The sequence below is a fragment of the Leuciscus leuciscus genome (genome assembly GCF_965113295.1).
Source record: "Leuciscus leuciscus genome assembly, chromosome: 25".
Taxonomy (NCBI): Eukaryota; Metazoa; Chordata; class Actinopteri; order Cypriniformes; family Leuciscidae; genus Leuciscus; species Leuciscus leuciscus.
Window position 1 is genome coordinate 15816218 of NC_138724.1, and position 144179 is coordinate 15960396.

Below are 144179 nucleotides of genomic sequence, written 5' to 3' on the forward strand. Positions count from 1 at the left end.
CACAAAAACCAGATCAGTCACTGCTGGCAGCTTTATTGTCCCCTTTTACATGGAGATCTTGTCCAACACCATTTGGTCCCTTGAGTTTGTGCGTAACCGTGCAAATCACAGTCTTGCTTCTCCAGGGAGTCAGAAAGGCCGCTATAAATTTCTTCCAGACATAAATCACATGTGAGGATATCACTTCTACTTTCTGTATGGAGTGAGGAAGTTTCTTTGTGAAGTGCTTAATTTTCTAGAAAACAATGATTAATGATGTAGTTGTGCAGTATCGTGTAGTTATGCATAATTGCTATGATCAGTAGTCCTATATTTTAAATCCATATAGGCCTACAGTTAAGTAGACAGTTTAGCTTTTTTGTTAAACATTCTGCATGAACCAATTGAAGTAGAACATTAATGTTATTTGGTTGTCATGGTTGTTTTATGTTGTCCACGCTTATTGTTCTACAGGACGTACAACAGCTAGCAGTGTTGTCGAGACCAGTTCATTTGAGTCTGAAAACACAGTTTAAGATGGTAGCTGTGTTCTGGATCATGATAACTGGATTCTAGCTGGTCTTAGCTGATCATAACTGGTTGCTAATATCTTAGCAAGCACCATTGATGAATAAATGGAAAGCTAAGGCAGTTTACAGATAATGTGACTCACCTCTGCCATGAGTATTAGCTGATGGCTAATAGCTTTATAAGTAGCACTATAAGCTAAATCAGTTAGCTGATGGCTAATAACTTAATAAGTAGCACTATAAGTTAAATCAGTTAGCTGGTTGCTAATAGCTTAATAAACAGCATTAATGAGTGTAGCCTAAGCTAAATCAGTTAGCTGGTTGCTAATAGCTAAATAAGCAGCATTAATGAATATAGCCTAAGCTAAATCAGTTAGCTGGTTGCTAATAGCTTAATAAACAGCATTAATGAGTGTAGCCTAAGCTAAATCAGTTAGCTGGTTGCTAATAGCTAAATAAGCAGCATTAATTAATATAGCCTAAGCTAAATCAGTTAGCTGGTTGCTAATAGCTTAATAAACAGCATTAATGAGTGTAGCCTAAGCTAAATCAGTTAGCTGGTTGCTAATAGCTAAATAAGCAGCATTAATGAATATAGCCTAAGCTAAATCAGTTAGCTGGCTGCTAATAGCTTAATAAGCAGCATTAAAGCAGTTAGCTCAGCTGGTTGCTAATAGCATATAGCGCCATTTATATATTATATAAATAGAAAACTAAAGCAGTTTACAGATAATCTAACTCACCTCATGTCATGTTATGAGTATTAGCAGATGGCTAATAGCTTAATAAGCAGCATTAATGAATATAGAGTAAGTTCAATCAGTTAGCTGGTTATTAATAGCTTAGCAAGCACCTGATGAATAAATAGAAACCTTAAACTAGCCTAATGTGACTGTCATAATGAGTATTCGCTGGTTAGCTATTTATTAACAAATAATTAAATCAGTTAGCTGGTTGATTACTAATAGCTAACAAGCACAAATAATGAATAAATAGAAATAAATAATTTGACAGTTAATAGGACCTCTGTCACATTATATTTGTATAATATCTGTAAGTACTCTGACGCATAATTATGTTTGTTAGCTGCTATAGGCCTACACCTGATTGCATATTTCATTATTTTGTAGAAGCAGATCATATTTTTGCTGAAAATTAAGACTGCCCTACCTGTAAATATTAACTTTTCAGGAGGACTTGAATGCATCATAAGTGTATTCATCTATCGGATTACTGGTGGCCTAAATAATTGCCCGAATAGATGTGTTTACACAGGCACGAATGCATTTAGTCTTTTATAAATTTTATATCGATTTTAGATTTGCTTCCAAATAGTAGCCTCCTTATTTACATGTGTGAAGTGTTTCTACTGGAAATCTGTCATTTGACTCTATTAATACTCAGTGAAAGGCCATGAAAGAGAACACACACAATGACATCTTGTCTTTCTGTGTTTCCAGCAGTTGTACTGAGTCTCGTAAAGGCAGATGTGCACCTTCACAGATGGTCTCTGTTATTGGCAAGTAAGGTAATTTAGAAGACTGTAAACTTTAACAGCTTCCAATTCCCACTCTGTGTATTAATAATTATAGGCTCATGGTCAATAAAGTGGGGATGAGACAAGAATTGTTGTGCAAGCCTACTATTAGTTCCCCCCCCACCCCCCCCAAAAAAAAGAAATGAAAGCGAGGCTTCAAAGCTGACTTTTCAAAATATCAGCATTTTGTTATCATATAGGCTTACATAAATGCAAATTTTCTCTTCTTTCAAATGAGTCATGCTTTCACATCCCTAACTGAATTGCAATAATATAAAATATGAGTCAACATCAAAATGAATTAGGGCAGCTAATATTCCGGGTGAGACATGTAGGTGTAATGACATTTGTCAAGTCTACCCCATCCACATAGCTCACATCAGATTTATTTTTTGTTTTTTTGCATGAAGTAAGCGTGGTACTAATTTACCTTCCACACTCCGAATGTACACTTGGATATTCGCCTAATAACAGTGCACATTTATCCAGGTTAACATTAACTTTAGAGCGGGCAGCCATGTAAAGTAGCTAACGTTAGGCTATTCAGGCTATATGTTTCTAATGATAAGCCACACCTGAGGCTTTTGAATAAAAGCCTAAATTTAATCTGTTCATCATATAAAGCGATCAAGTGTCTTCAGAAAATCTTGACTAAACCACTCAATTCATATGGATTAGTTTTAATATCTCTTTATGAACTTTATGAAAGAAAAAAAATATATACTTTTCAAATTTGAAGTACACTACAAGTGCACATTCAATACAATAAAGCACACTTCTTTTTCACAAGGGCCTATCATGAGGTACACCAATCACATGACTAACAAGAATGAAACTTGTCAAGACAAAGACACTCAGATATGTATATGTTTATTAAGTTAATAAATATTATTTTAACATTTCAACATTTCACAAACACACAGACAGAAATCCCACAAATATGGTGAAAAATAAAGCTGTACTATTCTAGTATTCAGTAATCAGAAATAGCTTGGGTGGATGGAAGTAGTTTTCGTCAACAACTGTTCACTATTAGTGTAATTTGATGATTTTTCTCCGAGGATGAAGAAGTTATTTTTTCCAGTATTCCGGGGACAGCCATTTCCATTTGTCAGTCTACAGGAAACAACAGGTACGTTATTAAAATCATTATCTCTAAATATTATGTTCAACTAAAAATATTAATAAATATTCGTAGAAATTTTTATTCCAAAATCACACCAACACTCACCTTAATGGCCCGGGCAGAAATAATCTGCTTGGGTTTTAAGTCTGTTAGCGTCTCGTAGGTATTAGTGTGTGATTTCTCCTCTGCTCTCGATGTAGGTTGCGAGTCGGGAATCTGCTCGTACGTGTCGTCAACCAGGAAGTGATTTGGAACGGGTTCAAGAGGCACCTCGGCATACATAGCATCGCTTTCCTGCGCGCTGACCTTTGACATTCTCATCCCTGCCATGTTTTGGTTGCCAGGTGTTCCGGCCAATTGATACAGTGATGAATTGCATAATACATCCAGGCTGTTGCTAAGACCTGGCACCATGTTGGTGGTGGAACTGTTTAGCGGTTCCCTCTGTACGTGGGAAGAGATTTGCGGTTGGCTTCTTCTATTAAAGTGTTCTTCTTCTTCTTCACAGCCGTCATCCAGGAACGGTAGGGATTGACTTCTGCAGTTCGGCACCATGAGCTCGGAGTAAATGGTTCCTTGGTTTGTGGCAGGGATTTTCTGTTGTCTATGGGCTCTGAGTTCCCTTCTAGCGGTAAGTGAAATGTCTTTGTCCTCGGTTGGCGTTCTGACTCTTCCTCTGGACTTCTGCAGGTCTATCGTCGTGTACAGCACGCTTTCTGTGCTGGACTTCACATCCAAGGAGGCGGCTTTCAGAGGAGGGCATTTTCTTGGCACTGGAGGTACTGCCTGTGGAAGGAAATCATAATTATCCAGATATGAAGTCAGATGTTTAAGCACTTTAATTTACGGTCACACTTTATATTAGGTGTCTTTAACAACTTACTTTCCTTATTGTGTTCATGTTGTATTGCAAAACACGTTTACACTTTATGGTAACACTTTATTTTACAGTGTCCTTGTTACATGTACATATGTTACATGTACTTACCATCATAATAACAGTAAATTATGAGTAATACATGCAACTACTCCTCAACCAAACCCTAATCCTATAGAAAGTACATGTTGTTAATTAATATTACTCAGTACTTATTTGTATAATTACTCTGTAACAGGGTGTAACCCACTTTAATATTTTAAGGTGTCACTGTTACAGTGTAATTAGACATTTAAGTACTGAGTAACAATACAACGTACTACTTACTATAGGATTAGGGTTTGATTTAGGGTTAGTTGCGTCTAAGTTGCATGCTATTACTATAGTAACTACATGTAACGTGTAACAAGCACGCTGTAAAATAAAGTGTTACCAAAACACATTTGCTGCTATTGAGGTGGGATACGGGTGTGGTTAGGGTCGGGTTAGGTGGTTAAGTAGGTTTAAGGGTGGGCTAAGGTGTCAAGGAAGGGTCAACAGTGTAATAATATATGTAATTACAGGTTTTAAATACACCTTTAATTGCATGCAGGTAATTTTTTTAATATACTGTAAGTACAATGTAAAACGTATTTTTTTTATATCAAATGATTAATTATATGGTATTACATATAGTTAAAGACACGATATAAAGTGGGACCACATTTACACACTATTATAATCAGTAAATGAAGTATGCATGATTTTTTTTTTATAAACAATTTAATAAATACAACAAAGTAACCAATCAACTAATTAATAAACGTAAATAATAGCTATTAAAATGAATTACAAAAAACACTATTATTCCAAATTGAATTCAAATGATTAAATGGCAAATGTGACATACCAGTGTGTTTCTGTTGCCCTTGGGCGGCAAGGCGGGAGGTTGCATTGAGTCGTGTTTTTTACGCTGATTGCCCCAAATATCCTTCACAGCATTAACACTCAGTCCTGGCTTTTCCCTCAGGTCAAAGTGAATTACATCATACAGCTCGCTTGTGGAAGACTGCAACACAAAATAAAAAAATAAAAAAGTTTAGAAAAGCAATAGCACATGGTAATATGCTTGCCTTGTACATACAAACATATGTATATGTATATGTATATATATGTATTTAGGATTTTGATTTAAAAAAAATTTGGATTCTTTGATGAATAGAAAGTTCAAAAGTACAGTGTTTATGTGAAGTAAAATTATAAATGATAAATGTCTATACTGTCACTTTTGATCAATATAACGCATCCTTGCTGAATAAAAGTATTAATTTCTTTACTGAAACCAAAACCTTTGAACGCTAATGTGTAAAAGAATAAATAAGCATTTTCTCAAACTCACCTCAAAACATGAGAGCGTCAGATATTCTCCAAATGGTTCAATGGGGCTTGACTTGTAATATTCAATGAGGCTAGTGAGAGTGTTGTGCATCTCTGTGTCGCCCGTCACAATAAAACGACCATCTTTATTCTGATTGATGACAAAGTGCCGACATCGATCGCGACCTCTGAAAAACAATTATTTGCACCATTAAAAAAAATTCAGGAAATTAAAAAATATATATTATTTGAAAACATTCTGATATTTTAAGAATGATTGACATCACAAGCTAAAGATTAACCCCAGAAAATGCTGGAACGCAACCAAAAGTTTGCATTTTAAATGTTTCAAGGAAATGCAAACATCTGGTTATTAGCGGAGTCATTTTGGAGGAAAATAGCAATGCTAAATGGTACACCAATGACATTTCCAAGTCCAACCCTTATTTTGTAAGTATACTTACTTATATGAAAGAATGTATCCAGTGGCTTTATCACTGAGCCGAATGAGGAAACAGCCCAGTTCCTTGTCTTTCAGATGCTCCTCTGCATCCCTGTGAAACACGACACCACCACAAATTATGATAGAGTTCCAACTTTGAATAATGCTTGCATAACAGTATGAGATTATGTTACCGAAAATTCCAAATGTAATGGTTCCAAAAATAAAGATTCCAAAAGGGTTTTTCGCTGCAGAACCATTTTTGGTTCCAAAGAACCTTTCAGTGAACAGCTCTTGAAAGGGTTAGTTCACCCAAAAATTTAAATATTGTAATTTACTCACCCTCATGTTGTTCCAAACCTGTATGAGTTTCATTCTTCTGTTGAACACAAAATAAGATATTTTGAAGAATGTTGGTAATCAAACAGTTGACAGTAGCCATTGACTTCCATAGTAGGGGGAAAAAAAGTACTTTGGAAGTCAATGGCTGCATCAACTGTGTGGTTACCAACATTCTTCAGAATATCTTATTTTATGTTCAACAGAAGAATGAAACTCATACAGGTTTGGAACAACTTGAGGGTGAGTAAGCGATGACAACATTTTCATTTTTAGGTGAACTATTCCTTTAAAAGAACCATTTTGTGGAATGGAAAGATTCCACGAGTGTTTAAAGTTCTTCATGGAACAATCGATGACAATAAAGATCCTTTCCTTTAAGAGAGTACAGGTTTGACTCAGTAACACCCTACAATAAGGTTTCATTTGTCAACACTAGTTAACTAATATGAACAAAGAAAAATACTTATATGGCATTTATTAATCTTAGTTAATGTTAATCTCAAAATTACATTTTTAAGATCGAAAGTTGTATTTGTTAACATTAGTTAATGAACTAACATAAACATGAACATTTTGGTAACACTTATACATGTTACATGTACCTACTATAGTAATAACAGCAAATTATGCATAATTACAAGTAACTAACCCTAAACCAAGACCTAACCCTTACATTAACCCTATAGTAAGTACATGTCATTAATTAATATTACTCAGTACTTAAATATATAATTACACTGTAACAATGTCATCTTAAAGTAAAGGGTTACACTTTATTGTGAGGTATCATTGTTACAGTGTAATTATATATTTAAGTACTGAGTAATATTGATTAACTACATCTACTTACTAAGGATTGGGGTTTGGTTGAGGGTTAGTTGCATGTAATTATAGCATAATTTACTGTTATTACTATGGTAAGTACATGTAAAGTGTAACTATGTCACCTTAAAATAAAGTGTAACTAACATTTTTATCAACTAAGTTAAGTTCAAATATATTTATCATTGTCAGTTCATGTTAGTTAATGCATTATGCCTTATTGTAAAGTGTTCCCAATAACCCCATATTTTTAAACTACAAAACACCTGAAATGAACAAGCTTTTTTCTTGGAAGAATTCGTATTTTATGCAAGAATAAAGCTGTCGTAACATCACGTTAGAGATAGTATCGCTTAAAAACATCTGTTGCCTGTTATAAAAGCTTGTTTCTCAGAAACATTTCTTACTTTCTGCTGATAAATCCCTGGAACCATTCCGGAAAGTTGCCGTTGTGGAGAATTAAAGGCGCCTGGGTCTCTGTAAACCACTTCAGGGCCAGTTCCCTCAGTTTGCTTTCAGTGTTATCCTGGAAGTCTCCTTCATGCTGGCTGTGGTCCATCCTCACACGGTCCTGTGTCAATATAGAAAGGCAGATGAGACGAAGCACACGATGTCCAGTGTCACCAGCTCTAAACCCTGCAGGTCTCATTTGCCTATTTTCCCGGCGACGTCATAAAACGCCTGTGGCTGTTTCAACAGAGCCATTGTTCTTGTTTATCATGCCAGAGCAGAGTCAGTTCGGCATGGTTATATTTGACCACACAAGACACCTTTCTCAGTGAAAGCGAAACGGATGAAAGTCACGTAAATTTCCCATGAATTCCATGTATCAATACATCACAGCACGCCAGCCCACATTTACTGTAATTTTAGGATCTCGGAAGCCCAAATTAGATCACGTTACAAGTGATACAGCTGTGTAAAAGAGATGACTTGTCAACTTGAGAGGAAATTATGTCATACTGTACATCCACTAAAAATCAGCTTGACTGTTAGATTCCATTACAGTCACATTCAGGCATGACGTGGGATTTAAGTGTCCCATTGCGTGTCACGTACCTTTAGGCGAAACACCAGGCCGGAGTGGAACCTGTGGGGTTTGGGCCTCCTCTGGTCCATCGGATGTGTTCTTGTGAGGTAGTTAAGCTGCGATTTCGAGCTGTACTGTCTTTTACAGTGTCCGCTGCTCCATACAGATCCTATATGAATATATAAGTGTAAAACCATCAGTTCACTTCACTGTACTTTCGTCGAAGACTTCCACAGAAAACCGTTTGTTATAGGTTCCTTTTTTCTCTCTTTATTGGTTGATTTATTGATTTTTCCTGTTTAAAAATGTAATTAAATAATTAAATGTTTGTAAATGACTTTGTTAAAGAAAGTGACTCAATAACAGCAGGTTTATTTATTTATTTATCTATCTAACAAAGCCACTTGTTAGGGTCCTTTTTTCTTTCTTTCTTTCTTTTTTATTATTGATTGGTTGTTCAAGTTATTGATCTTTTTTTTTTTACCAAAGTTCCATAAATACTAACTCTTTTTTTCTTTTTCTCATTTATTTTCTTGTCTTGTTTATTTATTTATTGTTACTTATGTAATTTAAGTTTTTAAAATTAAAGTTATGTTTATACTGAAAGTTATGGGAACATTTATTTATTTATATATTTTGCTTGTTTTATTACACACATATATATATATATATATATATATATATATATATATATATATATATATATATATATATATGTGTATATATATGTGTATGTATATGTATGTACAAGTGTGTGTGTGTATGTGTAATTTTGTAAAAAATTTATTTATTTTTTAATCCTTAAAGTAATTAAAAATATATATATATTTATTTTTTAATTCTTAAATTAAAGTCATTTTTTAACGTACTTCAAGTTACGTGGAACGTTTTAAGTAATTGCGTAGTGACTTTAATTTCACACTACCACACAATTTATTGCCATATTCATAAGAAAAAGCTGAACAAATATTACACATATAGGCTATCATACTTAAATAATTAACAAAAAATAAATTAGGCCTATTTTTATTTTACAGTGCCCATGTTACACGTTACAAGTCGTTACTATAGTAATAAATATAAATTATGCATAATTGCATGTAACTAACCAAACCCTAAATCCTAACCTTAAAATGAGTTAATTTATTACGTAGTACTTCAATGTATAAGTAAATACGCTGAGACACGGAAATCTTAAAATAAAGTGTAACCAACATAATAATGATTGTAGATTAATATTCCTTCAAACCATCGCAAAATCTTGGACATGGAATGCCAGAGACGTACCTGTTGGTGCGCGTGGTAGCGTGAAGTGTGATTTGAGTGTCATGTTGCTCAAGATTAAAACTGTCCTCAGTCTCACACGCCTGAGACACTTCTGAAGAACATTATGAAGGTGTGTTGACTGTTATACCTCGCTGACATTCACCTCACACATTGTTCCACGCTGGGTTTGGAAAAACAGAGTGTTGTACAGAGGGTAAGACGCTCAGCTCACGGATGAATGACAGCGCGAGGGAGGGAGGAAAAACACAAACATTCTTATAGATCACAGCGTACAGTTTCCTGAAGAGAAATGGAACGCGCGGAGGAAAGAAATGTGGTCTCACTGTGCGCGCGCGCACACACACACACACACACACACACTCTCTGATTGCATCGGTGGGTTTTGTACTTGCAGGAAGTCATGTAAACCCAATTTGAAAACACAAGTGTGATACTTGATACTAGGCCTATAAAAGCTATAAAACAATAATTTGGGTAATTAGGCCATTCTTAATGTCGGATGTCATTATTATAATACAAAGTTGATTTTATTAAAATAAATTATTAAAAATAAAAGAATGTTTATGTACCGAAAGTTCTGGGGAACATTTATTTTATATATACATTTTATTTTATTTTATGTACAGCATTAATTATAATACAAAGTATTAAACCAAGTGACATTTAAAAAATATCTTTTCAAACAAATAATTTCACAGAAAGAAATTTAAATGAGTAAATAAATAAAGACATTTAAAACGTACAATTTAATATTATAATATAATATATAGATAAATTATAAATGATTAATAAAGAAATAAAATGTTATTTACTAACTTATTTATTCATCTATAATATTTTTTATTAATTTTATATATATATATAAATAATAATAATATAATATATAATATCCTATAATATTAACATTAAACCTTGAAATCCGTTTCGTTAAAATCAGTGTCCCCAAACACATCATGTCCGTAAAGAGGTCGTCATTGTGGCAACCCGGCACAGAATCATTATCTGACTCATCAGGGTTAAAGTGTGTGTACTGTATTTTTGTGGTTTTTGCCCATATAGGGCTGGTCTGATCTGTTCTCCCCACCTCTCACACGTGGGACAGCAGCCTCCTCAGAAACAGTGTGTGTCACGCTAGTGGACAGGGTTTTCCTGAGACCTTCCATCCAGTGTCTCTGCGGTGGCTTCAGCATTACTGTACTCATGTTTGATCTTTGACTGGAGGGATAGTTTAGGGACTGTACATGTTCCTTATTTGGTGTTGGTGAATCACTTGCATGTTATATTCAACAACATATGCAAAAAACATGGTATGAGATAGTTCACCAAAATTTTTAATTGTGTCGTTTACTATGTATCATTCTGTTTTGTGTCATGTATCATGTATTGTATCATTTCAACCTCAGTTTTATTTCATGAGGCACAAAAAGAAAAGGCCTTTCGTTTTCAGCTTTAATACGGTAGACACCTACATTTTTCCTAACTTCCTGTAATGTTAAAAAAAGTGGAATTGTTCGTGTGACTAATAAGACCTGTTTCAACAAATGTTAATCAGTTGTGCTGTGGAGGAGTTCCTTTGCAAAAGGTTTCTGCTGATTGTGTCAAAATCATTAATTTCACTTCAAATGAATCAGTTTAATGAATCATAACTTCAGACAAATAACATTATTCTTTAACAGATCAATTTCCTGTGCTCAAGATCATGAAACTACAAAAGTTTAATGCTGATACATCACCGTTCAAAAGTTTGAGATGGGAAATAATTTATTTATTTATTTATTTATTTATTTTAAAGTCTCTTATGCTCACTAAGGCTATTATGGAAGCTTGTTTCCGCCACGGAATAAAAATTACAAATGGTAATTGAAATTTTTTATCACAATTGCGAGATATAAACTCACAATTGTGAGGTATAAAGTCAGAATTGGAAATATAAACGTGCAATTCTGAGAGATAAACTTGCAATTGCGAGAAAAAAAGTCAGAAAGTTCACACAGATACACCAAAACTACTAAAAACGCTGTATTGTTCATGCCAGGCCAGTAGGTGGCGATGCCACAGCGCCCATAGACTGAACACGTAATACGCATGACGAAACCGTTTTCACAAATTCACGTTTTTGTAGTTTACACAGAACTGTATCGTTTTCAAATGCTTGCGTTTTTAAGCCCCCCAATTACCAATTTTAATTGTTTATTCAGTGGTGGAAACAAGCTTCCAAACTAATTCTGCATTTATTTGACCAGTGGGCTACAAAAAGTGTTGTGAAATATTATTACAACTCAAAATAACAGTTTTCTATGATAATGCATTTCAAAATGTAATTTATTCCTATGATGGCAAATCATTACTCCAGTCTTCAGTGTCACATGATCCTTCGGAAATCATTCTAATATGCTGATTTGCTTCTCTATTATTATTTGAAATAGAAATAATTTGTATCAATTTAAATGGCATTCAATTTATTGCATCCTTGTTGAAAAAAAGTAGCCTATTCATTTTATAAATAAATAAAAATATCTAATTCAAGATCAGGACTTGTCCTTAAGACTTTTCTTGCTGAAAGCCATTGCAATATATTTATCTATCTATATCCATATCTATCTATCTATCTATCTATCTATCTATCTATCTATCTATCTATCTATCTATCTATCTATCTATCTATCTATCTATATATATATAATTAATGAGTATATAACGAGTTGGTTTTATTGATGTGATTTCCTGTATTAACCAGTTGACATCAGTTCATCATTCATTGTTAAAGTCATCAAATTCTAAATGAGGGGCACAAATTACACGTTTTGTCGAATGACACATTTGGCCCTCAAAGATTTGAGGCCAGAAGTTTAAACTGAAGGTAAAAGGAAAAAAAGACACTTAAGTGAGATGCTGTGAAGGAATATAGTGACATTTCAGAAAGGTCAGACGTCTGTTTTCAGCGGAGGATGTCAGAGTGACAGTTACGTCTGTTTGCTGCAGATTCTTGTGCCCTCTTTAAAAATTTGAATTAAGATAACCGCGATAAGAATAAAATAAAAACGAAAAAACTTTTTTTTTTTGCATTTGACTCAGTTTAAATTATGGATTTTAGCAAAAAGAAAAAGAAAAGAAATACAAATGACATTGCAAGTAAGAAATTGTGTGGTAAAATTTTACAATAATGTTTCATTTTCACATTTTGTCACACTAACAATGAAAACTGTGGTATAATTAACAATTAACATTTAAACGCATACTGTAACGTCGTTCACTACACTCCTCCTCATTCATTTTTTAAAGTTAGACATCAACCATCTTAGTATTCCTCAATTCATTAATTATAAACAATATAACACAAAAATTAGAATACCTGTTTTCCCTAGCCTGGTTAAAACCAGACCATTCTCAGTAGTAACTGAGTTATGGTCTGGCAAAGCTTCATTAATAACTAATTTCCAAAGGGGCGTTACTAACGGACGTCACTCAAATGCCTCTGGGCGCAACTGGATGGACCTAAAACCAATCAGAGCGATCGTCATCGTGTAAAGCCCGCCTCAACGTTTCTGATTGGTGCCACGATTTGGACGGATTAGAAATCGGCTTGGATGGGCTCTTTGCCAGACTACTTGCAGAGCAAATCTAAATTTGCCGGAAGTTTGTCTGGGTTTTCCCAGGCTATGTTTTTCCCATTCATTTTTTGTAAAAATTGTATAGGGTTGGTAATGACCCGAGGTGTATAACAGTGTAAGTATATTTTTTATATTTAAGTATATTTACAACAATAATAACATTTTTGATGACTGAATAAGTGCAGTTCAGTGTCTTATACACAATGATGAAGTGACGTTTCACTCATAGTTACTGCAGGCAGAAAACAAAAGAATAGGAAGTATCATCAGCAAAATGGCTCAGCGATTTACTGGAGAGCAAGTACTGAACGCAGTCTAATATTAATGTCACTGAAGAAGCTGTCAGCGATCAAAATTTTTATTTTGAAGATGTTGAAAATGATAGTTTTGAGAATATGTTTGAGATCGCGAATATGAGGCAGATGCTGAATGTACTGGGAAATGAGCTCTGATGAGGACAGTATTGATGGTATTAAACATCTGCTCAAACTGAACCCTTCCAAGCTCCAAAAGGTAACAAAATATGCTTTATTGTATTCTTCTGTAATTGTTACTCTAATATCAGGAGAGTTTTATATTATCGTGATAGTTTGAGATCCATCTGTGTTAGATATAGATCCATATGTAGTAATGATTGGCAAAACATTCATGCATTTAAGGGTTAACTAAACGTAACAAAGATGAATAAATACTGTAACAAATGTATTGCTTAGTGTTTAACTAACTGGACCTTATTGCAAAGTGTTACCATAAATGTTATTAAAGGGATAGTTCACTTTGAAATTAATTTTTGGTATGTTTTAGCTTACCTCAAGGGCATCCAAGATGTAGGTGTCTTTTTTTCCGCAGTAGTTTCAATTTTGATATTTTTAGGTCAAACCGTTCTTGTCTGTCAGTCATATAATGCAGGTCGATGGTCACTGTCTCAAAGAGCAAGCACAGAGTCCAAATTAAAACAATTCCCCGTCGTCCAAATTAAACAATTCCCCATCGTAAGTACACATTGATGGCCTAAGACACGAAACGAGCGGTTTGTGTGAGAAAACGAACAGTATTTATATCGTTTTTACCGCTTATACACAGCCATGTCCAAGTGATCTGATCTGACGTGTACGCAGACTGGTGCATAGATATATACACTAGATGTCGCCTTAAGACGACGGGGAATTGTTTTAATTTGGACTCTGTGCTTGCTCTTTGAGACAGTGACCATCGACCTGCATTATATGACTGACAGACAAGAACGGTTTGACCTAAAAATATCAAAATTGAAACTACTGCGGAAACAAAGACACCTACATCTTGGATGCCCTTGAGGTAAGCTAAAACATACCAAAAATTAATTTCAAAGTGAACTATCCCTTTAAACAGAAGCCACTGTTTATGCAAAATACATTTTCTAATGTTTTTTTTTTTAAATATGGTTTTCTATTAGCGTTTCCCAGCTCTGAATAAAGCAGTTTGTAACGTGACTCGTGTCGTCGGTTTCAACAGATGTCACCTTCAGGAAAGCTCACAGAGCGGCTTGTGGTGCAGGAAACCAAAGTGTTTCCCTCTCACTTTTCATCTCAAACAAACTGTTAGAGCAGCAGCCATGGCAACCACAGATATTTTGGGGGCATGGAAACAGATAACAAAGAAAAGTTAATGTTTCGACATTCTAACAAGCAGAACGTCAGAGATAATGGAAGCCCTGCTTATAAGTATGTCAGACTTTTTGCTGAAGGTCAAAAGCATTGAATGGTTTCTGTCACATGAGATGAGAGCAGAATCATATAGGCCTGTCCTCCCGTCTCATTTGTATCTCTCTTCCTGATGTGAGGATCACTTTCATTCCCTGGGTAGGATCAGTCTCTTCTAATGTAATTCATCTGTATTATTCATGTTTCCAGTAATCCCAGTAGACAGGATGATGTAGGAAAGTCAGCTTTTACTGGAATTTGAGATGATGTAAGAAATTACAACATAACAAGTGCTTTAAAACACAAACACTTTAATGGAAAGTTTCAGCATGCAAAACAAGCATATCAGATCATTTATGAACACATTTATAATCTATTTTTATATTTTATTGATGCCCCAGAGGGAAAATCAAATATGAAGCAATCCTCAAATATGTTAAATAAATAGTATTTATGGCATATAAGTATGTCATATGTACATATTTTGTGGTAATACTTCTGAAAACATGCATGCTAAGTGCTCTTGTATATCTGTTTTTTATTAAATTATTAGCCTATATAAATATATATTAAATATATCCTTTTTTTTTTATATATGTAATATAGGCCGATTACATAGGCTAAATGTTACACAGACAGAATCTGAATTTGACAGAAATTACAGTCAACTCAGTCTAAATTAAACAGACATATCTTAAAATAATCTGCATTGGTATGTAAAACAAGCATATCAGGTAAAACAGCAAACACTGCAGCATTAGTTGAATTAAGAGTGTAAATATTACTCTTTTGCGCCCCCTAACAGTCACCATGAAAGACAACGGCAAAATATACTTGTGAGGCCCAGCAATAAAATAAAATAAAATAAAATAAAATAAAATAAAATAAAATAAAATAAAATAAAATAAAATAAAATAAAATAAAATAAAATAAAATAAAATAAAATAAAATAAAATAAAATAAAATAAAATAAAATAAAATAAAATAAAATAAAATAAAATAAAATAATTAAAATAAAATAAAATAAAACATTATATATATATATATATATATATATATATATATATATATATATATATATATATATATAATGAAATTAAATGAAATAATGAAATGAAAAATAAATAAATAAATACGTAAGCAAATAAATAAAAATATAAAATATTATATACCAAATTACATTTAATGAAATTTAACATATATATATAGATGTTAAATATTTTATAAAATAAAAAACAAAACAACAAAATATGATATGATATTATATGATATTTTGTTTTTTACATCTTTATTATTATTATGCTATATTAATTATAGACTGTATTATACTATATAATTTTTATTCTGTTTTCCCGCTTTATAATATGTTTCTTATGAATCAACCGTATAGGCTACTTCGAGTGAGTTTTATTTTTTTTAATTTTTTTTTATTGCAATATTAACAAACAGAACAAGTCGATACATACAAGAAATATAAACAATCTTTCAAAACAAAAGAGAAAGTATGGTTCAGTATACATTAAAAGAGGAAATGTAAAAGAAATTTAAATCTATTCAACAATAGTCTTAAAAAAAGAAAAAGAGAGAAGAGAAGAAAAAAAGAAAAAAGAAGAGGGCACAAAAAAAGAAAAACATATTAAGGGAGAATATTAAACTTGGCACAAATTCTTGATGTTTTCATTGCTTTCTTGTTAACAGAAGTTGAAATTGTATTTAAATACATTTTCAATTCTTCTTTGAAAAAGCTAAAGTGGGGTTTACTTTTCATATATTTACATTTATAGATATGAAACTTTCCAATATATAAAAGAAGGTTTATACAAAAACTTGCATTAATTAGATTCTTGTCTTTGACATAAAACCCAAAAAGAATGTGTCTATATGATAAAGAAAAGTTACAAAAAACCTTTTGGACAATCAGACTCAGAGCATCAATATTATTCCAGAAAGACCGAGCAAAAGGACATTCCCAAAACAAATGATCCACAGTCTCAGAAGAGGCTTCACAAAATGAGCAGGAAGTATCAATATCACTTCTAAATTTCTTTAAAAAGTATTTAACCGGATACAATCTTTGAATAATTTTATAGCATATTTCTTTAACTTTATTTGTTAGAAAGAATTTCTGAGGAAGTGACCAAACATATGACCATTTAATATAATCAAAAAGGTTATTCCAATAAGAAATGGAGGAAGGAATTGAAGTGACAGGGCTACTACGAGTGAGTGTTTATACATTTTTCATTTGTCCCAATACTAACGATAGCTTGTGCTGCAAAACTACACGTCCCATCATCCTCTGCGACAGCAGCACGAGAATGGAAGTCATGTGACGTCATGCGGATGGAAACTTGTGTCCGCTGTCGCTGATAGAGACGAAAGTCCAGAGAAAGATGCATGAAGAGGATGACAGCGCTGCCAATCCCAGCAGGAACTCTCGGATCCTGGCGACCAAGTCCTTGGATGTGGCAGACTGCGATGTCACGAAGGACCAGATCTCCAAATTATGCGGCTACCTGAATAAAATGACAGTGAAAGGGCCCCTGAAAGGCTTCAAAACGCGCTGGTTTGTGTACGACCCAAGGAAATGTTATTTGTATTACTTTAAGACTCCTCAAGACGCCCTTCCACTGGGACACATTGAGATCGCGGATGCTTGTTTCACATATGATGTGGAGGTCGATGAGGGGCTTTTTGAGATCCACACCGAGGGGAAGGAGTTCCTACTGAAGGTATGTAGATCTTTTACTTCTGCCTATGCCAATAAGAACCAACAGTTCTCCATATACAGATTAAAAGCACTGGATTTATTGGCTTCTTTATGAAAGACTATTTTCTAAATTAACTTTAACGGAGTGAAGTGACTGTGAGAAAGTTCTAGTGCAACAAGTGGTTACTGACCATCCTTAAAGTGACCTACAGTAAACCAAAATTGTGCATAATTTAATATTTTCCCTTTTATAATATATTAAAGAGAAATTATTGCATATCACGCACGATTTTGGTGCACCATGCATGCATAATTTTACATATATATGTATGTATATGTGTATATATGTGCATAATTTTACCTATATATACAATATGTATAATTAACCTATATAAAACTATGCATTCATGATTTCTCTTTATTAATGTAAAGATGCATGTGTAGACAGAAGGGAATATTTCTTTACACAAAGCACACTGGCTCAGTCATTCAGCTGTTGTTAGGATACAATATAACATGCTGGACTCATCTAAACCTCTTTCCTCATGACTGGAGAATGTAGGACTATAACACAAGATTAATTGTGGACTGTGCCGTCTTTGCAAGCTCGACTGCTACAGTTTGGTCTTCTCGCTGGACATGGAAAGCGGTTTATCAGATCTGAAACTGTTCAGTAATGCAACAGGATGCTGCTTTCTTAACTTCAAGTTCTAGAAATGTAATTGTGCATAAAACTCGCTTGGCTTCAGGCCCTCATGACACTGCAGTGTAGCGATTTGTTATCAGGATCTAGGTTGAAGGAAATGTCTTCAAACGGATCTGAGCTGGCACGGGTCCCAGGCATGCCTGTGCTGACTGAAGATGAGCAGTGTTTACTGCAAAACTTTGCATACCATGTAATGTAACATTGTGGAGTCAATGTCATTATGCTAATATTTTGTTCTGTTGACTAATTTATTCAAAGCTATATTTAAAATGCAATGCATAGATGTACATTTATTTTCTTGAATACAATTTTTTTATGATAAGCATGTCTTTGTCTCTGAATTCAAATGTATTTTTAACACTTAAATGCATGATTTTTCACCAATCATTATTACATATTCAGGTCTTTGGCGACTAGGTTCTATATCTAACACGGATGGTTGATTGATTATAGAGTAACAATTACAGAATAATAAAATTAAGCATATTTTGTTAACTTTTGGAGCTTGGAAGGGTTCAGTTTGAGTAGATGTTTTATCATCACTGTTCTTATCAGAGCTCATTTCTCAGTACATTCAGCATCTGCCTCATATTTGCCATCTCAAACATTTTCAACATCTTCAAAATCAATATTTTGAATACTGACAGCTTCTTTACCAGATCCACCATCAAGTGACAGTGACACTAATATTAGATTGCGTTCAGTACTTGCTCTCCAGTAAATCGCTGAGCCATTTCAAGTTTTGCTGATGATACTTCCTATTCTTTTGTTTTCTGCCTGCGGTGACTATGAGTGAAATGTCACTTCATCATTGTGTATAAGACACTGAACTGCACTTATTCAGTCATCAAAAATGTAATTATTGTTGTGCAGAAAAAATATACTTACACTGTTACACACCTCAGGTCGTTAGCGACCCTATACAATTTTTACCCCCCCAAAAAACAATACAATTTATATTGTTTAACAGTGTTATATTGTTTATAATGAATTAATTGAGGAATACTAAGAAGGTTGATGTCTAACTTTAAAAAATGAATGAGGAGGAGGGTGGTGGTGAATAACGTCCCGAGTCACTAAAGACTTGAGTTATGCGTATTAAGGGTTAATATGTACATAAATATACAGTATGTGGTAATACATCTGTCCCAATATTATAATGAAAATAAAAAATCCTCATTAAAAAAAGGAATTCCTGAAAAGAAAACCTCAAGTAGTTTGAAATAATCCTTTATTACTTTTTCTTAGGAAAATAACAAAACCGCTCATGTCATGTGGTGCATCCAACATATAAAAAATAAAACATGAAATTATATAATAGAGGTCTCCTGCATGACTGTTTCAAGTCAGTACCGTTTATTAAATTTCAGATGATTTTGACAAAGCAACGTTAATTAAGAAATGTCATGTGGTGCGACTCCCCCAAACCGTAATGGTATTTCATGATATGTGTAAACTGAAAAATATATTGAAAAACATTTTTGTAAATATTAAGATGTGTGCACTCGCATGTATTCAAGATTTAAGGAAAATGTTACACCATATGACATTTTTAGAGGCGTTAAATTGAAACTTTTCTCGAAAATGGTATTAAAGACTTTCAAAACCAGATGAATCCAACATAAATACCACCAGTACATTTCTAAGACCTTGGGTTTTTTAATTATTTTCTTTATTGTGGACACTAATTTACCATTTATTCGAGTTTTTCTGTTTTTAAATGTGTTTTGATTCTCACAAAGAGCAACTTCATCACCAAACTGGAACTGAGAACGAAACTAGCATGATTATTCTCAAAGGGGACAGTCACATTCACACCTGACCCTGTTCCTCCGAGGACTGCTGTTATACCACAAAACGACAAGCAAAAATAGAGCCTTGGTTTCACTCTGCTTTTTTGGCCCTTTCTCCATGCAGGCACCCAACAGACAGGTGATGCATTACTGGCTGCAGCAGTTACAGCAGAAACGATGGGAGTTCTGTAACATGTCTGGCCACAGAGACAGCTGGTGCTCCCCCACCCCGTTTCATCCACATACGGGCCTGGTGGCCAAAGATGCAGGTGAGATAATATGGAGAAGTGAGCTGGCCGTGACGAATACACAATGAATACACAAGAAAGATAAAAATCAGTTTTTTGATCATGTCCTCTATTCTTATGTGGAATTTTCTGTTGTCAACCTGTAGTTTGTTTGCTGCTGATCATGTGAGGTGAGTCAAAGATCATACTGTAAATGCACATGACGACTCAGTCCGTGTGACACCGTTTTACATATTTTCCAGAAAGCATGTGTTTGTCCATTACTAATAATAAAGGTAAAAAACAACTGATTTGTATACCAATAATAAAGTTATAATAATAACGTTTTACTGATATTTTTCTAATCCAATTTGTTGTTGAATTATAAACATTTAAAGGTGGCTGTTAAAAAAAAACTTTTTATGATGGTAAAAATATAATGAATATGATAATATAGTGAATATATTTAGCATATATAATATAATATATAATAATATAATATAAATATATATATATACACACACACACACGCACACATTCCACGTGTGTGTGTGTTTGTGTGTGTGTGAGACTATATATGTGTATATATATATATATGTGTGTATATATATATGTATATGTATATATATGTATATGTATGTGTGTGTGTGTGTATATATATGAAGAGTTCAGATGCAAAAGTGCCATCTGAAATTTTCTTCTTGAATGATCATTTTTATCAAGCTTGTATATTTAAGTTCAGTAATTTCACTTAAATGGCAATGAAAATTGCCTATTTGTCATTTAAGTGACATTACTGAACTTAAATTTACAAGCTTGATAAAAATGATCATTCAAGAAGAAAATTTCAGATGGCACTTTTGCATCTGAACTCTTCATACATATATGTGTGTATATATATATATATATATATGTGTGTGTGTGTGTGTGTGTATATATATATATATATATGTATATATATGTATATGTAAACTTCTATGTTAAATGTGAAAATATAGAAAATATTACAAATAATTTATATAATAATAATTAAATGTAAATAGAACTTTTTTTGGTTTAGAACTAAAATTGTTGTTGTTATTAAAATAAATGAATGAATGAATGAATGAATGAATGAATGAATGAATGAATGAATGAATGAATGAATGAATGAATGAATGAATGAATGAATAAATGAATAAATAAATAAATAAATAAATAAATAAATAAATAAATAAAGATAATAAAGATAATGATAAAGAAATAAAGGGTTGAAGTTTTTTTTTTAATGAGGGGCTATAAAGGGTGTAGACAGTTTTGTGGTTTCTGCTCCGAGAATGTCTGTAGCAGTTTGCATTATTTTTGAAGTCGAAAAGGCAGAACCAAAACAAAAAGCGAGTGCGCTTCCTCCTTATTAGTGTCAGTTTGCAAGTCATTAGCAATTCATTTTTAATGAACAGAAAAAATGCATCTGTGAGTTTCTCTCGGCATTAGTCAATAAATTCGATTGATCAGCATAGTTGTTACTGACCTTTGTAATGTAATTTGTTTGCAACTTTGCATACGCAGCATGATTTCACATGCAAACAACATTCAGGAATGTTTCAGCGAAATGATAGTAAAGTAGAGCTCATAGTCTTGGAATCACTACAACTTTTGTTACGCAGTCAATGGGAGTACAGCTATATTTAGAACTGTAAATGTGCTTTACACTTGCTAAAATGTGATATTCGTCAGCAACATTATTATTGCACCATGGAGTCAAATACTATATGTAGCGGTTTCTGATACTGTACTTCCTGACTGTATTTTCATACATGGAGAACTTAGTATATAATAGACAGACTTAGTAGGGTCTGTTTTAACAGAGTAGCAATTTTGCCAAAGTTCTGTCATTTATTCTGTAGTATTTATTTCCATTACATAAATATTTGCTTAAATGCATGTTCTGGCAATACATTACTATACATAAATATATGTTGGAATAAAACTAACAAAGGTAACAGGGTTGACAATTTTAGACATTACTAACATTGTGCATGCATGGCACTACAAGATACTTATTAGAAAGATAATTTATTTCTTATATTTCTATAAATATCTGCTGTACAATAATACATTATTTACTGTACAAACTCACAGTAACATGGTTGATCATTTAGGATTGTGGACAAATACGAGACATAAAGATTCACTATGTTACATATTTTTGTCCACAATCCTACATTTTTATTAGAAGACATTTTTGTGCTTGCAGCGTTCACTTCCTAGAAATATGATGATGTAATTTTTGACAAGTTTATGCAACTGTAGTTTAACTGTAGAGAAGGGAGATTTAATGGTAACAGGTTTGCATAACCCAGGAAAATAAACCTTTAATTTATCATTTTTTAAAATTAATGTAATTTATTTATTTACAAGTGCATTATGTAAATCCAATGGAATGTACAGGAAAAATCTTAAATTTATTTTAAAGTTAAACTTAAAAGTTTTTGATCTGTGTATTTGTGCAACAAATTGTCAACCCTGTTACCATTATTGGCATTGATAAAAACAATAGAAATGGTTTATTCTAATGATTGAAAAATCTCTTTATTGGCACATATTAAAAGTTGCATCATTTATTGTTAAAGTAAATGTTTGCACATAAGTTAATAAGGGTCAATAAAGTCGGTTTGTAGACTCAAACTACTTATTTCTCTGTTGTGCAAATTGAATGATGTGTGGCAATAAGGACACATCTTGGATTAATGAATGACACTAAGAAAAGCGCCAGACTGTGACGGTTGATGCACACAAATCAACACCGATGACTCAAACCGTGACTGTGTTGTTTTAGAAGCAATGCTCAACGAGAAGCCCAACGAGAGCATGGAAAGTGTTCGGAATGACTTTGCTTTGGAGATGGACAATGACGGGCTGGTCGGGCTCCAGTCATCACGTAACCCTGTGGCACAACCGACCGCAGCTCTCAACTCCCTCCGACACTGGGGCTCCGGGCTCAGGTAAGGTCTGCGAGACTCGCACTAGAGTGGACGTTTATTGTTATGGGACATCAAATTGCATGTAGAGCAAACACTACAAAAAATAAAATAAAATAAAATTAATAAGAACAACAACTACTGTAATTATGTGAATAATATAAAATCTAATTTTCATGTTTTTTCTATTTTTGTTTTATTTTTCTTTATTATGATCTGGAATTTAGTGATTAAATCTGTCCCATTCCTTAAAAACTCTGGAAAATCAGAATTGGTTTGGATTTGATCTATATGCAATTTGTATCAAAACAACATTTAATCCTGTTTTGCACACAGTATAGCATCCAGTCATACATTTATATTTGTTTTTAATAGCCTTCAATTTGCTTCAAATTATTATTTTTTAAATCTGCTTTATATTTTCTTAATATTAATATAGTATAATTCATAGAATTATTTGATATCAGTCTGGTTACTAACACATTGTATTACACATCCCACTTAGTATGTTAATTACTTGTCAGTATGGTTCATTTATGAGGAACTGTGGTTGAAACGGAAGAATTTTCCACTTTTAATGGTCTTTATTTATGCATTTACAATTATAAATTAAGTTATATGTACATCTGCATCTTGATTTAGAATTGTTCATATTTAACTACTTTGACGACTGTTGCCACGTGTGATCTCTTCCTCAAACTTTCCAAAAGACTTTGGATCTGTTTAGATGACGTAATACTGAAGCCGGCCAAAGGACTGAATCTGGATTTCAGCACTGATAAACAAACTAAACCAGTTGGAAATGCTTCAGCAGCTCTGTGTTAGATTTTAAGAGGCTGGGAGTAGAATACTTTGACCCCTTATGCAAATAAAAGAAGTCAAGTGAGATTGGTTTAAAAAACGATGATCCCAGAACATGCTGATAGCAAGATAAATGTACCACGTATTTCTTTATTATCTCAAGGTTTGGAATTAACCTTTGCTATGTAACTCAAATGAACATGTGACACCAGCGGTAGCATGTTATAATATACTGTGATTGAGTTATTACTTTTACAGATGGCATGAATTTTGCTCCTCCTTACTACATTGTGTGAAAACAGTGTATTTTTTCATTCCTTGTACGGTCAGAAATAGCATGTCTCACCTGCGGCCCGGCCGAGGAGGAGAGAACAGACGCAGTGTGTTTTACACAGCCGGCAGTGAGGACTGGGAAATGGTGGATCCTCCAACCAAGGACTCACCGGATCAAAAATCCCCAGTAGACAGCCAACGCCGGGAGAGCCCATCTCACTTTCACCGATGTAAGATCATAATTCAGAGATTTAACTTAATAAAACACAAATTATTCAATTGAAAGGCCTTTAAAACTCACTCCTGACTGTCCACAGACTCCATCGGCTCAGCGTTCACGTTTGATTTCCGCAACCCCTCGAGGATGAAACGGCCCTTTCACGTGGGCTCTGGCAAAGTTAACCGCAGCGCCGAGAGCTCGCCGGTTGAGTGTAATGGGACCAAGACCTCCGAACTTCAGCTCTGCATTCAGAACCAGCAGGAAGAGATCAACCGGTTGCAGGAGCAAGAGAACAACCTCAGGGAGGAACTCGCCAGTCAGAAGGTACAATATGAATAAATCTATTAGTGGTAGTTTTTTAAAGCAATCAGAACACTCTTAACTGTCATCCTTAAAAAAAAAAAAATCATAAACCATATTTTATTTATATTGTGTCCTCGGCGGGCAGCGTTAGTATCAAATGTTAGTTTGCAATCCCATTCTAAATTTTCCAAAGTGTAATAATATAGTATTTGCTTGTGAAATGGCAACCTGTAAAATGTGTCTTCAATCATTTATTATTTTATATTTCTGGTTTTTCATTTTTTTCCCATGTTGTAGTTTCCTCATTCCTTGTAATGCTTAGACATGGGGATTTCCCTTGTGGAAGTTAATGTTGACACAATATCTGATGATTCTACATTTTCTTCTACATTTGTAATTCAAAGCATTTTCTAATACCCACCAGAAAGCTTTGGTGCAGTAAATGCTTGCTACTCCAGTCATAAATTTCTGTGTGCTTTTCTATAAAGGTGTTAGCGGATCTAAAACAAGGGCCGTGAGAACCACAAAATGGGTACTGTTGTTATGTTTTTCCCTTTAGAGTTCCCCTTTGGCCAATAGATGTGCGGTTAACACATTAACAACTCTAAATAAGGATTCTGTGTAACATATATATAAACAACAATATGTGGTTATTCATTATTACAACATTGCTGATAACATTTTGTTAACCTTTTTAGGATTTGCATACTCAAAATAAAAATGTTTTCAGTTATTAGGTGAATTAGGTGTAAAGCCAGGGACACACCAGGCCGTTTTTGAGCGTCGGCCAACTTCGTTTTTTCGGTGTGTTCCAGTCGGACACTGTTGTAATTTTTTGGGCCGATTCAACGTGTAGAATCGGCGTCAGGCCGTCGATGAGAGAGAACTCTGATTGGCTGTTCAGTTTAGCAAACGAGTTAGTGCACAAGAAAATGCATAAATATTTTCATTATAACATGAGCGGAGTGAAATAAAGAACATGATCAGCATGATTGGTATTCAAAATGGTTAGCAAGCGCTGCTTTGTTTATGGTTTGTATACCTGCAGTCTTAGTTTTGCTTTCCCTTTTTGAATATATCTGCTGAAATAGACAGTTATCTCCTTTACACGCAGGCGCAGAACGAGCGTCCTAGCTGTAGTCCTTTCGGTGTGTTCAAGCACAGATTTTCCCTCCCGACGCAGGCGACAACACGGTCGGCTTTCATCAGCGCTAGTTCTTTGGCGTCGGTTTGGTGTGTCCCTACCTTAATGAGACTGCTAATGACTTGAAATGGTGTTATGATTTATTAACAACTAAAAAAGCATGCTGAGAAAAGTATTTATCAAACCAAAACTTGTTCCAGCCAACCAGCCGATCACTTGGTCTTTCTTCCTGAAGACTCGACGACTAATTTTGAAATGAACCAATTTACCTGTATTTCAATTCGATGTCATATTTAAGGTTCCGTCATTTCACCATGTGCAGACCCTTGAAACAATTTTTTACCGGGCAAATTTAATGTTTGTACAGAATAATGGTTAGCTTTGATCTTCATGTTTCTTTTTTGTTGTATCAGTATTTTGGTGATAATGCACTGGTCCATGAAGATAAAAGACCATTGAACACTGAAGGTTATCATTGCCTTTCTCCAAAATGTTGATCTAATTAGTAATACCTAATACAATACCAGACCGTTCTAGGGTCAGGATGTAACATAAATGACTTTCGACTTGTACCGGACAAGCCCTTAACTTATTTTGACCCAGGTTAAGGGTCCTGAAATTCCTTGATATTTTTTTTTGTGTCCCAGACAAAAGTAAGAAACCATGAATGAGTAATTAAAGGTATAGCGGAGGATGTTTTACTTCCTGGTGGGTAACCTATACTATTGGTCCTCCTAATTGTCAATCATTCTGGTGAATCAATCAAACTTTTCAAAAAGTGGAGAGGGCGGGTCTTATCTAAAATTTGGAAAGATCCTCCGCTATACCTTTAAGTCAATCTGAAGACAAGAGCTCAATGACTCAAATGGAGGTCTACATTTTCGTAACTGGTTCAAATGCAAGGGTAGTCAACCCCACTCTTGGAGGGCTACCTTCCTGCAGACTTTAGATCCAATTCTGCCTTAACACACCTCCCTGTTATTTTCTAGTCCAGGTGTGTTTGATTTAGAGTTGGAGCAATACGACAGGATGGTTGCCTTCCAGTAGCAGGGTAGACTTACCCCTGTTCTAATGGATTACAGTAAACTTTGACCTCAGGACTTTAAAGAGTGATCAGTGATTATAAAGAATCCCCATTTTGCTTGATCAGATCAGTTGGTGTGTGTCTGAGTTGTGTAAGTAAGTGATGGGTCACTGTGCTCTGCTAAACTATATTAGAAGCATATTCACACCGTATTCCCTTCTACCAGGAGTTGGTTCATCTTCTACAACAAACACTACGTAGCTCCCAATGCGATTGGCGTTCCACAGTGCCTCCTGGGAACATGGAGCCTCACAATCATAACGAAGATGAGACTGAGATGAACAAAGCCCTGACAGAACGGGACACCCAGATCAAAGATCTCTGTGGTCATATGGAGAGGCTAGCCTTGGAGAAGGAGAGTCTTCAACAGGAGTTGAAAAGTTTGAAGATCAAAATCGGGGAGATAAATGAACAGCTGGGCATGCTCATGGAAACCATTCAGGCCAAGGACGAAGTCATCATGAAACTTTCCCAGCAGAGTGACGAAGGAGGAACCCAGTCAGCTGAATGCAACTCACCTAGTGCAACTAGGGAACAACAAGAGTTGGACAGCCTGAAGGTAGTACAAGAACACTGTTACATGTACTTCCCAATCAGTAGATCTGAATGTGTTTGTGAGATTATTAATAGCTGAGGGTGAAATAGATCTGACATTGGCAACAGTTGCATGCAATATTAAGGCATAAACAGAAGTACTTGACGTAGAGTTTTATCATAAGACAAATTCAATTCTCAGATCCTTTTTGGCATTAGTTGTGTGTATATTCTAGGTTAGTTTCATGATAGTTGTGGTGTTTGATGTCATGGTTAACTAATTAGTATATTAACATGGCTTATTGGAATTGTTGGGTGTTGGGTAACAACTTTTAAGTGAATCTATTACAGAAATGTAAAATAATGTTCAGATTTAGTCCTTTAATACTTTCAGTTGCTTGTCCAAGCACAGTAACAGTACATACCTGTAAAAGTCCTGATTATTTTTAGTGTCTTACATACAACTTGTTGGGTTTTCACACTTTTCCAGGACAGTCTTCAGGGCTACAAATCCCAAAACAAATTCTTGAACAAAGAAATTCTCGAGTTGACAGTCCTACGAAGAAATGCTGAATCCAGAGAGAAAGTGCTAGAGGCAAAGGTCCGTGACTTCAGCTACTCAATGCACACAACCATCCTGGATGTTTTGTTTACAGATTCTTTCTTATGTGCCATGTTAGCATTTCCTTTTCCTTTCCCCTAGCATTCCACTATCCTTTGCCAGGTTGTCTGTGATGTCTCATGATTTTGTTTGCTGAGGAATCATTTTTGTTCTTTGCGCTTTCTTTCCTCCTTTGTTGTGTGTTCTACAGTACAACAGTATGGAGGCCAAGATGTGTCAGGTGGAGAGTAAGTACCTGGTTCTACTACAGGAAGTGAAGACTCCGGTGTGCTCTTCCTCAGAGCAGACCTACAGTGGAGAGGTCATCACCCGCTTACTAGAAGATGCGCTACAGGTGGAGAGTGCAGACCAGCAGGAGCACCCTATCCTCAAACCCAACGCTGTCAGGTATCATGCCCACCCCCCATGATAATGAAGTCACTAACATGAAAAGGTTGGCCGTCCTTGTTTATGTCAACATAAATTCAGTATATTCAGTAAGTTGGCAAAGAATAGACCTTATTCAGAGCAGCGCCATGACAGGAATGGAAGCACGGCTGTGAGAGATAGACTTACCGTGTTTTCAATTGCATCTGCTGTAAAAAGCTGTACTCCTAGATCACTTATAATTTTCCACAGCTCATATTTTCGGGAGTTTTTTTGTCTACTTAAATTCCTTGGAAAGATATTTTGCAGTTTTTTGTCACCAGAACAATCCAAAAACATTAAATAACAGCACAACCCACTGAAGAGATGTATGTCATTCCTGTTAAAGATGGCACTGCTGTGAATAAGGTCTATTAATATTAATTTCATATACAAAGAGTCCAGTCATAGCAGAGGTCATTTACATATTGCAGTCTTAAAGGTACAGTAGTAAAAACATTTCAGTTTAATTGTAAGAGAAGGTATAGAGATGATCAAGTAAGAAACATTGACTAACATTACAAGAGGACGTATGGGGAAATGATGATGCAAATGTATAAAATATGGCTCCTTTAAACTTTTGGTTACTGAAACAAACATGGTAGATTTCAGTTTGTTTACTTTCATTTTTGTGCTGCCACAGTTCTAAAGATCCCATCTTCAAACATGTTTGGTCATGTTAGTGTTTTTCAAATGCTACTTGTCTACAGGAACAGGATGTTTTCTTGCTTCCACTAAACATGTCATGCTCTTCTTAAGTGGATCTATCCTAATACAAATGCTTGATTTCAAGTAGTTGTTGGTTTCAATAAGTTCTTTTGACATCTCAACTAGATTTCTTGTTTTGCTAATGTCTACTAGCTTACTTTTGAAATTGGGCTTAGTTACTTTTAAATTGTTGCCTCATGTGTTACGAATTGTACATATAACCAGTGATAATGTTACCTTTCTCATATAGTGAATATGACATTTTTGGCTTCAAAACTGTCCCGGAGGAGGAAGATGAGGAGGAAAAAATTGAAGCAAAAAAGAGAGCGCTGGACCTGAAGTCTCTCTCCCTGACAGACCAGGAGACATCAGTCAGAGTGAAATGGGACAACTACCTGGCCATCACCATGAACAGAGAGATGGTTCGATCTCCAGAGCTGAAGGCGCTGATGCGAAGCGGGGTACCCCATATCCACCGTTCCAAGGTGTGGATCTGGTGCGTGAGCTTCCATGTGAAGAAGATTCGTGACAGCCAGCCGAAAGACTATTACCAAAACCTTCTGTGCACGGCGAACGATAAACCCAACCCGGCCTGCAAGCAAATAGAGCTCGATCTTCTGCGGACGCTCCCAAACAACAAGCACTATGCATCTCCTGACTCAGATGGCATCCAGAAACTCAGGAACGTGCTACTGGCTTTTTCTTGGAGGAATCCCGATATCGGCTACTGCCAAGGCCTCAACAGGTAGCAGATCCAAATGATTCCATCAGCTCTTGACTTCATTGCTGGGTTGTTTGTATGTCTAAAGTGAAATCAGTCCTTAAATCTTAATAGTCCCCTTGAAATCAAATTTTAGGTTTTTTGACTTTTGGTATGAATACAGTATGTTGGCCTTAAAGGAATAGTTCACCCAAAAAAAAAATTCTGTCATAAATTACTCCCCCTCATGTCATTCCAAACCCGTAAGACAGTCATTCATCTTCGGAACACAAATAAATTCTTTTTGATGAAATTTGAGAGCTTTCTGTCCCTCCATTGACAGCTACACAACTACCACTTTTACGCTTCAAAAAGTTCATAATTAGAATCCATGTTACGCAGCACGTTTGAGCTTCAGCAAGAACTAATGAGGTTCATTCTGGTGTTCAAGGCACGTTTGAGCTTCAGCAAGAACCAATGAGGTTCATTCTCAGGTTACGCAGCACGTTTGAGCTTCAGCAAGAACCAATGAGGTTCATTCTCAGGTTACGCAGCACGTTTGAGCTTCAGCAAGAACCAATGAGGTTCATTCTCGTGCTACGCAGCACGTTTGAGCTTCAGCAAGAACCAATGAGGTTCATTCTGGTGTTACGCAGCACGTTTGAGCTTCAGCAAGAACCAATGAGGTTCATTCTCGTGCTACGCAGCACGTTTGAGCTTCAGCAAGAACCAATGAGGTTCATTCTCGTGTTACACAGCACATTTGAGCTTCAGCAAGAACCAATGAGGTTCATTCTCGTGTTACACAGCACATTTGAGCTTCAGCAAGAACCAATGAGGTTCATTCTCGTGCTACGCAGCACGTTTGAGCTTCAGCAAGAACCAATGAGGTTCATTCTGGTGTTACGCAGCACGTTTGAGCTTCAGCAAGAACCAATGAGGTTCATTCTCAGGTTACGCAGCACGTTTGAGCTTCAGCAAGAACCAATGAGGTTCATTCTCGTGCTACGCAGCACGTTTGAGCTTCAGCAAGAACCAATGAGGTTCATTCTCGTGTTACACAGCACATTTGAGCTTCAGCAAGAACCAATGAGGTTCATTCTCGTGTTACACAGCACGTTTGAGCTTCAGCAAGAGGTTTGTTCTCGCGCATCAAGCAGGTTCGGTTGAGCTTCTTTTTATGTTTGCTGATCAGTGTTTATATGTGAATAAAGCCTAAATTCAATCTGTTCATCATATAAAGCGATCATGTCTCTTCAGTAAATTTGGACTAAACCTCTCAATTTATATGGATTAGTTTTACGATCTCTTTATGAAATTTTCGAAGCGTCAAAGTGGTAGTTGTGTAGATGTCTATGGAGGGACAGAAAGCTCTCAGATTTCATCAAAAAGATCTTCATTTGAGTAACATCAATACATTGAATAATGCTGTTAGTTTCAAGTGGGCCTTTAAATGATTTCTGATTATTATTTTTTTCAGGCTGGCAGCTATTGCTCTTCTGTATTTGGACCAAGAAGATGCTTTCTGGTGTCTTGTGGCCATTGTGGAGGTTTTCATGCCACGTGACTATTACACTAAGACACTGCTAGGCTCACAGGTACTGTTTCAAGATTATTCATTCACTCAGATGAAAAAATTCCCCCAAAACTCTGGGCTTTAAGCATGTCTTGGTTTGCTGGATATCATATGACTCATGAGCAGAAGGCTAACAGCACGTCTCTTTTATATTCTGTCATCTGTCACAGTGACTTTTTAGGTTCCTTTCCATCTTCAAGACATTGCCATACTTGCTGAGCAAACTTTACCACATTTTGACCTTATACAACATGAATACTCTCTTGTTTTACCGAAGTTTTCAGTTACTAACCACATGATCATATATGGAGTGACTTGCCAACTGCTTTTCAGTTGAAACCATTTTATTGGCACGCTTCTAGTTATGGCTTGTCATTGCTGACATGTGACTGCAGCAGGGTCCAAAATATAATATTTAAAGTGACTTAAATATATTTTGTATTCTTATTCTTAAAAATCTATATTTTTGTCCTGTTACAAAATGGTTTTGGTTTGTTAACCGTTTTGATTGTCTTATTTTTGATGTAGGTAGATCAGCGTGTGTTTAAGGACCTGATGTACGAGAAGTTACCCAGGCTTCATGCTCATTTCGAGCACTATAAGGTAGACTTCTCTCTCATCACCTTCAACTGGTTCCTGGTTGTGTTTGTGGACAGTGTGGTCAGTGACATCCTCTTCAAGATCTGGGACGCTTTTCTCTATGAGGGACCCAAGGTATGGTGGATTAATGCCACATGTTCCTTAAACATAGAATACAGTGATACCTACTTTTTCCCTTGAAGCCTGCTAATCATTACTCAGTTTATATAACCGCAAAAGCAAATGATGTGAAACATTTACTAACAAACCTAAAATGAGCATTGTAAATCCTTAAATGAATGTATAATTATAATACTTAATAATACAGATGATAATACTAATACTCACCTTTCTTATTCATTTCCATAATGAGTCTGATTGTTTCAGGGTGACAGTAGTCCTCCATGATTGCTGACCCACTTTGATGTTTATTTTTTACCTTCACAGATAATATTCCGATTTGCTCTTGCGCTCTTCAAGTACAAAGAAGAGGAATTTCTAAAGCTCGAGGATCCCATGACCATTTTCAAGTACCTTCGGTACTTCACACGTACCATCTTGGATGCAAGGTGCGTACAATTATGAAAACACAATCATTGCGCTACTTTGTTTTTATTAGTTTTGATTATTTGTCAAAATGGTGACTTTATAGTGACTATATGTTTATACATTTATTATTATATTAATTATAATAAGAAAAAAAAAATATATTTTTTTTAATTATTATTATAAATATTTTTTATATTTTTTAAAGAATGTTTAGAAATGTTTTGGAAACATAAAAGTTGTAGTTTTGTGATTATTTATGGTGACATCTTGTGGTTTTATTTAGTTTTTGCAGGAATTTTATTGTCTTATTTTTATTTATTGCTTGTATTAGCAATTACTACTAGTATATATCATAAACATAGTTCTGGACACATTTCTCAGAGGTTTTGGTCCATATTGACATGAAATCATCACACAGTTGCTGCAGATTTGTCGGCTGCACATCCATGTCGTGTGTTATCCTGCTGGAAGTATCCATCAGAAGATGATACACTGTGGTAGGGGTGACCCCGAATAGTCGAAGATTCGATGCTTCGATAGGAGGAGCCTGATTCGACTACCGATCTCACGGTCGAATCTCCGCAGAGGTGTTATGAAACGAGGATCATGCCACTTTGGCTATATGAGGGCGCTCAATGTCTGATTTCACATAGAACTAGCTTTTATGTAAATACGTTGCCTATTATGATAATGCTGTAGGCCTATATAAAAATGTGCAAAGAAAGAAGCTTTTAATAAATATTTTTTAACGTGCGTGAATAAATCCAAACATCCCGTGACAGATTTAAGTTTCACTTTCAATCCGTGACCGACAGAGGAGCGTCTTCGCGGCAAGGATTTAAATCTTTAACAATGTCTGGGATAAGAAAATCTAAAGTGTGGATGTACACGATTAGAAAGGATATTCTCCAAGGCTGGATTTAGCATCAGGAAAACCATGATCGCACTTCTGCCGGCCAACGTTAACATGTTTCACGCATAGACTGGGTTTCACGTTAGAATGTAGGCTATTTTATCCCCGCGCACAATTTGAAAAGACTCCAACGGACACAGACACAGAGTGAAAGACTTTCAGGATTTGTTCTCTCGATCAGGCACAAGTGATTTCAAAACTTTTCAGCCGGTTCTAATTTTATTTTTAGATGCTGTGAACATTTTTAGCTAAAAAGACTGCCTCTCCAGTTTAGCATTTATTGTTGTTTCTGCAGTTAAAAAGACAAAGTTGAAAATTCTGGCTACTATCGTTATTTTAATAATTTATTTATTTTTATTTTATTTATTAATCTGTCAGGGTTATCTAATCTAACTATTTGCGGCTTGTGTTTTGAATATATGTTCCCCTGCACTTTAGGCATTTTGCACACATTTGCTCCTCATCTTGTGACTTGATTCTGATTTATTTCATTTTGTATTTTATTTATTAGAAAGGTATATTCTGTTCTAATTTAATTTAGTAAATTAATTGTTTATTTTTTTCGGTGCATCGATGTTGTGCTGTAGGCTGGCCTGCTCGCACAGGTAATTTAGCCGATTTAATTTGATTTGCATGTGAAATGCAAATCTGCAGTGTGGCCTTTCTGGAGTTATTTATGTTATTTCTTAGTTTTATTGATCAAAAATGTTTTTATACATTTTCTTCTATATCTTTGTGTGATTTTCTGTACATCGCGGCTTTGAAACGTTAAAGCAGCCTGAACTGTTGATACAAGTTAGGATGGATCCATGCTTTCATGTTGTTTACGCCAAATTCTGACCCTCCATCTGAATGTACCAGTAGAAACCGAGACTCATGACACCAGGCACGTTTTTCCTATCTTCTACTGTGCAATTTTGGTGAGCTCGTGAGTCGTGAGAACTGTAGCCTCGGTTTCCTGTCCTCATCTGACAGGAGTGTCACCGGTGTGTGTTCTGCTGCTGTAGCTCTTCTGCTTCAAGGTTCGACGTGTTGTGAGTTCAGAGATGCTCTTCTGCAGACCTCGGTTATAACCAGTGGTTATTTGAGCTCCCTTTCTATCAGCTGGAACCAATCTAGCCATTCTCCTCTGACCTCTGACATCAACAAGGCATTTTCACCCACAAAACTGACGCTCACTGGATTTTTTCTCTTTTCAGACCAATCTCTGTAAACCCTAGAGATGGTTGTGTGTGAAAACCCCAGTAGATCAGCAGTTTCTGAAATACTCAGACCAGCCCGTCTGGCACCAACAAACATGCCATGTTAAAAGTCACTTAAATCTCATTTCTTCCCCGTTCTACTGCTCCATTTGAACTTCATGAGATCGTCTTGACCATGCCTAAATGCATTGATTTCTTGCCATATGATTGGCTGATTAGATATTTGCGTTAACAGGTGTACCTAATAAAGTGGCCGGTAAGTTTGTATGTATGCATATACACACACTTGTTCAGTACCATGATTATTTGTGTTTCTCGCAGGAAGTTGATGAGCATGGCCTTTGTGGACATGAACCCATTCCCACTGAGGCAGATCCAGAACCGCCGCACATTCCACCTGGAGAAGGTCCGTCTGGAGCTGACCGAGCTGGAAGCCATCCGTCAGACCTTCCTGCGGGAGAGAGACACCACCCTGGACGGCCGCTCACTCATCAGCGACGACGACGAGGACAGCTGAACCACAGCCAATGAGGGAACAAAACCTGCGAAGCATTAGCCAATCACAACGTGTCTTATATCTTTCAATGTATTTCATTCAACAAACTGTGACTTCGAGAGACCAAAGAACAGTATTCCTTTTGATTAATCAAAAATGGATGACTTTTCATCGTCTTCTAATTGCTTGACCAATATTTCATCCATTTGTACATATGGACCAAAATCAGTATTAAAGTAACTAAAGTACTTGCATTTAGATAGTAATTATTTTGCGGGTGCGGATTGGACACAATTCTAATACACTTGCTTTATGCTGGACATATTAACAGACACCAACACTTTTTCTTTCAGTCACACAACTCGCACTTATTAAACAGTTTCATTTGTTTACATACTATTGGTTATAATATCAACACGTATTATATTGCATGATCATTTGATTTAAATCAAATTCAGGTTTACAAGACTTGCCCTTTTTCTAAGCATTCGGTACTGTTCATTTACAGTCATTTGAATAACTTCCACTTAATTCAGTGTCCAGTCAAGGCGTGGAAAAGCACACATATGTTGCAAACACAACATTTCACAAGATAGATCGTCCTGTCTGCTCACGACATGATTGCCAAACCCTGCCATATCACAGAATGACATGTTTCTCACAAGTATCTGCTCATGTTTCTCACAAGTATCTGCTCAGTTTTAGAAGCACAATCCACATTTGCTGTTGCCTAATTGGTACATTTATTGTTTAGATGCATTTGTTCCACACATGTTTCTGTGGTCTTCTCTTCTATTTTAAATATTCGAACAAAAAAATGATGTTGTTATACTTATAATTTTAGTCTAAAATCCACAAAAAGCTGCTTAAAATGAAGATAATAATATGGAAAATGTGAACGAGTTTTTTTTTTTTTTTTTATGGGTTCCACGCATGTGTTCACTTTGTGTAGTTACTGAAATTCACTTAAAATTGAAAATGGAATAAGAATCCATAAGGGCCTGTATAATGAGGGAATGTATATCTAAATGAATAGCACTTTTCTTAACTTTCCATGCACAATTTGGCTTTGAAGTCATTGTTACACACATGTATGCTTGGAAAAGCTACTTCCTTTTAAATATCAGTGCATGTACTTCTACTAAGTGCAGTCAGTTAATCTCTTCTACGCCATTTCATCATGATAATACACATATTATACATTTTAACACCTGCTGTTAAACAAACAAAAACTGTCTTTGGTTTTTGAGAGCTGGTCTCTCTGATTGACCATGTTTTTTTTTACATGTAGGACGTAGGTTTGGTCATCCACAGTGCCATTATAAAGAAAATGTATTCTTTGTGAGATACATTTTAAGACAGTCTAATCCCTCATTTACATAATTATTCTTTTTTATATATAGACATTTTGGTGCAAGACTTGTTGGAACATTCATTGTTCCATAAAAATCTTTAATATTACCCATGTTATTCAGCCATCAAATATGTTTCATGAGCTATATGTCTTCAGTGAGTAAGCTATGGTTTCAAACCGTCTTTGTTGCTGTTTCTCAATGCAATGTGTTGAGCAGACCTTTGATACAAAATTATTGAATTCTTTGAAATGTTACTGAAACTTACATCATTATAATCCTACAATACTGTTTTTGTTTTTTTACTTATGCATGATTTCCCAATAAATTTCTATTGCATAAAATTGTTTTTGTGTAGTTTTTATATACAATACATCTTTACAGCCAGTCTCAGTAGTTGCGCTCTCCATGAACAATATCAATTACAAAGGTCTTCCTCACTGTAATTCTTTTTTTTTTCCTGCAATTAGTTATAGGCTACCAACTTAAAATTTGTTGAGATAACTAAACAGCTAAAGTTTACTTAATATTTTAAGTCAAGCACGAACACATACTTTTTTTAAGTTGAAACAACACATTTCTTATTCTAATGTTGAATTTAAAGTTGTGATAAATAATCACAATCATGATACATGATAAATATAGTTTGACAGGAAATACTGCATAAGCACAACAATAGAGTTCCTGTTTCGTGATGGTTATATACTAAAATACTAAATCTTGCAGCATCTAAAATATATTTATGTACTAAAATATAGGCTACTTTTAATGTTTATTTTTTTAAGTAAAAAATGTGATGTTGGCGAAAAAAATTATGCATAAATTATTTGTCGGCTGTATTAGTGCATCTCATACAGATGCTTATGTCCAGCAGATGGCGATAGAAGTGCAAACATAATAGAGCAAGCACAAGCAATGAAGACAGTAGACTAAATTATTTATTTAGTATTTCAGAGTCCAAAATTCACAGCGTGTTCTAATAAATCATTCATAGTGGATACTGGATTTATTTGCAAACCGGGTTTTACCGAATCAATGAATGACACACTCACGAATCAGACATGACTGCTAAAGCATAGAGTCAAAATAATTTACATATAGCCTATTGGTATTTATTACTTATTTATTAATTATTAATAATTTCGGTATTAACCTGTCATTTATTTTCAGTATTATTTGTAACGCTTCCACTCTAGTCAAATTCTTGGTTTACTCTGTCTATTCAAGCATTCATGGCAAAAAGTTGAATTAAAATTAATTATTTCAAGAAATACTCTCGCTGCCACTAAACGCCGAGTCCGATTACTCCGATTAAGCGTAAACTATGTTGGAGGAAGTCATTTAAAGCGTATACCTATATAAAAGAATAGCCTATGCTTTAGTTCCATTGAAATCAAACTTTAAGAATGTTTTGATTAAAAAACGGGTTTAAATTATTCAGAAAAATGTCTAATAAATGACTCATGCAAGCGGATGTGTTTGAACCGGTTCAACTGATTCACTCAAAAGATTTGCCAATCTGACATTACCGCTGTGCTCAACAGGTGGCGCGTGAGCGAGCTCGAGATTGACAACATAAGCGCGTGCGTTCATCCAGTCTCCAGTTAAACAGCGCGACTCGCGCAAGATACGAGCTCGAACCCGGGAATATGCTTCAAATGTCAGCGGACTACAGTAATATAAGACTTATTTCTTAAAAAAGGTAAGACATCCTTTTTATGACTAATTTACAATATCAAATAAATAAACCCTTCTTGTAGTTCAGTGTGTCTTGTAAAATTTGTGAACAATGAAATAGGAGGAGATAATAATGTGTAAATGATTCTCATGGTTAATTAACCAGCAAACAGGGAACTTTTCTAACGTTCCGGCAAAGTTCTGAACAAGCGTTCTTCCAGTAGCCTAACATTAATAGAACGTTCGCTTTCATTTTCTCAAAACAGCAGGAAACGTTATTTACACATCGTTCATTGAAGGTTTTTATTCCGTTTTTTTAACTGTCACTGTTTGTTTCAGAACGTTCAGAGAACATGCAAAAGTAACATTCCCATGATGTTTGCAAAGTTTGCATAACCTTGGTTGCATGTTTTTAAAACGTCAATGTTGACAATTAAGAGGACATTAAGAAATAATGTTTTCATAACTTAATGCGAACGTTAGAAAACGTCCTTATTTGTTAGCTGGGTATTCAGCTCTTAGTTATAGAGTATAACAAACCATTAAAACAGTATAGGCTGCGTTCTCTGTACATCTGTGAGGTAAATATTTGATATCAATATACTTATATTCTTTACTTTTATAAGGGTTGTCAGCCTGTCAGAACACTAATGCTGCCCAGCATGGTTGGCATTTTTCCACAGCACTCTCAATTGCACCTGATAATTCTCATGACACTGAACCCTCATTTTGCTCTAAAGAAAGTCATTTGATCACTTTTAACTACTTGATATGTACGTCAACTATGGCATTTCATGCTTCAGGAAGCTAAACTTGAGGTGCCAATTGGGTTTTGTTATATTATCACATTGCCATAAACGTCCAAGCAAGGACAATTCTATACGTTCTCTAACATCTTCTTGCAAGTGAAGGAATGCAGTTCAGCATGCTGGAACATGTGCTTATGTGAGTGTCTGTTAATTGCAGAGTTGCACCCTACAAATCGACAGAACTTCCCTGAGATTGTGACAGATTTGGCCGGCTGTCCCTTGTTTACTGAGACACAAACATCATCATCAATGAGGACATTAGGAATGGCTGTGTTCAAGCAACAAAAAGTGGAGGATTTCTATGATATTGGTGAAGATCTTGGAAGGTAAGTGATATGATCGGTTGCCTGAGGATGCTTTATAATTGCTTCTAGCTTTTTGTTTGTTGTTGACTAGCCGGTGAGCAATATGAACTCTCCCTGTTACAGGACAGGTTCAAATCTAGGGAGCTAGAATTTGGGAAAATGTACCTTATAACTGACAAGCCATTCTGAATTTTCACATCACTGGACAGCGCATCCAAAGTATTATATCATAAATGTTATTAAAGGGAGTTCACCCACAAATTTAAATTCTGTCATCATTTACTCACCCTCATGTTGTTTCAATTTGTTTTCCTTTTTTCATCTGTGAAACACAAAATAATATATTTTGAAGATAAGATTATGATTATGAGGGCACATGAATTTCAAAACAAAATTTTTAATAAATACTACAATACTCCATAAAACAATACATGTCCATTTTGATTTCATGGTGACTAACTGTTTTTCTTTATACAACGAAAGTCAATGGGGTCCAATTTTTTTGTTGTTTTTTTTGACCCCATTGACATTCAATGTACGCACAAACAAAACACAAAGACATTTACCAGAATATTTTCTTTTGTGTTTCTGGGAGAACAATCATATTATATTCCTCATATTATAATCGTAGAAAAACTGCACAAAAACGTGAGGGCCCCCCACCTTCCTTTCCCTTGGCACCAGTTCTCATTCTTGAGTCATGTTTTGTTCTCTCTTACAAAGCACACTCCTTTTAAAAGCTGCCCCAACAGGCAAGCCAAACACTGATTAATGCAAAAAAACCTGTTATAATAACAGCATTTCTACCATTTCAGCAGAAGGAAGTTGCAAATCCATCCAGACAGGAAGTGCTAAACAGCGTGTTTAAGAGTGAACATTCAGGAAAGGTGTAGTCTCACACCCAGGTGACTACCGGGTCTCGCCCCTGGCTATAGGTTGCAGGTGAAAGTCAGTCACCTCTCTGTCAATGGTTTCTCCTATCAAAACTTGAATATGTACAAGAAAGGCCATAAAACTGTTCTCAGGGAAGCTTGGAAAGGCGTCCTTCCGTAATTCGGAAGGGTTGTTTCCTTTTGTCACAGAGGCCTCCTAGTTGAGGTACTATGAGCAGAAAGACAGATGTTGGTTATTGTTTGCGATATGTAACAGCTCAGCCATCTGCCTGGATGTCTTTGTGTCCCGCTCAATGGCACAGTTACTATGACACACCCTGGATTAGATGAGATACCTGACCTCCCCTGCAGGACTGTAACTGAGAACGGGATTGATAGTGCTGTACGTCTACAGGGAGCGAGTTACTTTAAATTAATGAAGGGCCAGTTTTGTGTTTTCAAACCTTTAATGCAATTCGTTTTTTAGGCTACCTTTTCTAAAGAACTCGCATTTGATATCAACAGTTTGAAGTTTGCGTGTTGCTTATCTAACAACATAATTCTCTTAATAAGCTTAAAAATAAATAGCATACTTTACAGACCTAAATACCCTTTCACACCAAGAATGATAACTATAAAAATAACTATAACTATATTTGAGTCCACACCAATGGACAATAGTGTTCAGTTTATTATAAGCGTGCTGCAGTTTTGTCCTCTGCAGCTTTAAATGCTCAAGTTGTTAAAGCAGGATGGATTCTGATTGGCTGTCAATTTTTTTCCATTTATCAGCTGGAAGTGAAAGTGTTTCCAACAAAATTGTTCTTCTATGTCATTAGCGATAGTTGTGGTGTGGACTTCCCTATTCTCATAGAATTAGAATGATTATTAAAACTTTATAGGTTTAGTTATCGTCCTTGGTGTTATAGGCCTTCAATCAAAAGAGCCCATCTACAATTCTCTATGATATTCTGGACTCTAGAAATGGCTTGGTTCCCTCCCTCAGTGTGAGTCTATGGGATTTTTTTTCATCCGTTTTATCCTCCACTAAGTGAAAAACCTATTCTTGGCCAAATTCACATGTTCTTTGCTGAGTATGCATTGCATTGAGCGGCAGAGAAAGCGGAAGAAATGTTACAAAAATAGTTGTTTCATTGAGTATTTTTTAGTATTGAGTATTTTTTTTAGTATTTTACCCAATATGTATGTGTGCTGTGCTATGTATTTCTATACTTATATTAGATTATTGTGTCGTTAGCTTAGCAACATGCTAACTTTGAACTCTGATGATATCAAATGCTCTCCCGTGCGAGACGCTTTTTGGGTGTTGAGTTGATATCTAGAGTGTTTCAAATCAGTCACTTGTCTGGTTCTGTGATGTTAGGATGCTGTATTAAAAGGCAGTTGCCTATGTAGGCCGTAGACACATGTCAGCTCAGTACAGAGTTTAAGTGTTAGCTTTACCAACTATATACATTAAATAGCCTAAATGTGACCCTGGAAAGATCATGTTCCATGAAGATATTTTGTAAATTTCCTACTGTAAATAGATAAAACATGTATTTTTCTGTGAATGCAGTATAATTGCAAACTTAAATGGATATCTTTAAAGGCGATTTTCCTAATGTTTCGATTTTTTTGCACCCTCAGATTCCAGATTTTCAAATTGTTGTATCTCGACCAAATATTGTCCTATCCTAACAAACCATACATCAATTGAACGCTTATTTATCCAGCTTTCATATGCTGTATTAAATCTCAATTTCATAAAATTGACCCATGTGACACGTTTTGTGGTCCAGGGTCACAAATATGAGCCAATAGTCATTTTTACAGCAGAGAAGATACAATAATACAACATTTTGTAGTGATGACTACAGCAAAACTTACAAAAGCTAAAGGTTGTTAGCTTGTTAGCAATGTGTGTTAATAACAAATAGGTCCTATCCTAGAAAATGTTAGTTCTCTTTGCAATGTTTTAGTTTTCTTGTTTCAAAATGATACCCCCATTCCCAAAGACATGTCATGGAGTGTCAGTTGCGTTTGAGGTGTAAATTCTCACGCACACAGACACGTATCTTGCGTGTGAAAGAGGAAATAGCTCATGTGCGGTTTCACAGAGCTAGTGTGTGATGATCTGTAACACATTAGCAGCTACAAACATGTCTATTAGAAGAGGACAGCGAGAGAGAGACTGAAGGGGAAAATAAAGACACTTTAAATGCAAAGAGTTGTTCACACTCACAAACTCCCACCAGCCGTCATGTTCCGTGTGGGTTGGAGGAGACTGGCTGTCACACCACCACATGAATCACCTGCTTCAAAGGCTGACGATGTGGGACAAATGAGACCCTTTTACACGACCATTTTGTTCCTTGGAGGTGGGGGGCTTGTTGCTGACGGGCTTTATTCAGAGATGATAGGAATCTCCGTAATGGACAGATGACAGTGTACAAGTTGGCTATGTTTGTCTTAGTCATTGGACATGTTTGTTACATCAAATTTTATTTAAAAAGAGATGAAATTTGAAAGAGATGGTAAAGTAAATCCAACATTTTTGTAGCGTAGTTGGCATGTATTGAGACTATGTTAAAAATATGACGGCCTAAAAGGAATAGTTCACCCAAAATAAATATTTACTCATCATTTACTCACCCTCATGTCGTTCCAAACCCATAATACTTTCATTCATTTTCTGAACACAAATGAAGATATTTTTAATGAAATCTGAAAGATTTCTGTCCCTCCATTGAAAGTCTACTCAGCCAAAACTCTGACGCTTCAAAACATTCATAAAGATGTCGTAAAATAAATTAATATGAACTGAAGTGGTTCAATCCAATCCAAGTTATATGATGTACAGATTTAATTTAGGAATTTAGGATTTCATTTTTATTAACACTTTAATTGTAAGTAAGAAATATCTAGAATATCTGAAATTTTTAAATAATTATTATTAATTTAATTATTGAATATGATGAACATACTTAATCTAGGTTTTATTCACATATAAACTTTGATCAGCACACAAGAATGGTCAACAGAAGCACAAGCATGCTTGCTTGATGCGCGAGAACCAATAAGGTTTGTTTCCACGCATCAAGCAAGTATGGTTGAGCTTCCGTTTTCCATATTTGTGTGCTAATCAATGTTTATATGTGAATAAAACCTAGATTAAGTATGTTCATCATATTCAATAATTAAATCAATAAAAATTATAAAAAAAATTCCAGATATTCTAGATATTTCTTACTTACAATTGATTATTGATGTCTAGGTTGTAGATTGTGTTACCCAAGTATTTTAATTTGATGTTTCGTCCACATTTCGAAAATCAAACATCATGAAAAACAGTTGGTCTTGGTATTTTTTTAGACAATGGAACCAGTTCTGAAAAAGAACCGGTTGTCAATTCTCAACCCTTGCATCTTTGCTATTACTCTATCATGTATTTTAGCGGGGCGAAACATATTGTGTAACCACTCATAGCTTCAAAATAGTACAAATCACTGTCGTGTTTTACTGAGTAATTTAGCTCTCATAACTTATGTCAGAAAACTTCTAATATTTATATTAATATTTAAATTAAATGAATTATTAAAGGGATACTTCAGGATTTAGCATTGAGCTTTGTATTAGTAGAAAACCTGTAGTATTTTCGAATTACCGTGCTTTCTACCCTCATATCCCCCTGAGACGAGAGATTTATGTATTTTTTGTCTGGAAAAAATCCTCCGATGACGCAAAAATCGTCATTTTGCGTCATCGGAGGATTTTTTGGCCAGAGGCTAAAGACTACAGCCAGTAGGAGGGGCTGTCCCGCATGTTTTCAACCCGCCCATAGAGGGTGGGATCTCACTCACAGAATGTACACACAGTCAGCCATCTTTCTTTGGAAGCTAATCTAGACCTGTGCGTCTCAGTAATCACGCCACCGGCCTCGCGCCGTTCTCCCGCGCCCCTCAGCCTCGTCCTGCTCGCCACAGTAAACATGATGAATGGCGACTGTAGAACGCAAAAGCCGAATCTCTGACATTTTGGGCGATCTCGAAATCCCGGGCAAACTCGTCAGAGTCTCACTAGTAGCCTAGCCTTGTTGTTTTCAACTGCGCTCTCTAACCGGTAGGCGTGGCTTGGGAGTGGTCTCGTAGAGCAGCGAAGCAAGTGCATTCTGGGAGTTGTTGTCTTTCATCCACATAAGCCAAAAATACATTTTCTGGCTTTTCTCAGTCTAGAAAGCTCCAAATTCAAAAATAATTTCACATTTCTTCTACATAAATGACCTATTTTAAATACACATTCATCTTTCCTGAGGTGAAGTATCCCTTTAAAAACTACACAAATTTGACCTTATAATGCTGTTATATTCACTATTGCAAAGGTTTACGTCCACTGGAAACGGGACGTGTATTTAACATTCGACAGCCACATAATGGCCTCATTCATGAAGCGACAGTTTACATAAGAATGGTTTTATGAGTGATTTACACAAGAAGAAAATGTTTCATGAATAAAGCCCATTTACCAGATTGTATTTCTGTTGCGCACAGCCTCACTTTCATCTTTTGAATCAAATGATATAATGTGTCTAAAGGTCTATTAGATTTGGATTCATGTAATCCAGTCAGTATATATTGTGTACTAGTGGTGCAGATACCCAATCCAGCTAGTTTGTTAGTCGATAGGTAAGATAGAGGAAGAGTAACCCATAAACATAGTGATCGTGTTATATTGCTTAACTGTTTTTTTGAGTCAGCGGGCTTTGGCAAATCTGTCTCTTTCATAAGCAAATCTATTTTTGGTTAAAGCATTCAGTTCTCAAATCTGACAGGTGCTACTGAGCTCAGTAGACGGATGATGCTGGATGGTCCTCCATGAACAGCATTTAACAATTTAAAATTTAGCTTGACTTGTTTTATGCCATCTTCCCCTTCACTGTCTTGAGGTTAAGCAATACGAGGAAGTGATGAAAGCCATTGAAGAAAGACGAAGAGAATTGGTGCAGTTTTCATTATCTGTTTGGTAATGTCCTGTGTATTTTGACAGGTCTCTGCTACAATACAGTAGATGCCATGTTGTAAATATGTGTATCTTTTTTAAGAGATCATGCAAATCATCTCCATAGCAACAGACTATACGCACAGCATTTGATTTGTGAGTTTTTCCCCCCATAACAGCATACCATATGATTCTGGGCTGGATTTTTACTGGCTGCATACTTATCTGTGAGTCATTATATGCTCTATATACAGGGCTGTCGTCATGAGGACAACCAGGTGGTAAGAGTTAATGTCAATAATGTCCCTACCGATAAATCTGTTGTTCCAGGCCCCGTTAATTTAATTATTATATAAATAGAGAATCATCTCAAACTTTTCTGCCACGTCAGAGTGATTTATGAGTCATAGAGTGAACACTGCAATGACTAATACTATAACACTAGTCAAGACATTTTTTACTCATATTTCAGCAAGTGATTGTTGATTGCTCAAGTGATGAAACAATTGAAATCACTGTTTTCTATTTGAATATATTCTAAAATGTAATTTATTCCTGTGATGCGAAGCTGAATTTTCAGCATCATTACTCCAGTCTTCAGTCACATGATACTTCAGAAATCATTCTAATATAATGATTTGGTGCTCAAGAAACATTTCTTGTTATGTTTGTAAAAATATTTTAAGAATGACTATGAATAATTTGTACAGAAATTGGTTTGGCTTGTTTTTTTATTGAGACCCATTAAGCATACAGCACTGTACCATACTTCTGTTGCTCAATGTTTGCATCAAATATTGTCTACTTGTCTATTTCCATTATAAAGCTCTGATTTAGAAGAATCCTCAGGATTAGAAGAAGGCCGGACATGTAGGTGTCTGACCCTGATCAGGGGTATCCGGGTAAAGTTGGCTATTTTAAGCAAGCTAAAACAGGCTCCCAGTGCAATTATAGTGAATATTTGTGTATGTCAAAGTTTGATTAAAAAAAAAAATAGCAAAGGAGTTGGAGGAATGGGGATCTGTCGAAACATCAACGCACATTCCTTGCATTCTTCCCCCCACTGCTCTTTTGCCTCATGCAACACAAACAAGATGCTTTGATGAAGAATCTGTTAATGTTTTCTCCGCAAAAAAAATCATCTGTCCAAAGTGTTGAAAAGGAAGTATTCGGCAGCTGTGAAGCGAAGGAGTTGAAAAGCTGTTATGATAGAAGATTGTGTGGGAGGGTTGACAGTCTGTGTTCACTTTGAGAGGAACTAGCTGGCAGGATTTAAAAGAAATGACATCCATGATGCAATAATAGTTTATTGTTTATACATGTAATTAATACTTCCGGTCCTGTATGCTGATTGTTTAAAGAAATATGCACTTATTCCCTTGTGATGGAATAAAAACACACACTCTGTTGTTTTAAACTTTATATTTAACTGAGACCGATAAAGAATGCGTCAACATCTGTTCCATCCTTTCGTCAAAGCAGAGGACCCAGTTTTTCATATATACACATATGGATACAATGAAACTCAGTGTTATAATGTCCCCTCAGGCCATCATGGACATGCATTTGAATATTGCACTGGCGCCATTGGGTCAAGTGAGGCCCTCCGGCTAATAACCAGCAGCTGTTGGGAGTGGAAAGTCCACTGAGACCTCCAGCCGTCAAAAACACAAGCGGGCTTAGAACAGAGACTAGTGGCACGCCTGTTAGTGCTATGGGATGCCTCTCTCCTCCCTCAGCTTTTCTGCAAATTGCACCTCCTACAAAGCATTTAACACATTTAACACAGCATTTTTTTTCTTCTACACGAGGCTTTTTGAATGTCAGGATCAGTTTGTGAAGTGTTTGTTTGGTTTGAAAGAATGAGGTAGTCCTTATCAGGAAGTGTTACAGTAACATAAAGTAAAGATATAAGTAAAGATACAGTAACATTTACCATTATTCTGTGATTTTTCACAGGCAAAATCCTGTGAAAAAATTTCATTTTAATAGGAATCCACGCTATTGGAAATTTCGTTTGAGGGTTCAAGTTGTACATTGGAGGGTTTTTTTAAAGTTTTTTTTATTGAGCAATATTTCTTTTTTGAATGTGTTTACATGCAAAAACAATTCCAGTATTAATCTGAATATGGTCCTATTCCGATTATATAAGCATTCTGTAAAAACATTTACAACCAAAACCAGATTAAGCCAATATTCCAGTTTCTAGAAATCTGCATAAAACGGCTGGAATTTTCCTGTATTAATCAGATTTTTGGGTCTTAAAACACCTTATTCAGAATATCCACCATAACTGAATATTCATTTACAACTGCATATGTCCAAACAAAGGTAATTTTGGCACAGCTCGAAAATTCAAGAATAAAGTAATACTTTTATCCAGAACAACATCAGAAAATGATGTGCTTTGAGTAAATTCCCCTTTGATCCGCTTCCTGCATCGTCATGTGTTGTGACTTGAAAGCCAAGCGGCTATAAATGACATTATTGTGGCCTGTAGAGGTGAAATATGCCTCTAATGTGATAAATGGACAGAAAACTTGAGATGCTGAGTTGTTATGGTCTAGGTTTGCATTCTCCCGTGGCTCTGGGAGAGACCGGTCATCCCTCGGGATACACATTCCTGTTGGGTCTGTTTTGGTTTTCCACGGCTGTGATGTGTGTGTATGTGTACGAGGGAAACCTCTTATCGTGTAGGCCCCTCTGAGCTCTCTGCGGACAGCCCGACCCTTTTTCCAGGCGGAGGCCTCACAGTGTTTGGCGTCCTTGTATTTCAGTGGGTTATAGGTTGTTAAACAAACATAGTTATCGATGTGGCCAGTAGTCCCTGCTGATTTAGCAATCAAACTTATTCGGTTATTTGCCAAAGGCACTGAGCTGTAATACAATTCTTCTCTTGATTTTATTACATGAACAGTAAACCGCATTAGAGACAGTGAGAAAAATGTCCTCTGAGTGAAATAAAAGTAGTTTTTTTTACATCAGTGTTTCTTGTCCCAGCGTACACATCTCTCTGTCTTTATAATGTCTGTGATTTCGCAATAAAACAATCAGAATGGTGAGGTGAACTCTTCTTGTCCTTCAGGCTGTGTGCTTCCTGGAAACAAATACAATCTGCTATTACTGTGGTGAAGGAAGGAATAGAAACAAAAAACGGGTTCTGAATCAATGGGTTTCTGAGTCATAAATCATATATAAATGTATACATTTTTACACCTTAAAAACAAAATTGAAATGTATATATATATATATATATGTATATATATATTACACCTTTTTAAAACATTCAAATGTTTTACATTTTGGAATTTTGATGACAATTAAGCCATCATTTTCCTCTCGACATTTTCCACTCGAAATCTAACCTTAAAGCAGCACTCAGTAGCTTCGGGACTTCTTCGCTGTATTCTCGCTTTTTGCTCGCAGGTTTCTCTCTAGAGCTCCCCCCACAGCTTCGGAATAGATATTTGACAACACTGTGTAAAAACTCGTTGTTGATTCTCAGACACCAGAGGCTATAGATCAACGACATCAAAGCAGATTCTTTAAAACGTCTTCTTCATTCGGGTTCGGACAGCGTGAGGGAGCGCAATAATGACAGCATTTTAGCAGATTTCTTTTGGCTGTAAAGCAATTGTTTACATCGCGAGACCTGATATCACGCGAGACTTCCTGACGCAGCGGCCGGCGGCCCGCCGGCTCAAAGTTGCAAGTGCGTATTTTCCGCTCACGGGCACCAGGGGGGTGCGAAACGACCACCATTCAACCCGAAATAAGTAATATAACCATTCCAATGACTCCGAAGCTTTTATGTTGTCTATAACTTTTTACTGAAATCATCATGATTTAATGCATTACACTAAATAGCACCATCATGTATAAATATTTACAATTTAAATAGTATTTTTTCTCAGACTAATGACATTTTCTTACAGTATGGCAATGAGAATTATGTTGAAAATGTGCTTAATTGTCAAAAATAATATCACTATGGGGGGGAAGAAAAAGGTTTCTTCAGTGTTCATTTTTTTTTTTTTTTTATAATAGATTTTGGGTGAAATGTGACCTGGACATGATCTTGAGCGGTTTAATGAGATTCCCCAAAATGTATTATTTATTTATAGTTTATTTGGTAGGGACAGATACAGTGGACATAGATTATCTTCTCGAAGCAATCCCATGTCAGTATCATAGTGTTTATAGCCAATGCTAATTCGCAACACCTGCTTTTTATATTAAATATTACACTAGATGGATAAATGAAAAATTAAACAATAAACAGTGAATACATTAAAAGGTCCAAAAAAACAAACAGAACAAATAACACATGACCCTCTCTTGGGACGACATAAAATGTGTAGCCCCCCAATCTGTACCAGCAGGTAGAAGAGGAGAAGGGTGGCATCTAAAAGAGACACACATATACTATGTCCACAGCCTTTATAGAGCCTCTCAGTGGGGCTTTACATATGAAACACAGGAAGTAACTGGCTATTATGGTCTATCAATCATGATCAAGAACAGCAGGTGACAAACAGAACTTTAGTGTGCTGCATCATATTTTTAAATACTTCCAATGTGAGATCAGAGAAAAGGGAACAGAAACACAGAAGTACTTAGAAGAATCAAAGACACACACCTACCTACCTACCTATCTATCTATCTATCTATCTATCTATCTATCTATCTATCTATCTATCTATCTATCTATCTATCTATCTATCTATCTATCTATCTATCTATCTATCTATCTATCTATCTAGTATACTTTAACAACAAAGAATGCTAATGAAACAGAGTCCACTATTTACAAAGTCTGCTGTGATCTGCTGGAAGACATTCCTGCAGATGACATTTTTAGAAACCTTGCGAAACATCCCACACATTTCACAGAGAAGACATCATCCCTCGTTTTTCTTTCCTCCCTCATCCTGTTGTCAATTTCCCCCTATTCCCTCCTCTCTGCTCTGTCCTTTTGTGGCGGTACAGACCGTCTGTCAGGAGCACCAGAGGAATTGGACAGTATTTCCCGGTCACAGCTGATAATGAGCCAGGCCAAATGTACATCTGAAGACGTGAGGCATGATGTCAAGAACGGCCAGCTGAGTCAGTGTAGATGCTGTCCGTCTAGATCTGTGGAGTGATAGGCACACGCTAGATATAGTCGTGACTCAGAGACGCTTCCTAAATCTGCTCGCGTCATGTGCTGCCCCTCCATGTGCATCAGGAGTCAGTTTCTGTATTAAAGGTGCAGTAAGCGATTAATCAACCCAAATATACTCAACCCTCTTCATTGCTCCGCCCCCCAAAATGTCATGCATGATGTATGTCTCTTTAGCTGAAGTGAAGAAAAATAATTTCTCTGACCTTTTCTCTTTTGTAATGTCTCTCAGCCATCTCTCTTTCTACAGTATTTCTTCAAATCTCCCTTTTGCTCACTCTCTCTCATGGGTGGACACGCCCCCTACTGCTGATTGGCTACAAGTGTGTTCTGTTGCTTGCTCTGATCCACTTTCAACAGCGTTTCTCAGGAATACTTTACTGCGATTATTAAAGGAGTTTCAAACTTCAAGGGCACCATTTTCCACCCTCTCTGTTGTTTTTGCTGCTATTTCTATATATGTAAATTACCTCTGTTATGACTAGCTAATCATACCCCCCCTGCCAAGTTGCTGTATACTGAGCAAACCAAAAAATATTGATCAACAAGTTATGACAACATATGTTTTACATTGCTTAAACTCATCAAAATAAGTTAAGCAATTTTCAACTACTTTTATAAGTCATACAAGATTCATCTCATTTAATGTGATTTAAGTTGAAATGGCTTAAATATCCAAGTTGACTCTGCTTAAAAAAATGTAAGGCAGCAAATTTATTTTACAGTGCATCATACAAAAGTTTTGGGTAAGAAATTTTCATGACAATTAGGCACATTTTCCTGTCAAATTCTCATTAGTGTAATGCATCCGAACATTTTACTTTTGAGTAGTTTTGTAATTCCCATCATTCCCAGTGATGATTTTTCAATTGAGATAAAAAAAAGAGTAATACTTTTATTAAGCAAAGACGCATTAAATTGATCAAATGTCACAGTAAAGACATTTATAATGTAACAAAAGATTTCTATTTCACTTATAAACTTTTCTTTTAAAGTGTCTGTCGATCAAAATTTCATGAAAACATTTGTTTTCAACTATTTTCTTTAGTAGCAAATCCGCATATTAGAATAACAATTACATTATGTCTATTATGTCTATTATGATTATTGGAGTATGTCTGCAGAATGTGATAAATCGATCACTTTTATTTCAAAAGAGAAATAAAGGTCATACAACCCTCTTTAAAAACTTTTACTTTCTTCCTGGATGTTGCTAAATCTGGAATCGTTATCAGTAGTGGTGCATCCCTAATTTCTCCTTTAATTGATCTTTTCTGCCCGCAGTCTACACAGACCAATAGATAACATGTGCAGCAGACATATTTCATCCGTCGGGACTGGGGAGATATTGTTTGAAATGTTCAAAGCATGTGTGAGGAAGCAAAAGCGTCTTTGACACAGAAGCGGTGGGTGGGTGGCATTCCTCTTCTCTCTCTCTCTCTCTTTTCTCTGAGAGTGTTTTCCTCCCACACCGTGACCCCAGTTGGTGTGCGCTTCCCTGCGGCAGGATTTCCTCTTAGGCTCTTGCTATGCAAGAAATGTTCTGTTCCGAGATTCTATAGGGATCATATCCTTGCAGACATATTGCAGCATTAAGGATCCAACGCATAACTGATTGTTCAGTACAACAGCGCAAACCCAGTGGGTTTCACAGGCTAAGAGCAAAGCTATGCCAAGTTACTGAATACTGAACGTGGGCGGTCATATGTTAATGTTCTTTGTGATGTCAGTAACTCTTGCAAAAGAGTCTCTGTTATTAAACTGGAAAATGTGGTGCTATATGTTGCATGTGACGCAGCTAAATAGAGCTTATAGAGATTATTATTAGACTGACCCTAATTTGGCTCCAGTTAAGTGTTTTCTCTTGTTTCTAATTCTGCTGCCAGTGTCATTTCAAGCATTTCTGTTTACATTTAGGTCAAATTAAGCATCTAATGCTTTTATTGAGAATATTCCCAGCAATGTCTCAGTGGCATGTGGTCGACTTTTGCAATGGAGGTGAAAGTTTGGTTGTTTTAGTCCAGTGTAAATTCATGTTCAAGTTTGAAGGCATATAAAACAGCATTTTAACTTGGGGCTAATAATAAACCAATATTATAATATTTTTATGTTTATATTAACATTCTGTTTCTTAAATCACATAAAAGTCTCATCAGTTTTTTTTTTTTTTTTTAAACACCACAAAGGTGCACATTTGAATTTAACCAAATTGTGTGGTGCTGAAAAAACCCAGCTTACAGATCAGATAAAGATTTGTGTTTTAATTTGATGTTGATTCAGATATACCAGAAGGTCACACATTAGTGTCAAAAGTTGGCTTCATCCGAAATTGCATACTTCCGCTTATATCATGTGATCAGCCAATCATAGTGATGTGGAAGCACCTCACATTTCATGCAGTGTTGCCAATTTATCAACTTTGTCGCTAGATTAACAACTTTTCACACCCCTTTAGCAACTTTTTCTTCTTCAAAATACCAAATAGCGACAAATCTAGTGACTTTTTGGACTGCTGGTTAAGATTTAGTCAATCACTATATCATACTCGTTCCGTTGTCTGACAGAAAATGTAAAGGAGAACAGCTTTATTGGACATTTAACTAATATATTAATATACAGTATGTGAGCACGGATTAGGATATGAATAACAGGATATGGTTATTAACCATATCCTGAGGAGATGAATGTTACAAGTGATTACTCAGATCATTCATCATCTGGCTTATTATGCAGAAGAACTAAATGCTCTTTCTCTCTCTCTCTCTCTCTCCCTTTCTTTTACTCAGTGGGCAGTTTGCTATTGTGAAGCGCTGTAAGGAGAAGAGTACAGGTGTGGGCTACGCTGCAAAGTTCATAAAAAAGCGTCAGAGTCGGGCGAGCCGGAGAGGCGTTCGGCGAGAGGATATCGAGAGAGAAGTGGATATCCTCCAGGATCTCCAACACCCCAACATCATCTCGCTGCATGACGTTTACGAGAACCGCACTGACGTGGTGCTCATCCTGGAGCTGTAAGTGAGAACAAGTCCTCCCACGCTGTTTGTGAAGAGCTACAATTACCCACTAGCACAGCTGTCCTCACTGTATAGCTCTTAAAGGGGCCATATCCAAAACACTTTTATCGTTTTATTTTTTCCCTGTCCCTTAGCCAAATTCAAGGTTTTATGCCAAAAAAAGACATTTAAATTAAGGCCCTGTTTACAACTGGTATTAAGATGCGTTTTGGTTGATCGGATCACAAGTGGACGACGTTAAATTCAGGTGTAAACAGGGTCTAAAACGTTTTGAGCTTGATGAAATCAGGACAGAAGTGGTTGAAACTGGACAAAAAAGACGGATTAAAACACCAGGTGTAAACGCGTATGTGTCTCCCTCGTCTACCTGTGAACTGATTGACCATATCGCATCTTAATACCAGGTGTAAACAGGGCCTAAGTTACGTCCGTAAGATTAGGCAGCTGACTTGTTGCCTCATTGCCCTATGACTTTGCAGGCAGCGTTTGTGCAGGAAGGTTCCTCACGAAACTGATTCCGGACCGACTTCTGAAGCAGCGTAACGATTTAATGATCTACAACAAAATAGCAAGCAAATATAATAAGCAAATATTTAATTACTACAATACTAATTTCTCACTAGAAATGACATCAAAAGTGGAAAACATTGAAAAACCGACCACCAACCACAACTTTCAGATGCTATATTTATTATTTTGAGCTCAACTGTCACAGAATGGAAAGCACAGGATTGTTGTATATCAAATTCAGTGAAGATACATCTTTGCTGCCCTCAGAAATCAATCAGATTAAGGTATTTCAATAGACAGGATGTGGTACAATCATTGGATTCTGACGTGCATTGAGCTTTCAGACACAGCCTTAGTTTTACATGACCAATTTGATCTTTTCTCTGACCCTTAGAATTCAGAAGGGTGTTTTTGTTACTTCACACAGCAAAATACTAGCTGAATTTAAAGGCCATTTGTGGAAATGTAACAGGAAACCCATTACAACTCTAACAAACAGGGTTGCACCTTCAAATGAATGTGAGCTACTGCTTGATTTCAAGTGCCTGTCCTCCAATGACATTCTTTAGTTGATTAATGCCTGCCGCACTCGTCCAAGAGCTCATAATTTATCTTACTCACTTATTTAACTTTAGTCTCTTTAGGCTTTCTCGAAAGAACGCTTACCATCTAGTCCTGAGCTATAACAGCTGCTTCAAGTACCATTTTAATCAACAAACTCCTGATTCATTGAGTCAGGTGCATTAGTTGGCAAAAACATTGGCTGCATGATGTAGTTTGCATCCCATTCTGCATATTCTCCATCCTACACAGTACAGTATGTGACATTTGGATTGGTGTGTCGCAAATCATTGTGCATTGTAAATAGCAGAGGTGGACTAAGTACACAACTTCCTTACTTGAGTGAAAGTACAGATACTACTGGTCAAATATTACTCCGTTACAAGTAAAAGTTGTAAAGACCTATTTTTACTTGAGTAAAAGTACAGAAGTACTCGTTTTTAAAAGTACTTAAGTATCAAAAGTTAAAAGTAAATGTCAATGCATTGTTTTATTATTGTTGCATTGTTGTGTGTAATACTTACAGTACCTTATGCCTCTGAATCTATGCCTGCACTTATATCAATATCACATTTATTTCTAGAACACAGTTCAGTAGTGGGATTGAATGTGAGATTGAATAAGTCACTCAATAACCTCCACAATGGTTTCAGACACCCAAATGGCTGTTCCCTCAAATATTGCCCTATTTAAAGTTTTTTGGCTTTTAGTATGAATATGTTAGCCTTACTGTTATCTATAAGCTAGTGTGCTCCAAAAAAGTGACAAAATTCGCATTTAGAAAACCAAACCCAACGTTGAAAATGAAATCAGGTTTATGTCAGAATCCAATGTCAGATTGACGTTGATCTCCAACATTGGACAGACGTTGTATTGTGGTTGAAAATGCAAATCGGGTTGACGTCAGAAACCAACATCAGTCGGGTTCTGACGTCAACCCGACTTTTATTTTCAATCAATATCCAACGTCAATCTGACTTCGGGTTCTGATGTCAATCAGATTCAGGGTTCTGACGTCAACCCGACTTTCATTTTCAACCAAAATGCAACCCCTGCAACCAAAATCATCCACTGACTGATGTTACTTTCTACTCAAGGACCTTGACAGAATTGTAGTGGAGTAAAAAGTACGATATTTGTCTTTCAAATGTAGTGAAGTTAAAGTAAAAAGTTTCCAGAAAAAATAATACTCAAGTAAAGTACAGATACTCAAAAGGTGTACTTAAGTTCAGTACTCAAGTAAATGTACTTTGTTACTGTCCACCTCTGGTAAATATTATGCCAAAGGTGCAAAGATGGCATAGTACTTCTATATATTATGTATTTCTATTGGATTTTCATCAATGCATCAGTTTGGCTTATATGTTTGGCTAATATTTGTATACTTTTTTGTCTAATATTACCCATGACCCCTTGCACTGTGAAAGAAGAGGAGTTTAAACTACCATGCTACCCATTTTTAAATATATGAACCTTACATTTAAGTTATAAAGTATTTAAATATAATGGTTATAAAATATATTCACACAATCGTAATTAAGGTATAACTTGTATATTATATATTAGTTAATGCATAAAATATGTATTTTATACATTATATAATAGTGCATTTATGTAATAACATATACTGTATATATATATATATCTAGATGGTAACTTGCATACATAGTCGAACCAAAATGTATTCAGACACCTTCAACATTTCTCACATTATCACAGTTTATTCGCTATAGTTTAGAAAATGGTAATAAAATATGACAAGAAGTTATCAAATCAGTTGATATTTCACTGGTTTTGGCCATCCTTCTGTTAGACTGTCTCACAAATGAATTAGGTTGAAGCTGTCAGCTGTTAAATTTAAGTACACAATTAGATAATACCAATTAAGGTCAACAAATTACCAAGCAATGCTTAACTTTGTTCAGTCTGGTGTAAAAAGGTCGCATTAGCAATTAAAGAAAAAACACTTCAGCAAAACATGGTCAGGTCAAAGTGTCTGAATAATTTTTGGTCCCAAATTTTTATAGAGTTTACCGGTAGTCCACTGTGTCAAGAATTTTTGGGTATAATATGTCAGTTTCCTTTATTTTGCTATCATCACTTACATAAATGAACTATAGTGTTGTGCACCCACTAGTAAAAAAATATATATATATAAAAAATAACATCTGGTGGAATTTTTGGTTTGACTGTATGCAAATAACTTATCATATCACTACTATATATATATTGATAAAAGGCTATGTCCCAAAACTGGCATACTGTTGTTTACATACTCAAATACAGTATATTAACATTGCCTGTAAGCATTGTTGACGTTTCCCTTACGTAATTTTAAAGAGAACTATTTGCCACACTAGTATGTGTATTTGGTGTATCTCTTGGTCTGGAGGCCAGTGTTTTGTCATTCTCTGAATGTGTGGGGGAAGCTGTAGTAAATGTCAGAGCTGTAGAGTTTCTGGGAGGCCCGGCTCAGGTTTTCACTGCCTGGGATGTGTGCATGGGAGCGTGGAAGCTCAATTAGGACTAATTGTGGCCTGAATCCAATCTGAACGGTGGCTGAATGGACTGTCTGTGACAGTCAGCTGCTCTGCATTTTAAGTGAAGAGCATCGTTCTGGGTGCACTGATCAGACCGTGTAGTGTACAAATTCAGCTAAGCTGATATACTACCATATTAAAATGTCTGTGAGTGTTTGGGAAAGAGATTTCTGCTGAGCTATGATAAAGTGGTTTGATGTTGGTGATAAAAGGGGCTGTGCTAAGCTGTTTAAGCTCTGCTGTGGTTAACTGTCACAGAGGAAGTTAACTAGTCTCATTTTATTGAGATGAACATCTCTGTATGTGTGAGATAAACTTTACTTGGTGTGTCAAGTCAAGTCATCTTTATTTGTATAGCGCTTTTTACAATACAGATTGTTTCAAGGCAGCTTTACACAGTGAAAACAGGAAAATAATGCAACTGAGTTTGTTTCGGCTATACATCAAATAGCGTCATAGTCCAGCTTAAGTTAGTTCAGTGATGGTTCATTTTTGTTGTAAAAAGGTTATTCATTTAGTTCATTTATATATACATATATAGCCGCTCTGGAGAAAACAGTGATGTCATAGCTTATGACATCTTAGCACAGCCCCAGTTTTCATATAATGGTGTCAATGCAGTCAGATCAATAATATTGTTGAATATTAAGTGTCCCCAACTAAGCAAGCCAAAAGCCAAAGGCGACAAAGGTGGTGCTCAGTTTATACTCAGTTAGGAGGGTATTTTTGTTTAGACTTATAGATTGTTATAATGTTTTATAACAATGGTTGTAGGTTTGAGATAATTTTTCCCTCAACTAACATAATTAAACTAACATAATAACATTGATATAGACAAATGATGTACAATTTTAGAAATGGAAAAATGCAACAGGGATGGATGGATGGATGGATGGATGGATGGATGGATGGATAGATAGTCAGCTTCTTATGTGGCTGGACTTGTTTGACGATTCATCTTTGAATGTTTGTCACTCTACTGGTTAGCATGGTATATGAGTAAGCCACTTCTAACCACCTTACTCTTTTTTTTCTCAGTGTTTCAGGAGGTGAGCTCTTCGACTTCCTGGCTCAGAAGGAGTCGCTGAGTGAAGAGGAAGCCACAGAATTCATCAAACAGATTCTCAATGGAGTTCAGTACCTGCACTCCAAGAAAATTGCACATTTTGACCTGAAGGTACAAAACAAGTTTTGTCCACGGCTGTCTCGGAGATCTTTAAGTCGGTCGTATAGTTTCCTATAAATGGCTTGGTTGTGGAGGCGAGAAATAGCTATAATGGTTGCCATGGCAACAGTATAGCTCTTCCTCAAGCAGAGGTGAATTGGCCTTTACTGAAGAACAATCGGGTCTGTTGCATGGCAACACCTGAAACTTTGCATGACAAAATAGCTATTCACTTTTCTAAGACCTGCTATTGTACTGTTTCTTGGGAATGCATACATGACCCCATTTCTGTCAACCATCTGTAAATTCCTTCCTTTCACCATTTCAGCTTATAAACAGCTTCCTCTGCTAATGACAGCTCTAACTAATCACTGTGGCGAACACCGTCCCATCATGGACTGAGAGCGTACGTGTGTTTGAACCCCATTCACATGTGTTCCTCGTCCAGCCTGGCCCAGATCCAGACATTCTAACACATCAAGGTTATCAGCGGCACATGATGAGACATGTCACCCACGCTGTTCCCTGCGATAATCTCCATCCTGTTTTTCCAAGTGCTACGTCTTCACAGTCGCCAGCACACGCTTGAGCTCTACAAGGGCAGACAGAGACACTCAAAATATATTACTTTGGCAAACTCCATCTCTTGCTCCAGTCAACACATGCTAACTGCTATGCAAACAAAACATGCCGTTCCGTGCAATGCTCACAAAAGAATTGCAATAAAAATAGCTAATTTAGCTAGCAGCAAAATTTTGAGATTTAGGAAGTAGCCAGTGACTAATTACAGTAGATCACTGGATATCGCTTAGCATAAAGGCCTGTTCAGACCAATGCGTAAAACCCAGCAGATTGGCTGAATGAAAATGCAGATTCACTCTCTGACAGTAGATGGCGCTTTTAGAAAAGCAGAATATCCTGGTTACTCTGGGACGCAAATGCTACGTAACTTTACATTTCTGACACCCACTTGTCATTAGGGTGACCACCTGTCCTGCTTTGCGTTGTACCGCACAGCATTTTCACCTCTTGTCAAGCACGTCGCATATTGAGAAAATGTCCCGCATTTTAAACAGTCTGTTGGTTTTTAATTATCAAATTAAGAAAACGTGCATGCGTTCTTGTGCCTTTTTAAAGGGGTAATCGGATGCCCAAGTTGGTATGATTCTTTAGGGTCTTCATGTAAAGTTTGTAACATACTTTGGTTAAAATTTCTCAATGGTTGTGTAAAACAACACCCTTTTTACCTCCTCAAAAACAGCTCTTTTCACAGCGACCCGTTTCGGTGCATGACCCTTGACCCGTTTTCATTGTATGGTGGTTGTGTCCACACACTGCAAACACCATATAAAAGTGAATTTGCATCCAATGACCCCCCGTTCCATGTGTTTCCTGTCAGAAAAATTCGGTAAATTAAAATTTTACAAGGCGACATAATGACAACAAAAAAGAGAAATGTTGAATTTAAATGACATGTAAAATAAAGACATGTTACATTGTGATGTAATGGTGTTTTCTGGAAGGGACTAAAGAACATGGTATTTTTATCAGCTGAATTCACATGTTTTTATTAAGTTAGATAGACATTATATAACAGTTTCAGTTTATGTTTTAGTTTTGAAAACATGTCCCACATTGTCCCACACAAACCTAGTAATCGTCCCACATTTGGTTTGTTTGATGGTGGTCACCCTACTTGTCATGGAAGTCAAAGTGTATTTGCATGCTTTCAAACAGCTGTTCAGATTTTGTGTTCACTGTGGTGTTTATCAATCAATTAGCTTAGCATAACTCAGTTTCTTGTTCAAAACAACACATGCTAACTGCTTTGTAAACAAAACGTACAGTGTGATGCACGCAAAAGAATTGTTCATAAAGATAGCTATTTTAGCTAACAGCTTAATTCAGTGACTTTGGAAGTTACAAAGTTACTAATTAGGTCACTGGATATTAGCTTATCTCAGCTTAGCATAACTACCAAATTCTTTCATTTAAAAAGATATTAGCTTAGCACAACTTCTTTTCTTGTTCAAAACAACATGCTTACTGCTCTTTTGACAAATTGACACACCATGCCATGCTCACGCCTAATGAAAGAGTACAGGGAAAGATGGGTGGGTCTGGAATCTTCCTCTGTTATTCACTCTTGCTTAGTAAAATAGTTTAGTGACATCAAGTCATGCTCTGGACATGTTTTCTTCGTAGTAGTGTAGAAAATTTGATATTAAAACACCTCTCTGTAAAAAAATCAAGCATGTTTGTGTTGATCTGAACAGATGCATTAACAGCGTTCATTAGAATTCAAATTTTTATCGCACTGAATTTTTCATTGAATACTCATCTTGGTACGAACACTCATTTACTCCCAAAGACTCTCACTCAAAGATATTAGCTTTGCATAACTATCTCGCTTACACCAATGAACATATGCTAACCGCTGACAAAACGAACCATGCTCACAAAAGAATTGTTCTTTGAAAATGTTATTTTAGCTAACAGCTTAATTCAGATAACTAGGAAGTATAGCCAGAGACTAATTAGGTCACTTTATATTATCTTAGCTTAGCATAACTCCCAAAGAATCCCAATCAAAAAGATATTAGCTTGGCATGACTTGCGTTCTCGCTCCAAACAACACATTCTAACTGGTATGTAAACAAAGACTTGTGCCATGCTCACGTAAAAATTATTATTAAAAATAGCTATTTTAGCTAGCAGCCAAATTCAAAGATTTAAGATTACTTTCTTTTTACATTGACAATCAAATATCCCTACTTGTACATCCTAAACATGGCACAATTCCTGAGGGAACATAGTGTACGTCCTCCTCCGCACTTGAAGTCAGCTGGATGCCTCTTTTCACCTCTTGAGGCATTAATACAGGAACATGACAGGTGTTGAGTCCCACGCAACGTCCCTCAGAATTACATGAAACATTCAGCCACTTCATCAGCATGCATACTGCTGAGGTGGAGGTTAACACTGATTAGCCGTAAACACACGACAAATACCATTTATGGACTTGAAAATGGAAAGCTTGTGTATCTCCACTGTTGTTTTCATAGCCATGAATAATACAAAAACATGGTGCACTAAACTAGCCTGTATTTTCTGCCAGGCTTAGCAGAAAGGTTAGCAAGACTCATCTTCAATATTAGCTATCAGGCTATAATGTTCTTTGTGAACTCAAGATGTTCCAGTTTCACTTTTTTCAATTCAATTTTTTTTCTCTCTCATTTTCTCTAGATAGAACTGAAGACAAATGTTTCCCACTTGATTTTAAAATTGAGATATTTTTTTTCCCTTAACTTCTTTATTAAGAAGTATTGATCATGTAAAATTATAATATAGTAGAACAAACTGAATAATGAATGACAGGTTCAGCGCTGGACGGTCAGACCCATAATGTCAGTGGAAACATAGCTGCCAATTGATTTAAGTTTTTGACTGTTTATGGTTTTAATGGGTAATTTAATTGTTTTTCAGCCTGAGAACATCATGTTGCTGGATAACAACATCCAACTGCCGCGGATCAAGCTTATCGACTTTGGTTTGGCGCATAGGATCAAAGACGGAGTAGAGTTCAAAAACATTTTTGGGACTCCAGAATTTGTTGGTAAGTTCAAAAGTTCATGATGTAAAATGCTAAGTGAGTGATTCATTGTCTTGGATGACACTGATGGGTCAGATGCTTCTGGAATTCTCTACCATCTTTGGACATCTTACATTGTTGTTTTGAATCAAATGTAGCTAATGCTCCTAACCTGGTTTATTTTCAGCTCCAGAGATAGTCAACTATGAGCAGCTGGGATTAGAGGCCGACATGTGGTGAGAACTTTTTAGCAGATCACGCTTTGTACTTTACAAACAGCAAGCGTCAAAGCTCGGCTATGGCTTAACCATGTGCTCTCTTCCGTCCCTCTGTTTCCTCCAGGACCATCGGAGTCATCACATACATCCTGTGAGTATGAATGATAGACAGAATGATAGACAGATTACATGGAGTTCCATACACATGGAATTAACAGGTCACATGCTGAACAGATGTATTGATGAACCACACCAATGAATAAGGAATGAGAGGTTCTCATAATGGGCCTTTCACATATCAAACTATAACACCCTTAATGTTACACCCATGCCCATGTGAGTTGTGAACATGATCGGATTAATATCTGAACGCACCCAGTATACCAGTTTATACTCAGTTTGTTGGGAATTTTTGTTTAGATTAACAAATCTAACAATAATTTTATAGAATTAAAAAAATATATATTTTGCATTATAAATTTAGATCATGCTAAATTTTTATATAGGAGAACAAACAATATCCAATTATATTTCAAAATATAATTTATTCCTGTGATGGCAAAGCTGTATTCACAGTTCACAAGCTCATATATTCACAAGCTCATAGAATTAACAGTTCACAAGCTCATATTGATTGAGAATGATAGAGGTAAACAAATATATCGATATACCAGAAAAGTGAATAATGAATGACAGGTTGAGCCTTGGGCCATCAGACAGCGACACCCAAACTGTTCCACCCATCACCATTGTGAACATAATTACAGCACTTAACAGCTGTCTGATGCGTAAACTCCTGCATGTGTTTGGATTCCACTGTCGGATCAGTTTCAGGAATTAATTAACAGGAATTTTCGAATGTGCTTGTACATAGGTCAAGCATTTGTCTTTCTTTTTCAGATTAAGTGGGGCTTCGCCATTCCTGGGCGACTCCAAACAGGAAACTCTTGCAAACATATCAGCTGTTAACTTTGAATTTGATGAGGAGTTTTTCGGCAACACAAGTGAACTGGCCAAAAGCTTCATCAAAGAGCTGCTGGTGAAAGATACAAGGTGAGAGTTCAAAACACGATTCAACCATAAAGAGAAACAACAGTAAAGGCTTCAGTGTGACTTTGGGGCTTTTTTGGAGAATTGTTTTTTCTTTTTTTTAGAAGGGCTGTTTTTGTGATTAAATCTAATATTTTTGTAGTTAAGTTTGTCTTTGAATATATTTATGCAACAATGTTTTCATTACTGTCAGGTTAATGTTAAATGATGCCTCATACCAGTTCTGTATTATATTCTATGGTGGCATCCTACAGATCTAGTGTTTACTACAGCTAAGTAGACTTGCTATGAGTCAAAGTGAAGTTTCTACCTTCTTTTTAAGCCTTATGGACTCACTTAATTTTGTACAGTCGGTCTCCAGCCCTACACATAATTTAGGCCATAAACTGGATCTTGTTTTGTCTCGTGGTTTCTCTGTACATATCTGTGAAGTATTTGATGCTGGCACTTCTGATCATGTTTGAGCCTGTTATTTCATATGATCAGCCTATCCTTTCTCAGCCTGTACATTACTTTTGTGCCTTTCATGCTACTACTGCTCTTGAATTCTTATTTCAAGTTCCTTTCAAATTCTAATGTCTCTTTTTCATCCTGTATGAACACTGAACAACTGGTTGAAACTTTCAACTCCACTTGAAATGACTTGAGTCTGTTGTTGGATTCCAGGGCCTAGCTTTACAGTGGTTCTCCTCATACTTAAAGGGGAGGACATTCTCTGTAAATATCGGGTCATTTACTTCCCTCTCTGCGCCTATCCATTGTGGTGTTCCACAGGGATCTATTCTTGACCCTCTTTTGTTTTCCCTCTACATGCTTCCTTTAGGCTCAATATTCCAGAAACATAACATAAATTATCATTGTTACTCTGACGACCTCCAACTATATCTTCCAATCAAACCAGGAAATTACTTTTCATTAGATCATCTCTTCGCATGCCTCAATGAAGTCAAGACCTGGATGACAAATAACTCACTGCAACTGAATGAAAACAAAACCGAAGTGCTTTTACTAGGTCCTGCTGCTACCAACAACTCCATTAAAACACAGTTAGGTTCCTTAAGTAACAACCTACACAATCATAGTCTATTTTGGAGCCTCTTCTCCAATTTGACAAGCCAGTAGCTTCTTTCAACTCAGAACTGTAGCAAAAGTGAAACACTTTCTTTCTAGGAAAGACCTTGACTTTGATTTGAATTGTGATTCATGCACCAATTTACTCTCGATTGGATTACTGTAACTCTCTGTACGCTGACCTACCTCAATCTACACTGTCTCAGTTACAGATGGTTAAAAATTCAGCAGCCAGATTGTTAACAGGAACCAAGAAAAGGGATCATATCTCCCCTGTGCTTGCCTCATTGCATTGGCTACCAATGGAATTTAGAGCCGACTTAAAGATCCTTCTTTTCACATACAAGGCACTGCACAATTCGGCCCCGGATTATATTTGTGATCTTATTATAGGCTATACACAGCCTCTAGGTCACTAAGATCTTGTGATCAGTTACTTTTATTGGTCCCACTTTCTCGTTGTAAAACAAAAGGTGATCAAGCTTTCTCTGTAGTTGCCCCAAAGCTCTGGAACATTCTACCTTTGAACATCAGGGCCTCTCCATCACTGGATGCTTTAAATCCAGTTTAAAGACTTATTTTTATTCTGTAGCATTCGAGAGATGCTGTGTACAGTGTGTATTTTAAATAGCTGGTGTTCTACGTTATGTATGTATGTATACATTTTGATTGATTTTGATTCTTGATTTTTATCTCCATTTCTGTCTTTTTTCTACTCCTTTTTTCTCTTAAATTCTGATTTTTATTGTATTGTAAAGCACTTTGGATCTACTATGGTTGTGTTAAACTTGGACTTGACTTGACTTCTTTTCTTTTTTCTCTCTTTAAGTTGTTCTTTTGCGTTTACCTTCAGTTTTCTTTGTCTTTGTTTTCTTTGCAGAAAGAGGCTTAAGATACAAGACGCACTCAATCACCCCTGGATTAAGGTAACAACTTGAAAATTGAAAGCATATTTATCTACGCTTGTGCGGCTTATGTGAAATGATAGCTTCTTACTGGCATTATCACATATGCGAGTGTTGAACTTTGCTCTGATGTTTAGAGTGAACTCACCTTGGTTGTACGCACATCATTAACAACGATACATATGACAAACTTCCTGTAAACGTGCTATATCACATATGCCACGCTCTGAATTGTGCAATTGAAGTGATAGTTCAACCAATAAACAACATTCTGTCATCATTTACTCACACTCATGCCGTTCCAAACCAGTTGGGCTTACTTTCTTTTGTATTTGAATTCAAAAGAAGATATTTTGAAAAATGTCTCAATCTTTGTTTTGTCCATACAATAAAAGTTTGTTTTGTCCATACAATAAAAGTCAGTGGGGTCCAATGTTGTTTTGGACCTAAAAAATCCTTTAAAAAACCTGGAACGACACGAGGGTGAGAAAATGATGCTTGAATTTTCATTTTTGGGAGAACTATCCAGGTATTCTGGTATTACCTTTTTGGCCAACTACTAGATGCACGTATGCATGCAAGTCTTCATCATGGAAGCAATCGCATGTCGATGAATTCTTCTAATCAATGATTGGACTGTAGAGACGACTCAATCCAGTGTGTACCATGCTGTTCTCCTCATCCTAACACCACCGTCCCTTTGATCCAAGATCCTTCTTCCTGCCTGGGTCTGCTGTTTACCCGTGCGTGAGTTGAGTGCTTTGACTCCCTGGTGAAAAAGCAAACTAGTTTCTCACTCATTCTTCCTCCTAATTTCTCTATGCGAAGACCCACGAACAGCCGGAGGACAGCAGCGCCACCCTAGAGGCGCAAGAGAAAGTGGAATCACAGCAGCTGAAGACCAAACGCCTGAAAGAGTACACCATTCAATCCCATTCCAGCATGCCACCCAACAACACCTATGTCAACTTTGAGCGTTTCGCCAACGTTCTGGAGGACATCTCGTTGGTGGAAATGGGTCTCGAAAATGTGGCTCAGAAGCGTGAATCCCTTCAGGATGACATTGAGGCTCTTCTTTCCATCTACAGCGAGAAGGAAACTTGGTATAAAGAGGAAAGTGAGACCATCCGGCAGGAGATCTCGCAGGTGCGCTATGAGTTTCGCAAAGTGGAGGCGTTGAAGAAAGGCCTCCAGGAGGACTTGAAGACAACCGATGGCAACTTAGCCAGCATTGACAGACGATACCTGACTAGAGAAGAGCACCTGAGCTCCGTCAGACAGGAGCTGAACGCAGAACTACGCTGGTTGCAGGAGGTTATGGGTTCACTAAACGGAGAGGCAGAGAACAGGGGCTTGGGTTCTAACTCAGCACTGAACAATGAGGTGAACAAGGCCCTGAAGGAGCTGTTGAGCAGGGCCTGTGGGGGCGAACTATGTCCTCGAGCACAACCCGACAGTCTAGCTAAAAGAGATTAGAATGCAGTTGTAATACACTGGGATTAGGAGAGTTGCGGGATGTGTAGTCAGTGGCGTAGATGGTGGAGTCGCAACCACTGTGAAAGAAATGTATAATTTTGTCCCCTCACATTTTGGGCAATAGTAATATTTTAAAGATCTAATTTTGTCATGATTTACTCACCCTCATGTTGTTCCAAACCAGTATGACTTTCTTGGGTGGAACACAGAAGAAGATATTTTGAGAAATGTCTCAGGTTTTTTTGTCCATACAATGAAAGTAAATGGTTACCAAAAATGCTTGGCTACCAACAGTCTTCAAAATATCTTTTTATGTATTCCACAGAAGAGAGAAAGTCATACAGATTTTAAATGACATGAGGGTAAGTAAATATGACATTTTTGGGTTAACGACCTTTGTGACCTATTTAATATTCATGAGCTAGGCTAATACGGTTTAAAACGTCTAAGGACTATGGCGTAGCAACCTTTTATTATTCTGGATGGCATGTATTATCCACTTTATGAAATTCCTAACCGGTCCTGCACTTTTTGGAATATGATTATATTTCAAGTGTTTAGTTTTTGTGAAAAGAAAGAAAATGAAAAAACAAGACCAAGCAAAATAAGGTTTGGCAGTGAAATGGATGAATGTGCAAGCTTCAAGTTCCCAGTTCGAATAACGCATCGAATATTGTCACCTTATTATTATTCATGAGCCAGGCTTGGCAAGGTTTATATCACAAGACTTAAACTAACAATTAAAGATCATTATCTCAACAAAACAGTTTTCATGCAAAACACTAAATTTTAAAGTCAGTTTTGCATACATTTTGCTGTTTATTTATTACTTGCTTGTTTTGTATATTCAAGAGCATACTTTTGAATTTAACGTATTCCCCAATATGGTTTTTGTCAGTATTAAAGTTTTTTTTTTAATTTATGGTCCAATACTGATCAAACATCCATAAAAATGTTTTTGAATGTTTTTTAAAGGCAAGAGCCAACAGTTGAGATGATGTCAGCCTTTATGATTTCATTCCTTTTGTCATCTTTATGCATGGGTTGTTTTTCTGTTGTTTACAGGGGCCATACTTTTGATTTTGGCCAACATTTTTTACTTGCTTTGTTTTTCTCTCTCTTATAAATACTTTTAAGTTCTCTAATTTATTTGTAAATGCACCTATTTGAAGTACTTTGAGAAACATTACATTCTCATTGCCAGTTTTAATTTTACATTTACTAAACTGACTTTTCTTTCTTGCACATGTAATTTATTGTATATTCCTGTTGCTTTCTACTTTAATTTAATTCAAAAAGTAATGTTTGTAATATGTGATGTGCATTGATTTGTGAATGTCAGCACATGGATGTTTTCTTCAGCATGTCATGACAGATGTCATTTCTTTCTACACTGAATAAAGCACTGGAATGATGATTAAATACCTCACACTGATCATTAGTCCTTCAGCTGGCCATGGTGCATTGTGGGATAGAGGGAGATGAAGTGTATTCAGTCCCTCAGGGGTGTGTACTTCTTGGAACGTGTGCAGTCATGTGCAATTGCTAAGGCATCACTTTTACCATTGCTCAAGCTTTGGGCTAGCGATTTGAACAAAGCCCTAACCCAAAATAGTGAACTTCTGTAACAGTTTGTGCTACAGACATGAGTGATACCCCAAATTGCGTGGAGAGGCAGCCTGACTTGAGATGTTTCACCTGGTAGTTGATAAAATAGGGAAATCCAAAGACTTACAGTATATTGAATGGTAACGACAATGTCATTGTCTTTCCTTTAGCCCATAAACCCACGACAAGCCTTGGTGCGACGACAATCTGTGGTGAACATTGAGAACTTCAGGAGACAATATGTTCGGAGGAGGTGGCAGGTAGGAGTTTTACATAGTTTTAGATATGGAAATGGTGCTGTATGTTTCCACAATACATTTTTACCAATACTTGTATACTGTATGTCTCTGCACTTTCTGTTCAACCCTGTTGGGACAGCTGATTGGTTCCTGCTGTATCAGCTGTCAATGAGCTCGCTGCTCAACCTTCAAGTACTTGGCCAGCATTTGCTGTAGCAGTTGCAGCGTGCTTTTAAAAACCCTCCACCTTCCCACAGCTCCACCTGTATAGACACAGGGGTGAAAAGTACAAAAATAACGCTCATAATGTTCGAAGTGGGAGGAGCCACTTTTACTAAATTGGCTATAACTCATGAACGGAATGATATATTTTCACCAAACTCGGCGCACATATGTAAGAGCTCATTCTGTTGTCGTGTGAAAAAGTATGCAAGCGACTGGCCACTTGGTGGTGCTATAACATGGAAAAAACATTAAAATGGCTATAACTACACAACCCTAAATCTGATTGACTTAAAAATTGGTATGCAGTGTCTTCGTCCAAGGTGCTAAGACTGACTTTGATGACATTCGTGTATCTTGAAAAACACAGTCAGCGGTGGCCAATGAAGTTAGAGCAGCTATCAGACAAGGTAAACGGAGGCTGATCGAAACGAAACCTGTTTGGGCCTGTTTGACTCACGGCCCTAGAGGTGCCTTAGTGTTTTTCACGTGCGTAAAGGATTGTATACCACACGATTTTTCGCACACGCCTATGAAATTCATATCGCATAGTAGAACTTCTCATTCTCAGCAACTTTGCCTCTAGGACCGCCAATGTCAATCAAATCGTTCGTTAAATATTGGAGATTATTTAAAAAACAACTTTTGCGAACTACTCCTAGGTTTTTGGCTCAACCTCGATAACTGTAAAAAAGCTTGAAAAGCTTTATTTGATCAAAAATACAGTACAAACAGTAATGTAAATTTAAAATATCTGTTTTCTATTTTTCCAGTGATGGTAAAGCTGAATTTTCAGCATCATTACTTCAGTCTTCAGTGTCACAAGGACCTTACAGAAATCATTCTAATAAGCTGATTTGATGCTTAAAAACAGTGTTGAAAACAGTTGTGCTGCTTAATATCTTTGTGTAAACTGTTTTCCAGGATTCGTTAAATTGAACGTTTAAAAGAACAGCATTTATTTGGATTAGAAATCTTTTGTAACATCATAAATGTCTTTACTGCACTACTTTACTGACCCCAAACTTTTGAACTATAGTGTTTAGTCTAAAATTTAATTAAATTTTCTCCCTGTTCTCTAATAGCTTTCTTTCAGAATCGTGGCCCTCTGCAACCACTTGACACGCATGATGAAGAAAGGTCAGCCCAAACCACAGGTAATGCATGAGCCTGGCTCAATTATACTCTGTTAAACATTTCCAATAAAGATAATTGTCTGGTTCCAGTAGGTCCAGCAGTCTCCATGTAGTAATATGACCTGTTAAATCACAAGAGTGTCCCTCTATTGTCCTCTCTAAGATCACATACTCTGTCACATTGGTATCTGTCGAATACCGTTTTACGAATGCATATTATCTTTGTCTGGGTTTACAGGACAAACCCAAGATGGGCTACGTAGGGCGCACGGTGGCCATGTTCGAAAGAGAGTGTGAGAGCGATCAAGAGGAGGAGGTGATGCAGAGAAAACCCCGAACCAGGAAGAGAAGTAGCACCTCCTGAAACTCCTTGTTGCTCCTACGACCGACTACAATACAAGCGACTCAGCCGCACTCAGGTTCTGAGTTGAACCTGCAGCTCGTGTGCCTTTTCCAAACGCACACAGGTTGGATTGTTTTTAGAAAGGGTTTGTATTTGGTTTGTTTGACTTCATAGAGATTTGTCACCACATCTATAAACATGATGCAACAAGAGTTTTGAGGCCGTGTATAAATGTATTTATGTGCTGTACATAATGGGATAGGGAAGACTTTACTGGATGTATTACAAGTTTGAATGTAAAGTTTACTTTATTTAGTTTACAATGTCGAAATACATATTAGAGATGTTTAACGTCACACATGCCACTTTGCCTTGAGCCTTGTCCGTCTTAATATGTGCCACAACATTTTTGCATTCCTTTATTGAACGTCATTTCAATGGTGCATGATTGATATAGCCAACTTCATTTATTCTGTATGAAATTTGTTAATTTTATGTGTTATTTTTATCATTTTACTGTGCAGATTGTTGACTCAAGGTGTGGTCACATTTAGCATTATTCTGCAGATATTGATGGCAGATTGCGAATCAGGAATTGCGCATATTTATGAAAAATCTCCCCACACAGATTTCATAGTGGGTTCAAGTTGGTCACACGAATTCCCACAATGACCAACAGAAAACTTCTTAAAAAGTGACTTCTGTGTGGGCTGTGTTTCATATATCGCTACACTATTGAGAATGGACCTTTTTTTTTTATTTATGCAAAATTTAGAAAATTTGCATTTGATGAAGCAAGTCAGTGTCAAATGGACTGGGTTTGAAGTCCAGTTTAAAACAGTGTAATACTCAATGTATTAGCTATTAAGTGTCTTAAATTTAGGTCAATTTTCAAGCCTGGGTCGACAATGACTTGTAAAGTTCTTAAGACAATAATGATGTTTCAGATGCCATTTTGATTTCAAAAACCTATGTTATATATTGGGAATTTACGCATAAGGTAAATTCCCAACTTTGGATGGAAACATAGCTATTGAGACATTATGGTACTTGAGATATTTCAGGTCTGCGCCACCTATTGGTCAGATGTTATCAAAATAATAAAAATTAGACATGTATTCATATCTTTTGAACCTAAAATTGCGGTTACACCATTGTCTGGCTCTTTGGCTCCAGTATTCCCTTGACCCCACATAGGACAAGGGTTTTGGAAAATGAATGGGTTTACTTTTTAATAGTACAGTAACTAGCTTAAAATTACACATATGTAAATGATTGTATCACAGTGCCTTGAGGCTGAATGTGATTGTTGGACTGAAAGTGTGTCATAGGCTGCACGCAGTGCCCTGTGCTCTACATACAACACCATCAGGAAGAGTTTGTAGTATCTTATTGTTCCCAGGAATGTGTTCTATACAATGGGCTAATAAATCTCAATGTCATTTTCTAAGTGGGCTCGGAAGTTCCAATTTAATTCTTTAAAAAATTGTAAGAAATACAGTTGTTCATTCTGCTAGAGTATTAAACCTTAATTGATTTTAAACCAATTTGCAGTGTGTATTTATACATTACATACCTGTTCAAAACTTTTTGTTGACGTGTATAAACATGACTATGTTCAGTGCATGTTAATGTACCCCTGTATTGCATCATTTCCTGTGCATCAGTCACATGATTGGTGGTGTTAGGGGACTAAACATTATTGTTTACCAGTTTAAATGCCAGATTTTCCTCTAAGTGGAAAATATTCGTAAAATGTGCCTCAAAAAATGATCTCCCTTATATCCATTTATTTTATACTCTTGATATGACTCTGTACTTGTGTTGTTCACAACCAATGTGAAATGAAAAGTTTACTAAGAATAAAAAAAATGCCCCTTTTGTACAAATAGGAGAAGTAATAAATGATTAATATATTTATTGAAGTGCTTGTTTGATTATTTTCGATTCACTAGTAAGGTCAGGAAATTGAAATTAAGAAGAATTTCATTAAATCTTCATGAGGTGCATCATGGCATGCTTACTGACAGAGTTCACGGCTGCTTTTACTATCTGCTCATCCTCCAAAACAATAAAAAAATAACCTGATGTTCATATAATATATTATAATTAATAATTATATCTTAAATATTAAATGCTTGATTCATAAATTGCAAATGTCTGAATAATAATAAAAAGAATTGCATTTCTGTACAGAAATTCATATAGGAACCATTTAAGTTTGTTTACACAGTTACAAACATTTCAGCCTTTTTATTAAGATTTTGAGAGCATATGAGCGGAGTGGAGCGGTGAGAATCTCCGCTCATCGCTCACGGAACTGTTCACCCCTCCGCTCCCCCGCTCAAAGCTACATCAGGCCGCTCCGCTCATTTTCGCTCAGCGCTCAACGCAGTTTGCTTCGCGCTCCACTCAAATCGCCCCCCGCTCGCTCAAAAAAAGGAAAAAAATCTACATGTATATCACTTGTAGCGGTCCCCAACCTTTTTTGCGTCACGGACCGGTTTAATATCAGACAATATTTTCACGGACCGGCCAAGGTGTGGCGTATAAATACAACAAAATAAAATGATACGAACGGCATAAAAAATGGGGTATTTTTTTAAAATAGCCTATAATAATAAACGTGAATCCAATATGTGTAGGCCATATACTAGCAACTTTATTAGCAGCGTCCTCTAACATCTCGCCTAAAGACAACTGAGAAAGTCTGAACACAAACAAAATGCCCTCAAAAGAAAAAAATCTCCATGTTTTCGGTGCTGATACGTTCATGTAACATGTAGGCCTGGGTGGCACTGCCAATAACGCACCTAAAAGCTGTCACAACGAACCGGCAAAATGAATGATTATGTATATGTAAAATATAGCAGGAGACATTTTAATTGTTTACTAATAAACCATTTTTTTTATGTCTGTGTCGGCTGGAAAGATGACTCGCGATCTTCGCAGTATTGAACGCCCCAGAGAGAAATGCACATACGGATTACATAAGAGAGCAGTCTGTTTTCTTTCGTTTTGAATTGTTCTGTTTAAAAGTAGACATTTCAAGCTTTATATATAGCCTATGTCTCAGGTCTGTCAGGCAAGTAGGCTATAGGCCTACGCTGAGTTTCGGTTCATTTATGAGACAAACTCCAGGTTCACCCGCCGGCGCCTTCGTGTCGTGATTATCTATTTTCTAATATATTTACTTATTTATTAAATCCAGACAATAATGGTTGATGAAACACTGATCAAAATTAAGATACAATTAATACAAAACGAAATTAAATTTAAAGACAGGCTTTGTGCTTTCTGTTTGAGGTCTCAGTGAAAGTTTTAAAGCAGTCTTTTAGTGCCGCTGTCAGAGCGCTCACGTCCGTAACGGAGAACTGTCCCATCTGTAACATTTTTATTTTATTTATTTTTTTATAAATTTCTAAATATGCGACTTATAGTCCAGTGCGACTTAGGCTATGCCTATATATGTTTTGTATTCTTCATGGCGCATTTTTTGACTGATGCGTGGCGTGAGCGGAGCGGAATTGGAGCGGGAAATAGGGCGACGCTCCGTCCTTTTGAAATTGCCGCTCTGCGCTCTGTCCAAGATCCGCCCGCTCACGCTCCCCGCTCGCTCCCGCTCCACTCCGCTCACATGCTCTCATGTAACATAAATTCAAAGTCAGTACAGGGTGAACTGACTGCTTTGGGCTTGTGTTATTCTGTAATCAAACTTCTGTGTCACAATCACAATATTATATAATATAATATTGGAAATATTATAAGGAAACATGGAATTAGTTTCCATTGTTATGCTGATGACACTCAAATATATATTTCATCACGGCCAGATGAAAACGCAAAATTTTCCAAATTGACAGAGTGTGTTAAAGATATAAAAGATTGGATGACCCGTAATTTTCTTTTATTAAATCCAGACAAGACAGAGGTAATACTTATCGGTTAAAAAAACCGCCCACAAAACCTCGCACAATACAACTTTAACATCATAGGATGTCCTGTTACTTTATCCTCTACAGTAAAAGACCTGGGTGTTATACTCGATTGCAACCTGTCTTTTGAAAATCATATTTCATATGTTACAAAAACAGCCTTTTTCCACCTTAGAAACATTGCTAAGCTACGTAATATGCTATCAGTTTCTGATGCAGAAAAGTTAGTTCATGCATTCATGACCTCGAGACTGGATTACTGTAATGCTTTATTAGCTGGTTGTCCTGCATCCTCAATAAACAAGCTACAGTTAGTCCAAAATGCCGCCGCTAGAGTTCTTACTAGATCAAGAAAATATGATCATATAACACCGATTTTATCATCACTGCATTGGTTACCTATAAAGTTCCGTATTAATTACAAGGTATTGCTACTGACCTATAAAGCCCTAAACGGCTTAGCTCCAGTCTATTTAACGGATCTTCTATCGCCCTATAATCCATCGCGCTCTTTAAGATCACTAAATTCTTTTGGTCATACCTAGGATATCCAGAACCACCAAAGGAGGGAGAGCATTCTCACATTTGGCTCCAAAACTCTGGAATAGTCTTCCTGATACTGTTCGTTGCTCAGACTCGCTCTCCCAGTTTAAAACTAGATTAAAGTCGCATCTCTTCAGCCAGGCATTCATATAATCCTACAGTTCAAACTACAATCCGGCCTCTAGCTCATAAATGCCAGAGGAGAACTGGCCCCCGACTGAGCCTGGGTTCTCCCAAGGTTTTTTTTTCTCCATTAGGTCACCTGATGGAGTTTTAGGACACCATTAGGTCACTTGATGAAGTTTTTCGGTTCCTTGCCACTGTTGCCTTTGGCTTGCTCAGTTGGGGATATTTTGGGGATATTTAATTTAATTTTATCAATCAATAAATTCCTCTTGAAACAAACTTTGTTGTATTATTTTAATTTAATACTGTGAAGCTGCTTTGATACAATCTGTATTGTGAAAAGCGCTATACAAATAAACTTGACTTGACTTGACTTGACAATCAGTCTGTTAGTAAGAAAGTTTGCCCTCTCGACCAGGCAGTCTGGCAGTTTCACAACAGCAGTGTAGTTTGTGGTGAACTTTATATGATCTGAACTAAATAAACTGCCATTAGAGAAGTAGGCCAGTGGCAATTTGAAAAGTATCAGTTGGAAGAAGTGAACCATTTTTTTTTTTTTTTTTTATCTCACCTCTAAATCAGTCTGGCCAGAGCAAAGTGTACTCTCTGAAACCAAGGGGTCTTGAGTTTAACGTGTGTGCGTGTGTGTGTGTGTGTGTGTGTGTGTGTGTGTGTGTGTGTGTGTGTGTGTGTGTGTGTGTGTGTGTGTGTGCATTTTAATTTCACAAATTTCTTAATAGCAATGAGCTGAATTTTACCAAGTGTGCCAAAGTTTGTTCCATTCCAGACCATTGCCCTACATATTTCAGTAATCTTTCCTTATCCCATCTAATTTGTTCTGGTAATGTATTATTATGTACAGCCAATGTGCTATTCAATGAGATTAGAGTTGTCATAATGTCATTAATGCCAACCTGTTATGCAAAATTCACTTTTTCTGTGGTGTTTGAACTTAAATGTGTCAAGGGTGTGTGCACAACCACCCTATAATGATAGAAATCCACACACTCCTCTTTTTTAATCCCCATAAGTCATAAGCAGTGTCTCAGAGCAAGCCATTTGCAGATTGTAACTATTGTAATGTCACAAATGCATAGGCCCCGCCCACGACTGACTCTGCCTTATTAGCATAAACCCCGCCCTGAGTGAGCTGTACACAGTCCACCATGTTTATCTCCTCGACAGAGCATTTAACAGCAGCATTCAGTAAGAAATGTATTCTTATTAAAGCAGTGAGCAATTTTCTGTTTTTCTTTTGTTGTTTGAGTCATATTAACAGCATATTACAGCATATATTACTGCTGTCACTTTAATACCCAGATCTAATACATGTGATTTCTTTACTTGCTGCTGTTTACGTTCACAGATATAACCGACGGTGTTTATGTGAACTTAGTGTGTTTTTGACATAACCTTGTATGTATTTGACAGTTTAAGCGCAATAAAACGTGAAAGAGAACTTAGTTTAAAACTCACATGATGCTCCTTCTGACATCCAGCTTTCTGTGCGCGTGCTTTGGGTGCGTGCGCTCAGAAAACCATATATCCGAAGATTAGAATGATATGGCTTTAAAACGCATGCAGTTATTAATAAACTTTCATGATGATGAAAAACTGCAATGTCACATGAGCGTGACCGCGATAGAGATGATAATCAAAACCAAACAGATGTTTTAGGTTTTGGCAGAGTATCAATCTCCAAGGCACGAGCTGTAAAGGCTCCGCCCTCTTCTGGAAAGCAGGGCGGGGAGCAGCAGCTCATTTGCATTTAAAGATACATGCATGAAAACAGCATGTTTGTCCTTCTACTCAGGAGGAATTTACAACATGGTATAGTAAATGATCTGTGGAGTATTTTGAGCTGAAACTTCCTTCTGGGGACACCTGAGACTTATATTAAATATTGTAAAAAAGTTCCCCTTTAACAGCAACAATGTCTCAGATTATTGGGTTGGTGTCTTTTGTTTAATTCAATCGAATGATTGGGTTCTTGATTTAAGAATTACCTGTAACTCAGAGCCTTTAGAAAAGTTTCTGGCATGTTATCAACAAAAGAGTTTTACTATCCTAATTATGTGATAAGACCGCTGGGGTGGCCATTTCTACTCTGCAAGTGTGTGCTTTCATTTTTGGTTTATTATTTCAACAATGATTCTTGAAGAACACCTTTGGTACACATACAAGTCTTTCTTCAACAAATATCCGCATAACTGCTGAAATCTGTTACTTTTTCCACAAACTTCAAGCTGCTTTTCGGCCTTCAACTTATCAGATTCCTGTTGAATTATGGGAGAAATCAGAAACTCCGATGACAGCTTAATGCTTCACATATCTAGCTTATCTTATCTGCTGCTTCCAATGTATTTTTAACCATCATAGCATCATTAAAGCAACTATTATCTGGCCTCAGATCAGTTTGTGCAGGTGTCAGTGAAACTGATATCTATCTGTTAATGCTTAAAACAGAAGATGAATAGCAGTTGCTGGAATGTTGCTGTAAGCTTAAACCGTGGGTGGATGACTAAGAATTGCTTATGTGGAATTGTTAACCTATACATATTTTTTTTTTTGCCCCAGGCCATTACATATCTTTAGCAAAAGGATAGTCCTAAAGCTATGCGAATTATTGTTTACAGAAGCACTTGTAGGTCTACATATTTTCATCAGTCATTTAGGCTACTTCTGACCTTAGATAACTCAAAGTCTCAAACACATGCTGAATGAGCCTTTGAATTTCAACAAAAACATCATAGGCTATATTGTATTATTATTTTATTTTTTTTATGTAATCCCTATTCAAGCATAGTCAAATTTAGCAATGAATAAAATTGATTAACTAGGGTATATTCAAATGATCCTGCAAATATTTCATACATATAGCCTAGCTCTGGATGAACGTGTCAGTTAGGCTATAGGAAATTCATGACATGACGTACGTCACGATCATCATTGGCTAACCAAACATCGGCACACACCAGAAGTTATGATAATTGCAATGACAGTGCCACCTACTGGTTAGACATTGTATCTCCCATAGAAGTGAACTGATGCTTGAGTAGGCTACTGCATTTCTATTTATGTATAGTTTAAATTATTGTTGTTGTTGTTGTTGTTGTTGTTGTTAGATATATCCTATTGTCCTTGGGTGCAATCTTCCACTTCTTGTTTTTTGGGGGCTTTTTAAAATTATTAAAAAAATAAATAAAAATAAAATAGTCTTGACCCAACTATTGCTGAACACTGCAATGTAGGCTATATTTATTATAACTATTAGGCTATATTTGTTATAACTATCTGCAAATCTACCATTCGTTGCCATGAATCCGTTAATTTGGACACAGAATGTTTGATATTCAGCTCCATCTATTGGTTGTCCCCGTCAAACAGAAAATCTTATGGGTTTGACAAAGTATTTTATTTTTATAAAACACATAGCATATAGCCTATGCCTATTTATCTGTTTTCTTTTTCATATATATTTTAATCTATACAATGTAAGAAGGACAGCCAGTGTGAAAATGTTTCATAATTGAATGACAAATTAGAAATAATATTAAACGCACTACATTTGTGCTAAAAACATTCTAAGGCTAAGTTCAAGATCACAAGATGATAACACAGGCTGTATTTGCTCAGAGTCATTTTAGAAAAAAAAAATATTTCGTTCTTGGTGGAAAAAAAATCCCTTTGCCAGAAGCTGATTATCACTGAAAACCTTACAAATGTCTCCCTCTTTTGGACAAAAAGTGGACGTGTCGTGCATGATTAAAGTGGTTTCCCGCCGTTATCAAAATTCCGCGCGAACTTTGCAGGTCACGACTCACGAGACACGCGGGTTTCTACAAGGATTCGCCATGAGAGCCCTATGCATGAGAGACGAGTTCAACTCTTAAAATGTCATTATTGTCGTGTGTACCAGCAGTATAACACAGGTAACTTAACATTGGCACATGCTTTTAAATTAACAGCACAAAAACAACCATGTCCATAGCTTTTTTTTCTTCAGCGAGTGTTGCCCACAGGAAAACAAATGCAAGGAGTTTAATAAGATTTCACACATGCCTCACACTTTCTCCTTATCCAAAACCAAGTATTTAGCCGAGACAATAGTATTACTTTGATTATTTTATGATGTACTTCTAGAAAGTTGATATTTTAAAGGATAGTGCCTGACAGGTGATCATTTCAAGCCAGACAACAACTAAATAAAATTGAATAAAGGGTTTATATGAATGTGGGGAGCAGCTCGTGTAGGCCTATACGGGATCTCTGGGAAACTCTTGTGTGATCCATCCAGATCTTATTTGGCTGCACTGCAAACTCTTACCATCTGGACGTGGGCAGCATGCTTGCTAGTAAGCAAATGTTACATTTGGATTGCATGGAAATCCCACTGATGTAACTGAACAGACAGTTCCGGCAAATGCTAAATGACCCAGTTTCACGATTGTTAGTAATTAGCGATTCCAATTAAATAGACCATGTATGTATTGTATGATATGCCATAAGGTAACCAGATTTCTAAAAACAGGCCATATTTTTTAGCCTTGAAGACTGTGTGATTGTGATTTCCCCCTCAAATTCTTGTTGACTGATGATAAATGATGGGAAAATCAGGTGTAAAGTGTGGTGGTAATTGTCTTTAAGTGTATTGTTAAAGGCAAATCATTTTCACTTTTAAAGCTTCACCAAAAATTAAGAAGAAGAAGAAGAAATAAAATAAAAAAGTGCGACCTCAATAACCAACTATTTGTTAGTTGTACGATTACTTGACTGGTCCATTCCTTTTACATATGAAATAATGGGTTCGACATCTTCATCTAAATTTGACTCATTAGATTGAAATTGATATCAGAATTGGATTTGTAGATGGTTGAGTGCTGCTGAATTATATGAAGATAAGGAGCTGCTCATCATCAATCATGCATGACATCCTTTGGCTCTCTTTCTCTCTCTCTCTCTCTCTCTCTCTCTCTGTGTGTGTTTGATCATTAGGTTGGTTTCTGGTCAGATGACGACATTGAGGAGATGAGTTTCTGGAGGGCCCTCTCCATTATTCATTCAGGTCTCGTATACCCTATTCTTAGAATAGATGTTAATGGACATGTCCGCTCAGGTCGCTCTGTTCCCTACCTGTTAATGTGCCACATTTGGGGTAAATGTTACTCTTTGTGACAAGTCTGGGATCAGTTTTGTTTGCCTTATACATGTCATAGAGGGATTTAGATTAGCCAATAAATAAGTAAATTAGCCCCAAACATATCTACAGCCTAAAACAGCAAACTCACCATTTTTATTGATAAACAATCTCTGGACATTAAATCAAATTAAATTTTGTCTGGAAGGTCAGTCTCAGGAACTGCTGTCTTCCTTTCCTACACTGCAAAAAATGCTTTTCTCACTCAGTATTTTATTCTTGTTTCCAGTCCAAATATAAAAAAAATCTTAAACCAAGTTGCATTTACTAGATCAGTAAAATGCCATAAGATATTATGTCTTGTTTTCTTGGGGGGGAAAAAAATCCAAATTAAGTGAGATTTTGCTTAAAACAAGCAAAATTATCTGCCAATGGGGTAAGAAAAATGATCTTAGTTCAAATGGAAACAAGTTTATTTTTCTAACCCCATTGGCAGGTAATTTTGCTTGTTATAAGCAAAAACTCACTTTGATCATGTTGATTTCCCCCCCCCCCCCCAAAAGCAAGACATAATATCTTACGGCATTTTACTACTTTAGTAAATGCCTCTTGATTTAAGAATTTTTTGATATTTGGACTGCAAACGAGACAAAAATACAAAGTAATTAAATATTTTTTTGCATTGTAATCGCATTCGATTAAATTATTGATCCAGCTGGAAAGGCGATTCATTGGTTTCTCAATAGAATTGATTCAGGGTTCTTGCTCTGGCAGAAATGGGGGCGGAAAGCATATCTAGGGCATTAGATCTCAGGGGGACCATTAGGCCTTTTTCTGGGTTAAAGGCATGACTGAAAGTCTTGGGCCAGAGTACTGAAGACACCAAAACATGCCCTATAAAGTGGAAAATGTTTGCTTCCAATAGTGCACTATCATTCTGTAATGATACACACTGAGACGATGAAGATGGACCCAATTGCAGACGTTGATTGCAGTGCAGAGGCAGAGATGTGGTGAGTAGAACAGGGTAAGTATACAGGACAGGTAAGGATGCTGGCCGATCACACAGGCTTTTCAAATAAACATGATAACAGAATATGGAGCATTCACAGCACGTGCTGGAGGTACATGCGAGTAATGCATAAAATTCCTTTTCCACTTCATAACAAAACTTCTTACAAAATCACTGGCATGCATTTGAGATCAACTTGCAGATCATAATAAAACCAAAGATTCAGGTAAGCAGCTCAATATATAACGAAATCACTGATAAACAAAGTCACTTATCGTCCTGTATTACTATATATATATACAGTATATACACTGTATATGAGATTTATTAATTGTGCTAATTTTCCCTATTTTTAAAGTTAACCTTTAAAAACACAAATGTAATAACACTATTAAATGTATTCTTTAAGACATGTAATTATTAACATCCATTTTTCATCCTGTATATTATAATGTTGTGATGCCTGAATTCACTTGTAGCATTTACAATGATTTATTTAAACATTATATTGTTTTATTTTTAATGTATTTAGACAAAATAGTATAGAATTTAGTATTGACTGTTTAACAATAATCTACCATTGTATGGAAGCAGTGATTGCACCGACAGCAACATAGTGTTGGTCCACATCCGGGCCACATCTGGTACATGTGGATTCCACGCGTACCAGATGTGGGCCGGATCTGGGCCGACACTATGTTGCCGTCTGGGACTTGACAGTATCGGCCAGAAATGTAATATCAGCGTATCCCGAAATATATTATTTAAAGGGATACTTCAACTCTGGAAAGATGAATGTGTATTTAAAATAGGTCATTTATGTAGAAGAAATGTGAAATTATTTTTGAATTTGGAGCTTTCTAGACTGAGAAAAGCCAGAAAATGTATTTTTGGCTTATGTGGATGAAAGACAACAACTCCCAGAATGCACTTGCTTCGCTGCCCTAGGAGGCCACTCCCAAGCCACGCCTACCGGTTAGAGAGCGCTGTTGAAAACAACAAGGCTAGGCTACTAGTGAGACACTGACGAGTTTGCCCGGGATTTCTAGATCGCCCACAATGTTCGCGATTCGGCTTTTGCGTTCTACAGTCGCCATTCATCATGTTTACTGTGGCGAGCAGGACGAGGCTGAGGGCCGCGGGAGAACGGCGCGAGGCCGGTGGCGTCATTACTGATGAGCACCGGTCTCGTATCTCTCACGGAGGAGCGGGAATTTTCTTAGCAATGTTAAAACGCACATCAACCGATCACTTGTTTAGCGTTCATGTAAACACTACATTCAGATTCACCAATCGGAATGAATTCAGTTAGATTGAAACAAAAGGTGTGCATGTAAATAATGAATGGCGACTGCAGAAAGCAAAAGCCGAATCCCGACGGCCGGACATGTCCGGGAAAAAAGAGGATGGTAACCCCTAATACTCAGCTTTCTCCACAGAACAAGAGCCTGTTAGCTTAGCTTCGGCTGATACTGTGTGCATTCTGTGAGTGAGATCCCACCCTCTATGGGCGGGTTGAGAACATGCGGGACAGCCCCTCCTACTGGCTGTAGTCTTTAGCCTCTGGCCAAAAAATCCTCAGATGACGCAAAATGGCGATTTTTGCGTCATCTGAGGATTTTTTCCAGACAAAAAATACATAAATCTCTCGTCTCAGGGGGATATGAGGGTGGAAAGCATGGTAATTCGAAAATACTACAGGTTTTCTACTAATACAAAGCTCAATGCTAAATCCTGAAGTATCCCTTTAATGGCAGCTATATGTTTCTGTGACTTGTTTACAGTGATGGCATTACTATAAGTAGCCCATTTATAATCAAATCTGTTGGGAAACAATAGCACAAACACACACAGTTGTTTTTTTCCAACCAGACTTTGAGACACGCAGCTTAAGTCCAATCAGGATATTCCCACGAGGAAGAAAGAGCTAAATTGGTATAAATAACTATGAGTCAGCCTTCTCGACCCAGTCCTGTCCTCACTGAGGCTTCTTTGGGAGATGACTCTGTGTCTTTGTGCTCTTTCTAAAGACCTGAGACGACCCACACGATGATGTGTTTGTTGTGTGCTCTGTTAATTGGTCTCGGGTGACGTTCGGTACTTTGAACACATTTACTTTATAATTAAAAATCTAAATCTTAAAAGTCATTAAAATACTTCGCAAAATCAACTTTTATCTACTTATTTACCTGGATTCTAAATTTAATTTGAAAAGATACAAATCTCAAACAATAAAAAATGTATTATGTCAAGTCAAATTATTTTCAAAGGAGGATTTGAGTTATTTAAAATTAGACTGCATTTGATAGACCTTCTGTCTGTAAAGAGAGATTTTCCCCTTTTGAAACTATTGTGCCATTATTTTCATTTTCTTTGCACTTCAGTGGATTCTTCTTTGGATCAGAGCCCATTATAAACACACTGACATACTGAAACCGAGGCTTTTTACTGTTAAACTCCTTTTTACAATCTCTGTTGATAATGCAAAAACAATGAAGCCATTTGTACGTTGATTTCCTTCAAAGTGTAAATACTGTGAGTCTGTGGCTCTCAGATTTTTTGTTTTAATATCCCAATCAGCCCAACACAGCAACACTGACTCCAACAACCAAGTGTGTGCGTTTCGGGCAGAGATAACACTGTTTGTTCAACCAATGACAGACGGGAACACATGCAACTAGCTCTTCTAACTTTATGATAGGCTAAGTCTAAACTTTTGTCCACATATTATAAATTTATACCAGGCAAACTACAACACCAAATATGCCAGAATATTAACCTTTAAGTTTACGGACAACCCTAAAACAAAACACAATGCAAAGCCTTAAAAAAACCTGTGAAAAATCCATATGGAAAATCAAGCCATTTTATGACAGTCAGCCTTGTAACTCGCTAAGTAAATAAATAATCACATTGATTTTGTTTCTTTTAGGGCTTAAAAGAATGCCAGGTATACTGTGCATATGAAAAGAAATAGGGAACAAAATGTTCTGATGGCGAGGTGTGATCATTACAATGGCAGTGGTTATTTTTGTAATCTGATGGTTCAGTTATTTAGGGCCCCTTTGTGACAAATGAGATCATTATTTCTGGTGGGGATGAATTACCTATTGAATTACTTAACAAGTTAATGAGCAATTTTCTAAGTGCGTGGGCATGATGCATCTCGCCCCACAGATATAAAGACAAATAGACATTATTACGTGAAGAAAGGCTGATGTTCAGAAAGAACAAAGTGGTTCACTGGGTATTTTCTTTTATAAAATGACATTCAAAGCACACTTTAGTATAATTGGAACTGAATTACAAAACACTTCAGTGTCTTCAATTTCAATTACAGGGTCACTTATACTGTTCAATAGTCATTAAAGTTGGGCAAGATGACCAAAATCTATCTATCTAGTAATTCTGTATCACAGTAATGGTATATGTCATTATTTTTGCTGGAATTTCAACGTAAAAAAAGCAGTGAGTTTTACAGTCCTGCCAACTAATAGCCGCCGAATTGTATTTACTGCGGCATAAACAACACTATAGCAGTAAATCTGTACTAATTTACACATGGACAAACCATCATACTGCTTCATTTTCATCATCTTTCTTTGATGTGGATTGATATACGAGCTTTGGGCTTGTCCTCCTGTGGCACGAAAACCCAAAAGAGTCTTGACTCTAGGTCCTGTGGTCTTTCTGTAGTCAGAGTATCAATTTTAATGTTACTTTTGGCTCAGACTCTATGTTAAATGATGACTTCCACATATTCTTATGAATGAGTAGAGCTTTTCCCTTCTAAGCCTGCTGAAATATAAATGCAACTTTAGTTACGTAAATGGATGAGTGGAAAAAGCCAATGAGCCGCGCTGTTGTTAAAAACCTAAAAATCTATTTTAAGACCCTAAACAAATAAGGCACAAAAGACAAGTGAATTTGCCTCGTTTTGCTTTTGATTTCTCTGGAGTTCAGAGAATGTGCATATCTTGATTTCTGTCCTAAAGCCTGTTCACACCAAGAATGATAACTAAAACTATATTAGCGTCCACACTAACACAAGATAACATTCTGTTTAGTACAAGCGCACACTGCAGGGTGGATTCTGAATGACTGTCAATGTTGTTTATGGTTCATCGCTCTGAAAGTGATTCTGAGGATATCATTTGTGGTGTTGGACTCTGCAGTTCTCATAAAATTAAAACTATTATTAAAACCACATAATAACTATAAATTTATAGTTATCATCCTTGGTGTGAACATGACTTTACATTATAACTGTATTTTGGACTTTAAATGTGCTGCGACCTTTAGACCAGTGGATGGAAATGGCTAAAGAGAATGTGACCACATCCCTCACATGACAGAAAATGAATTAATTTGGGCTGGACCAGACCTCCTCACCTCCCACTGGGCTCGACAGCTTGTGACCACTGAGCCTAACAGTCAAACAGTAGTGGCCTTTTACAGTTTTGATCCATTTTAATTGCCAAGACCTTAGCTTTTTCAGTTAGTATTTGATACCAGTCCACCAAAAATCTCCTAGGAGTACAAATGGTAAACCTTCAAGAACTGGGGGAGTGTGCCTGTTTAATTAATTTCGGTGTTTCATTAAAATCCTTAAATGAATCTTTTCGCACTCGGCATGCACAAAACACCCCATAAAGCTTGCGAGACAATATTTTTCCTCAGATGTGCCTTGCTTGTTCACACTGAGACACTTAGGGTGATACAGCAAAACTGGACTTAAACCCAGTTTCCATTGCTGAACAAACATTGTACCACTAGATTAACACATTTTGCACTTATATGAAGAACTACAAAGTAAAATCACATTTTCTCCTCTTCTGGTCATATATCAACTAAAGAACCATGTGACTCAGGACTTGTTACTTCCATAAAGGGATACTTCACCGATTAGCATTAAGCTTTGTATCAGTAGAAACCCGGTAGTATTTTCGAATGCCCGTGCTTCCCTCCCTCATGTCCCCCTGAGACGAGAGAAATCATCATTTTGCGTCATCGGAGGCTTTTTTGGCCAGAGGCTCGAGACTACAGCCAGTAGTAGGAGCTCGTTCTGCATGTTTTCAACCCGCCCATAGGGGGATCTCATGATAAAACGGTGTCTTTTCAGTTTCGAGTCAACTAGCCTAGTTGTATAATTTCTTCCGATACTGCCCTCTGTAACCGGTAGGCGTGGCTTGGGAGTGGCCTCGTATGGCAGCGAAGCAAGTGCATTCTGGGAGTTGTTGTCTTTCATCCACATGAGCCAAAAATCATTTTCTGGCTTTTCTCAGTCTAGAAGGCACCAACTTCTAAAATATTTCACATTTCTACTACATAAATGACCCAATTTAAAGACACATTCATCTTTCCAGCGGTGAAATATCCCTTTAAAAAAATGGTCCATACTGAGAGCCATTAATTATTTTGTATTTCATTCAGATAATACATAACATTAAAATATTATACTGTTTTATGTATTAAAAAAGTTAAAAGAAATCTAAAAATATAAATACTTTTAAGAGTGAATTAAGGAGTCACTATAATGTTAGTGAAAGCATGAAAGACTTTTACATATTATTGTTTAACAGATTAACAACTCAAATATTTTTACATGATTTAAAGGAAGCACCCTATTAAATACCAGCCGTTATATAAACAATATCGATGTCAGTAATATCAGCCGGTATATTGTGCATCCCCATTACTCATGTTTATACTTACATTTGACTTTGTTGCAAGTCTCTGAAGATGAAATAAACAGCTTGTTCTGCCAACGAACTAGCAACACACTCATTTAGTCTATATAAGAGGTAATATTAGTAGTAAATAATAGTAGCAGTTATAAGTCATCTGAATAGTGTCTCAAGGGGGAGTTTCAGTTAATGCCAAGAGGAAGTGACTTATGTTGTGGTTGTACAGATGTATCCTCATAAGATGTTATATACATATATTGCATGATTAGACCAGTTAATAAGACCATGCCATTTTCTGAGAAGTAGTGTTATTTCTCTGTGCCGTTATTAGTAGAACTGTTTGTGCAATGGACCTCATCTTGCAGATTACTGAGAAGTTTACCACTACATGACCTTACTTCACATCTTTGCAGTTAGAATGGTTAGGGTTATGCTAGTTGGGTAACTTCCACACAGTCTTCTTAGTAAAAGGGAAGTGTAATTTGTTAATCTGCTCCGAGAACATTTGCACTTCTCTTTACAAGTGTTCAGTGGACTTGAAACCAGAATGGACCCTCTTCCCAATGCCTACAGCATGATGTGAAATGAGAGTGCCATTGCTCAATGCAACTGGTTGATTGGTTCAGACCATGCTTTTCTGCACAGCAGGGAAATGGAAAAAAGGGGGATCGAGGAGGAGGACATCTGAATCACCGTCCAGAAAAACATTTGCTTTTCTATTCTCCAGACGATGTGGGTTTTATTCTGCATTTCTACATTCCCCGTTCTCTCCTTCCCAGAAACTGTAGAGCGGTTAATCACCAGAGACCAATCCTGTAATATTCAATACTCTCTGACAGATAATAGATTCAGTTTTTAAGGTCAAGTTGTGATTTGCAAAAGCCTCATAGGCTGGCCTTTTTTTTTGGGAGGGTTGTTTTAATAATGACTTTGGTGGCTTTGATATTTGAATAGATGTTTTTATATGAGAATAGCAATGAGTCTAGCAAACAAAAAGGTCTGTGATCAACTGTCTCCTGCTGCAATATCAAAGCCATATTGAAAACAATGCACACAAGGGCTGCCAAATTAGATGTGGTGTAATGTTGTTTGATAGAGAATCCTTGTGATTTTTTTTTTTGACTTGTTAGACTCACATAGCATTCAGTTTATTCATGCCATTGATGGACTAATGTAATGATAAATAAATATTTACCACTGTACATATTTCAGTACAACCATCAATCGCATGAAAAAACTGAGCATTACGCAAGAATAACACAGATAGAGAGATATTTATAGAGAGAGAGAGATAGAGAGAGAGCTAGAGAGAGAGATAGAGAGATATATATATATATATATAGAGAGAGAGAGAGAGAGAGAAATATATATATAGAGAGAGAGAGATATAGATATATATATATATATAGAGAGAGAGATAAAGAGAGATATAGAGATATATATAGAGAGAGAGATATATATATAGAGAGAGATAGAGATATATATATATATAGAGAGAGAGAGAGAGAGAGAGAGAGAGAGAAATATATATTTAGAGAGAGATATATATATATAGAGATATATATATATATATATATATATATATATATATATATATATATATAGAGATAGAGAGAGAGAGATAAAGAGAGATATAGAGATATATATAGAGAGAGAGATATATATAGAGAGAGAGATAGAGATATATATATATAGAGAGAGAGAGATAAATATATATGTAGAGAGATAGATAGATAGATATATCTATAGAGAGAGAGATATATATAGAGATATATATAGAGAGAGATAGAGAGAGACAGAGAGATAGAGAGATATATAGATATAGAGAGAGATATATAGAGATATATATATAGAGAGAGATAAATATATATATAGAGAGATATAGAGAGAGATAGATATAGATATATAGAGAGAGATATATAGAGAGAGAGATATAGAGAGAGATAGATAGAGATAGATATATATAGAGATATATATATATATATATATATATATATATAGAGAGAGAGAGAGAGATAGAGATATATATATATATATAGAGAGAGAGATATAGAGATATATATATAGAGAGAGAGAGAGATATAGAGATATATATATATAGAGAGAGATATAGAGAGAGAGATAGATATATATATATATAGATATATATAGAGAGAGAGATAAATATATATATAGAGATATATAGAGAGAGATAGATATATATATATATACATAGAGATATATAGAGAGAGATAGATATATATAGAGATATATATAGAGAGAGATAGAGATAGATATATATATAGAGAGAGATATAGAGATATATATATATAGAGAGAGAGAGAGAGAGAGAGAGAGAGTTAGACTTGTTAAAATATAGTTAGACTCGTTAAAATATATATAGTTAGACTCATTAGATAGAGATAGATAGATATAGAGATATAGTTAGACTCGTTAAAATATATATAGTTAGATTCATTAGAATAAATATATATCATTTCTTTTTTTTTACAATTAATCTTTAAATTATGTCTTACAAATATTTTATAAACATACTTTCTGCATTTATTTTAGACACTCTGCTGTCTAGTTATCAGCATTGTCCACTGAAAAACCTTTAACAGTCAACAATATATGTGTGATCAGTTGAAACAAAATGCTTGAAGACAAATGGAATACAGCAAACAAATATAACCACATTTATTTCTGAAAGTATAAAATATTACACTATAAAGGCCACTTTGCAAGGGTAAATTAACAACTTTTCCAAATATGTACACAGTTAATACCTTTCCCTCTTAGATATTGTCCAGCTCTGTGGCAAACTGAAATGTCATTTTTCTCACATGACCACAGGAAGTAGTTGGCAAGAGTTTCAAATAATTTACTTGATAGCAGAAAATGAATGGCAGGAGTTTTGAAGGTTCCTGATTTTCTTTTTGTACATCCTTCAGAGGCGTCAGGTATTCTGGATGGTTCACGCTCTCCCTTCAAAACCAGTGAAGAGGCACAGTTTGACATCGAATTGACAGGCACTATATGCCCTTGAACTGGGAGGCTTTAAAACAAAAACAAACAAAAAAGCGAAAATTTGCAGTTCACATTCTTTACAATGGCACCAGTCAAGCCTCCGGAGCTTTCTCTTGTTAAGTGTTAGTTCGGCGTGACAGGCAAGTTTCGCTCGCTGTATTTATGCGCTTTATGAAGTTTCCTCGCTCGGAGTCTACTTGCGTGTACGTACGTTCTTACTGTATCCATACACTACCAGAGATGCGGTGTCAGAATGAGGTAGAACCGTTGTACCAAAAACATATCTAGAACTTTAAACCTATGAAGTAACAGTCACATCAAATCAACTCTATAGAGTGGATTTAAAGAGCAAACTAAAGCAATAAATTCACATTCAACCACACCTACAATAGAGATCACTAACACGCTGGAATATCTGAAGTGTTCCCAGAATAAATTCCTCCCTCTTTTCCCCTCTTCCCTTTCTGGAAAAAAGGCTGCTTTGTTTTGTCTAGAGATTCGCTTTTTCACAGATACCAATATGCTGCCTCATCGGATGTTGTCGCCACAGGAGAATTTACCTCTTTCTTTGTTTCAAGAGGAAACCAACTCAAAAGGTAAAGTATGAAGTTGAGCCAAGATCACAAAACCTTAATACCCCCCCACCCCTCCCCACACACACGCACGCACACACACACTGCTACAACGCAATCTGCAGTCCAACAGAAAGGGAATAGACGCAGACGTACACATCAGACACGCACAAAAATCACACTCCGACACTTTTCAGATTGTAACTGAACGCGTCACTGTTTTGCTGGGCTACGCTGAACTCCCTCTGCTGCATTCTGTGCCTCTTCCCAAGGCTAGAATGGAGGCAGGGATTGTGCTGGAGTCGGGTGACTCCAGACCAGCTGGGGGCAGTCATGCTCAAGCTAGGCTCCGATCTCCCAGAGCCCTTTCACAGGACTAGGACCATCCACCAGCTGCCATGCCACCCAAGCCGACTGGGCCTTTCTGGGAGATGATACTCTCTGTGGATTTAAGAAGTCTCTCAAGGCATGGCGCGTTAATCTTGGCCGGAGGCGGTCGACTGGGAGCAGACTCTGTCTTACATAGACGGTCCGTGCTGGAGGACACAGAGTTGTCCTGTGTCGCGTCACTGTCCCTGTGAGCCGTTAGAACGTTCCGAACCGTCCCCTGAGCTTGTTCAGCCGTCGGGGAGCAGATGGGTGATGTGTGGAGCCATTTTAGGTTGGTTGCAGAGTAGGGCCCCGGGGGTGTGAGGTCGCTGACTCTCATTGCCTTGTTACCCATTGAAAGGGCACTTGTGGTGGCAGGGTTTGCAATGCCATTGAGCAGGGGAGATGTAGCTGGAGACAACTGTAAAGTATTGAAAGAGGGAAAATTACTTAAGATTTAAATGCAAACAGAAGCAAACCTTTCCTGGGGATCTCTTTGCAATTGGTTCGCTATGATTTAAGAAAACTAGTTTTAAATCTAGTGAAAAACAAACGCAAAAATATGCTCTACAAATGTTGGTTTCATATGGTTTACATTAAAAAATATCATGTGGTGTAATCATCAAGAACTAATATTAAATTTCCTCATAACCTAAATTCATGTAACCTCACATACATCTTAAATATATTTTAAAAAATTGAAATATACTTTAAGGTGAAAAGTTGTTTTTTTTTTTTTTTTTTTTTTTACTTAGAAATAGCCATTCATAAATATCATGGTTTTCTGGGAGTCGCACCACATGGCATTTTACAATTATTCATGAATGAATAATTAAGGAACATATTTACAAATCATTCTTTGTATGAACTGCATTTCTACAGATCTAACAGATCCCCCCCAAAAAAACACCATCAGGTCATTAACCCAGAAACTATTACAATAATAACTTGTGTAGGGATATAAAATCTATGAGAATATTCTTTTACCTTTCTGACTTTTATCTGCCCTCTGAAAGCTTTCCAAAATTACCTGTTCTTTTCCGTCATTGTTCTTAGTGAACATGAGATGTGCATTTTATACCTCTGTACTGTAAAAATAGATTTTAATCCCTTCTTGTCTGTCATGTTCCTCTCTGGCCCAGTGATTACAGTATAATAGGCATTTCAGTCTCTCCTTTTCAATCAGCCTGGTGTCTTAACTTACACATGTTCATGACAGCTCTCAGAGAGTCTTACCTTGGTTTTCTTAGATGGGGTTGTCTCCTCCATCAGCGCCGCAGTATTGGCTTGGTCGCTTCGTTGAGGTTTTATGTGAGGGAACCAGTTCTTCAACATTTCCTCCATTTTCAGAATGATGTTAACATATCTCTCTCTGCATGGCACAGGAAGGACAATATTTGAGTCTGGTTACCCACAGAAGCACTAAAAAACAGTTTGAGACTTAATGTGACTGACGTGACTAAAAATTAAAGTCTACTGTTCTGTAACCCTGTTAGGTGTCAGGCGAGTTGAAAGAACACTTAACCGCAAGTACACTGCATCATGCGTACATGTACACACAGACACAAACGTGTTTCTCAAAATGAGAACACATCCTGTGTTGATTCACATGTTTGTACACACACGTGGCATGGAGTGCAACCGTTTCCCTCGCCTCTAAATATAGACTTAAGCCTGCAGCGGGGCACTGACGTCCACGTCACGGGGAAAAGAAATAGTAGCGCTAAGGAGCAGTGATGCAGACACACGCACATGGTGCCCATTGACTCGCACCAGTCCCCGACAGATGGTTAATGGGGATTAGTGCAAGTCACATGACAAATTATCTGCTATGGCCCCATTCTCAGCATTTCAAATTTAAATGGCTACTGTCGTGAAACTAACTTCAATATTCCCTATTCTGATGCACCTTTGCGTTGGGGGACTTGCCAGCTGGCATGACGGAATGGGTGAATGATAGCAGGGGTCAGGTGGTGGGGACGCAGCCACGCCCCCACTCGTGTCAGCTTGGTGATGCATTGGCTCAGTGCCTCGTTCAGATGGCCTGAATTAGTACCCCACCCAAAACCCCGAATACCCACTTCAGGCGTATTTTTGCCAGGTGTGTTATCATGCCGCACAGTTTGCAACACTGCTGGACGCGGCCCAAAGTACACCACCGATCTAGATGTTCTAGACTCTGCTCTCACACGTGAATATTGGACTCTGTGAAGCAGCACAATGCAATACAATGAGAGCAGATCTGGGCTGCGTGCCAGGTGCAGTTAAGAGGAAAAGTAAATGACGCACCTAAGCCCAGCCTGACCCATTATGAGGTCATTCAATGCAAAAGAAGCACTGACTCCCCCCCCAAAGACGACATCACAGACTTTACACCGTCTAGCCAGAGGAGGGCTAATCAATCGGATGACAGGCTACTCCCTCAAGGAGCTGGGACATTTTTAACGACCCGTGTTTGAGTTCTATTCTTGTCCAGCCATTTTTAGATTTGTGGTGGCAGGTCCGCACTGGCCTGGCAGGTCCGCACTGGCCTAGCGGACCCCCCCCCCTCCCCTCCTGCTGCTCTGGACCAAGCATCATGCTGCTAAGCCATGTGTTTTCACATCTCCTTGTCTCGTTCACTTATACCCTCAGAGCAAAGACATTCACAAGACTTCCAGACAGAGCAGAGGGCGTAGAAGTCATTTGCAAATGACGTGGGATAATTTAATCTTAACTTACGGCTAATGTGCGTTAACACACGAACACCGAAACAACGTTGCAAGTAGTGGATTGAAGTAGATTAAGTAAATGGACACAACATCTCTCAGATCGATCTGCGAAGGAGTGCTGTGCGGACTAAAGCCCTCCCACCCTCAATTGGCCCGTGAGTGAAGTAAAAGAAACAGTAGGGAACTCACCCCATGCAGGGATTCTGCAGGACCCCCATTATCCTCTGGATGCGGTCCATGGCCACACTCTCTTGGAAACTGCTGAGGCCTGTGAAAGGAGAAGATACAGTTTAAACCTTTTCTTTTATGAGCAGTGCCAGCTTATTGTCTCTGACAGGCTGTGCTACGTCTGCGAGGCAGATGGGTTCTTGTGAAACACGTGGGACGACAGACTTGCTGTCTCTGGCCAGGAAGTCCAGTGTCACCCAGAGCCCTTGCATTGACAGCAGTCCCAGACTCATGAGCAGGTCCGCCTGGTGCGCAACCTGTTTTATAGTACATGTGGGGCTCTAGCCAATAAAACTTTTCTTTAAGTACCCAGTAACGGTAATACCTAATCTGTTGGTGTTTTACAGTAAGGTCAAGCTTTTCTGTGTTCCAACCAGCCGTGACGTAACATGATTCCAGTAACTAGTAATCTTCCTGTCCGCACTGAAAGCGAAAATACTTTGCGATGTAACAGTTAGTCAACCAGAATATTGTGTGGGCGGTTATCTGTTTGCATGCATAAACCGAAGAACAGTAATTCCACACTTTTCCATTTGCCTTCAATTTCATGGTTCTACATTCTATGACTTGAAGGTACCTTGAGATGTTTCGTACCTTCCACAGCTAGTATATCCTTTTCCAATGTTTGATGTTTAATATACATGAGGAATGTGATTTTAATCCAGTGTGATCGGGACTACATAAATGGGAACCAAGTGACCTAAACAGCTTTTTTTTTTAAATCACGCTTTGTCGCCTTGTTAGGACACAGTTTGATGGTGCAGATTTTACTGTCATTACTTGTATCAACAGTTACAATAGCGACATTAAAAAACTGAGTCAAATGTTTACAATATTTCATCCCACTACGCAAGGACACAATGGAAACAGCGAACCCAAACCCTTGAGCTTATCTCTATAGTGTCTTCGGTATTTCATTTGAGGTCCTGGGGTATTTTTGGAGCCGTGCGGTTTGCACTGGTTTAGACATGCGTCTTTCAACCATACACGTTTTATTATGACTAAGCGAGGCAGCATGTGCCACCAGGAAATTACTGTGGTTGATTTGGGTGCCTCATTTCGTGTAGTTTCATGACACATCTCTGTACCAAATCTCATGGTCCGAGAAGCGTGTCATCACCTGCTGCCTCTAGTTTGGCAGTTCTCCTTGTATACTGATTTTTTTTAGGCAAGTTCTTGGATCAAGGCTGATGCTTTAGACTATAAGACAAATCAGAAGCATTACTTACGTTCTCTGTATCTGCCTGAGCGGAGGCCATTAAGGATTGAGGACAGTGGGTGAATGTAACACTGCAGCTCCAAGCACTGCAAAACAAAGAGCATCATTCAGTATTTCATTCGTCTGTCGGATATTATTAATTGTTTAGCATTTCTCTAATATTTTCTAGAGTTTTGCTGTTTCATTTCAGGGTGTTGACAGCACACTTTGCCAATTACCATAAACAAACAACATCAAGTTAGGACATTCCTTTGTACGGCTCATAATTTCCTAACAACAATGACACTGATGCAAAAAGTGACTCATCTACTCTCACACATTTATGTAAATGTAATGGAACGAGTTATCACTGCATTTGTACAAGGTAGAGGAAAACACTGCGTTTTTTCATTCAGTGGCCTCGTGTGACTCATTCACTTTTCACCTAGAAAGAACACAAGGAGGAGGGGTCTTCCTGGAAGTGGTTTTGCTTCAATTTTTTTTTTTTTGATTTATTCTGCTCGGGTGGAGATAGATCATGTAGGAGATAGTCTTTCAGAACACCATGTCCCTTCCCTGGCATGCTGGCAAGTCAAAAAAGTGGTACGTCTCACCTTGCATGCGTACAGCCTGTCTTTCTCCATTTGTTCAGGTGTGAGCTGCCTCTCCCTTTGCTCCGGCACCATGGAGCTCCGTGTTCTCTTCAGCGCCTGCCTCTTTTTGCCTATAGGGCTCTCCGGGCACCGGCTGTAATTGGTCCGATCCCCTTGTCCCAGGAGAGAATGGCTGCCATCCTCACTGTAGTCAGAGCTATTGCAGCTAGAAGGAGAACTTCCCCGAGAACTCATGTTCTCTTTGTCCATTACCTCCCCTTTATCTCCATTCCTCTTTGAGAGCGACTGGCAAGTTTGGACCCCCTGGACGACCCCCGAGGTGGGGGATTTTGGCAAGGTGGTTTGTCCCTGCACTTTGGTACAGTCTGATTCTAACTCGCTATCGTTGTCCTCATCGTCACTGGCCAGCCAGTCAATGGAATAGTCCGAATCTGAAGCTGACATCTTAGGAAGCAGGGTCTAACCAGCATGGACCATCACTGACCTGCAGGGGAAACAGAGTACTTTAATCTCCAAATTCAATACACGTTAATAATGAACATTATTACACAATACAACATGAGTTGGCATTAAATTGTGTAATAGAAAAGGAATGTTTTCCCTTTCATTGTATTGCTTTGGCAGCAATATAAAAGCAAAAATTCCACCTTCATTAGCCGACCTATTTGCAAGATTAATAGTCTAGCAGATACCAGTGGTCCAAAACGAGAGCTTAAGCATGCATCTTCAATAAAATCCTGTGGGATACTGAATTCATGCCAGCTCAGACCAGCGTGTTTTCCAGACACACCACCTGAGTCTCACACACAGACTAAAGATAAACAGCGGCCATAAAAAAAAAAAAAAAGACTTACTGCTGTTTCACGAACAGTGCCGAGAACTAACTGACCTTTATGGTTAATTCTTATGTTTTCAATGACAACACTGATTCTTCAGTACATGAACAGTACCAAAACAAACCCTAAAAGAATAATATACCATTACACATTTTTGTAAAAAAAACTAAATTAGCCTTATTCATGCATAATATTGTAGCAACAGGAGGAGACGGGCTTTATTTGTTCAAATCTAAGATGTTTGAAATAAGATTTTATGCTCTAGTCTTTTTAGAACAATTTTGCGCCCTGTGAAGCACATGCATTTGTTTGTTCTGATTGCACCTAATTGAAAAACACTTTGAAAATTAAGTAATACAGAACTAACAAGTCTGTGTTGAAGCAGGTGATACAAAAACAGCACATATTTAAAGCCCTGTTTGTTTATTCAATGAGACCAGAACGTCGCAGCCATGGTGACCACCATTTGACAGAACAAAGGCCCTGGAAATAAAACGTTCTTTCAGCAGAATTTCATTAATAAATTGCTCAAAATCATACATTACTTGCACGTTCGATTTAGGCACAAGCTGGTAGTGTACGCTGCTTACATTTAGAAGTTAATTAGTTTGTGGGCATGCTTTTAAAAGAGGGTGATTTGAAAATAGTCTAGGAACACACAGCTGGGACCAGATCTGCGGCCTTGAGCATTACCAGTAATTTTTCAGCTTGTATTCTCAATTCCATCACTCCTTGGTACCTCATAATAGACATGCCTTAAGGAATACGCATATAAAGAGTGTTGACAACGTTGATTAATGAGCCAAGCCATGAATATTTGCTAAAAGCGTATGTTTAACAGAAGCTACTGCCGACCAACCACTCATCTTTTTATAGACGGGCTTCTTATGAATTAACAGGACATGTATGATGCAAAAAATATGCTATGCCTAAATGAATAAAATCCCCAGGAAACTGCACACACACCATCCTTAATTAATACCAAACATAGTTGTTGTTTTTAATACAAAAACAGAATCATTGTGGATACATTAGGTTGAACAAATAAAGTAATTTTATGGGATTTTTTTTTACAGTATAACATTCACTTTCGGTTATTACAAAAGGATGGTTTTTTTCCCCAAAACATATTTTAGAATAAACTCTAAATGTAACTTTTACTAAAATGAAAATACCTTATTATACAATAGAAGTACTTCAACTTTATCTAGCAAGTTCTCGGCTCGTAGTCATTGTGCACGCACGAGGATTTTCAGATTGCCTAAGCACATTCACATCTCTTGGGCATTTAATCCGTCCATCAGCTGGTCGGTATCATTGCAAACAAATGGACTGCTGAGCCAGAGCTCTGCCCTGCCAATAAAGCCACATTATGTAATAGCTCTACCTCAAGCACGCGACTAATTGGCTTTATAACAATTACAAAGCTCAGCCTTCCAAATGGATGTAACTGCTGATCAGATTTTTCCTGTCAGTACTAGTTTCACCAAAAGTTGAATCAAACAAAACGCCGCGTTTAGCACGACTGCCGTTAGCGAACAAACTCCTCTTTCAAATCGAAATACTGCCTACATCGGATACTTTACAAGTTTTGTCGACAGCTGGGGACGGGGATGAAAAGGCCCTTTATTAGTGTGTGGTAACAGCTAATTTGACAAAACAAAGACAATCATTGAAAGGTTTATTTTCACTGTGTTTACGTTTGGTTACCAGTGTAAAGACAAAGCGGGCACGTGACAATTATTTAATAGCGGCATTTCGCGCAAAGGCAAATGTAGGAAGTCATGTAACCGAGACGTATTTCTTATACGCCTTCACGTAATATAGGTTGCTATGGGCAACATGTATATTAATATTAAAAATACTAATATGAATAACAGAATAAATGTACCTGTCTGATATCTGAGGGTGGGGCCCTGGTGATGACTAACACCTTAATACACCCTTTCCAAGACAAGACCACCGCAATTTTTGGCCTTTTCAAACATATTACAAAATGTTATCAGGCTAACTTACCTATATGCCTATTAGGTTTAACTATATATTAAAACGAATACTCTCGACAAAAAAAAACAAAAAAAAAACGGATATGAACAAAGCCACGAACTATTACAAAAGACACGATTGACCACCTCATTTCTATCATATAAGCTACATTTAATACAATGAATGCATCAGTATTTAACATTAAGAACGCATGTGTATCATTTAATAGGCGGATGCCTCTGTTCACGCAGCGGCATCTTCGAACATCTCTACACATACATAACTTACACATAAAGCCCTATAAGTTAACGTTACCTCACTGTTATTCCTATAAGTGAAATCGCTTTTATTTAAAACGCGAATCCTACCTCAAGCCGGATGGGACGAATGGCCGCACTGTCCTTTGTTTCAGCGGTATATCCAAAGACAACTGGAGCGCCCGATCGAGCCTCTATTGAGAAGCGTACGTGGTTTCAGTGATGTAGACCTGCAGTTGTGTGGCCCCGTGTTACTTCTCCCAAGGCAACGTGTCTGAGAGGGCGGGCCCTAAAACGCCGAGCGATCCGATTTGTGCTTCCAGACCCGAATCTGACAAATAGAGATTGCGTTGGAAGCCAGCTCGGACTGATAGGGGAGATGAGCTTACATATTAAAATAATATGCAAATTAACAAAACACGTGGACACGCGGATCGGTTTCATTCCAACAGCAGGACAGAATGTCAACTGCTAGCGTTTTTTTTTTTTTTGGTTGTTGCTCACAGTTACTAACTTTTTTTTTTTTATACCTCATTAGCTCGGATGCGATGACGCCAGATATGCACCTCCCTCTCATATGTTTGGGTTGAGTTGCTTTTAAAGTCACCATGAAATCAAATTGGACAATTCTTGAATATTGCAGTATATTTGATTTATGTACATCATTATTTCTGTAATTCTGTGTCCCCCTAAACTTCAATCAACATAACTTCCTCTCCTTGTTGCAGTGACATCTCTTATTTTCTCTGATGACATATTTACTGGCGCGAGGGCGGGGCAACCTGTCACTCACATGAGATCAACCAATAGCAAACCACAACCATCTAATCAATTCCTGATGGACAAAATGAGGTCCCATCTTTAAAAAAAAAAAAATCTTCTTTCACTCAGATGTAGGCTATGTCACAGTAGGGAAGAAAAGACTATCGCAACTTCCAACTTTAAAACGTATCATGTTTGTTCATAGAGCAAGGATGTTAATTATGGGGGAGTTTGGGAGGGTCTGACACTCCAAATAAAGAAAAAGTTTGTAAAAGTACATAGATTTTTCACTTTTACTTGTTACAACAGGGGTTTCAAAGGTTCCATAAGACATATTACAAGACATGTCATTATGTATCACTTTATGGTGTGTATTGTGTATATGTGTGTGTGTGTGTGTGTGTTTGTAGATGTTATATAAGTTATACTTATTTTGTTTATAATTTATTTAAATTTAAAAAATGGGTATTACAAAAAAAAAATTAAGTAATATATCATGATGACATAACATTAATGAGTATTTGGGGATAAAGGTGAACAATAACTTTAACCAAAAAAACATATTGGTTCTTAAGGCTAATTTTTATAGATATTGATAAATTTACTAATTAGAATTTTCAGTTTTTTTTTCATGATATTGACCTATGGACTAGGAATTTACAACTTCTAGTACACTTTTAGGTCTATTGATCATTTTGCAACTGTAAACAAACATTTGCATGCACCACGAGCCAGCAACACATGTGTCTAAGGAGCGATTCAATGTGCAGCATTGCTACTGTTGCTCTCTGTTTCACTGGATGCAGGAGACCCGTAGCGGCGCTTATCCTTACCTGCCCCCGACTGACTGCAATGTGCACAGCTGCTCGTATGTGGACCAAGTGGAATGAATGAATGAGGCTGAACGTGATAGGCCACGTTCTGTTTCGTGTCGGGTTGCACACGTGCTGCCTTTACGCTCGCACTGTTTTTACACAGCAGCCCGTGGAGTTTCCATGGTGAGGGGGGGCAGGGTGGAAAAGCATTCCAGAGCAGTTCACTTGCTGTGTTAAGAATGTTGCGCTTTCTCTAAAAGCCTCACAGCAGGTGAAGTTGTGCAGATATATTCCGTCATACGTTATTCAGCGCACTTTTTCAAACAGCCCAAACGGGAGGAAAAGGGCATGCCAGGTGGTCTGTGTCCACTGGTATGTTCATGCTGTGGTGGTTGTTCAAGTTGGTGGCTGGGAAGGTGAGAGAGCAAATGAGGACTCGCAGTCTCTCTCTGGGGGGTGGGATCTCTGGTTGGAGTCCAGACAAAGATTCAACGGCTGGAGCCGATGAGTCATAGTCCTCCTCCCCGGAAAACGTGAGCACATGTGAGAGAAAAAAACCCACCCATCTCTTGTCTCTCCTTTCGGCTTTGCACAATTGAAAGTCATAATTGATGTGAACTGAATGTTTCTTCCAAATCTCTCCCTCTCAGTTCCTGTCGGTATTTGACTACCAGGAGAACATTAACAAAACATTGTGGGTTCTGACTTAGCCAAAGACGCCACCCAGATGGATTAGTGACACAAACCGGTCTGGTTTTAAATGCAGACTTTCTTCTGGGAACGGGTCCTACTGAGGCCAGTAATAGCATGTTCGGGCCAATTTATAAGGTCCTGCTGTGACTGTTTCTCGATATAAAGGCCAGTTAACAACAAGGACTATAATTATAACGATAACTATAATTGTTCTAATTCTGAGAGAATCGAGAAGTCCACACCACAACTATAGCGATAATGGCACAGAAGAATGATAAGGTTGGAATCACTTGCAGTCCGTAACTTTTGCCGCTCTAGCAGTTAATAAACAAAACTTCATGCGTCTTGTGGAAGAACATTGTAGCCGGAGCTACTTCTCTCTGTTTATGTCTATGACGAGTCACGCAGGGACTGGGCCACTCTGCAGTGGTACGACCCGTACCAATCTAAGATAGTCCAAATATAAACACTTATTATAGGTGCACTGTAGTGATTCAGGATAAGACAAAAACACGGTTTGAGAAAATGGATTCATGATGTACTCGCCTATTATATAATTTGTGTAAATTTTGAACAAAAAAAGTTACGGACTGCAGCGAAATTTTGCAGATGAAATTCAGTCATTTCAACAGGAATCTGTGTGCTCTGCACTGATCAAAATGATTTTGTGGTCAAGTAAATACTACAGAAAAAAACAATGTAATTTACATGAAAAAGTTAGTTCAGGCAAGCTAGTTAGTTATATCAACGTTATAAAATTAAGTAAAATTACTCAACTTTTCTGATACTGGTGTTCTCATCATGCACTGGGCCTTGAATAATTAATGAGGTTGATTTTCACTGTTTTCAAACTGTATTTACACTGTTTCATCATTGCTTTTGTTGTTAGGATTAGTAACGTGCCATTTTGTGCCATTTGGAGTCCATTTTCTACTCAAAATGACACATTCAAACACAAAAACGATCCATCAAATGTTACCGTCATTGTGTATTGTCTACCAAGTATTGAGGTCTCTGCGTTCACATGACGCTTAACATCTGATATGTAGATATGCTGTCTTACACAATATCTATTGTATTAATTACTTTGGTATTTTTAAGTAAAGCATATACTTAATTCAATATTAAATTGTTTGAGTGAAATGTATTGCAAAGGAAACTTCAACTATATAAATATTACTCAACCTTTTACTAGCCAAGTTAAATTACTTATTTTCTTTGTTACTTTCACTTAACTTGGTTAAGTAGAGTTTACTCAATTCCATATGAAAAATTGAGTAAATGTTACTTATTGTTTTTTTCAGTGTGGAGTTTTGCGTGTGCGAGGGCCAAAAAGTTGGTCTCTCAAATTTGCAGAAAGTTGCTTGGTTTTAAAGTGTGAGCTGTGCTTCATACATCGCTAATGGACCTTTTTTGTCCGTGAAATATCAGTTATGTGACTGTAGAAAGATTCTTTATAAGGTCTTAAGTGTGGCTCAGCTGTGTTGATTCTATTTGAGGTTACAACGAGAGGCAGTGAATGATAACTATATTTCTCAACATCATCTCTTTTAGATGCGAAGAAGATGTGTTGCAAACACTAGACGTGCTGCTAAAAACAGCAGCGGTGACCCTCCCTTTTAGGCGGGAGTCAGCAAATATAGCAATATGCTATTGGCCGGCAATCTTTACTCTCTTATTCTTCCTTTTGTTGGGACACAGTGCAGTCGCACTCGAACGTTCTTAACCTGTTGACGGTGTCCAAAACACCCCGCGAAACATCGCTTGAAAGGATGGAAAGAAAACAACTGGAAGCTATTTGCAAATGAGGTTTTCTCAGAGTGCTCAGCTTGGCCACTTTACAATGTGCAATACGATGCAATACGCTGAACCTAATCATCACAGGGTAAGCAAATGACACAGCAGTTAAGTTTACAACTTGTGGGAATAAAAGTCCAAAAAAGGAACACCTGAAACATAAGCTATGATTCCTATTCTATCAGTCATTTCTCTACCACAATTAGGCAATTAGCGATGATATGTTTCTCTGAAATATTTATTGACGACATGTTGTAGTTTCCAATCCACCTTATCAAAAATATACCTAGTCTGTTTACATCGAAAGAAACAAACTTGTGGTGTAAAGAAGATTACTGTATAAGTGGGAGATAATTATTGGTTTATTGCATTTAATCATAGACCATGAAGATTTACTGTCACCTCAAGATAATGAAAGCTTCTATGAGAAACATATTACAGATGTTACATATTTAAGTAATTACAGAAAAATGAATCGGCCGAAATACTGTCCGATACTTAGATCAATCATCAGAGTTAAAGAAATAAATAAGAAATTATATTGTGCTTAAAGACAATTAAGCATTTTTATTATTAAAATGTTTTATTAAAAGTCCCATTATCATTACTTTTTTCATTACTTTAATGTGAGAAAGAAACAGTAATATAGGCTATCCAGATTTTTTTGTCTCATTTTAATACATAAAAAGTACTGCATTTAAGTAATGAAAATATGGTGAGGAAAAGTCAATACCCAGATGTGTTGTGTAATGACAGAAAATGTGCTCAATCATAATGAAAATAATATGAATAATATGAATGATTATCTTCAGTTTCTTCATGCAATATATATATATATAATATTATTATTATTTCTTATTTAATTTCCTATTATTTATTTATTTTATTTTATGAAATCAAACCTTTTATGTTTTATGCAATTCACCTTAGTATACTTCTCACATTCCATATTCGTAATCGTGAACAGCTACATCCTTGACTTCCTGAATCATAATCATTTCAAAATGCTGTTATGGAGTGAATGCTTTCACACTCGGCAATTACAAGGTCCATTGAACACTTGAGCGTGTTGGTCTCTCCGCCACACATATTCATACAAGGCATTGATGCTCAGCCCATCGTCCGTGTGGCTGGCCGACGATGAGTCACAGGTGAAAATTGGCTTGGTGATTTAGAAGCACTGTCTGACGGACCCGATGATTCACTAGGATGGAGGATCGCGGGGAGATGCTGGATTTCTCATTGACTTTCTTTATCTCATTCATAAAAAAAGAGAGAGAAAATCATCCTCTGTCCTGAATTTCACCTCCACAGGTGGCTAAATGAATCTCTGCTCTCACTCTGGAGAAAAGTGTGAATCTCACATCAAAAACAGGTTGTTGTTTTTTTGGTAGGGGGTTTCGGGGGGTCACATGGACATCTTGTTCTTGACATCTTATTCACTATATTTAGCTATGTGGTTTTGTAGATGCATTGCACATCGCCCATGGTTGGTGACCTCCCACTTCATTTGCTTCAGGGAGGTTGGAAAATAGCGCGAGGGAACACTAACACGTGAACTTTAAATATTATGAAGATGGAATTGTTTTCAACTGTGCATTTGAAGTAACATGTCCCTTTATTGCAGACAAAATTATGTTTAAACTGCATTGCCACAGAATGGAGGATTACCCTTACAAAAAGAAGTTTGTTCAAATGTGCTATTAGTATACTTTTTTTTTAAGCTAAAAAAACAAGTATACTTTGTCTACTTTTGTACTTAAAAAGTATAATTAAGTATTCTAAATAGTTGTGTTTACTCTTTTGATTGAGTAGCTTTTTTTCACATAGTTAATCCAAAAAATGCTGGCAGGGAAAGAGTTAAAGTTCAGTTAAACGGTATATTTCAAGTATTAAAAAACTTAAACTTGAACATACTTAAAATGCAAAAATAATATATAAATAGTAAACTATAAGTATGTTGTTAAGTTCACTTAAAATACTCTTCATAAACTAAAACATGTATTTAACTAGTAAACTACACCTATAAGTTCACTTATAGTATTATTACAGTACAAATGAAAAACAGCTGTAAAGAAGTTGTGTACTTAAAGTTTACAATTGTTACACAGTATACTTAAAATGTACTTTTCTTCACTGAAAGTGGTCCAATTTTGTCCCAAGTAGTTTGAAATAATACACAAGTATAATAGCAGATATTAGTATACAGTATACTTAAAAATATACTTATTTTTTTGTAAGGGTAAATTAAGTTTTGGCGCGTGCTTCTCTGTGTTACACACTGAACCAGAGCTCTGTGTGTGTGTAAACGTGAGTGATGGCAGATGAGTACACAGCCTGTGGCCCACATTACAAGCAATCATAAAACCCATTCAGCCCACACCTTCATAGAAATAACGTGTGAGTAAGTTAAATCGTGCTGAAGGGGGGAAAGAACATGACACTCCGAACAGAGTTTTGCGGTGAGCAACAGGCCGTTTCTAAATCTAACAGGATTATTCCAGACAGAGACATTGTTCGGGGTGGAAATCCATGTGCTGTGTTTATTGATTATGTAACTAAGTCAGCTGTACAAAACAGGCTTTGAGATGTTCTGCCCTTCTGCTTTTACTCCTTCTATATGTTATATGATCAACTTTAGGCACTTTTCTGTAGGGGTTTATGTTTTATTTGATATATATATATATATGAATGTCACAATACATCTGGAAACTTCGAAATGCCTCGATCATTTGTTTTTGCTTCTTTTCAAATGGCTTTTATATAGAGGTTTTATTGTACCCATGTCCTAGACCGAGACAATCTTTAAATAATAAACATAAACCATTTCAATATTTATTAAAATATTTACAATTATTTCAACATTATGACTATCGTAGTACATCAATATTTTACACAAATAACATTATCATACGTCTGGCACGTTATCATAGTTGTGGTGTGGATTTTGTTATTATTTTACATATAGAATGATTTTTTAATGCTATATCTTTATCGTTATCGTTAGTTATCGTCCTTGGTGTGAACAAGGCTTTAGTTAATCAATTAACAAGTTTATACCGTTGCATTTTTTTACATTTCTGTTCACAACCCGTAAATGAGTTGTTTTGCCGTAATAGTTTTATATTTAAGATACTTAGAATGCTGTGGAATTAACTTTAGCAAAACAAAGCCTTTCCACCACAGAATGCTATTAAACGCATTACATTGCGGATATGATCGTGACTTTAAAAACTAAGAGACAGTTTTCTTCTGTGATGCATTCACCAGCTCCTTTCACACAGCAATCGCGGTAAATTACCGTAAAATTACCAGAACTTTTCGCTTTTCGCAGAACAAATTTCGCTTTTCTCACAAGCAACGTTCCGTCTTTTTTACCGCTTAGATACCATTCACATATCAGTACCAAAATACCGGTAAATCATTGGAAATTACCTTTAATCGATGAGCCGTTTTCTTCACCCAACTGGATGAGAAGTGCTTTAATTTTATTTTATTTAAAAAAAAACAATATTCTGAGTGACAGGGGTAAGGAGATTTTGCCCTTCATAACACAAGACACATAATAGTTCCTATACTAGCCTACTGTAGTTCCTATTGAATGCATTAGTACATCCAGAGCCGCAGTGCTGATAAATAATAAAGTAGGCAAGGGTCTCGAGCAAAGATCCACCGCACCCCTAAACAACCCTTATTTATTCAACAGTTATTAATATTAAAGACACTTGCATAACTAATAGATGTGACCATAGAATGACCAGGTGGTGTAACGCTGGTGAACTGGTGATCAGGCTCATGTTTGTGTGCCACCCCAGATGGTGAGACTGCGTGTTTTCAGACAGGGCTGGCCAGATGTACCCGGGTGATTATGTGGGTTTTCACGTCAGCTCTGCTCCTTAAAGAGATCAGTCATGGTTGTCTCTGTTGAAGTCATGTCGAAATTGCGCATGACGTGCCCGTCACCCATTAGCCAAACGGACACTGGAGGCCCGCACTGTGACTTTAAAGGGCTGGACGTCCTGTTTTTTTTGTCTTTACGCGTGTGTGTGGGTGTGTGTGTGTGTGTGTGTGAGTGTTTTCTCGTAAGACTCCACACAGTCACATGTGCTCGGAGAGAGAGCTCTTGGCTCGATTTTCCACAGACAGTTCACATGCAGGCAGGGCACTGAAACTCTGGCAACGAATTACAGTTGAATCTTTAATGGCTTTGTGCGTGTGTGTGTGTGTGTGTGTGTGTGTGTGTGTGTGTGTGTGTGTGAATGTCTGAACAGCTGCCAGCACAGCCCTAGCGGCAGTAGGCTCTCTCTCTCTCTCTCTCTCTCTCTCTCTCTCTCTCTCTCTCTCTCTCTCTCTCTCTCTCTCTCTCTCTCTCTCTCTCTCTCTCTCTCTCTCTCTCTCTCTCTCTCTCTCTGTCCCCACAGGGCTGAATGCTACATGTGACTGGGGGTGTATTTTAACTGGATTATGTAAGCGCTCTGGCCGAGTCTATGCACAGTGCACGGATAAAGATGGCTGTACATGATTCAGAGGCGTGCTTGCTCTCTTACCGGTGTTCATTTCCAAACAGATTAAGTGAATCTCGCAAAGAGCTGTCCATCACGACAGACTTGGGCCCTTGTGTTTGTACACCTGTCCCTGTGCATGTGCACGGTATATTTTTGGCACTGTATTTTGACACTTTTTCAGGAAATCAACCTAGCTTATAAGTAAATTAATTACTTAGTTGTTTAGTTGACTTTAATTAATTAAACAGGAATAGAGGGAAAAATAACATTAAAAAAAGTATGCTTCACCTTTAATGTCAGGTTTTTGTTAATTCTATACTGATAAATTTAAAATTTGTAAATGTAAATGTTTGGTATTTTATCTGGGGTCTAGAATAATGAAATTCTTAAGCTAATTAAATTGATAAAGCTGAGGCCTTACCCGATTGATTATGGTAGCTTGACCTCAAAGACAAAAAAATAAAAAAATTCATACATAAACATTAATTTCAATTTTTTTTATGTATAATGTTCTACTGATAATTGCAATCTAAAAATGCTTACATATAAAACATGTATATGCATAATTATTTAAAGAGTATAAACAAGAGGGAAAATATATATTTTGTATTAATTAATATTTTAAATTTTGTTTTTACATTTTCAGTTTTTTATATTCAAATTTTTACGTTTTAGTTTTAGTTTTCGTTTTGTTATGTACCGTTGCCCTGTATAAAATATTAATCACACATCAAATTTAGCTGACAAATTACCCCCAAACGATAATTTAAAGTCATTGTTGTTTTAAATGAGAAAAGCATCAAATAGACATTAGAAAAAATAGCTTTAGAAAAAAAATATATTTTAATTGATCGAATTTTTTACACATAAACTTTTAGGCTTCAACAGCCATGAGAGTGAGTAAAAATTAATGAAATGACACTCAAGAATCTTCAACTGCCGGTAGTTGACAATAAATGTCTAAATGAGTAAGTCACTGAGTCATTCCTTCATTCATTCGATTAAAATGGCTGATACATTCAGGAATGAAGTAAATGGCTCTCTTTATGAATAACTTGTTTACAGTCACGTGATTCTGATGATGTTAAAGGTCCCATTGCATGAAAATTTCACTTTATGAGGTTTTTTAACCTTAATATGAGTTCCCCTAGCCTGCCTATGGTCCTCCAGTGGCTAGACGTTTTGATGGGTGTAAACCAGGCCCTGGGTATTTTTGAGAAAATGAAAGCTCAGACGGGCGAATCTAGAAATCTTCCCCTTATGTCGTCATAAGGGGAAAGGTTACCTCCCCTTTCTCTTCTTTGCCCGCAAAAAGAATTTGGCCCGCCCATGAGAAAATGAGCTGTGCGAGCGCGATATTGGTTTTTCCTCGAGAGACATCATGGCTTGCAATCGAGCGAAGTGGTTTCTGAGTGTTTGGATGTACAAATGAACACAAAATTATTTTTTAGTTCCTTCACCCGAGCCTCTGAAGAACCAGTGGGTTATGTGAATGTCTGATGTGTTATTGTTCAAGTTCAGACAGATAATCTTTCTCTCAAAATCGTTCAATACTGTTTATGCATCAGTAAATCAAGCCAGTGACTTCTAAACGATCAACTTCAAGTCGTTTCTCTTAGTAGGATGAAAATAATCTTACTTAAACTGTGATTAATATATATACAGAAAGCGATCAAAGAACAATCCCTTTCCAATCGCCCAAGCTGTCAATCACACAGCGCGAGTTTATCTGGACACTTGCCAAAACTCGTTATGAAATCAATGACGCTGTTACACTGCACAACGAAGCTCTTACTGTATTTACCTCATGTTTGCATTGGTGAAATCATTAGTGAGAGTGCAGAAAATGCGTTGCAATGATAAGATCTTCATTCACGCGATCAACAGGCTGTCATCTGCTCAATGCTCATCACTGCAACCTTTTATGTGATGGGAATAGATCTAAATACTTAGGACTTAAAAACTTATCACGATTCGTTATTCACGATAGCTGTAATAGTAAAAACGTATAATAGCTGTAATAGTAAATGTTTTCGAGAGAGTTCCACATGTAATGCTAAATATTTCATATCCAAGCATGTCAGCCAATCACAGCAGTGGGCGTTTACACTGAAGTCTCACAGCAGACACGCCCCTTCAGGCAGAGCGTTCAAATCAGAGGCTAAAATCAGGCTAGGAAATATGCCTTTTATTTCTAAATTATAACAACTTTTGATCTAAAAAACATACTAACATTATAAGGGCACCCCAGGAAACTTTCTAAAATAATAAAATAATCCGTGCAATGGGACCTTTAAAAATTTTAAATCAACAGCCCATGCAGGAAATAATCAATATTACAAAAATATAACAACATAAACATTGTTTAAATTGTTACTGCCTTTAGTTATTATTTTGGAATAAATGTAAAAATGCTTCATTACATTTATACTTGGTTTTAATAAATAGAACAATACATATTGTATACAATTGTATTTAGTATGTCTTTTTTATTTAATGTGTGTATGTAATTTAACCAGAAACATTAAGTGTAACAGGGACATAAATTTACATTTGATATATATATATAAAAAATCTAAGAGAACTTTGCCTCATTTTAAAACACCACCGCACACCACTTATTGATATATATATATATATATATATATATATATATATATATATATATATATATATATATATATATATAGTTATATATAGTTATATATATTAATATATTTAAATGCAAAATTTCATATATTAATGAAAATGTAGTTTCATTAATATATAGGTATAACAATTATCTTTTGATTTTTAAGCATTTTACCCACATGATTATAATGCAATGCAGGGCCAGTCCTGTGGTGAAATGGTGGTGAACTCTTGTGTGAAAACTGCAGAGTCAAGTGAACTGAGCCCAGATCAATTAGACCCGTTTATGGTCGACTGAACCCTGAATCACTCTCTCTCACCATGCAGAATGGATGACTTAATGCTATCAGTGCACAGCACCAAGCTGATCACCCACAATCCTTCTGCACCCTGTAATTCAATCACAATGACACCAGCCTGGGCCGAAAGCTTCATTCAAAGGTCTGGTGGACTGATATTAGGGGCTGTTCTGGAGACCAACATGAGGGACCAGTCAATCATTAAGAACTGTAATGATACCAGCATAATTTACTCCACAAAAAGGACAGAATCTTTTTTTCCAGTTCATTTTTTTTACCTTTAATGACTATGATTATGATGATCATGATTATGATAGGCAGGTGGAAATGATTCATTATCGTTTATAGAATAGAATATGTCAATGTCAAACATCCAGTGGTTCTGTATAACTCATATTGACAGCAAGTCTCCTGGTTCCATCTAACGATGAAAAAAACGAATGTTTGTGTTCAGAATGGGATACTAAATAATAAACAGTTTACACTACTATACTACTGAATAGAAATACTATACATTATTGCCACATCACATTACTATGTTGCATGACAATTCAGCCTCAAGTTAAAATGGCTTTCAGGTAAAAACATTATTTTGTATTTTATTTGCATAATGTTTTGGCAGTCAAAGAAGTATGTTAAAAATTGTGATTGAAATCTCAATGAAAATGGAAGTTGAGCATTGAATTGTAGGATATGTTGTTTTATGCAGTGTACTTTGTTGCATATACTGCAGTTTTTGCCAAATGTCAGTCATCCAGGTATTTCATGCATACTCAAATTTCACAGCATATATATATATATATATATACATATATATATATATATATATATATATATGTATATATGTATATTCAGCAGAAATACAGTAAATTGTATGCTATTCTGAACATATCCATTTGCATTTAGCATTATCTTCATCAACACAGACTGCCAGTGCTGTATCAATATACTCACACGATATCCATTCATGAAAACATGTTTCATATTATATAACAGTTACATTCCATATCTTTCTCAGTTCCCATAGTTATTCTTTTCTCAGGCAGGTCATCTGATCTGAGCACCACAGACCTGTTTATAATGGCATTATGAAACTAGATCTGCAAGCACTAGATGAGGAAGTACACAGATCGACAATATCGCACTGGTTCTTCCTCTACTCAGATCAGAGCCAAGCTGCATGGGTTCATCTGACATGACCAGCAGGCGGACGTGACCGCGAATGGGTTGGCATAAGGTGGCACCCTGCGTTCCCACAACCCTGAGCTTCCAGTCTCCACAGGACACAGAGTAATCATTAAAGGCTCATGCTCCTGATGCTTACTTGGGTTTACAGACGGAGAGAAAGAGAGAGCGCCTGCAGACTTTGCAAAACTTTCCATATTGCTCGTTAAAAGCATGTTCTGAAAAGAAATATGGCTTCAGCTTTAATTTGCCATCCTGTTCTAACTTGAGAGGGTCATTGTGCATAACAAAGTAATCTGTGGCTCCCTTTTCCATTTTTGAAAGATCATTTTCAAAGAAAATTTCTGTAAGAATTCAATCATTCTATAGAATTAATTTCATATCAAGCAATTTCAACATTTCAAGTCAAGATGGTTCTGCTCTATTATGAAGCTTATGGCCTTCAATCATTACCATTCAAGACTCAACAATTGACAATTGACTCCAAATGCCAGACATATGCCAGACTTCTCTAATCATTCTGTCCAATTAAACCGAGTCCTTTTCTTAGATCTGCCTCCATCCAATCAACAACCAGTGGATTGAACCAAGACACCCATCCCATATTATTATAGTTTTTTTGATAATCTTTACACTTTACACTGCCCGGCCCAAAAAAAAGGTGCTGTTTGGATTTAAATAGGCAAACGCTTAAGAGTCTATGGATCATTATTGCAGTGATTATTATGTTTCTAGCATGTTATATTGGCAACAGGTCTTCTAACCCTAACTGATGGAGTGTGTAACTTTTAATTTCTAAAACAACCATTAAGAAGACACATCATGACCATATTCCAGGATGACAATGTCATCCTTTACAGAGTGCTTGACTATTGCATTGCCAGTACAAGATCTTGACCAAAAATTGATTCACCTCTTGATGGAAATAACATCACAACTTTTATTTCCATCAAGAGGTGCATACATTTTTGGTCAAGATCTTGGATTGACAATGCAAGAGTCCAGCACTCTGTAAAGTCTCCTCCAGCACATCCCAAATACTTTCAAGGAATTTAAGGTTTGGACTCAGAGGTGCCAATTCATGTGTGAAAATTATTCTTCATGCTCCTCCCAACCATTCTTTCACAATTTGAGCCTGATGAATCTTGACATTTTCATCCTGGAATATGGCCATGATGGTTGTTTAAGAAATGAAAAGCGACACACTCCATCAAGGGTTAGAAGAACTGTTGCCAAACATATAACATTCTGGAAACATAATAATCACTGCAATAATGATCCAATCATAGACTCTTAAGCATTTGCCTATTTAAATCCAAACAGTGACTTTTTTTGTTATGTTTGGGCAATATATATAACAATACAGAAGATCGGTCACTTCTATCTTCACTTCATTGTGACTTTAATCTGGCAAAATACTTTCATATGTTTGTGTTTTGTGCCTTGCATTAAACGTTGTGGACACAAATGGCACTCATTTCATGGAATGACTCACAACCCTATAGTTGAAGAGCTCCACATCCCCTCCTCACGGGGCACGGCCACAGTAATGAGAGCTTTACATAAGTGTCTTCTGTTTTTTTTATTGGACTGTTACTCTCATAGACTTGCATAACTTTAAGAGGCCTATACCAGGGCTGTAGTTCTTTTGTTTGGATTACATCCCAAATTTCAAACAATAAAAAATCGCCTGGCTCATTTCCAGTCCTGAGTTCTGTGGGTGAGCCAGCCTTGAGACTTGGTGGCGGAGATACCAAACCGGAGTTTTCTTTCAAACATACGTCCTGCTGAGTGAGAAAAAAACGCGTTTCTTAAAGGGATGTGAATCGGCTTTGTTTACAAAACCCTCAAGACTGTCTCAACCTTTGTTTCACACAAAGATCTTCAGATCCTGTTTTACACGTTTATTAATAGCTAGTTGTATTAAAATAGTTGTGAAGTTTCCTGCAGGAAAAAGGAGATCTCTTTGATTTCATAGACAGCAATGAGAACACATGGAGAGCAAATGCAGATTCAAGCTTACTGTAAGTCTCCTTCTTCTGAGATGTTTCAAATATAAGAAAAAGACCCCAGCAGTCTTTTCATCCCTATCCCTACACCTCGTAACTCCACTGAATCCTCAAACTGTCGATCAAACCTTGTAACTCCACCCGCCTCTATCGTGAGTAAAGTGCCGCAAACGCAGTTTTGACCATCTTTGCTTGTTTGCACTGTAAAGGTAAATAAAGAACTGGTTATATGAATAAATACGGCATTTTTCTTTACTCTAGAAACACTACACTGTAAAAAGTGAACAGTTGGATCAACTTAAAAAAATTACTTCAATTGGTAACACCTAAAGAAATTAAGTTTTCTCAACTTAAATTATCACATTACGTGATAATTTAAGTTGAGAAAACTTAATTTCTTTAGGTGTTACCAATTGAAGTAATTTTTTTAAGTTGATCCAACTGTTCACTTTTTACAGTGTATATAAAGACTAATGTTTTATGTATTTGAAGAGCGTAGAAGAGTATCGTCATTTGTCGTCGAGTCATAGCCAGTACTGTATTAAATAGCCTGTGCGAAGCAATTCATTTTTAATAACATGAGCCAAATGACAGAAAAAACTGAGCACTCACATAACTACAGTAAACTTAATAACCTGTAAGTTGATAAAAACGTTACATGATGCACTTACTCCCTCAGAAGCAGCCTTTCTTTTGAAGGACAAAACACGTATGTACGAAATTCTCTGAAATTCGCTGGTCAAAAACCTCGTAACTCCAGCTTGATTTTGGTAAAATGTTAATACTCTAATGACAGGCAATTGTCTGACTATATATAAAGCTATAATATCAACAATGTAACGTTTGAGGTTTCCGCCCGACAGCGACAATATGCTTGGGTATGCATACAATATACAGTACATGATGTAAATTTAGCCATTAGGAAAGTATGCACATATTTTTCTAACCATGCATATTCTGTACATACTGATTGCACATGTGCATTGACTTTATTTCAATAATTAGTTTGTCCACAACACTGTAAAAAAAATTGTTGTTGGTTTAACTTAAAAAAGTAAGTTACCCGGTTGCCTAAAAATTTTGAGTTCATTGAAATAAACATTTGAGTTAATACAATGAAGGAGATTGGTTTAATCAACAGAAACTCAAAACATTATGTCATCTACACCACATTAATTATCTAAGTTGATTTGACAAAAGAAAAAGTTGTGATAACAAATCATGAAAATAATTTTTTACAGTGAAGATGGCAACATTGGCCCAGGCTAAAGAAATGACGGAATAACAACAAACTACTTGAGACGCAACAACAATAGATCCCTGCATTGACAAGCGCTTGTGTGAGGGGTTTAACCGATACACAACTAGTTTAAATATGTACAAAGACAGTTTTATCGGTTTTATTTGCTGGAGAGAAACAGATGAAATGTGAATGAGTAAAGGCAGAGGAGATGTTTATTAGTGAATAATGATGAAAATTTTGGTCTGTTCCTCAATTTAACCAGTTGTACAGCTTTACCAGACTTGAGATCATGCGCAAGTCATTAACTAACTTTATGGAGCTTTTTGTCCTTTTTGGAGCCCCAGGTCACCATTCACTTTAACATTGAAAAGAGAATAATTTTAGGAGAAACATTTGAGACAAAGTCTGATCCCACGGTGATTTGCTTCAAGGAAGTGAGCTTGAATAAGACGAAACGAGACAGAGGGAGGTGTTAGGGCAGCATGAGACTGAAATGCACGCAGAGAGACGTGACAGACGTGTCTGAGAGGTTCTGGCTCCGCTCATGCGATTGCTGTGTCTAGGGACTGGCCTGTGAGGGGTTATGTACTTTCTCCAGCATACACGTGACATGTTGTCCCTGTCTCAGTCATTCCTCCCCCTGCTCTCTCCTTCTTCTTACCCAGGCTATCTCTCACAGTTTATTATCACTCCTCACTCTCTTTCTCCTCACAAATATAAGTGCACACATACGAACAGATATATACTACGCTAGCACCAACATACTAGCGTCACTGGTGTAACTACATGAATAGCTTGAGTTAAGTCTGGGAATGTTAAACTTTTACAGCTTGGAAGAAATTAGTTCACTTAATGTATACCACATGTGCTTTACCTACCTGAGACGCTAGGCTATATTTCGCCAGTCTAATACATAGTGTAGAATATATATATTTATAATTAATGTTTTTGAGCATCAAATTAGCATAGAATGATTTCTGAAAGATCATGTGCATTGAAGACTGGAGTAATGATGCTGAAAATTCAGCTTTGCATCACAGAAATACATTATATTTTAGAATATATTCAAATAGAAAATGGTTATTTTAAATTGTCATAATATTTAACAATAATGTTAGTTTGTTGTATTTTTAATCAAATAAATGCAACCTTGGAGAGCATTAGAGGCTTTTATGAAGAAATCTTCATACGATTAAGAAATCTCATCGATCTCAAACATTTGAATATTCGCAACAGAATTTTTTTCTTTAGTTATTAACCTTTTGATTTGAATCACTCACATCAGTAAAAGTGCAATTTTTACCATTCTTACACAACCAATCTTACAATTGAGGTAAAGCGGTTTCCTTATACAGTTTCTTTGTCAACTGGAGTGTTTATTTTGAACCCAGCTCTTCCCAAAACCCTACCCAACTAGGTCAAGCTGAGCTGACCTATAGGAATTGCAGACGGAGCATAAAAGGAAACTGAAGGTCATGGGGGAAGGGATGCCTCTGCTGCTGGGGTCCGGTCTTACTTCCCAGGATGAGGACAAACTCCCTTTGCATCTCTAATTTTATCCCCATGCACCCTCCATACATTAACCCTTCCATTAAGTCAGCATTCCTTAGCTGTCTGACGAAAACTCGCCATGCAAGTGGTTTTACGCCACCAATTAGGCATCCGCAAACCAAGCAGGAATGCTCGAGCCCACAGTTAATCATAGAGGACTTGAGCCGTTAACGAAGCTTTGGTTTCCCATCCTTATAAAGTTCAAGATCTGCTTAAGTTTGTTGCACATGAGTTTGTGTATCCTATTGAGGTTTGGTGTGGGGAGGATGTATGGTTGGTTTTTGATGGACTGTGGTTCAGTTTGGCCCTAGTCATTTCTGCAGAAGCCTCATTTCTGGAGAAGTGTTGCATAAGGAGAATTCACGAATCAGTCATTTGGGATTAGGAGTCTAGGATCTGTCTGAGTGAGAAAGACGGATTCAAGCAAGTTTTGAAACTTAAGGGGAAAAAAAATCTATACTCTTGCATAATGATTGAACATTTGGAAGCCTGTTTCCATCTCATAATTAAATATATATATATATATATATATATATATATATATATATATATATATATATATATATATATATATATATATATATATTGCAATTACAAGAATGTTTCTCATAATTGTGTTGGCTGTCTTTAAATCACTTAATATGAAAAAAATTAACTGTTGTTCTGTTTTCATGGAATTGTGACTATATCTCACAATGTGACTTTTTAAATCTTGCAAATTTTGAGTTGTTTCTCATAAATTGCAACTTAATATCTTGCTTTGTGTCTTTTTTGTCTTATAATGGCAACTTTTTTCTCATAAATTGCAACTATTTATTTGTGTCTTTATATCTCATGATAACTTTATTCTCGTAATTGCGACTATGTCTCACAAGGTGACTTCAAATCTCACAATTGCGACTTTGTTTCTCGTAAATTGCTACTGTATATCTTACAATTAATCTTTATATCTCATTATGGCAACTTTTTCTCATAAATTGTGACTATTTATTGTTGTGCCATTATACCTATAGCAACTTTTTTCTTGTATAATTGTGACTTTATACATCACAATGTGACGTATCAGTGCACATTTATTTCTTATTTTAAACAATATCTTACATTGACCTTTTTACATTTACATTTATGCATTTGGCAGACGCTTTTATCCAAAGAGACTTACATTGCATTATCCTATACATTGGTATGTGCAATCCCCTGGGATCCAACCCACAACCTTGCGTTGTTAACGCAATGCTCTTACCACTGAGCTACAGGAAAGCTTTTTATTCGGAAAAGGAAATAAACTTCTATAGAATCATTTATATTTACAACGGGAACTGATATGATTGCATTTTTTTAAAGGTGCGGTGGGTAATTTCTGCATCACCAAAACAAATAATAAATTAAAAAAAATTCAAGGAAGAAAGAGAATTATACGGGTTTGGAAAGACAAGGGGTGAGTAAAGGATGTGTTATTAGTTCGGCCACTTTTATGATTGAAAGAAGTTATGGTGAATTAGGGCTGAGTACTTTGTATCTTCTCTCTTCCACTTATCTTGAGGTGGCAGAGGGCTGAGCTGAAATCATAAATCACGTGCGGTGGAAATTCCACGCTTCAGTTCACTAAATATAAGAAATGGAGTATGAGAGAGAGGCTGAACTTTGACTTTGAAATCTGATTCTTTTAGCCTAATTATAGGGGGCAGTTCAGATGGGTCAGGGTCACCAGCACCTAAAGCTGCAGATGACCCAAATAGCCAGCATTGCTTTGTAAAGAATGGCAAATACTGGAGGAGTGATGGGGGATGGGGTTTCTTGACGTCAATGAGCCTGTGCCAGAAATGTGCTTGTGCATGTGTGTGTATGTGGGTGTGTGTGGGCATAAAAGGTGAGTGTGTGTGCTGTTTCCATGTGAGTGTCTGGGAGAGATAACACACAAATGAACCATTCTCTCTCTCTCTCTGTGTGTGTGTGTGTGTGTGTGTGTGTGTGTGTGTGTGTGTGTGTGTGTGTGTGTGTGTGTGTGTGTGTGTGTGTGTGTGTGTGTGTGTGTGTGTGTGTGTGTGTGTGTGTGTGTGTGTGTGTGTGTGTGTGTGTGTGTTTGCTCCAGAAGCTGCAGTCTCAGCAGGGAACATGGTCAAATTTTAAGTACACCCTACTGGAATTTGAGCAGACAAAGCCCATTTTTCCTGTTATAAACAAAACCTGTGTGACGCAGGATTTCACGAGACACCATTGGAAAATGTAATTGTTTTGAAGGATTGTTCACTTTATCATAATCTTTACAGTAACTGTAGGCTACACCACTCTTACCTGTATCACTGCATGATACAATCCATCTGATAACAAAAACAAACAACATCTTCTTTTGTAAACATCCCCTCAAAAATGAAACATTTAAAAACTTTTTTTTCCATTTGTATAAAATTTTAATATTATATTTCAAATATACTGTATGTAGGGTAATATTATATTTAAATGTATATATAAATGTCCATGTTTATTTAAAACATATATATATTTGTATATAAAAAAAGTAAATAAAAAATTACTACAAGTAAAAAATAGTATATATAAATATACACACACAATTAAAAACAAATCTTTAAATATATTTGACAAAATAATCTTTAAAAAAATTATATAAAATATAAATAAAAACTTATATTAAAAATATAAATGTTTAATATATATATATATACATTTGTTTTCAATTGTATATTGTAATTTAAACATTATATTTAAAATATATGTGATATGGTATTATAAATATTCATGTTTATTTATGTAATATTTTAATTACATAAATAATTTAAATACATAATTGCTGTAATTTAATGTAAATGATAAGTGGCTAAATATTTGTTGTTATTTACAGAACCACAGATAAGTGTGGGAAAAAGCACAGGAAGCGAGGACGGCTAATTACGCGGCGATAAGGAGTATCTCATTTCCAGAGGAAATGTGTGGAGGTTGTTTGTGAAAGGATCTGTGCATTCACACAAAGAACAAAGAACAAAAGAATTTAAACCGATCTGACTGCAATTTCTATCATGCATTGTAACCTTGCTTTTGTGTTTGTTAATTCTTCCAAATACATAAATGTGCAAAAGCATAGTCAACTATGCATAAAGTCTCTACTAAAACCATTAAATAGTTAATGATGAGAAAGATGACTATATGCCCTCTTAAATGGTAGTGCATGTGAGTTATAATCTTGAGATCAGAGGTTGAGGACCGTCAAATCTGGACACAATCATGATGCCTTCATTCAGCCGTCCAGCTACATGAAAGGGGCACTTGTATGACAGGAAAGCACTTGTGGATCATGACCCACAGCATCTGTGTCATAATACTCGGAATACAGGATTGTTTAATCACAATAGAAGGAAAATTCAAACAAATCAATCAACATTTATTTCTATAGCACAATGAAAAACAACACAAGTTGACTAAATTGCTTTACACTCCCAAAATTACAAAACACCTATACATACAGGGCTTAACCCGCCAAATGCGTGTGGATTTCAGCAGTGGCTTGTAACACACTCACTCCTACTAGCCACCTTGGCGGGTCGAATTACATTATGTAGCTTATGCATTTTTCAGTTGTAGTCTCTTAAAAATGCATCTGAATTAATAAACTAAGAGCAATGTTGTCAAAAATATAGATTTTTCAATACCTATCGATACTGAAATATATGAAACTCTTCCAAAACTCATTTTCCACATAGATAGGCTGCTACACGATACCAGCTTTCTCTCTCTCTCATCTCTCCCACAGCGAGTTGACACAAAGTTTCATTTGCTCTGGATGAATATTGTTGGCGTTACGTTGCCTATATCTTTCCTGGACAAGGTAATCCCAGAATGCATAATAAATATTCCAAATATTTCGTATTGGAAAAATAACAATAAAAATAGTTCAGTCACTGTCGCGCTCAATATTTGTGTTTTCTGTGTATTTTGATGCTAATTCGAGCAGTGTAACATACTAATGTCAATCTCTATTGAAATAAATACTAAGTCGAGTCTCCTGTGCGAGATGCTCCCTATAAAGTGTTACTAACAGGGTTCAGTGATGCTATCTAAAGGCACGTTCACATCAAGAACGATAAATATAATGCCAACAATATGCGATACTAACTAACACAGGATAAGCGTTTATTATTAGCGCACTGCAGTTTTGTCGTGTGCCGCTTTAAATGCTCGAGCTCTTTAAAATTGCATGGATTTTGATTTACTTTCATCAGCTGGAAAAAATAATAATTCTGAAACGATTCCACTATCGTTATGGTGTGGACTTCCATATTCTCATAGAATCAGAATGATTATGAAAACTTGATGTGAATGTTCCTTAATAAGTGTACTCCCTGTAGACAGTAACATTATAGAGCAAAGTTAACATTTGGACAGCTTTTATAGAAAGATACACTTTGAACAGTAGGAACTTCTTAATGTCATTAGCTTAGCAGCACGCTAACATAAAACTCTATTGTATAGAAAGTAAGATCTGTGCCTGACATATGAAGGGTGCTATATGCATGGTGCATGTTTTTTTGCCTATAGAGTCACTGGTGAGGTTCCATGATGGTTGGGATGCTGCCTTATAAACAGAGCCGGATTAACGCAAAGGCAAACTAGGCACGTGCCTAGGGCCCGATTGGCGGGATGGGGCCCAGACAGAAGAGGGACAAAAAAAATAAAATAAAAAAATAAATTACAAATGTCCTATCTACAATTTATTTCAATATTTAACTAAAAATAGTGACGATGTTTATCTTAACCATAGACTGTTACATTACTGCAGTTAAACCAATGAATGTGTCCGTTACAAAGCGGGTGCCGGCTTCTGAAAGTATGTGTAACGAACGCATCCATCAGGTGCTGCGAGGCAAAAGCCTAATAAGCACACAAAGAAGCACAGCTCATAATAAAGGTGTGTGAGTTGTCGTCATCTATTTTGGAGTGATTGCAATGTATTCTAAATATAAACTTGTACTGTAGATCAGCGTCATTTCTGGAAAAATCATTCACCGCTTTATTACGAGTTTAAAAGAGCGCGAGCGTCATTAACGTGCCCAGACGCGACGCTTTGAATTTGCGCGTACAATGAATAACATCGCGTCGGGAGCTGACTAGTAAAAAAGCTACAAAATTAAAAGACAAGACGTCTGTATTCTAAGTTAAAAAGCCAACACACTACAACATTTTTAAATGTTTCAAATAAAGGATCTCATATCTATGGGTCTATCTTCTAAATTCTGCTGATGATTAGATTATACCCTGACATTACGCCAATAATATCAGTTTATATATTTTTTTCTGCTCAGTTGCGATCGTGTCTTTCTCTTCCACTTGATTTGTGTAGGCTATAGCATATTTAAGGTAGCAATGCAATATAAAAGCACTTATGCTCATCTACTGAAGTGGGATTCTGGAACTGTGAATAAATTGAATAAAACAGCAAAATAACAAAAACAACAATAACATCTTCATTAAACAAAAAAGAGATTACCTTAGATAAAGTTTGATTAATATGTACATACAGTACCGGTAAAAGTCTGGACCCATTACTATTTTTAATGTTTTTGAAAGAAGTTTATTATTATGCTCTACAAGCCTGCATTTATTTGATCAAAAATACAGAAAAAAACAGGAATATTCAGCAAGGATGTGTTAAATATATAAAAAGTGATAGTGAAGACTTTTTTAAAAGAACTTTTTAATAATCAAAAATCCTGAAAAAAAGTATCACGGGTTATAAAATAAATATTAAAGGAGAAGTTAACTTTTAAAATGAAAATTCTGTCATCATATACTCACCCTCATGTTGTTTCAAACCTGTATGAATTTCTTTCTTCTGCTGAACACAAAGGAAGATATTTAGAAGAATGTCAGTAACCAGACAGTTTTTGGGTCCCATTGACTTCCAAAGTATTTTTTTTTTCCTACTATGGAAGTCAATGGGACCCAAAAACTGTCTGGTTACTGACATTCTTCTAAATATCTTCCTTTGTGTTCAGCAGAAGAAAGAAATTCATACAGGTTTGAAACAACATGAGGGTGAGTATATGATGACAGAATTTTCATTTTAAAAGTTAACTTCTCCTTTAAGCACAATTTCTAACATTTGATAATAAATCAGAATATTATAAAGTTTTCTGAAGGATCACGTGACACTAAATTCAGCTTTGCATCACAGAAATATAAAGTATAGTAAAATAGAAAACCATTATTTTAAATTTTAATAATATTTCACTATATTATTTTTCTGTATTTTTGATCAAATAAATCCAGGCTTGATGAGCATAAGAGACTTCTTTCAAAAACATTAAAAAATAGTAATGTGTCCAAACTTATGCACTTTTTAAAATGAAATGTTGTATAAATAAAAAGGTTAGGAATCATATTTGTTTCAAGTGTTTTTTAATTGGGGGTGGGGGGCCTCCAACATGAATTTTGCCTAGGGCCTCCTAATGTCTAGAACCGGCCCTGCTTATAAGTGCTAGCAATAGGGCGTCTTTTAAGACTGATGAACTTTAAACAACCTTAAAGCAACACCAGTTTGCATGTTCAAGCAATACCTATTTTAGCGTCTCCTGATCTTTGACACAATCACTTAATGAACTAGATACAGTTTGAACTCTGAGCTGTTCTGAACAACTAACTGGACCAGAGGTCTGTTTCCCGTAAAACGACTGGCTAACCCCATGCTTTACCCCAGAACGGTTCCAGTGGATTGCACCAGTTCAGTTTGCATGGCCTCGCTAAAATGACATTGACTTAGTTGGTGCCCCACTTCCTCTGCCACTTCCTTTCCTGTCAGCCACGAGCTTACGGGAACAGTGTGACGCAAGAACCAAACAGAGCAGTGCTAAATGTTTTAGCAACTCATTGCTTGAATATCAGTCAGTCGGCTGTATATCACACACAGATCCCTAACCTTGCTCTCTCACTCCTAACAGAAACAATCATTCATCATGTTCAGCCTCAGGCTGCTCAGAGACATGCAGAATCCACCCCGGCAAACCACATCAGCACAAAGCAGCTTTACATTGGAATATTTTCCCGATTGTGTCACTTGATTTTAGCAATTGGAGATTGATTGGGTCATGGGTGATTTGGTTAGATTGAAGAAGTTGGTGAAATCAAAGTAAAGTCATTTAAGAGGCAGAATAAGTTATTCAATTTTGATGACAGGTTATGAAGACTTGACCATTTATTATTATTTATTTATTTATTTATTTATGTTTACTTTAGAAGAGTGCAATTATGAGTGGTACACAATAAGGCCGGGGACATGTTTTTATTTTGGTAACACTTTAGGGTCCAATTCCCACTATTAACTTGTTTATTAGCATGCATATTACTAGGATATTGGCTGATTATTAATACTTATAAAGCACATATTAAAGCCTTATTATGCATGACCATATTCTGCATCCCTTAATCCTATACCTAAACTTAACACCTACCTTACTAACTATTAATAAGCAGTAATTAGGAGTTCATTGAGGCAAAAGTAGTAGTTAATAGTTAGTTAATAGTGAGAATTGGACCCTAATCTAAAGTGTGACAAAACTTTTTACTACACCGGTATTCTAAGAGATGTACCATGTACTCACCCTCACGTCATTCCTAACCTGTATGACTTACTTTCTTCTGCGTAATACAAAGAAGATATTTTGACAAACTGTTTTTTGTCCACACATTGAAAGTCAATGGGGTCCAAAACAAAACTTTGGTGTAAAACAAAACTTTCACTCTATGAAAAAAAAAAAAAAACGTGCTGCGTCCCAAATCAAATACTTCCCTACTATATAGTATGCCAAAACCAGTATGCCAACAGAGTATAGTATGTCCGAATACATAGTATTCGAAAAACAGTAGGCGTTAAAATCCCAGGATGACCTACTACTTCCGGTGAGATTCTGAAGTGCACATTCGCTGGACACTTCATGAGGCCACGGACGCGGACATTCATACTATATAAAACATACTTTTTTAACGGTCACAAAGTTCAAATTCAAATGTAGAATTTACTCAGACATTGTTTCAAAAGTTCACAACACAAGTTTGCGATGCTGTTTACGTATGGTTATTACAACTATGGTTTTGGGAAACACAGGATTGGTGAACTATGTTGGTAACCACAGAACTTGTGGTCATAGTTTCTGTAAGGAAAAAATTACAATAAAACTGACTTTGACAAATGAAAATTAAACCTGTATGACTTTCTTCTGTAATACAAACAAAGATATTAATTTTTGTCCACACAACGCTCAAACAAAACATTGGATCTCATTGACTTTCACGGTGTGGACAAAAAAAAACATGGAGACATTTTCCAAAATATCTTCAGAAGAAAGAAAGCCATACAGGTATATGACAACAATTTAAATTGTTTTAGTTTTTCATTCAGTGTGTGATTAATATATTTTACTCAGTAGAAAACAAATTTTTTTTTAAAAGTAAATAATTAATAATAGAAAATAGTTAAACGGATAGTTCTCCCCAAAAAATGAAAATTCTGTGATTTACTCGCCCTCATGTCATTTTGAACCTGTATGATTTTCTTTCTTCTGTGGAACATAAAAGAAGATATTCCGAAGAATTCCTGGCACTTTCGTATAGCTTTCTTATATGGCTTCAAACGTTGTAAAATATAGCGTACAAGGTGTATGATATCCTTTTTTTTTTCTTCTTCTTTTTTTTTTTATGGAGCTCAACAGCTCCCATTTAATTTCATTGAAAAGAGCAGCCAGGACACTCAAAACTTGTATAATGCATAATTTACATTTCAAACAGTTGTAGGAAGTGAAATTTAAGAGTTATAATGTTCTATGACTTTAAATAGGATTTGGGATAATATCGCGAGAACGTGCCCCGTGATTTAGATCGGGGGAGAAATCAATCTGGGCAGTTGTGATAGTACAGAGGAAGAGATGAGATGCACTCTTTAGTCGGCTGCGGCCATTCACGATGTCGCCTCTGAATTGTTCAATAAACAAGTGTTGTCATCACCGGAGCTCCTTGTCAGTGTCCTCCCTACAGTGGTGATAACCCAATAAAAAGGAACGAAGCCAAGAACCCACGGAACAGCGCTGGGTAAGAGAACTAACGTTAAAGGATAACACACGCGCGTTACACTGGTGGCAGCGCCGGTTGGCTTGTTTTCTGTTGGGACGCTTGTTTTTTTCTCGCATTGAACGACGTGGATATCGCCGCTTTAACCTGCAGAGCCGTTTAAAGACTGTTTAATTTTTTTTTTCACGTGCTCTTTTTGCAAGTTCGGATTACGTGCATCCCCCTCGCTTAAAATGGCGGACGACGAGAATGACGCAGCTGCAGTGCAGAGAGACAGACACGCTGTAGATGAAGCAAGTTCACATCTGCCATTTAAAATTGATCTTCCTGCTCATTTTTCTGGAGATGGTAAAGAGCCTTTTAGTGCATGGATACAGAGATTTGAAGTGGCACTAAATGTCTCAGCTGCACCACTGGATAAGGCCAAACTTCTTCCAGTAAAGCTTACTGGTTCAGCATTTGCATACTGGCAGTCTCTCTCCCCCGGGGTGAAAGCTGACTATGATTTGACTAAAGCTAGTTTGAGCACTGTTTTTGGACGTACAACTTTTTTGGCCACATTTCAGACTTTTTTGAATGCTCGTCCCCGTAAACCACAAGAACCTCTGGAAGTTTATGCTGCTGAGCTCACAAATCTAGTGACTGAAGCATTTCCTCTGTACGATACAGCCGCACGGAATTGTGAAATTTTTCGCAGATTTGTGACCGGCTTAGATCCATCACTCCAACTGAAAATCCATGAGCACGGGGCTGTAACTTTAGACAATGCCTTGAAAGTGGCCACTCAATGTGAACGTGCTCAGTTGGCCATTAGTGTTGCTAACCCTTCACCTGTTATGCCTGTGACAGTAAATTCACAACCATCGGCCAACACAGTGACTGCAACTCACATCACTGAACTAGCATCAGCCATTGCTGAACTCCGAACGGACCTGCATTCCTTACGTCAGTCTCACCTTCGACGAACTGATGAGCGCATGGACCAGCTCTCGCGGCGGATTTCCAGCCTTCAGGATGATGTGACGTCTTCCACACACTCTCCACATCAGACCTGCGCAGCTGTGGACTATGACATCACCGCACGCCATCGCCAGCCTGATTGGGAAGATCATCAGTACCGCCGGGACGATCATCATTACCGCTGGGACGATCATCATTACCGCCGGGACGATCATCACTACCGCCAGGACTGCTGCTGCTCTTCACAACGTACACAGAGAGGTCGACAGCAACACCCTCAGGATGACTGGTGTCCTCCACGACGCTACCATGGCCGTTCAGAAAATGACCAAGCACTTCCAAAGGATGACTTCTCTTGCCAAAGACAGCGCAGCTACTCCCCTTCCTCCCGCAGTCGTGAGTCACAAGTTTCTCACACTACACAATCTGACCAATACACCCCCCATAAACATCATTATGGTAGCTCTAGCTCTGACCGCTCACCTACACGAGACCGCCGGCCTGATTTAGAATATGAACACAGAACCCGTCATGCTCGTTCACCCTCACCAAGGCCACAGTACAGAACTTCCAGTTACCACAGACACAGCTCTCCATCGCCACCCCCCCATTCCCGAAGTTCGCCAAGATCACCCACACGACATGTACATTTCTCCCAATCTCACAAGGTGACGGACCCTTTCTCACCACATCGGGGAAACGAGTAGAAGCTGTCATTGGGGACCAAATGCCAGCTTCATCCCCAATAAGGGTCCACTCTGGTACAGTTAGTCTTAAATCTACTCCACCTACACCATTCATTCAAATTGCACTGGCGGGTACCGAACTCCATGCTTTGGTCGATACTGGGTCAGGTCTCTCTCTCATTACTGATGACTGTCGGAGATCGATCCCAGTTTTGTCTACCCAGCCTATCAGTAAGTCATTTGTGTTAGCGTCATCTGTAACTGGACAGTTATTGGACATAATTGGCTCTGTGATAGCTCCCATACATATTGGAGATGTAACATTTTCTCATGTTTTCCATGTGGTACGCACAGCTACGCATCCTGTTCTAATAGGATGGGATTTCTTAATTGAACACACCGTCACTATTGACATACCACATGCAAGTTTACAACTGTATAACACGTCAGTTCCTCTTTCACCACCCCAGTCACTGATTCCAGTACAGAGTTCTGCTGTCAGCGTCGCTCAGGTGACCATCCCGCCTATGTCAGAGATGGCAATCCCAATTTCTGTCAGAGATAATGGTGTAGCGAATCCTTTCACAGACACGTATGTTGGTATACTGGAACCTCAGCCCCCTCCAGTTGTGACTTTAGGTGTTGCTCGAACACTGACATCAGTTCAAAAGGGAAGGGGCATTGTTAGAGTGGTTAACCCGACTAACGAAACGGTCTCTCTTGAGGCTGGATGTCCATTAGGTCAGATTTTCTCTGTCACTGGCAGTACACTTGATGAGTATACATTAGTCTCAGCTGTGACTACTTCCACAGAAGCTGTCCATCCAGTGCCTGATGTGCATTTGGAGGACACACACTTAAACGCTGAAGAACAGGCACAGCTCAAAAGCCTGCTGACAGAGTTCGCTAACATTTTTAGCTCCCATTCTCATGACTATGGGAAAACCAACCTGGTTGCACATAGTATCAACACGGGTGACGCTGCTCCAATAAAACTGCGGCCTTATAGAACGTCACCAGCTACTCAGGCAGTATTACAACAAGAGCTGTCGAGGCTTTTGGACCACAACATCATCGAGGAATCTCACAGTCCGTGGTCAGCTCCGGTCGTGCTTGTACGGAAAAAGGATGGCACACACCGGTTCTGTGTAGATTACAGACGTCTCAATGACGTCACGATCAAAGATTCACACCCTCTTCCTCGGGTGGATGATACCCTCGATAGACTTTCTGGGGCCAGAGTGTTTAGCACAATTGATCTAACTGCTGGGTACTGGCAAATACCACTCAATCCAGATGACAAAGAAAAAACGGCTTTCTCCACTGGTACAGGCTTATATCAATTCCGTATGATGCCAATGGGAATCTCAAATGCCCCGCCCAGTTTCCAGCGCTTAATGGAGCTTGTACTTCGGGGTCTGCACTGGAGTATTTGTTTAATCTACTTAGATGATATTATCGTCTACAGTGCTGATTTCCCACAACACCTTCAGCATCTGCGGGAAGTTTTTCAACGATTTCGTACAGCTGGCCTCAAACTTAAGCCGTCCAAGTGCCATCTGGCATGTTCTTCTGTTACTTTCCTGGGCCACCGTGTTTCGAGTGCCGGTGTCGAGCCAGACCCATCTAACATAGACAAAGTCAAGACATGGCCAATTCCAACATCAGCCACACAGGTCAGGGCTTTCCTGGGTCTGTGCTCATACTATCGTCGATTCATTAGACAGTTTGCACGCACAGCTGAACCCTTGTACCATCTCACACACAAAGGAGTATCATTCTCTTGGTCGGCAGAAGCAAATGAAGCTTTCAGTGTACTGAAGCAGGAACTGACGTCACAACCAATTATGGCATTTCCAAATTTTTCAAATCCCTTCATCCTTTACACTGATGCTTCCCTTCATTCACTGGGTTCTGTTCTTTCACAACAAGTGGAAGGAAAAGAGCATGTCATTGCATATGCCAGCCATGTGCTGTCTGCCTCTGAAAGAAAATGGTCTACCTTTGATCGGGAATTGTATGCCATTGTGTGGTCAGTCCGTCATTTCCGACACTATCTTGCTTGTCATCCGTTCACCATCGTTACTGATCATAAGCCTTTGGTCGGTCTAAAGAAACTCCCTTTAGATCATGATCCTACAGGTAGACGAGCGCGTTGGGCTATAGAATTAGACCTGTATGACTGGCATGTCATTCACCGTAATGGTGCTAAACACCTTAATGCAGATGCCATGTCTAGGCGGCCAGAGACCAATCCCCTGGAACTGGACAGGTATCTTCAGAGCGACACGTCGACTGTCTCGGCAGCAACTCAGACCACATCAATAGCTTTGCAGGCAAACCCGATGTCGGCACACTCCCAAACACTGCCCATGGACAAAAATGCCCCTTTGCCCATGCTTGTTCCAAACCACACAACATCAAATCTGGTTCAAATCCAAAGTGATTGGAACGTCATGGGGCAACAAAAGTCAGACCCAGATTTAGCTGTTGTTTTCTCTTGGATGGAAACAGGACGTAGACCACCCTTATGGAGGCTACGTGACGCTTCATCATACCTCAGAAAACTGTGGGCACAGTTTCGCCGCCTCGTCATTCATAATGGAGTGTTATGCAGACATTTACGCAATTCCTTAGGTGACAATGCCTTGCAAGTTGTCATTCCTACATCGCTGATTCCTGAGATCCTCAGTCATGTCCATGGACACCCTTCAGTGGGTCATTATGGTTTGGCCAAAACGTTGGATAGAGCCATGCGGTCCTTTTACTGGCCTTACATGTCGTCAGACATTGCTAAACATTGCTCCCAATGTGCTGCTTGTCAGTCAAGGCGTTCCCCTGTGCCCCGCCTACAGGCACCACTCATTCCTATCTCTCCAGACCGTCCATTTCAAATAGTGGCCGCAGACATAACAGAGTTGCCAATGTCTACCAAGGGTAACCGTTATGTTCTAGTAATGATGGACCTGTACACAAAGTTTGTCAACCTCTACCCATTGAAGGATCAAACGGCTGTCTCAGTAGCAGGTTGCATCTTTGACCACTACATCCCACAACATGGTGTCCCTGAGGCCCTACACTCTGACCAGGGCAGACAGTTTGAATCTGACCTCATAAAGCATCTTTGTAACTTGCTATCCATCAAGAAGCTTCGTACGTCCCCTTATCACGCTCAATGTGATGGGGCTGTTGAGCGCTTTAATCGTACCCTGAAAGATGAACTTTCCAAACATCTTTTTGCATCGGGCACAGAGTGGGACGAGCACCTTCCGCAGGTTGCATTGGCTTATAACACCACCAAGCACACTAGTACAGGATTGACACCCTTCTTTTTGGTTCATGGCCGGGAGGCACGCATTTCCCTGGACACACTGCTCCAGGATAATAATGCTCTTAGTACAGCGACAGCGGGCACGCCAGCAGCATATGCTAACAAGCTGCGCAAAAGATTGACCTCTGCTTACCGTTCTGCAACTGCTTACCGAGACAGGGCACAAGATCAACAACGCCTGAACTACGATCGTCATTTAAAATACACTCCTTATAACCGTGGTGACTTGGTGTTAGTGGATGATCCTGCCCACCGCCACAACAAACTGTGTCCACGTTGGGTGGGCCCCTATGAGGTTTTGCAACCAATATGCCCCTCTGGTATTTCCACCCCTGTTAATTTCGAAGTACGGGATGCATCCAAACCATGTGCAAAAGCAAAAATAATTCACTACAATCGCATGAAACCTTACATCACAGACTCGAAGAACACACACGCCCTTACTCCCCCTTCCTCCCCTGTTAAACCGAATACCCTGAATACATTATCAGGACTCCTCCCACCTCACATTACACCGGTGCCACCGGGACTCCCTGCACCCCAGGTTCCATTGGAGCCCACACCATTGCCCCAGTTGCAACCTCACATTCAACGACCTAGCACCCCACAACCATCCAGCTCTGCGCAAAATGCACAGGACAGCCATGTTACCCTGAACCCTGAACTGCTTCCTCTAACACTGTGCACACCTGAAGCTGGACCGTCAACAAGTGCTTATGAGGTTCCTGACACTCCAGTGTCTACTCGGGATGTGCTCCCTAGGACACGTCGGTTGCCTTACCATTTGAAGGACTTTGCACTTTACTGATTTGCTAAATGTTCTTTGTTCTCATGTGTTCTTTATATTAGGTGCAAAGTTAAATCAATGGGAATCTTTATTTAGAGCATGCTTATATATATAATTATATATATTGATGCCGTTAGGGGTCTATTTGAGTTATATGTTTTTGTATTGCTAAACATGTTTTGTTAATTTCGACCCCTTTGATACAGATGTTGGAAAACATGTTAAGAAAAAAAAATTGTCTTAAGAACTATGTTATAGAAATGAGGACATTTCTTCTTGGGTAAGGGAGTATTATGTAGGAAGTGAAATTTAAGAGTTATAATGTTCTATGACTTTAAATAGGATTTGGGATAATATCGCGAGAACGTGCCCCGTGATTTAGATCGGGGGAGAAATCAATCTGGGCAGTTGTGATAGTACAGAGGAAGAGATGAGATGCACTCTTTAGTCGGCTGCGGCCATTCACGATGTCGCCTCTGAATTGTTCAATAAACAAGTGTTGTCATCACCGGAGCTCCTTGTCAGTGTCCTCCCTACAGTGGTGATAACCCAATAAAAAGGAACGAAGCCAAGAACCCACGGAACAGCGCTGGGTAAGAGAACTAACGTTAAAGGATAACACACGCGCGTTACACAGTTTTAATTTTTTGGGTACGCTATCCCTTTAAATTTTGGCTTTGTATAACAAAACTACTACAGTTGAAAACATACAATTTAATAATCCTTCTTTCACTCTGGATATTTTTCAGAATGTTGGTAACCAAACCGTTTACTATTGTACTGGATAAACCAAAAATAAAAACAAAACAAAAACAAAACAAATTCTTCTTTTATGTTCCACAGAAGAAAGAAAGTCATACAAGTTTGGAAAATGACAAGAAGGTAAGTAAATAGTCACTGAATGTTCATTTTGGATGACTATTTTTCAAGCATGCAATAATATACAGTACGTTACTCGGTAAACCTTTTTTAATAAAAAATAATAATTTCCTGTAAAGGGTTAAGTCCGTAGAATAATTGTGTTCAATCTCAGCAAGGTTGCCTTGACCTCCTTCACTCGCCCCATGTCCCTGACTAACGCAGTGTTTGTTGACGAGGCCCTTATCATTGCTTCTCATTACGTTCAGGATCCCATGTGCTTGTGGCGTCTTGGCCATGTGCACTTTGTACTTATCCTCCCACTCTCTTTTTCACATGGCATCTGCTCTGTCCTCCTCCTGCACCGATCGCGTCAGCAGCGCTCAGTCATCCGACCGGCATGAAGCACTGGAGGCGGTCACAGAGTACACCAAAACCCCCTTTCACCCTCCTCTTTCCTCCAAACAACCCGTTCCTATGCAAATCGGCTCTCGGCACCTGTTTGAAATCCTATTATGAATGATGTTATTGATTTTCTTATTCTTTTATTACGCTATTCTTGCCTTAGTTTTATAAAAATCACTGTAACGCATGGCCTTGAGTGGGTTATTTTTTTTACTTCAAATCCCTCTTGTACTGTATATGTTTGAACTGCATCTGGGCAGAAATGATGGTAGATGCAATGACAGACGCTTTGAGAAACAGGTCCACAAATAGACCCGTTTTCTGGATCCACAGGAGAATTCGAGCCCCACTTTACCACAAGCGCCTCTCATTTTGCTTGTGCCCCAAGCCAAAAGAACCACTGGGAAATTAAAACAGGAATTATTAGATCACCTACTAACACACACACTGTAGAAAGGAAAAAGACACATGAATAAATACATATTGTTTAAAAAAAAGTTACAAAAATAGGTTAATTTTAGGAAAGACGTCTGGGGATTTTGTCCATAAACTTAAGTAGAAAAAGAGAGACAAGAAAAGTTGTATGACTTACTTTTTTCCGTGAAAAACAAAAGAAGATGTTTTACAGATTGTCCCGGCTGCTCTTTTCCATAGTGGAAGTGAATGGGACAGATGTTTTCGATCTCGAAAAATGCCCAAATACTTATAATTATTTAAGTATCATACTCCATACGACTTCTGCACTATGCATCTTTAAGCCATACGATAGTTATTACCTGAAAATCGTCTCCTTTGTGTATAAAACATAGCGTAAAATATAACATACAAGTTGTATGGAATAGTTTTTTTTTTTTTTTTGTCAATTTTGGAGCTCAATAACTTATTTACTTTTGTTGAAAAGTGCAGCCAGGACACTCAAAATTTCTTCGAATTTCTTCAGAAACAGAACAAATCAAATGAGTTCTGATGACATAAGAGTGAGTCAATTTTATTTTGAATCATTTACATTTCAACCAGTTTTCATTTTATAGGTGCACTATCCCTTTAAATTTAGTCTTTGTATAGCAAAAACGCTACAGGTGAAAACATCCAATTTAATAATCCGTCTTTCGCTCTGGAATCAAAATGAATGTTCTTTCTCTGATTTTAGTTTGGTGGGTTTAAGTGCAACTTATAGCGAGAACAAAGTCGTCATGTGTCTCAAAAGAGCAGAGGTTCAGCTACAAAGAAAGATGTGGCCCTTCACTCCTTCAGGCTTCAGATAACAGACAGTGCTGAGATTACATTACCTCAGTTTCTCACAGGGAGCATCATGCGTCACATTGATCTAGGCTAAACTTTTCCCAACCGACTGTATATCTGCAATCTCACGCAAACGCGGCTCAGATCACCACACAAGTGTAGGGATTAGTGCAGGTATATAGTTTCCCAGTTCCTCTAAGTATCTTATCAACTGAAGCTTTCTTCATATGGATGTAGAAGCAGCTCAGACTGGTTGTGAATGATATATCAAAAGAGATTGGATTTCAGTGTTGTGTACTACTATGAGCTCGAATCAAACTGGAGTTTGCTGCTTTGTACAAGAAGATAAAAAACTGAAATACCTTCGCTTCCCCAGGGATAATACTTGCTGTGGGTCGACTTTTTTTCTTATAGCACAGGTATAAGCATTATTTATTGTAATAGTGCACCTAAAAATGAAATTATGTCATAATTTTCTTGCCTTTAGAGCTTGACACCCTATAGATGCATTCACTTTAATTATTTGTAAAAGAGCACCTGATCTCATGAGAAAATGTAAAGTGCCCCTATTATGCAATTTTAAAGGTTTCTAACTTTCTAATTTTGTTTCAGGTTTATATGCATTCACAATCAAAAAACACTTTAATTTTCTCGTGATATACATTGTAGCATCACCTCTTCTCTCACAGTGTCTGAAAAGGTTCAATTAAGGATCATGTATCTCTAAACCCCTCCTTTCTGAGAATCTACTCTGCTCTGATTGGTCAGATGGCCCAGTTTGTTGTGATTGGTCTACTCTGCTCTGATTGGTCAGATGGCCCAGTCTGTTGTGATTGGTCTACTCTGCTCTGATTGGTCAGATGGCCCAGTCTGTTATGATTGGTCTACTCTGCTCTGATTGGTCAGAGGGCCCAGTCTTTTTTGATTAGTCTACTCTGCTCTGATTGGTCAGATGGCTCAGTCTGTTGTGATTGGTCACATGGCCCAGTGTGTTGTGACTGGTTTACTCTGCATCCTAAATACTACATTTGATACTAATCATACACAGAACATAGACACAATATTACAACTGAATCTGCACAAAATTATGCAAATCAATGGTGAACTTAAAGAACAAATGAATAACCAAAGCACAAATAATTCACAATATTGTATTACAAGTGTACTCATAATTTAATTTCTGGAGCTCATGTTTTCACAACAAGGACAAATTTCATGAGCTTTTTAAGTGATGATACATGTTTCAATTCATATATAAAATGCTTCAATATTTAGTTAAATGTTTTACTGAAATGTAAAAAGTACTATCTAAATGTTATTTTTTTTGACTAAAATTTTATTCCATTTAAGTATGAGTAAAATGAAATGAATGACAATATCAAATATTGACTTAATTTTTGCAAAAATAAATTAATTGATAAATGAGGACAGAATTTTTAAATGCTCTGTTTGTGAGTTTTATGACAAATTACGTTTGATCTTGAAATATAATGCTAGATTTCAGAAAAATAAAAGGTGTGTGCGTTGTCTGTTGCTGTTATATGCAGATATGTGGGTGTTTGTGAGTGTGAATCACCGGGCCGTCTGTGTGTTTCTCCACTTGTTTTGTTTGTCAGGCGGATCACGTTGTGTGGCAGACAGGCTTTTCTGCCTAGACGACACAGCTGGCCTGTCCTTGAAACGACCTTGTGCTCACACACATACCTGTGTGCACTCTTTGTCCGCTCCTGGTCCACCGTGTGACTGCGCTTGCTCAAGTGAGCAGGCTTTGTGTGAATGCGGCAGTTAGTGTCTGACTTCCATAAAGCGGCATCTGTTGTACAGGGGAGGATAAAGCCCGTTGAGGGTCGCGTCTCAGATTACCACGAGCAGATTAAAAAATAAACACTGGATGAACTTGAGCCAGCCTCTCTTTCAGGGGATACACACTTTGGCAAAGCTAACAATGCATCCTTAAGAAACTCTGCAATGATACTATGGAACTGGCTGACTTAATCTAGCACTGATACCTTTAGGCATAATTACTATTTCAGCTCTATGACTCTGCCTAGTTTTTTTAATGCACAATGGTTAGGTATCTTACAGTTTTTTTTTAATGGCTTACAATTTCTGAAACTTTTGGCCCATACCGATAACCGGTAATTCTTTATATTTGAAAGCTGATAACCGATATATTGGCCGATAAATCTAAATCAAACTTTTTATATAATTTTTGAGAGCCTCATTACAAAAACAAAAGTCTCCCCATTAAAATTCATGTCCCAAGCACACAATTATAATGTTATGTAGCCTATATGACAGACTTGCACCGCACACGTTGCACTTAACTGCGTCTTAACTGCATCAACCAATCATATTTCAAGCAATTCAAAAGCATCACGTCTCAGCTAGGAAATATCGGCTATAAAATATTGGCTTTAATTTGATCAAATCGGCTTGAATATATCGGCCCATTTTTCTTATTGGGCTGATAACGATAACATTTAAAATGAACATATATTGGCAGATACCGATATTGTGGCCGATATGGCGTGCATCCATATCTATCTATCTATATATATATATGTCAGTCATTATTAATTGAAAATCTCTCTCTTTCTGTGTAGTTGAGTACATTTAAATGGTGCTTCAAGATGTCAAATATTCCCAAATAGAACTGATAAATAGACAGACTACACTGTTTTCTTTATCATTTAAAAAGTTTTTCCGTTTGGTTCATTTTTAAGTGGCACCAAGTTCGGAAGAACACAAGGGTGAACTACCGATTAGCATAAAAAAAAGTTAGGTTGCATAATGTCTATTGCAAATAAAGTTTTATGTAGCAAATCTCATGGTCGTGCAGGTAATGTGCAGCTATAGGTCCACTGAATGCCCTGCTGCTTAATTGACGCCCTGCTGTGTGTGAGCTTTGCTTCACCAGGAGAGTGATTGACAGGAGAGCTGATGGCTGAGGCAACACGGCCCCGGGCAGAGAAACTGACAGGGAGATCCATGGGGAGCCGAGGAATATTGTGCACAGGAGCAGTCGGCTTCAAAGCAGGCTTACTGTGCATTATTAAAAGCCTCCTCGATACCTGCACAGTCGGCAGGAGACACAACAGACGAGGGCAGGAACACGCTCTGGGGGCGAATGCATGAATGTATACGTCCGAGCGCACACACTGTGCGGGCGTGAAATAAAGATCAAGCCAGGATAGAGGTGCAGATGGAGCCGCAGGTACACAGAGATAGTCATTTAGTGTAATATGCAGACACCACCTATGACACTGGCCCGTTTACTGTATAATGATGACTATATCATATAATTACTATATTTCTCAAGAGTCTTCTAATGGAAGTACATGTTTATACTGCTATGAATTATGGGGAATTATGTTACGCTAGGATTTTGTAGTCTAGACATGAAGGTTTCCTCACTCAGCATGATGTCGTCTACTGAGAATAAAGAACAGGGCGAATTTAAGTTCACTCTTGTGTTTAGTATCCAACTACAATTTTTTGTACGTTTGTACTTGAAAAAACTTCTGCTATGGTTTTCAAAATGTGTTTTATGGTTGCAAGGGTGTTCTGGTTGGTTTCCAGAGTGTTGCTATGTGGTTGCTAGGGTGTTCTAGTTGGTTGACAGACTGTTGCTATGTGGTTGCTAGGGTGCTCTGGTTGGTTGACAGACTGTTGCTATTGGTGGCTTGGGTGTTTGGTTTGTTGCCAGAATAATGCTTTGTGGTTGCTAGGGTGTTCTGGTTGGTTGTCAGAGTGATGCAATGTGGATGCTAGGGTGTTATGGTTGGTTGCCAGACTTTTGCTATGTGGTTGCTAGGGTGTTATGATGGGTTGCCAGACTGATACTGTGTAGTTGCTAGGGTGTTCTGGTTGGTTGCCAGACTGATGCTGTGTGGTTGCTAGGGTGTTCTGGTTGGTTGCCAGACTGATGCTGTGTGTTCTGGTTGGTTGTCAGACTGATGCAATGTGGTTGCTAGGGTGTTCTGGTTGGTTGCCAGACTAATGCTGTGTGGTTGCTAGGGTGTTCTGGTTGGTTGCCAGACTGATACTGTGTGGTTGCTAGGGTGTTCTGGTTGGTTGTCAGACTGATGCAATGTGGTTGCTAAGGTGTTATGATTGGTTGCCAGACTGTTGCTATGGGGTTGCTAGGGTGTTATGGTTGGTTGCCAGACTGATGCTGTGTGGTTGCTAGGGTGTTCTGGTTGGTGGCAAGACTGATGCTGTGTGGTTGCTAGGGTGTTCTGGTTGGTTGCAAGACTGATGCTGTGTGGTTGCTAGGGTGTCCTGGTTGGTTGGTTGCCTGACTGATGCAGTGTGGTTGCTAGGGTGTTCTGGTTGGTTGGTTGCCTGACTGATGCTGTGTGTTTGCTAGGGTGTTCTGGTTGGTTGCAAGATTGATGCTGTGTGGTTGCTACTAGGGTGTTCTGGTTGGTTGGTTGCCTGACTGATGCTGTGTGGTTGCTAGGGTGTTCTGGTTAGTTGCAAGACTGATGCTGTGTGGTTGCTAGGGTGTTCTGGTTGGTTGGTTGCCAGACTGATGCTGTGTGTTTGCTAGGGTGTTCTGGTTGGTTGGTTGCCTGACTGATGCAGTGTGGTTGCTAGGGTGTTCTGGTTGGTTGGTTGCCAGACTGATGCTGTGTGGTTGCTAGGGTGTTCTGGTTGGTTGGTTGCCAGACTGATGCTGTGTGTTTGCTAGCTAGGGTGTTCTGGTTGGTATAGCCAAACACAGTTTTTTTGCATAATTGTGAAATTCAGATTCTGTATTCACTATTCCGCATCTGTTACCTTTAGCTAAATAAGTAATAATAATAAAAAAATAATATCCATTGTAATTATTGAATTCCCAGATCTGGCCATTGAGAAAAGACAGGGCCTGAACTCTCAGATGAAATGTGGACCATATTCAGACACAGAATTTTTTTAAAATATAAAACAGGCCTGGTATTGATGTTCCCTCTCTGTGGACATATGAGATTACAGAAAGGATCAGATAACGCACCCTCGCTCCTTCCTCGATTCTGGGTCGAGGAATATAAAAAGACTGTCCGACCTCCACCCATCTCCATCCACTCACTCTGTATTTTTCTCATATTGCTACACAATGAAACCCAGCACTGCAGCAACTGAAGCAGAGCAAAAAGGGTAGCTCACATTTGAACCCACTCCCCCATTAAGAAAATCTATAGCGGATGCTTATACTTTGACAATGAGACCTCATAAATAAAGCAGGATGGGCTCGTCTTAATGGCTTACTTTCTCAGACACTGTCACACAAACACACAATCTCTCCATTACCATCTACTTCCCGTTCTTAATCATTATCCACTAAAGGAAAGAAGCTGTTATAGCACATAATAAAAACACATATTCACTACTTTAGGCTTATTATTGACTGGTCGTAATAGATGGAAATCCATTTAAACCTGCACAGTGCTATCAGACAGGTATATTGAAGCTATATAAAAGACATCAAATTTCTTTAAAGCAAAAGAAAAAATCTCTCATATTGTGTCAGGCAAGTGAGATAATTGGAAACCAGACCTTTGTAAGACTGGCAGCTCTTTGTGTTGTGAATGTATAGAATTAACCGCTAGAGAGGAAAGCACAACTGCAGACATAGATACCTGAACCAGCTCAACGTCTAATTGAAGTGTTTTTTAATTAAATTTTTTATGATTTTAACTGAATTAATCACTTTATATGCAGATTCATTAATCAAATGAATCACAATTAATATATATCAATATTTGCCAAGAAAAAATTAAGATAATTCATTTCAAAACAGTTTTGGTCCATAAGTTGCATGAACAGTCATTAGATAATTGACATTTAGCAAACTACAGTTGTGCCAAATTTGTATTGCACAATGCAAACCTTAACCATTTTTTCTGTTTGTTTTTAATTTAAGAGACATTACAATTTGACATTTTTAATATTTTTTTTTATAGTCACAAAATCAATACATTCAATTAACAGCCCTATTAATAACTTCCTGCTATGCACCTCATTGGTTATTTCAGGAAAACTAGCGCTGTCAAATCAATTAATCCTGATTAATCACATCTAACATAAAAGATTGTAAATATTGTTAGATGCGATTAATCGATTTGACAGCACTAATGATATACATACATAGTGTGTGTATGTGTGTGTGTGTGTGTGTATAATATATATATATATATATATATATACAGTGCTATGCATAAGTTTAGACACCCATGCTAAAGTTGACTAAAAAGAGGAATAAAAAATCATCTTTTGGAAATTGAACTTAATGCCTTAATTAAAAAAATTAGGAAAAATCCAACCTTTAAGGACACCAATTTTCTTTGTGAATGAATAATGTATCGTAAATAAATAAATGTTCTTCCTTAAAATACAGGGTGCATAAGTCTGGACACCCCTATGTTAAATTCCCATAGAGGCAGGCAGATTTTTATTTTTAAAGGCCAGTTACTTCATGGATCCAGGATACTATGCATCCTGATAAAGTTCCCTTGGCCTTTGGAATTAAAATAGCCCCACATCATCACATAGCCTTCCCCATACCTAGAGATTGGCATGGTTTTATTTCAGTTAGCCTAATAGCTGGTTTGATTTGCATTGAGAGATGATCTTATTTGAACTTTGTTGTATTATTTTAATTTAATACTGTGAAGCTGCTTTGATGCAATCTGTATTGTGAAAAGCGCTATACAAATAAACTTGACTTGACTTGACTTGACTTATGGAAAGTACTCCATGCCAATCTCTAATTAAGGCATTAAGTTCAATTTCCAAAAGATGATTTTTTTATTCCTCTTTTTAGTCAACTTTAGCATGGGTGTCTAAACTTATGCATAGCACTGTCTATATATATAATAGCAACAGACCAATGTTTCTAGACCAACTTACTTGCTTTGAAGCCAAAGCCTCAGAAACCAACGTTTAAACTCAAATGTACCAGATTCATAATCATTATGCAGTCTTCTTTGCATACTGTATAACAACTGATTTAGAGTGATTAGCCTGTTCATAATTTCCTAGCGCCTGGAGGCTTGTTCCCGCTGAATTAGATTTTCAAATGAAGAGCCAGTTGCTGGAAATAAGTTCTGTAAAATGAGCAACCATGAACACGGCCAGGAAGCTTGAGCTGCCATTTCGCACAGAGGAGATCCAAGGGGGAAATGTTCCTCCTGAAAAATGTGGCTGCCGTGGTAAAATGACCTCCGTGAAAATCAGAGTAAATTGGATAACGACTGGCTGTTGTCAAAACTTGTTTGCTTCAATTCATTTGCGAATAACAAGCCGTCTGTGGAAGTGCATTAGTTTTGTTTGTCTTCTTACAGCTCGCTGCCCTTTTAACTGACAAGTTGATGTACATGTATAAACTCCAATGAGGTAAAAAATCATTTACCTCGTTTTACAATGCTGTGGATGACTACTGCTCCTTTATTGAGTTTTACTGATCTGTGCTTGATCTTAAAGTCAACATGACATTGACTCTCTTTGATTTATATTCTTAATACACATTCCTGGTCTTATTGTGAACGATTCATCATTGAATGCAATTCGAAAGAAAAGTATGATTGTCTTCATACCTGTCATCAAAATGTATTAACTTGCTTTGTCTCTGAAACGACTTCAGTCGACATCTCCATATTTTCAACCCCTCCTCTCTAACCACCTTGGCTCCATGCTCGACAAAGAGTCTGCGTTTAGCATTAGCATAGCACCATTAGCAACATATAAATCATTATATTACGTACATATGTCATTATATTCTCATGCCGCTGAACTGCCTTTGAGATGAATGGGAATTAGAGATGCGTGGATCAGCTCTAACGTCACCCGAATCCGCTGTTAAAAAGCAAAGCAAAGGCTGGATATAGGACTTATTAGTTTTAGTTTCCTTCCTTTTGTTTTGTTTTTAATTCTCCTTTTTGAAATTTCTCTCAGATCTGTTTTGCCTCCATTGCTGCTTAAACAAGTGGCCCCTGCAACTGCGTAGCTAAATTAGAGTCTGCAAATTAGTGCCTGATGGAAAATTAAGCTTTAAACACATTAATATTTCCATCATTAATGATTTATCTCACCCACCCGTGACCCATCTGTAATTAACCAAAATGTTATTTTTTATTACTTGGCCCGCCCGGTCTGTGGATTATCCGCAGTGTCCGCGGATATTACTGCGATCCATGCATTACTAATGGGAATAACCAACGCATTCTCATCCTTGGGCGTCATAATACTGACGCTTTTGACATTTCGTCTACATCGAACGCACATGGCACCCTAATGTATGTAATGGTGCATTCAAGTCATGTCGGAAAATCATGTTTATGAGTTGAATGAACAAGAATGCCACCACAAAGTCGTAATTACAAGTGAGAAACTCTGAACTTTCTTTAAGCCCAGAGTTTCTGAGTTGGGGGCGTGTCAGTGAGAAAACATGGCGGATGCAATAAATACAGTGTCTGCTTTGAAATGACTGAAATTATTATTTTTTCATTTACATTAAAACTAGCTAAGTCTCATGTACAAATACGATAGTACTGTACAATTACGATATACCCAACCAGTAACATAGTGTCGAACATAATTCCACGCATACCAGATGTGGCCGGATCTGGGCCGACACTATGTTGCTGTCTGGGTTTAAATAATGATTCAATTTTCATTATTGTTTCACCTGAAACGTATAGGTCGTACGAATTCATACCATTTCAATTTGCCAAAATGTTATGAATTGTCATTAGATTGTGAGGACTTACGCACAATAACACCCACTATGCAATCAGCACTCGGTGTATAAAATTAAGTCCTGTCCTGCTTTTTTTCTCCCCACAAATGTATATGTTTCACATGGAAATGCATCATTTATTTGTCATTTGCACAATTTACACTGGGGATACTGCATTGGAATGCTTGTGACGAGGCTCAGACTTACAGTAACATTAAAGGGATAGTTCACTTTGAAATTAAATTTTGGTATGTTTTAGCTTACCTCAAGGGCATCCAAGATGTAGGTGTCTTTGTTTCTGCAGTAGTTTCAATTTTGATATTTTTTGGTCAAACCGTTCTTGTCTGTCGGTCATATAATGCAGGTCGATGGTCACCACCTCAAAGAGCATGCACAGAGTCCAAATTAAACAATTCCCCATCGTCCAAATTAAACAATTCCCCAGCGTAAGTACACATTGACGGCCTAAGACACGAAACAAGCGGTTTGTGTGAGAAAACGAACAGTATTTATATCGTTTTTACCTCTTGAACACAGCCACGTCCAAGTGATCTGAGGGCGCGCTGTGTGACAACGATAGGTAAAAACGATATAAATACTGTTCGTTTTCTCACACAAACCGCTCGTTTCGTGTCTTAGGCCATCAATGTGTACTTACGCTGGGGAATTGTTTAATTTGGACTCTGTGCATGCTCTTTGAGGTGGTGACCATTGACCTGCATTATATGACTGACAGACAAGAACGGTTTGACCAAAAAATATCAAAATTGAAACTACTGCAGAAACAAAGACACCTACATCTTGGATGCCCTTGAGGTAAGCTAAAACATACCAAAATTTTATTTCAAAGTGAACTATCCCTTTAACAGGACCATACACAAATTTAGTAAACATGACCATAAACACAAAGTTGAGGGCACTGGGATGTTAAAGTGACGTGCTATATCGTAGTCAAAACAATAAAACGTAGGCAGAACAATAAATACAAATAAGTAGCAGTAACAAATAGTAAAAAAGTTGTAAGAGTAGTAAGTAGTCCTGGTAGAAGTGGCAGTAAAAAGTGTTTATGGAAGTAAATTAGGTTGCACATGCTGTTTCATGTGGACTTTAATAGTAAGAACTTTCATTGGTTTCTTCTTATTACTCTTTACCAGTTGATTTATGTGCACAGAGAGATAAAATAAATATCTAAGTAAATATCTTAATCCATATAGATTACTCTGTAGCCAATAAATTTCCTCAGAAGTTCCACCGGACAAAGGAGAAGTGTCTGTGAAACTCTTGTTATGTTTGTTTTGGCCAACGAAAAAACCTGCATAGAGCTAACGTGGTATGCGTCTTTAAGGACAGAGAGACGGCTGTTTGATTTACATCGGTTTTCCTCGACTAAAATGGAAAAGAAGGCAGATCAGGCAAAAGTGTGTGTGTGTGGTGTGTGTGTGAGTGGGGGGGGGGGGGGGGGCATTCGGGGGGGAACAGCTGGCACTGTGATTCTCTTTGATGTTTTCAAATAAATGAGAATCCTTGAAACCTGAATGTTGCACATTAAACACCTTTTTCAACTCTGTAGCTTTCAGAGAAGGTCATCTCAGTTCATGTGGTACTAAAACGCTCAACACCAACCCACGGCCTCCAGACTGCAGACATAACGCATGAAATAAGTCATAGTCTGCCACTTAACTCTCACACTTTTACCAACAAAAAAAGTCCTAACTAAACAAGTAAAAGACATTTGGAGGCTAACACAGTGCTGTGTTGGGCAGTGTATAATGTTGTGGAGTAAACTTAAGCGAGCATTTGCTCCATTATGTGAAATTATAAAGCTCTGTTTGTTATACGCGTCTCTCCGCACACATTTCACAAGCATCCTTATGTAATGTCCTCACAAGGTCTACTGCCCGATCTCAACCTATCACAAAGACAAACCACGTTGCAAACATATGCACTAAATGAAGAAACAAATGGATAAAGTACATTTTTAACAAAGTCTGCAATTTTGTAATGTTTTTTTATCACAATCTAATGTAGGCTTTGCAAAAGGACAGATAACAACTATATATGACCCTACGCTAATGTGGCTTTTCATTTCACATGCCGATTAAGGGGGCGTTTAATGACAGTTTAATTCTTAATATTTTACTGAGAAATTACTAAATATGTGGCGAAATATTTGCAAAAATGTCTATATTGTTAATTGTGTATGTATGAAGCACAGCTCACACAGAAGTCACTTTCAGACCAAGCAGCTTTCTGTCAACTTGATGCAAAATCTGTGTGGAAAATCTTTAGCACTCAAGCGAAATTCCCAATTGCGTGGATTCCTATTGAAATGAGTTGATGAAAATTTGCCGAACAATGGTAAATGTTATCGCACTGGTATAAAAAAATCATAAAAAAATAAAATAAATAGAATAAAATAAATAAAATAAAATGTACAATGTGACAATTTTAATGAAGAT

At 37.2% G+C, this 144179-nt stretch overlaps 5 protein-coding genes across 7 annotated transcripts; 3 read left to right on the forward strand and 2 right to left on the reverse strand.

Annotated features, from left to right (window-relative positions):
- Positions 1-2899: 2899 nt before the first annotated feature.
- LOC309490213 (uncharacterized protein) lies at positions 2900-9628 on the reverse strand. Its single transcript, XM_082159240.1, has 8 exons — positions 9329-9628; positions 8071-8210; positions 7419-7582; positions 5870-5959; positions 5428-5593; positions 4939-5097; positions 3278-3958; positions 2900-3162 (listed from the first exon to the last, which is right to left on the reverse strand). Exons 1-8 carry the CDS (start codon positions 9369-9371, stop codon positions 3118-3120), a joined length of 1488 nt encoding a protein of 495 aa, XP_082015366.1. The 5' UTR covers positions 9372-9628; the 3' UTR covers positions 2900-3117.
- A 7315-nt stretch (positions 9629-16943) lies between these two features.
- On the forward strand, positions 16944-36822 carry tbc1d2b (TBC1 domain family, member 2B). 3 transcript variants are annotated; one of them, XM_082159281.1, is made up of 13 exons: positions 16944-17353; positions 19955-20099; positions 22876-23041; positions 24149-24321; positions 24409-24635; positions 27009-27401; positions 27867-27977; positions 28189-28385; positions 29362-29856; positions 31292-31409; positions 31916-32101; positions 32414-32535; positions 34952-36822. In XM_082159281.1, exons 1-13 carry the CDS (start codon positions 17015-17017, stop codon positions 35145-35147), a joined length of 2868 nt encoding a protein of 955 aa, XP_082015407.1. In that variant the 5' UTR covers positions 16944-17014; the 3' UTR covers positions 35148-36822. The 3 variants fall into 3 exon arrangements, with proteins under 3 accessions (XP_082015407.1, XP_082015409.1, XP_082015408.1); XM_082159283.1 differs by having other exon boundaries at positions 24424-24635; XM_082159282.1 differs by having other exon boundaries at positions 22879-23041.
- A 1198-nt stretch (positions 36823-38020) lies between these two features.
- Positions 38021-71867, forward strand: dapk2b (death-associated protein kinase 2b). The gene is made up of 12 exons (XM_082159336.1): positions 38021-38180; positions 39122-39290; positions 53087-53308; positions 57961-58099; positions 61574-61703; positions 61867-61915; positions 62022-62048; positions 62798-62950; positions 64899-64944; positions 68178-68267; positions 69554-69625; positions 69843-71867. Exons 2-12 carry the CDS (start codon positions 39214-39216, stop codon positions 69966-69968), a joined length of 1131 nt encoding a protein of 376 aa, XP_082015462.1. The 5' UTR covers positions 38021-38180; positions 39122-39213; the 3' UTR covers positions 69969-71867.
- On the forward strand, positions 64951-68171 carry LOC309490271 (death-associated protein kinase 3-like). Its single transcript, XM_082159356.1, has one exon. The coding sequence runs from the start codon at positions 65866-65868 to the stop codon at positions 66397-66399; it is 534 nt and encodes a 177-aa protein (XP_082015482.1). The 5' UTR covers positions 64951-65865; the 3' UTR covers positions 66400-68171.
- A 17175-nt stretch (positions 71868-89042) lies between the features above and the next one.
- On the reverse strand, positions 89043-98511 carry ciartb (circadian associated repressor of transcription b). The gene is made up of 6 exons (XM_082159461.1): positions 98279-98511; positions 95089-95572; positions 94506-94581; positions 93238-93316; positions 91574-91709; positions 89043-90758 (listed from the first exon to the last, which is right to left on the reverse strand). Exons 2-6 carry the CDS (start codon positions 95530-95532, stop codon positions 90345-90347), a joined length of 1149 nt encoding a protein of 382 aa, XP_082015587.1. The 5' UTR covers positions 95533-95572; positions 98279-98511; the 3' UTR covers positions 89043-90344.
- Between the last annotated feature and the right edge of the window lie 45668 nt (positions 98512-144179).

What these genes read in the sequence shown, in the direction of transcription:
- LOC309490213 (XM_082159240.1), bottom strand. Translation starts at nt 9,371, where the DNA reads ATGACACTCAAATCACACTTCACGCTACCACGCGCACCAACAG. An exon ending in GCTACCACGCGCACCAACAG is followed by an intron (nt 8,211 to 9,328) that starts GTACGTCTCTGG and finishes ATATTCATATAG; the next exon opens with GATCTGTATGGAGCAGCGGA. An exon ending in CAGGGATTTATCAGCAGAAA is followed by an intron (nt 5,960 to 7,418) that starts GTAAGAAATGTT and finishes CGTGTTTCACAG; the next exon opens with GGATGCAGAGGAGCATCTGA.
- tbc1d2b (XM_082159281.1), top strand. Translation starts at nt 17,015, where the DNA reads ATGCATGAAGAGGATGACAGCGCTGCCAATCCCAGCAGGAACTCTCGG. An exon ending in CCCATCTCACTTTCACCGAT is followed by an intron (nt 24,322 to 24,408) that starts GTAAGATCATAA and finishes GACTGTCCACAG; the next exon opens with ACTCCATCGGCTCAGCGTTC. An exon ending in CTCAAACCCAACGCTGTCAG is followed by an intron (nt 28,386 to 29,361) that starts GTATCATGCCCA and finishes TTTCTCATATAG; the next exon opens with TGAATATGACATTTTTGGCT.
- dapk2b (XM_082159336.1), top strand. Translation starts at nt 39,214, where the DNA reads ATGAGGACATTAGGAATGGCTGTGTTCAAGCAACAAAAAGTGGAGGAT. An exon ending in TTGCACATTTTGACCTGAAG is followed by an intron (nt 58,100 to 61,573) that starts GTACAAAACAAG and finishes ATTGTTTTTCAG; the next exon opens with CCTGAGAACATCATGTTGCT. An exon ending in TGGGACTCCAGAATTTGTTG is followed by an intron (nt 61,704 to 61,866) that starts GTAAGTTCAAAA and finishes GTTTATTTTCAG; the next exon opens with CTCCAGAGATAGTCAACTAT.
- LOC309490271 (XM_082159356.1), top strand. Translation starts at nt 65,866, where the DNA reads ATGCCACCCAACAACACCTATGTCAACTTTGAGCGTTTCGCCAACGTT.
- ciartb (XM_082159461.1), bottom strand. Translation starts at nt 95,532, where the DNA reads ATGTCAGCTTCAGATTCGGACTATTCCATTGACTGGCTGGCCAGTGAC. An exon ending in CTCAGGCAGATACAGAGAAC is followed by an intron (nt 93,317 to 94,505) that starts GTAAGTAATGCT and finishes CTCCTTTCACAG; the next exon opens with GCCTCAGCAGTTTCCAAGAG. An exon ending in CCCCATCTAAGAAAACCAAG is followed by an intron (nt 90,759 to 91,573) that starts GTAAGACTCTCT and finishes AATACTTTACAG; the next exon opens with TTGTCTCCAGCTACATCTCC.